Here is a 144,179-nt window from a genome sequence, read left to right on the forward strand (position 1 = left end):
CTTGTACCAGGGAGTGGCACCATTTGGAGGGGTAGCATTGTTGGAATAGGTGTGACCTGGTTGGAGTATGTGTGTCACTGTGGGTGTGCGCTTAATACTCTCACCCTAGGTGCCCGGAAATGGGTATTCCACTAGCAGCCTTTGGATGAAGATGTGAAACTCTCAGCTCTGCTTGTCCCATGCCTGTCTGGATGCTGCCATGCTTGATGATAATGGACTGAACCTCTGAACCTGTAAACCAGCCCCAATGAAATGTTGTTTTTATAAGACTTGCCATGGTCATAGTGTCTTTTCCCAGCAGTAACACCCTAACTAAGACAGAGGTTGGGACTGCCACAGAGGGACAGGGCGAATGCGCTGCCCCTGCCAGCTACCCAAGCAGTGGCCACAAGATCAATTCCTCCCGGTCATATTTATCATTCATACAAGGATCTAAATCGAGTACACCCTGCATTTTGGAATCTGAACCACGGTACTACCAACCCTAGACGCTTGGGTCCAGATGAAAAACCCAAATTTGGGCCAGAATTCTCTCACCACCCTAATACCCTTGATCATTTGATAGGTGGCCGAGTGATGAGACAACCTATCCCACCCAACCAGTGGACAAAACATCAAGGTTTCTACCTCATGGAATTCCTTCCTCGGGGTATATGCAGCCACCCTGTAAGTCTGACGAACATGGTTTGCAGACACCTCCAACTCCAGCACCAAGTCCTCGAATCAGAGGACCCTCCCTGGTCCTCCGGAGGACACAAGAAGGGGAATCCATGATGGACATCCCTGAAACGATTGCCATGCAGAAGCTCTCCTCCCGAGTCTGTCCCCCAGGTGTGCCTTACCACCACCTCCAGCCCACTCTTCCCCAGTTACCTGGTCCCTTTCCACAGGTAGCTTATTCATCATCAGTATGTGTTTCACCGCCCAAGCCTGCATTGGACAACCCTGGGAGTACACAGGAGATGACTGAAACACAAGAGCCTGAGGAAGACCCAGAGCCTTTGCCTGGACATGAAGAGAAAGCAGCAAGCATTTGTTCTTCAGAGGGGGTATACCTCAAACAACTACCTCACCCAGCACCTCCCTTGCAAGCCAGCTGTACCAGGCAAAGCTTACCACAAGAAAGGGAAACAGAGGACTCCCGACTCAAAAGTGATGCTTCAGACTCTGCAGACACTTATAACACATCAAAGAACAAGAACACCTGGCCTTTGGACAATAGCTACAGCAGCCCAGCTGTGCAAGGCTGTTTGTGAGACCTTTCCATAGTGGCAGAGATGGGGAATCTACCTGAACATGGGGCCGTTGGTGAAGCATCTCCCAGTAAGTCAGAGGGAAAGGCCTTGATGGTAGTGGTTCAGAAAAGCCACTCTGCCCCAGGGATAAAACATTACAAAAAGCTGTGCCATGTACAGGACCGAATGCAACTACACCTCCTTGCACAGATCCCAGTTTGATGGTAGGCAATGTGAACCAGTTTTCTCCCTTATACATGCCTGGCATAGAATACTCTAACTCAGCTACACAGTACTCTATGAGTCCAAGTTTGCAAGGCTTGGGCTCTATGATGGGAGGAAAGTCCTCAGGATCACAGCCTCAGTCCTTTCCTCCCAGGGGGTTCCAGGATAATGGTCCCCACCCTGGACTCTTTCCTAGGTACCATCCTCAGCAAGGAATGAGATCTACCTACCAGCCTTCTTTCTTCTCAGCCTTCCTACCACCCCTATCAGTGGCTCCTCATTATACATGTCCACAGGGCTTTTCTGATTGGCAGAGATCTCTCTCTTCTCTTAGAAGTCCAAGAGGACCTCCAGAGAGTCACCTTCCATGCTCCCTCTACCCAGAGAAGAATGTCCTGTCTAGTCTGCAAGGTTGTGAGACACTAAATTCTGCCTTAACTTCTCCAACTCAAATGGATGCAGTGACTGCTAAAGTTGTTCCTCCTGATGGACACAATTCTGGTCCAGAAGAAGAAAAGATGGATGAATCTGTGGAGAGGCCAGAGAGTCCCAAAGAAAATCTAGATCTAACAACCATAATGCATCTACAAGCAGCAGAACTCACTGTCAACCACTGACTATCTTTATGGAACTCCACCACCATCCCTGAGTTCAGGAATGACTTTTGGTTCATCTGCTTTCCCACCCCACAGTGTGATGCTGCAGACAAGGTCTCCATACACTCCTCAGCGATCAGCCAGTCATTTTCATCCCATGGCATACCCATCCTCTGTGCCTGCCCATCCACATCCCCACCCTGTAACCACCCAACCCAATGGCCTCTCCTAGAGCGTTCCCTCTACTGCTGTCAGGAAGAGGGCCTAGGTCACATTCAGGCTTCAATGATGGAGCAGACTGTCACTGGAAGCAGATTAAGAGGCTCATTTCAAGAAGTACACAAACTACCAGGATTGCAAATGCATCCAGTCCATTCACAGTCCTTATTCCCAAAGACCCGGGAGCCTGAGGCCTCACCAGAACAGTTGCAGCCACATAAGACCCCAACACTTCCTCTGGATCAGAGCTAGTCCAGGGAGGAACTAAGCCCCAAGGAGGTGGACGGCTGCATGTGGAGACCGGAAGGCAGGCCTGGCGGATTTGGAGGAATGACTGCTGTACATGTCTGTTTTGTTGTCCTGTTCCACCTCTTCACTGTGAATCAAGCCTTCCTCAGAGCTGAACAGCATAGACCTTAGGTGCACACTCTTTAGATGACTGGCTGGCCTGTAGCTCGGATCATCTGCACAGCTGACAAACTTAGCCAGAGCAATGTACCTGGAGTTCTTGCTGGCTTCTCCAAATCCCAAGACTTTAGATGACTGGCTGGCTTGTAGCTGGGATCATCTGCAGAGCTGACAAACTTAGCCAGAGCAATGTACTTGTAGTTCTTTCTGGAAAAATCACTTTAAACTTGGGTGGAGGGTACATGTAAAGCTGGAGTGGTGCTTTTGAACTTTCATGAGCAGCTAATCTCTGGTATATATTTGGGGAAGGGACTATGTGTACTATTAATGTTTTTGGAGCTGGGTCCAGTTTATAGAAGTTTCATGTTGCCTTTTTTAAATTATTATTTTTTTTTGTGGTGAATGTATTGTATATATAGTGGGACAGTCAATGGGCACATGGAGGAGTTGGGAGTCCTTCCTCGATATGGCCAGAATACTGTACTGGAAGAGTCTCTGTCTTTGTACAGTCAGGTCACACTGAATGCCCGAGGAACTTGGAGAAGAGACCCAGAAGACTGCAGCTTATATATGACACTTAACTTGTTTCCTCTGCAGCAGACCTCAGAGACAACATGTTCTCCTCAGCATTGATTTCACAGGTGGTTGGACGGTGCTGTCATAGGGCTTTCCTGAGTGTTGCAGCCATAGGACAGGCTGCTCTCACTCTGTTGCCCTAAGTTCTGGACTTGGGAATGCATTTTCCTTTCTACTTTTCCACCAGCTCTACCAGATAGTTGTAAGCCAGGAATTTGGAATCTAGAGTGTTTTACTTATTAGAAGATGAAGTGGCTTTTTCTTGGGCCTGTCAGGCCTGTGATCTAGAAGGCATCATACAACCCTTTCTAGCACAAGTCACATTTTGTGAAAGTGATTACTCAGGGTTGTTATGTATGTTAGTCTCAAGAAATGAATTGCACAGGTTTGAAAATATAAAGACAGAAGTTGGTACCAGGGAATGGGGCATTGCTGGGATAGGCCTGATCAGGCTTTCATTTGAAAGAATGTGGATTTTGAGACTTTGGATTTGGAACACAGTGGAATGCTTTAAAAGTGGCTTAATGGGTCATCCTAGTAGGAATATGGAAGACTTTGTTGATGGGAGTAATTTGAACTGTGTTGACCTGACCCAAGAATTTTCAAAGGAGAAGGATTTCAGACTGCGACAGAAAGGCTGTTTTTGTGGTATTTTGGTGAAGAATGTGGCTACTTTTTGCCCTAGACTGAAAAGTCTGCCTGAGACTAAGGGGAAGAGCCTCAGATTAATTGCATTGACAACGGAAGTTTCAGAAAAGCCCAGCAGAGCCTTTGTTCTCTGGTTAAGTCTTAGGAAGACAAGTTTGAACAAGCATAGCAAGCTTAGAAAGGAAAAATATAAAATACATGGTTTGAGTATTAAAGGGTTAACAGGAAGTGAAATGGAGCAAAATCCTGTGTTCTAGGAGGCAACAGATTAAGGGAGTGGGATCTTCGGGTAAGACTCTACCCAGCTAAATTTAGATACAGGCATGGTGGTGCACACCTTAAATCCCAGGAGACAGACAGGCCTGTTAGCCAAGTTTAGGCAGGGAAGGATTTGGAAAATAAAGCTAGTGATAATGTGATAGAAAAAGGGAGTCATGTTCTAGTTCCTGTAAGCAGCAGAACTCCGCACCTTCAGCCATGTGACTCTGGCTCTACAGTTAGGAATGGAAGGAACTACTGGGACAGTTGATGTTGGTTATTTGGAGCTAAGAAATTAGCAATGATTAAGAAGAGACCAGCATCACTGAGGTGAAATCTGGGAATTGTTTTCTGGGAGTAAAAAGAAGCTGTGTTCCAGAGACAGCCAAGGATGTACTTCATGCAGCTTCTGGACTTGGTAATGTGGAAGAGTCACCCAGGTGGTACTGGCTTTGAAGGCATGAGGTATCATGAAGAACAGCTGAGGCTTGGCATTGTGAGAGATCATGGAAGGCCATTGGAGAAGGTGTAGCCTCAGCTGTAGTTGAAGGCCCAGGACTGAGGGTGTCATGAAAAGAATTTAAGGCTTGGCACCATGTAGAGAGCCTATGAGAGGCTATTGGTGAAGCCTAGTTGGAGTGGAACACCCTTGTGTATTACATTTGTCAGTACTATGGGATGATCACCAAGAATAGCAGCTGAGGTGGAGTGGATCAACCTGAGCTTAGAGTTCTACAGAGGGCAGAGGTGGAGAACTGATGCCAGTCCTTAGGAGGAGCCAAAAAGATCAAGTGGAATCTGAGACGTTGAAACAAGAAGCTGTATCATTGAAATTACCTTGGAGACTCAAAGATGTTAAAGATGCCAGAGCAATGGGATACATGCTAAGGAAAGCTGCTAACGGAGAGTTGAACCAGCTGAGAATAAAGCAGTTTGTTGCAGTCAACAAAGATGAAAAAGGAGTGGAGATCTGAAGAGCACTTTGACATCTTGGAGATGCAGTTTGGTGTTTACCCAGCTGGTTTCATGTCTTTCATGGGGATTACAGTTAAGTGATTGGATGAATCTCAGAAGAGGCCTTGAACTTTGGACTTTTACTATTGTTGAGACAGCTATAGACTATGAGGGTTTTAAAAGTTGGAGTAAATGCATTTTGCATTATGTAATGTTTAAGTATGGCCCCCATAGTCTCATGTTTGTGAACAAATCTATGGGGGACAGGGAGTGGAAATCGATGGTTTGTATATTCTTGCACCAGGGAGTGGCACCATTTGGAGGTGTGGCATTGTTGGAATAGGTGTGACCTGGTTCAGTAAGTGTGTCACTGTGGATGTGGGCTTAATACTCTCACCATAGGTGCTTGGAAGTCAGTCTTCCACCTGCAGCCTTTGGATGAAGATGTAGAAATCTCAGCTCTGCTTGTGCCATGCTCCCACCTTGATGATAATGGACTGAACCTCTGAACCTATAATCCAGCCCCATTGAAATGTTGTTTTTATAAGACTTGCCTTGGTCATGGTGTCTGTTCACAACAGTAAAACCCTAACTAAGAAACCAGTCATTTATGTAAAACAAAATGAAACAAAATCTTAACTCAGAGCAGGGTTATGCCGGCCATGTACACTGTTATGTTCTGTATGTTATGAGGGTTGTTAACTCTATAAATTTCCACATCTATATGTTTCATATAAGACCTTTCAAATTCAAGATCAATATGAACTGTTATGTTTAAATAGGCTTGAGTAAGGGCAGCATTTCTAGCCCCTGTTCATGAGCTCTTTGTGGTTTTTTTTCATGGAGCTGGCCCTAAGAAATATCTAGCATACAGTTTTCAGCTGTTGCCCTGGATGTTCAGTTATGGGGTGTGCATTCAATAAACCTTCCCTGTTTAACTGAATTCAGTGTTTCTGTGGTTTGTTTGTTGACCCTTGGACAGAAACACTTCCATTCAGCAGCACATAGGACACTGAGCCAAGGTCAAGAATGGTGATATCTTGCCATGAATTATGTGACAAGGGGGAAGGGGAATTTATCCCTTATGATAAGGATCAGGGATGGCTTGGTGTTTTTTAGGTTTCTATTTGCCATGTGAAACAGCTTCAAGAACCCATTTCTAATGTCCTTGGAATCATGTGTTCCCATGATGATGCACTCAGACATGCCTGGAAACTACCAGGATATTTGTCAGAGAGCTTGATTTCTATAAGGGAGGGAATATGGTTAATTTATACTGCAGGATATTTGGTCACATTGTAAACCCCAAGATTGTGTTAATTTCTGAAAGAAAAAAAGAATAAAAAACTTTTTATGGTGTAGCTCAGCCCTAGCACAGACCTGTAATCCAAGAGCTTTCTGTTCAGTGTACATTTTTGTCCTATGGCTCATCCCTATCTCACACATTTATTGCAAAGCAAAATAAAGTCAACACCACTTCCAGAAGTAGAGCAACCTACCAGTTGATAGGGAATGAATATAACTAAACAGAAGAATGGCCTTTTTTGGGGGTGGCGTGCAGGGGGGTTGAGACAGGGTTTCTCTGTATAGCCCTAGCTGTCCTGGAACTTGTTCTGTAGGCCAGGCTGGCCTCAAACTCTGAAATCTGCCTCCCATGTGCTGGGATTAAAGGCATGTACCACTACTGTCTGGCCTCAGAAAGAAGTACTTTAAGTTGAAGGATATTTAAGACAGTGTGGACAGGGATAAAGAATGCTTTCCTACTGGGAGTTCATCAGGGTAGGAGGGTCAGCTAGGTGCTTTCCCTGACACTATGAGCTGGGTACTGAGTCTTCACTGGTAAAAATTAAATGCCTGGAATATGTGTGTGTTTTAAAAATGTATTTATTAATCATTCCATTGGATTATATCTCACATAATATGCCACTTCCTGGTTACTCTCCACTAACCCCTCAAACTACAATCTGCACTCTCAGCCTCCACTCTGCCTGGATGAGGATTCTCCTTCACACCCCCTCCCTTTCTTGCCCTACTGATTGAGAAACACACTACACTGGATCATCAAACCTCCACAGGACCAAGGGCCTCTCCTCCCATTGCTTTCAGCTAGGCCATTCTCTGCTACAATGTATCTGCAGTTATAGATCCCTGGTTATACACTCCTGGGTTTGTGGTCTAGTGTGGTAGGGGTCTGGCCTTTCCCTCTCCTGTAGTCTGAAGAACTCACACTCCATGGAGGATGGACAATAGGTATGGTACAAGGGTAGCCAGCTTGTGTGTATTACTTGATATGTTTTTTTAAAATACCAAAGTCAGCATAGGGAAAAGTATATTTTTTTTAAAAAATCATAAAATTAAGAAGATTTAGAAATGTCAAGTGGAAGCATTTAATATCAAACATCTTGAAATAATCTGTAAATGAGAACAAATTCATTGTTTCTTTGTAGTCCCAGGGAGGGTTTTGTCCACTCTAAGCAAAGGCTGTCTGCAATGAGAGCTGGGATCAGCTGGGATCAGCTGAGTTGGGGCCCTCAGACTCCTCAAGCTCCTGAGACTGCTTTTCCGTGTACCCTTCCAGCAGTTGGTCCGAGTGATGTTTTACCCTCCTCCCCTTTATAGTTAGGAGATTATCGAATGCTTTTGGAACAGAAAGTAGTATTTTGGCAGTTGTTTTCGTACAGGCTTTTGGAATCTATCAGAGTATCTTGACAGAAAGTGGGCTTCTTTCTCCTGAATGGAGATGGGAAAGAGATGCTCCTGTCGCATCCTCAGGAGATGGCAGTGGCTGTGTCTACACATATGCCATGGCAGTTTAAGAAGATTCCGTAGTCAGTCCAAAAGTTTAGGGAGTGAGGAAGTAAGGCCTTGGCACAGAGCCCGTGCTGAGGTAGCTGCAGCTCAGGCATAGGTTCTTTTCTGCATTTCACCAGCTCTTTAGTTTGGGTAGCTTAGCTTTTCAGTGCCCCAGTGCTTTGGTCTGCAAAACTGGGACAACTGTATCTTCTTTGTGTTCTTGTGAAGGTCAGAAGAATGTGACAGCTCGCTGAGAGTCAGGGGTCGGAGGTATAGACACGAGCATTATTTATGCTTCTATTCTGGACCAACAAGCTAATACTGTAAACTTTGCAACTACTTTCAAATAATTCTCAGGCAGCACAGTCTCTCTCTCTCTCTCTCTCTCTCTCTCTCTCTCTCTCTCTCTCTCTCTCTCTCTCTCTCTCTCTCTCTCTCTCTCTCTCTTCCTCTCCCTCTCCCTCCCCGTCTTTCTCTCTTTCTGTTTTTAACTTCAAGGGAATATTCTAGACTTGGTGAGCTTATAATGACAGCATGAGTGGGGTGTGGTCTGGAGCATTGCCGTCTAAACCTGTGTTGATGACTTTGTGCTTTTAGGTACACCAAGCTTGGCTACGCAGGCAACACTGAACCACAGTTCATTATCCCGTCATGTAAGTAAAGCTCTCCCTTGGGTTCTCAAGGCTTGTGTTCCTCAGCTTTGAAAGCAGCCCAGTTCTGTGTATGAGGTGTCATAATGGTTTTAGTGTCATCTTGTAGACCATCACCCACTTTCTGGGAAGGGCTGCTTACTCTGAGCATTGCTATGGGAGGTGTTGTCACCTGGACTTCATTAGCAGCATGCTTGTTCTTGATCCCTTCAAACTCCTTTCTTTGTCATTGGCTTTCTAGTTTCACCTCTGGAGGCTACCAGGGGGCCTTTCATTGTTTTCTAAGTGTTCTAACTGCCTGGATCTGTCTCTCTAGTTTCTTAAGGCTGATCTGTAATCTTAAGGAAACACAGTTTCATGGCCTGGCTGAGTGTCAATCCCATGGCACCAGTCACTGTTGAAACACTTTTTGTTTGTTTGTTTGTGGCAATGAGAGAGGCCTATGATTACCCTTTCCATACCATTTAGAAGAGTTCTGTTTCTTTAACTATTCATCAGCCTAAGGTGGTGTACTTAGGTGTCATGCCTTGGGCAAGAGCTCACCCTACCTGTTCTTTATTGCCCCTGGGCATCTCTCTGGAGGGCTAGTTGGGCTTTAGAGGTAGACTTCTCTGGTTTGAATCCCAGAGACAGTTTGCCCAAGGGAAAAGGGAGCAGACCCCTGTTTTGCTGCTGAGGTCCTAGGACCCAGCTCAGAAGGAGAGCTTTGTTACAATGTATTCAGGTCAAGGTCAGGATCACTAGAAAGTGCACTCCAGATTCCTAGAGGAGATCTGTGCCAAGAGCTCCAGTTCCGTGCCTGCAGGAGAATGGCAGCTCTGGCTTTCTTGGGGTGTGCAGGTGCCACATGTGGGGTATGCCTGGCGATGGGTGTTATTGGTCTTCTGTGTCCTCATTTTAAATTCATAAAGTGGAATGTTGTCTGATAAGGATGCCTAACAAATAACAGACAAGGGGACTTAGTCAATAGAACCGTAACATGGTTCTAGAAGTCCAGAGTCCAAATTTAAGGTGGTGCCTGGTGAAACATCTTTTTCTAGACTTACGGTGGGGCTGTCTTCTTTACCATTGTGTCTTCATGTCACCTTTGCTCTATGTGAGCCTGTGTGAGTATGAGAGAATTGGTGTCCCTTCCTATCAGGCTGCCACTCTAATTGCATTAGAACCCTGCCCTTGCAACCTTTGAAAATTCACTATGTTCATAAAAGTCCTGCCTCCAAATCCAGTGAAAATGGAAGCTGGGCCCCATTCTGTGGGGGCTTAGTTAGGCCCCTGACCTCTGACATCTGTACAGTGATCAGCCACTGAACTTCATTAGGGGGAGTGGTCGTTTCATGCTGAGTTGACAAATTGGGCTTTCTCATTTTTTTCAAAGCAGAGATTAGGTTTTTAACCTTGTTAAGTCCCTCATCTAGGAAGAACTGACAGTGTTCCCTTTGCTTTGCTGCCATCTGAAACTCAGCAGCGCCTGGTGGGCTGCACCACTTAACCTAACCTCATTCATGGAGGGAATTGAAGCCCCTTATTAACAGGAGTCAAAAGGCAGGCGAGCGCTCAGATGGGGGCAGTGAGAACCTCGGCAGTGGCGACAGCTAGAAGAGAATAAAGATGTCAGAGAATGGGGAGTCAAGGGCTGGGAATGTTAAAAACATATTTTATTTGTTTAAAATTTTACTTACTTATTTTTATGTGTATGGGTGTTTTGGAAAATATTAAATAGGAACAGCAAGGTCCCGAGTTATAAACTCAGCTACTCTCTGCCTGAGGTCTCCCCGCCTCTAGGCTAGCCTCTGTGTGGTGGTCTTCCTAGCTCCAGTTCTCCCACCTCAGAGCCACTCGTACCTTCTCAGCCATCCACTCCCTGTGGTTGGTGGTCCCAAATTCCAGTAAATCAAATCTCTAGAAGCTTGTAATTAAATAGTCAGATTTATATATCAATAAATTCCCACTTCACAGGATGCCCGCACAATAATTTCAGAGCCATTGATGATACAAGCTGCCCCCTAGATAAGACAAGTTACCCCAATTATTCTATCCCTATATGATATTATAGCTACCTGTGGCTATTTAAAGCCACATGGAATCTGAATTGTCCCGTTCATCCTCCATCTTTCCCCTTCTCCTGTGTCACTCCCTGTCTTTGCAACTCTTAGCTCTGCCTCCCCTTTCCCTGTTCAACCACAGGCTTCTTGTTGTATTAATATTTAAATTAATTGGACAGGGAAAATTCTGCTACATAGGGGTGTTTGGCCTGCATGTACATCTATCCATCATGTGTGTGCAGTGCCTGCAGAGTTCAGAAGAGGGCATTGGAGTCTCTGGGACTGGAGTTACAGATGGTTTTGAGCCAAAGTGTGGGTCTGGGACTTGAACCCAGGTTCTCTGGAAGAGGAGACAAGCTCTCAACTACTGAGCCATCGTTTCATCCTCATCTTTTTATTTTGTAATTTATGTGTGTTATGTTCATATTCATGTAAGTTTGTGCACTTGTGAGTGCAGAGCCCTGCACAGTCCAGAAGAGGATATCAAGTCCCTTGGAACTGGATTTATAGGCAGTTCTGAGCCAACTGAGATGGATGCTGAGAGACAAATTCAAATCCTCTGCAAGAGTGGTATGTGCTCTGAACCACTGGGCATCTCTCCAGTGCCAAACGACGGTACTGTTGGCTGCGATTCTTATGGGAGAGCCTTGCCAGAAACACAGTTGAAGATGTTAGGGCAGATGTGTGGGTGTCGAGGTAGGTGCAGGCCTCAGTCACCCTGGACCACTCACTCACCCACTGCTCGCTTTTGTGCTGAGGTTTCTGTTTGCAGAGGTCTCATTTACAAGACTGGTTTGAGGATGTGTGTGCTGAAGTGGCTTCAGGAGGGATGGATCTCGATCTGGCCTGGCTTGCACCAGACTCATGTCCCATAGTGCAGGAGAGAGAGAGAAAGAGGAAGAAGGGAGGAAGATATGAAGAGGAGTGGAGGGAGGGAAGGAGGGAAAGAGGGAGGGAGGGAGGGTGGGCATCAGGGCTGAAGCAAGCCTGTGATCCAAGGGTCTGCAGGCTGGCTGTGGACTTGGAGAGGTGAAAGCTGAGCCCATGCAGCCTGGCAGGAGATGGGATTGAGGTCTGGGTAATAGTCATGTGATAGACTGCATTGTCTTCCTAGGGATCCTCAATTTGCACAACAGGAATGCTTACAGGGTCCTGAGGGCTTCCATTGGGGCCTGGCTACTGGAACTATACTGTCAGTAGATCTGTCCAGGCCTCACTTGTGTCTGTCTGTTGAAGATTTTGTGTAGTCTTGGCCTCATTGTTTGAAGTTTATTATTTTTTTTCCTATTTTTGCTTTGAGGTTGTTGTGCAAGGCTTAGGCTGAGGAGAGTGGCGTGAGCAGCACAGTAAAGAGAGAGGGCAGTGAACAGAGAATGTGAACTGCACAGTGACTAGGGCGGGGTTGAGGGGGCGAGTTCCCTGTGCTCACTGCATCCTGGGGAGTTGCCAACAGCTCAGACTAGGTGCATTCTGGGATGAGGGCTTCCCAGCAGAGGGGCCTGAGGTAGCATCTGCTGCTGTTCTTTCTTTAACTGGATCTTACTGTGTAGCCCTGGCTGGCCTGGACCTCTCCATGCCTCTAACTCACATAGCTTTACCTGCCTCTGCTCTCCTGATGCTGAGATTAAAGATGTGTACTCTTACTCCTGGCCTGTTATTTTTAATGCAATGAAATTAAATATAGCCTTAATATTTTGGCTTGGTTAATTAAATGCAAGAGAAAATACAGGAAAGCTCCTGGATCCCACCCACAAAAGCACACTAACATTTCCTCTTCCTGTTAAGTAAACACATACAGTCAGGTGCTCCATAAGGAAGTGCTGGCCAGCGCTGGCCTGAACTGGACACAGGCTTTGGAATGTTTTAGTTGGTGTAAGTGAACTTGCTTGCTATGCTGTCACCTGAAGTGAGGTTCACAGATGACAGCTGTCTGTGATGACACCTTTCGGGCTCAGTCTCAGCCCCTCCTTCCTGTTCCTTCCTCTGGTGTATATTTTCTGCCTAGATTCTAGTGTTATGTTTCAGCGTTACGTCCTATGTATAAAGGTCCACTGTGCTGTGAATTTTTAAAGCAATTTCGTACAACATTTCAGCATTATCTTAAGAAAACCTCTTCAGTGCTGGCTTTAGTTTCTATAACTGCTAATGTATGCAGTTCTGAAGCCAAGTCTAGTGAGACTATAAAACTTAGTCTCCTTTTGTAGGCTCCTCTTGCTTCAGCTTCCCCATGCTGGAATTACAGACATAGGTCATTAGGTCCAGCTAACATTTTAGCAACACAAATATTTTCCAGTTTTTCTATTATACAGAACGGGTGGCCTTGCCCACCTGCCCGAGCAGGGATCCGAGCTGCTCTGGTTGTGTGGCTGCTCTGCAGCTGGCTTCTCAGGAATCCAGTATTGGTCTCTGCCCACTGGCAACTCCAGCAAATGTAAAGTTACTTGACTTTTAGAATTTGATTTCTATGGTAAACCTGAGCATCATTCCTTAGCTGTTCATGCCTTTTTCCATTTTTTAAAATTGCATTTTTGGCAAGTTTTGTGTTGTGGGGACACTAGGCATCATGTACCGATTTGTTACAGCTATTATTCCTATTTTTGTGATTATTTGTTTATTTTTGTGGTGTTTGTACTAACCACTGAGCTTCCTAGTGCACTGTGACATTCTTAAAGTGTGAAATTTTAAATTTGATAGAGTCAAACATTTCAATATTTTTCAGCTCATCATGTTGCTATTTTTAAAAGTGTACTCCAATTCCAAAGGAATTGTGTATTTTCTGAATTAAGTTTTGAATTTGTGTGAAAGATAGCTAGCTGATTTTATTTCTAAGTCTAGGCCAGTTCCCCCCTGTTCCGCACAAGTGATCAACAAGTGCACTCCCATTTGACACTCCTTTTCTGTCACACCGTGGTCACATTTATGCTTGGCAATATTGTTCTGGATACAGGATTTTACCAAATAGCTCAGAACTGTTAATCTTCTGCCTCAGGCTCCAGAGTGCTGGGCTTACAGATGTGAGGCACCATGCCTGCCCATGCTTAGGAACATTTGGTCTTTATTTTCTTCATTGATGTGTTTACCTGTCTCTGCTCCAGGAATGCAGTTTGAACCCCATTTTGTGTTATACAGTTTTCTCTAGTGGGTTTGATGTTTTCCCTCCCTCCCTCCCTCCCTCCCTCCCTCCCTCCCTCCCTCCCTCCCTCCCTTCCTTCCTTCCTTCCTTCTTTCCTTCCTTCCTTCCTTCCTCCCTCCCTCCCTCCCTTCATCCCTCCCTCCCTCTCTCCCTCCCTTCCTTCCTCTCTCCTTCCTTCCTTCCTTCCTTCCTTCCTTCCTTCCTTCCTTCCTTCCTCCCTCCCTCCCTCCCTCCCTCCCTCCCTCCTTCCTTCCTTCCTTCCTCCCTCCCTCCCACCCTCCCTCCCTTCCTCCTTCCTTTCTTCCTTCTTTCCTCCCTCCCTCCTTCTCTCCCTCCCTCCCTACTTCCTTCCTTCCTCTCTCCTTCCTTCCTTCCTTCCTCTCTCCTTCCTTCCTTCCTTCCTCTCTCCTTCCTTCTTCCCTCCCTCCCTCCCTCCCTTCCTTCCTTCCTTCCTTCCTTCCTTCCTTCCTTCCTTCCTTCCTTCCTTCCTTCCTTCCTCTCTCCTTCCTTCTTCCTTCCTTCCTTCCTTCCTTCCTTCCTTCCTTCCTTCCTTCCTTTTTTTGGAATGATTTGGCTTTTCCTTTAGATTGTAAATTTTAGAATCAGTTAGATAATTATAAAAACTTATAGGAGGTCTTGATTTGAGATACTCTTTTTATAGGGTAATTTAAGATTTTTACATTTAATTTGATATTCATGAATAAGAATTGAGTCTTCATTTCCTGCTCATGAAGGCAGAGCAGGTGTTGCCATTGTTCATTCATGTCTTGTGAGTTTTTCAGAAAAGTTTTATCTTCTTTATATTCTTCCACATGCTTTTTTGGTTAGATTTATCTATAGCAGTTATTATGTTTTATTGTGTGTAAATTTATTTTTATAATTAAACTTTCTGACTAGTTCTTGCTAGCCACATGAGCACACTCTTGGGACTGCAGCAGCTGAGAGCGCATACTGCTCTTTGCAAGGAACTGAGTTCAGATCCCAGTACTCATGTTGCACAGTTTACTGTAGCTGCCAGTAAGCCCAGCTCTAGGGAATCCTATGCCCTCTTCTGGACTCTGTGAGCATCTGCAGACACATGCACATTCCTACATACAAATGCAGATACACATGCATAACTTGAAATCAAATAAATCATAACAGTTTTAGATTTGTAAGTTATTTTTGTATGCAGCAACATTTGTTTGATAGTCTACAGTTAAACCCTCCCTCCCTCCCTCTCTCCCTCCCTTCCTTCCTCTCTCTCCCCTGACTGTTTTTGTGGTATATGTGTTGTGTGGATGTGAGCACCTGTGAATGCCTGTGGACAGAGGCGAGAGGTTGATGTCTTTGTTCATTGCTCTGCATCTTAATTTTTGAGACAGTATCATTCTCTTACCTTGGAGCTTATCAACTCTGCTAGGCCGCCCTGCCAGCCAGTGAACTCCTGTTTCTGCCTTCCCAGCACTGGGACTCTGCATACATAAGTCTCTGCTCGGCCTCTACATGGATGTTGGGGAGCTAAACTCTGTTCTGTTGCTTGCACAGCAAGCGCCTTACTGATTGGGCCATCACCCAGCCCCATCTGCAGGCAGGCCATTGCATTGCTTGCAAATAATGGCTGTTTGGCTAAGTCTAATCTAATTCTAATTCTAATAATTCTAATTCTGATTCTGGTCTTCATTTTGCTTCCTTATTGTGGCTGTTTGTAGTATTTGCTCATTCTTTTGGAACATTTCTTTCTTTATTGTATGTGGGGTGCACATGCCACACTATGCATATGGAGATAGAGGACAATGTCCAAGAGTCAGTTCTCTTCCTCTATCACGTGGGTCCCAGGGATTGAACTCAGGTCGTCAGGCTTGGTGGCAGGCACCTTTACCCACCGAGCCATCCTGCTGGTCGATGGGTGTGTGTGTGTGTGTGTGTGTGTGTGTGTGTGTGTGTGTGTTATAAGGGCTAGAACTTCTATTAAAACAGTAATTAGAACTTTGTCTTACTGACTTTGAAGAGAGCACAGTTTTAGTGTTTCATTAGTGGTTCTATATAGGCATTTGTTTATGGCCATGCTATTCCAGGTTTAAACAATGTTCCAAGAGCTGTGTCCAGTGACACATGTCTGGAATGAGCCCTTGGGAGGCAGAGGCAGCAGGACCAGGACAGTTTGTCTTCTTCATCTTGATTATATACCTTTTTTTACTTTTTGAACAGAAAACTTAAGACAATGATTTAAAATAATAAGACATGATGTATTCTAGACACTTAATTGTTTTTCTAAAGGCAGTTGTTTAATTTGATTCCTACAGTTCTGCTGTGATGGTTTGACATTCTTAGTATTTCTAACTATTTTATCTTAACTCCAAATGTGCTAAACAAACAGTCACTCTCTGTGTACTTGAAGTCTTACTTTAAGGAAACACTCCAAGACTACATAAAACACACATACAGAACATGTTTTTAATATTTGCAGAACACAATATTTGCAGAACACAAGAAGTCTGTTCAACACTTGGATTTTGTTTCTTTGCTCATACTGAGATCCACAAAAAAGCTAGTTAGCAAGATCTCATTCACTTCAGCAGTGCCAAGGATGGCCCCACCAAAGTCCACTAAACAAATACAGACATGCTCAGCAAAACTTAATGCCTGGAAGCATGATTGAAAAATATATGGTGCACACCTTTAATCCCAGCACTCGGGAGGCAGAGGCAGGCAGATTTCTGAGTTCAAGGCCAGCCTGGTCTACAAAGTGAGTTCCAGGACAGCCAGGGCTATACACAGATACCCTGTCTCGAAAAACAAAAACAACAAAAAACAAAAACAAAAACAAAAAATAAATAAACATGAAGAGGTCATAAAGAGTCTATTTTTTACTGAGCAGCTTTCCTCAGATGAAACAAAACCCAAAAGAGAAGTAACAACAAACTAGTTACAAAGAAACAGTCTGGGAGCTGGGCAGGATAACCCAGCACTATAATCCAATCAGGAGGCTGAGGCAGAAGGATGGAGAGCTTGTGCCAGCCTGGACCACACAGAAAGAAGATCTGTCTCAAAAACCAAAGTGAGGCTACTAAACAGAAAAATCCTATTCTGCTCCAGGGAACTGACTTTGATACAATGGGGGTGCGCAGTTCTTGATTTGAAACTTCTGAAGAGTGTTATGGACTTGTTCTAGGGCCCCCTGTTTCCTAATGTAAGATCTGTGCCATCTCCATCCAATCTGATTTAAATTGATGTTTCAAGTTCTTGCTATATGGTTTAATATGCTATGAGATTCTTTATTTTGTTTAAAGGGAGAAATGTCTCTTTGTTTCTAGCAATTTGGGGTCAAAGGGCAAGGTTTCCTCTTGGCCTTTTTGGACACTTAGTTGGAAAGGGTCTGTGTTAGGGCTGGGTGGAGAGGAGGGCAGGGCTCTGTAGCTTGCAGTGGGTGCTAGGGTTGCTGGGCAACCTAGGTTAGACAAGCGCTCTGCCACTGAGCCTCATCTCCAGCTCAAGCTTGTGTGTCTTTATTGCTTTGCTTGGATTTTATTGCTTGCCATACAATTATGAAAATAAGTACCATCTCCCTCCCCCACTTCCTCTCTCCCACCTCTCTAGTCCCCTCTCCTCTCCTCCCTGCCACCAAAACTTAGCTCTGTTAGGGCCTGGGTTCAGAACAGGGAGGGATAAGATTTACTTTACTGTCATTTAAATTCCTGTTTGTGCTCCTTTATTTCCTGTCAAGTCTTAGGCTTTTGGTGGGGTGGGGTTGGGCTATGGCTTTCTTTCCCTTTGGGTTCATGTTTTGCCCCCAGATTCTTGGCAGACTTGAGCTATGAATTGTGGGATCTTTTTCCCTCACCCCCCCTCCATTCTGTACTACTAACTTGACAGTTTAATTGGAAATTTATACATAATTAATTAAGCTTGTTCTTGCCAGACAGTAGAATAACTCTATCTTTTCCCTTTTTCTTAGAAATATATTTTCTGTGTGAGGGTATCTTGCTGTACATATGTTTATGCACCACATTCCTTTCTTGCCCACAAGGTCAGAAGAGGGTGCCAGATTCCCCAGGGACTCTAGTTACAGGTGATTGTGAGCCAACTGGTCCTGGGAATAGAACCCAGGTCCTCTGTGATAGCAGGCGCCCTTGACCACTGAGCCATCTCTCAGGCCCTTCTTGTATCCTTCTCTTCACTGTTACTTCATGATGCTCTTCTCAGGAAAAAAAGACTTCCCATTCACTCTTAAATGCTGCTTTAATTCTGTCTCTGTAATCATTTAAGGGTGTTAGAAAACTCTCTTTTTTTGTACTTTCAGAAATAAGTTATGTGTATACTTATTTGTTTTGGAATAATGTTTTACATTTACTTATTACTATTATATTATTATTATTATTATTATTATTGGTGTGTGTGTGTGTGTACTTGTGGCACAGTGTGTACAGAGGTCAGAGGACAAGCTGCTAGTATCAGTTTTCTCCTTCTACCAGTTGGTCATGGAGTTGAACTCATGTCATGAGGTTTGGTCGCAAGTGCCTTTACCCACGACCCATCATGCCAAACCTGGAATAGTTTTTAAGATGACTTTACTGCAAAGTGCATCTTACAATTCCAGATAGGCGAGTAGTTGGATTTGTTAAACTTTCCACCGTGGAAGTAGTGGGCTGTGCTGCAGCATAGGCTGATAAGGCTGACACAAAGTTACAGACCCACTTAATTCAGTTGTGCAGTGAGCTTGTAGATGACAACTTTGTGTAGCAATGCTAAAAGCTGGACACAACCTGCTAGGGTATAAACATTTGATTTTTGTTCTGTTATCTTCCCTTCCAGCCCCATAACTGAAAAGCAGATATGCTGCCCAGGGTTAGCTATGCCTGGCTTTGATTGACAGTCTCAGTCCCACACACCAGGTGGTCTGTAAGTTACTGAAATGGAGCCTGTGGTTCTGAAAGGCCACTTGGTGGCTCTGTGTGAGTCTTTGACACAGTTTCACCAACTCTCACTTCAGGTGAGTTAGGACTGCTGAGTGGGTGTGCCTTGTCCCCACTGTAATTTGTTCTAAGGAACACTTTGTATCCTTATTCACTCGGACACTCCTTTAGAGTGACTTTTAGAAGGTGACTTACTGGATGAATCCATTGTTACAGTGTTTCCCTATTTCTCCCCTCAGTGGTTCCATCTTGCTGCCCCGTAAGTGTTGAGGCACATTTTCAGTGTGGTGTTCAGTGTGGTGCTCTGTGTTCCTGTTGAGTGTCTGTATGTATTGTGTGCAGCCCTGCATAGCGGGTGGTGGGATGCATCCCTCTCGTTCATGCTGAGTGCATTTACTGTAGAGCAGCTAGCCTGGGAGTCTTGAGCTCTATGTGCAAGGGGCTTTCAGAAAGATCATGTACCATCCCTTTTGAGGCACACACAGGATTCTCATGATTGAACTCTGAGGACCTCCTGTTTATTTGCAGTGGTGACTGTGGCTTTACTAGATATACACTAAACCCCTTAGGATGTTCTGTTGGCATAATTACAGAATTAGGCTTATGTTAGAATGATTTGACATAGTTTGACCATTTTCCAAATTCACAATCAGTATTTCAGAAGAGTAGAATATTAACACGACACACATGTCTCTGGTGCTCACTGGTGTCAGCTGCTCAGATGCAAAGCCTGGCTCTGTTTCTTGGAAGCAGCATGACATAGTCCCTACCTGATAGGCTCCCCTGATGACTCGGTGACAGTGCACAAAGAGGAGCAGCAGAGTTCTCCCTAACTCTCTGTGCCTCTTACTTTAGTGATTTGCATGTGCCCACCCCTGGAGATGTAGTAGAAGATGCACTTGGAGGGTCTCCAGTCTCAGGGGTGGATTGGTTGGTACTCTTTATGAAGGATGAATTGATGGGAGGAGGAAGGGCCAGTGGACACTGAGAACATGGCCTCACTGCTTGGTAGTCAGGGAATGTTTCCAGCAGGGGATGGCTTTCCCCAGAGACCCGAGGAGGAGGAGGAATTGAAGGGAGCTCCAACTGTGACCAGGGCTTAGGAGTGTTTCCCAGTTTATTGGATATTAAATTCTGGAGTAAAGTTTATATGGTTATTTATTACTAAGTGTAGTTGCAAAAATGTACTGTTAAGATCTTCTGCGGTATTTTTCTTTGAATAATTGTATCTGTCATTTTGCAATAGATTTGGGTCTTTAACCTGATAGCTTCCTTTTAGTTGGAAGGCACAGTTCCTCCCCCTCTATAAATAGACTCTATATCTAAGAACAATTTGATGTCATTTTATTAAAATGACTTAAGAATATATACACATTCAGTTTCCCTTAATCTTCTATGTTGTATAGAATTTTGCCCCCGCACTGTATTTTATAATCAACCTGTAGTGGGTGTATAGTCTATAACATTCCCTGATTTCTTAAGGGGCTCCTCCAGATGAGGTCGATGAATAACATTGCTTCGGTGCCAACATTAAAAGCAGTTCTTTTGCATCACACTGAAATGATACTGGAAAAGAGTTGTTTGTTTCTCTCTTACTTCACGTGCTCACCACATCCCCGGGAACATCCCAACACCGATACAACCTTAGCCATCACCATTCACTCATATGGACATATAGATTATGTTAACTGTTCCTGATAATTCAGGCAACTCGTGGAGATTGAAAGAAAAACATCTGTTTCCCCTCAGGTATCGCCATCCGAGAATCCGCAAAGGTAGTTGATCAAGCCCAAAGGCGGGTGTTGAGAGGAGTCGATGACCTTGATTTCTTCATAGGGGATGAAGCCATTGATAAACCTACCTACGCTACCAAGGTAAAGTTGTGCCAGCAGTGTGATTGTGTAAGAGCAGAGCCAAATGGAGCAGAGCATGGCTATGTCTGGAGGTTGTACCTGTGAGTTGTGGAACGCTCTTGTTTCTTATGCTCAGGCAGAGGTGGTTAGTTGAACCGAGGGTGTTGTTTTTGAAGAGGTGGATTTCAGAGTGGAGTACCAAGTGAGCTAGCACAGTCCTGAGTCACACAGTTGTCATCAGGGTGAGCAAAACCTGCCCTTCTGCGAAGGTGCATTTTGACTGACATACGTGTCAGATGTGGAGACTGAAGACTGAGTGACTAAGAAGAAGTGCTGATATTAAATGCATGGGGTTTGCTTTTGTGTGTGTGTGGAGTGGGGAGGGTTGGTTTTTCCAGACAGGGTTTCTCTGTGTAGCCCTGGCTGTCCTGGAACTCACTCTGTGGACTGGGCTGGCATTGAACTCAGAAATCCACCTGCCTCTGCCTCCTAAGTGCTAAGATTATAGGTGTGTGCCACCATGCCCGGCTATGCATGTGTTTTTTAAAGAAATAATTTAAATTACTTTTTAAATTTAGCATACCAAGCGATGGATTGCATCCTGACATTTGTCATTGTACTTTGTTCTTCTTCTCCCACTTCCTCTGATGACCTCATGACCTCTCTGGTCCACCCTCCCATTCTTGCCAGTTCCCTCCTCTCCTCCAAATACTCCTCCTTTCTGCCCTTATGATACATGAACTCCATCCTTCTTTTCTCCCTCCTCCCGTAAGATCACTTCCTTTCCTCCCATGGTACCCTCTTTGCTTTCACTCATCACACACACACACACACACACACACACAGAGACACTCACACACACACACACACAGACACTCACACACAGGTACACACAGAGACTCATTCACACACACACATACATACACAGACTCATTCACACACTCACACACACATACACATGCACAGACACTCACAGACACACACACACTCATACACAGACACACACAGAGACTCATTGACACACATTCACACACACAGACACACTCACACACACATATACACACACAGACACACTCACTCATACAGACATGCACACAGACTCATTCACACACACATACACAGACACATACACACATATATTCATGTACACTGACACACACTCACATACACATACACAAAGAGAGAGACAGACAGACAGACAGACAGACAGAGAGAGGGAGAGAGATTGATTTAAATCAAGGTCCCATATATAAAAGAAAACATGAAATCTTTGTTTTTTTGGGTATGGCCTATTTTATTCACCTTAATAATATCCCTTTGCATTTGTTTTTCCCCCAATCATGATTTCATTTTTTAAAAAGATTTATTTATTTTTATTTATATAAGTACACTGTAGCTATCTTCAGACACACACCAGAAGAGTTCATTGGACTGCATTACAGATGTTTGTGAGCCACCATGTGGTTGCTGGGATTTGAACTCAGGACCTCTGGAATAGCAGTCAGTGCTCTTAACTGCTGAGCCATCTCTCCAACCCCATGATTTCATTTTTTAATGGCTAAATAAGATCCCATTGTGTATCAATATTACATTGAGAAGGAATCCATCCACTTTTGACAGACATCTAGCTGGGTCCCTTTCCTTGGCTCCTGTGAATACACAGTGGTCACCATTGCCATGCATCTGTCTCCAAGGTTTATTGACTTGGAGTCCTTCAGTTATATCCCTGGTCTATACCGCAGTTCTGTGTTTAGTTCTTATTAGGAATCTTCACACTGACTTCTGTAATAGTTCTGCCACTTTACAGTCCACCAGCAGTGCACGAAGTGTCCTTTTCTCCACCTTGTCACCAGCAAAGCCACTTTGTCTTCAGTAAACACAGAAGGACCAGAGGGAGTTGCATGGTTGATGGGTCTGCCATGGCCATCAGGTAGTTCCATGTACTGAGAGGCACTGCTGTAAATACATGTATGTTGCTTATGTTTTCGTCACTGGGAGCTGCCCCCCAGAAGGCCTTCATTCTGTGGGAGCACACAGCCTCCTCTGCGTTCCTTTGGTGACACTGCTGCTTCGGCCCTTTTTGCTGCAGTGGCCTATACGACATGGCATCGTTGAAGACTGGGATCTTATGGAAAGGTTCATGGAACAAGTGGTCTTTAAGTATCTTCGTGCTGAGCCTGAGGACCATTACTTTTTAATGGTGAGTAGTTGGAACCAAGAGAAATACACTCCTGTGAGTTCCAAAGTACTTAGATTTCCTTTTTTAAATGCAGAGTCCTCCTAAAGACTTTGCATGAGTCAGGCTGCTTTTAGGGGCAAATACCAGAAAGTGCAAGAAGAATATCAAGATCCTACAAGGCTTAGCACCCTGCAGACCAGGAAGGGCAGAGCTCGGCTGCCTGGGGCTCCTCGGACCATCAGCTTCAGGATGAACCGGGCTTTTAGTGTGGCTCTCTGGTGCCTCAGGACAGCTATCCAACGTCCTGTGCCGCTACTTCAGAGTCTTTCCGTATTTCTGCTCAGTGGTAGAAGGGAGACCTTTTACCTGCAGCTTTCCTAAGCTTAGGAACCTTCCCGGTGGTTTTGTCCTGTGTGCCTGAGCTGTCTGTGGTCTCTTAGACTGGGAGGAGGGATGAGTACAGTAACCTCAAGCACAAGGTCCAGAGAGGGAGGCTTGGGAGGAAAGCTCTTATGTCCTGCAGTGTCCTCAGGAGTGGACGCTGTGACTATTATTCTGTTATCACAGAGGAACCCTAGCCATGAGATCACTTTCCAGTGTTTAGATCCTATTGTAGGAGGGAACTGATCTGAGTTATGGGCTCTGATGATGGTATGTAAGTGTCCTGTCAAACAACAACTGCATAGAGAAATGAGAAGAAATCCCTCCTGGGATCTCTGAGATCTCATTGTTCTATTTAACATAATGTTTCCTTCCATGGAGCAGTCCTTTTACATTAAAAGTAGGCTAAGGTAAAATATGCTTACTTAGTGAACAGAAACTCTGTACAACAGAAGCTGCATATTAAAACTCACATGAATTAGCTTTGGATTTTTCTGTGCAAGTATATTGTTAAATGGTTCCAAATTCAGTTATAATGATTTTCAGTGTTTTCCCATACACCCTCTTTAGAGTTGTCTGGCTTAGAAGGTGGTAACTACAAGGTTAATAGTTAAGGAGTCTACAGAGTTAATGTCTGTCAAGGCAAGTCTTTGAGGGTGCTCTGAGCTGCCCCTTAGGTGGGATTGTCAGGCATGGCTTCTGTGTCTTACAGGCCTCTGTATTTCCTCCCTGGAGTGGTTATAGTGACTAAAGGAGGCCAGGGGACTGACAGCATGAGTTCCTTTGTCTCAGACTCTGCATGCTGGGCTTGGCGCTTTCCCTGCTCCTGCTTATCACTGACTACCTGTTGGACAGGATTTTAGGGCCTGGTACCACTCCAACTGCTGCCTTCTGCGTGCTTCAGCTTACTGTGCCAGGGCTCTTCTCTGCCTCTGCCTAAAGGGGATCTGACCTAAGGCTTGTGGAGTGAGTGCAGTGCATGTCACAGGACACTTTTCCTAGAAAGAGAGAGAGAGAGAGAGAGAGAGAGAGAGAGAGAGAGAGAGAGAGAGAGAGACAGACAGGCAGACAGACAGACAGACAGAAAGATTTTGTTCTCTCCTGTCTCTGCCTCTAATTTCCTCCTGGTCCTCCTCTTGGTCCTCTTCCTCCCCTCCCCCCATCTCTCTCACACATGCACACCCTTCCCTGATTTAGCATATATATAAATGGGAAAAACAATCAGTTTCTAGGAAGAAACGGAGGTGGAGTTTCATGTGAACCTAGAAAAGTCCATTTGCCAAAAATAGGTACCCATGGTGAATTTTAAAAATATTCAAATCCATTTCAACAAATACAAAGTAGATCATACTGCACACACTGCACTATGAATCTGCAAGTGTTGAACGTGACTTTGGGAATTTCCTGTTTCTTCCAGGTATATGTGTGTGTATGCGTGTTTTCCACATATGTGCAGGTGCCCACAGAGCCCAGAAGGGGGCTTTGGGTCCCCTGGAGTTAGGGTTACAAACATTGTAAGCTGTCAGACAAGTGTGCTGGGATCAAACTTAGGTCCTCTCTAAGGTCTTAACCATTAAGATAACTTTGTAGCCCTTCTACTTCATTTTTATAGTAAAAAAATGACACTTACAGATTTTGTGTGGTGGTGGTAGGGTATGTGTGTGCTGTGGTATGCAGGTGTGCAGCAGAGCACAGCTTACCGGGTCGGGTCTCTCTTTTACCGTATAGATCCTAAAAACTCAGGGTTTGCTCTTTGAGGAGAGTGCAGAGCCATTGTGCTGACTCTGCTTTACTTTTTGAGGCAGAGCTTTCCTCTCTGGCTATACTGTCTGTCCAGCAAGCCACGTGGGTCCTTCTGCCTTGCCTCTCACAGGTGTGTTTGCTAATATTCCTGACCTTTTATGTGAGTGCAGGGGGTGTGAACTCAGGACAAAGGTAGCAGGCACTTCACCAACAGAGCTATCTCCCAGCCTTGTGTTCTTCCCCATCAGTGGGTGGGGTTGGGAGGGAGGAAGCTGATGAAGGAGGGAGGGGAGACATCTAACTGCTCTTTAGGTGAGGACTTGGGGTTTAGTGTGTATAAGCCCTAAGTGACTCATATCACCAGCCTGTTAGGAGCCCACAGGACTGTCCTTTGTGTTGTATCTAGTCATTGGAGGGTTCAGAGCAAGAACGAGCTGGTAATAGCATGTTTTCTTTTTCTTTTTTTTTTTTTAATATTTTTTATTACATCTTTTCCTCAATTACATTTCCAATGCTATCCCAAAAGTCCCCCATATCCTCCCCCCCACTTCACTACCCACCCATTCCCATTTTTTTGGCCCTGGCGTTCCCCTGTACTGGGGCATATAAAGTTTGCATGTCCAATGGGCCTCTCTTTCCAGTGATGGCCGACTAGGCCATCTTTTGATACATATGCAGCTAGAGTCAAGAGCTCCGGGGTACTGGTTAGTTCATAATGTTGTTCCACCCATAGGGTTGCGGATCCCTTCAGCTCCTTCGGTACTTTCTCCAGCTCCTCCATTGGGGGCCCTGTGATCCATCCACTAGCTGACTGTGAGCATCCACTTCTGTGTTTGCCAGGCCCCGGCAAAGTCTCACAAGAGACAGCTATATCTGGGTCCTTTCAGCAAAATCTTGCTAGTGTATGCAATGGTGTCAGCGTTTGGAAGCTGATTATGGGGTGGATCTCTGGATATGGCAGTCTCTAGATGGTCTGTCCTTTCGTCACAGCTCCAAACTTTGTCTCTGTAACTCCTTCCATGGGTGTTCTGTTCCCAATTCTAAGGAGGGGCATAGTGTCCACACTTCAGTCTTCATTCTTCTTGAGTTTCATGTGTTTAGCAAACTGTATCTTACATCTTGGGTATCCTAAGTTTTGGGCTAATATCCACTTATCAGTGAGTACATATTGTGTGAGTTCCTTTGTGATTGTGTTACCTCACTCAGGATGATGCCCTCCAGGTCCATCCATTTGGCTAGGAATTTCATAAATTCATTCTTTTTAATAGCTGAGTAGTACTCCATTGTGTAAATGTACCACATTTTCTGTATCCTTTCCTCTGTTGAGGGGCATCTGGGTTCTTTCCAGCTTCTGGCTATTATAAATAAGGCTGCTATGAACATAGTGGAGCATGTGTCCTTCTTACCGGTTGGGACATCTCCTGGATATATGCCCAGGAGAGGTATTGCTGGATCCTCCGGTAGTACTATGTCCAATTTTCTAAGGAACCACCAGACTGATTTCCAGAGTGGTTGTGCAAGCTTGCAATCCCACCAACAATGGAAGAGTGTTCCTCTTTCTCCACATCCTCGCCAGCATCTGCTGTCACCTGAATTTTTGATCTTAGCCATTCTGACTGGTGTGAGGTGGAATCTCAGGGTTGTTTTGATTTGCATTTCCCTGATGATTAAGGATGTTGAACATTTTTTCAGGGACAGCATGTTTTCTGATGATTTAGACGCACACTGGCCTGTGAACTGAGCTGGTGGCAGATAGGGGTCCTGTGCTTGTCCCTAACACTGAACTGACCAGACCTTAACATAAAACTGGGTGTTTTGAGGCATTCTGTAGCCTAGACTGGCCCGGGACTCACTATGTAGCACAGGCTGCCTTTAATTCATGGCAGTCCTGCTGCCTCAGTCTCCAGGTGTTGAGATTAGGAGTGTGAGCCACTAGCCACCACATTTGCCAGAATCCTGCTTTAAAGAGGTTTGCTGTTTTTTCTTTTCTTTCTTTGTTCTAGGAATTGATCCTTAGGCTTTGAGGTTTGCATGGCAAGCTCTCCACCACCTGGGTATACCCCTAGTGCCCACTGTGTCTCTCCTTAGTGTCCACCACGCCCCTACTGCCCACTGTGTCTCTCCTTAGTGCCCACCGTGCCCCTGGTGCCCACTGACTCTCCTTAGTGACCACTGCGCACCTGGTGCCCACTGTGTCTCTCCTTAGTGCCCACCCAGCCTGTGGTGCCCACTGTGTCTCTCCTTAGTGCCCACCGCTTCCCTGGTGCCCACTGTGTCTTTCCTTAGTGTCCACCCTGCCCCTGGTGCCCACTGTGTCTCTCCTTAGTGCCCACCACACCCCTGGTACCCACTGTATCTCTCCTTAATGCCCACCATGCCCCTGGTGCCCACTGTGTCTCTCCTTAGTGCCAAATGCGCCCATGGTGCCCACTGTATCTCTCCTTAGTGCCCACCATGCCCCTGGTGCCCACTGTGTCTCTCCTTAGTGCCCACCGCACCCCTGGTGCCCACTGTATCTCTCCTTAGTGCCCACCTTGCCCCTGGTGCCCACTGTGTCTCTCCTTTGTGCCCACCGCACCCCTGGTGCCCACTGTATCTCTCCTTAATGCCCACCGTGCCCCTGGTGCACACTGTGTCTCTCCTTAGTGCCCACCCTGCCCCTGGTGCCCACTGACTCTCCTTAGTGCCCACTGCGCACCTGGTGCCCCTGTGTCTCTCCTTAGTGTCTCTCTTAGTGTCCACCACGCCCCTACTGCCCACTGTGTCTCTCCTTAGTGCCCACCGTGCCCCTGGTGCCCACTGACTCTCCTTAGTGCCCACTGCGCACCTGGTGCCCCTGTGTCTCTCCTTAGTGCCCACCGCTTCCCACTGTGTCTCTCCTTAGTGCCCACTATGCCACTGGTGCCCACTGTGTCTCTCTGTAGTGCCCACCGCGCCCCTGGTGCCCACTGTGTCTCTCCTTAGTGCCCACCATACTCCTGGTGCCCACTGTGTCTCTCCTTAGTGCCCACTGTGCTCCTGGTACCCACTGTGTCTCTCTTTAGTGCCCACGATGCCCCTGGTGCCCACTGTGTCTCTCCTTAGTGCCCACCACACCACTGGTGCTCACTGTGTCTCTCCTTAGTGCTCACCCTGCCCCTGGTGCCCACCGTGTCTCTCCTTGGTGCCCACAACACCCCTGGTGCCCACTGTGTCTATCCTTAGTGCCCACCGTACTCCTGGTGCCCACTGTGTCTCTCCTTAGTGCCCCCCGTGCCCCTGGTGCCCACCGAGTCTCTCCTTAGTGCCCACTGCACCCCTGGTGCTCACTGTGTCTCTCTTTAGTGCTCACCCTGCCCCTGGTGCCCACCGTGTCTCTCCTTAGTGCCCACCACACCCCTGGTGCTCACTGTGTCTCTCCTTAGTGCCCACCGCGCACCTGGTGCCCACTGTATCTCTTCTTAGTGCCCAACATGCCCTGGTGCCCACTGTGTCTCTCCTTAGTGCCCACCACTTCCCTGGTGCCCACTGTGTCTCTCCTTAGTGGCCAACCCTGCCCCTGGTGCCCACTGTGTCTCTCCTTAGTGCCCAACGCGCTCCTGGTGCCCACTGTGTCTCTCCTTAGTGCCGACCATAATCCTGGTGCCCACTGTGTCTCTCCTTAGTGGCCACCATGCTCCTGGTGCCCACTGTGTCTCTCCTTAGTGCCCACCGTGCCACTGGTGCCCACCGTGTCTCTCCTTAGTGTCCACTGCGCCCTTGGTGCCCACCGTGTCTCTCCTTAGTGCCCACCACACCCCTGGTGCCAACTATGTCTCTCCTTAGTGCCCACCATACTCCTGGTGCCCACTGTCTCTCTCCTTAGTGCCCACTGTGCCCCTGGTGCCCACTGTGTCTCTCCTTAGTGCCCACAGCACCCCTGGTGCTCACTGTCTCTCTACTTCGTGGCCACCGTGCCCCAGGTGCCCACTGTGTCTCTCCTTAACGCCCACCCTGCCCCTGGTGCCTATTGTGTCTCTCCTTAGTGCCCACCCTGCCCCTGGTGCCAACTGTGTCTCTCCTTAGTACCCACCATACTCCTGGTGCCCACCATGTCTCTCCTTAGTGCCCACCATGCTCCTGGTGCCCACTGTGTCTCTCCTTAGTGCCCACCGTGCCCCTGGTGCCCACTGTGTCACTCCTTAGTGCCCACCATACTACTGGAGCCCACTGTGTCTCTCCTTAGTGTCCACCATGCTCCTGGTGCCCACTGTGACTCTCCTTAGTGCTCACTGTGCCCCTGGTGCCCACTGTGTCTCTCCTTAGTGCCCACCATACTCCTGGTGTCCACTGTGTCTCTCCTTAGTGCCCACCGTGCCCCTGGTGCCCACCGTGTCTCTCCTTAGTGCCACCGCACCCCTGGTGCTCACTGTGTTTCTCCTTAGTGCCCACCGCGCCCCTGGTGCCCACTGTGTCTCTTTTTAGTGCCCACCCTGCCCCTGGTGCCCACTGTGTCTCTCCTTAGTGCCCACCGCACACCTGGTGCCCACTGTGTATCTCCTTAGTGCCCACTCTGCCCCTGGTGCCAACTGTGTCTCTCCTTAGTGCCCACCATACTCCTGGTGCCTACTGTGTCTCTCCTTATTGCCCACCGTGCTCCTGGTGCCCACTGTGTCTCTCCTTAGTGCCCACCATACTACTGGAGCCCACTGTGTCTCTCCTTAGTGTCCACCATGACCCTGATGCCCATTGTGTCTCTCCTTAGTGCCCACCGTGCCCCTGGTGCCCACTGTGTCTCTCCTTAGTGCCCACCATACTCCTGGTGCCCACTGTGTCTCTCCTTAGTGCCCACCATGCTCCTGGTGCCCACTTTGTCTCTCCTTAGTGCCCACCCTGCCCCTGGTGCTCACTGTGTCTCTCCTTAGTGCCAAACGTGCCCATGGTGCCCACTGTATCTCTCCTTAGTGCCCACCACGTCCCTGGTGCCCACTGTGTCTCTCCTTAGTGCCCACCATGCCCCTGGTGCCCACTGTGTCTCTCCTTAGTGCCCCCGTGCCCCCGGTGCCCACTGTGTCTCTACTTAGTGCCCACCATACTCCTGGTGCCCACTGTGTCTCTCCTTAGTGCCCACTGTGCTCCTGGTACCCACTGTGTCTCTCCTTAGTGCCCACCATGCCCCTGGTGCCCACTGTGTCTCTCTTTAGTGCCCACCGTACTCCTGGTGCCCACCATGTCTCTCCTTAGTGCCCACTGTGCTCCTGGTGCCTACTGTGTCTCTCCTTAGTGCCCACCGTGCCTCTGGTGCCCACTGTGTCTCTCCTTAGTGCCCACCATGCCCCTGGTGCTCACTGTGTCTCTCCTTAGTGCCCACCGTACTCCTGGTGCCCAAGTGTCTCTCCTTAGTGCCCACCATACTCCTGGTGCCCACCGTGTCTCTCCTTAGTGCCACCGCAACCCTGGTGCTCACTGTGTCTCTCCTTAGTGCCCACCACATCCCTGGTGCTCACTGTGTCTCTCCTTAGTGCCCACCGCGCACCTGGTGCCCACTGTATCTCTTCTTAGTGCCCACCACGCCCTGGTGCCCACTGTGTCTCTCCTTAGTGGCCACCCTGCCCCTGGTGCCTACTGTGTCTCTCCTTAGTGCCCACCATGCCCCTGGTGCCCACTGTGTCTCTCCTTAGTGCCCACCATGCCCCTGGTGCTCACTGTGTCTCTCCTTAGTGCCCACCGTACTCCTGGTGCCCACTGTGTCTCTCCTTAGTGCCCACCGTACTCCTGGTGCCCACCGTGTCTCTCCTTAGTGCCACCGCAACCCTGGTGCTCACTGTGTCTCTCCTTAGTGCCCACCCTGCCCCTGGTGCCCACCGTGTCTCTCCTTAGTGCCCACCACACCACTGGTGCTCACTGTGTCTCTCCTTAGTGCCCACCATACTCCTGGTGCCCACCGTGTCTCTCCTTAGTGGCCACCCTGCCCCTGGTGCCCACTGTGTCTCTCCTTAGTGCCCAACGCGCTCCTGGTGCCCACCGTGTCTCTCCTTAGTGCCCACCATACTCCTGGTGCCCACTGTGTCTCTCCTTAGTGGCCACCATGCTCCTGGTGCCCACTGTGTCTCTTCTTAGTGCCCATCGTGCCCCTGGTGCCCACCGTGTCTCTCCTTAGTGCCCACTGTGCCCTTGGTGCCTACTGTGTCTCTCTGTAGTGCCCACAACGCTCCTGGTGCCCACTGTGTCTCTCCTTATTGCCTACCGCGCCCCTGGTGCCTACTGTGTCTCTGCTTTTTTCACATTCTGAAGCAGGGTCTAAACTTGCTGAGTGTGGGCATGAACTCTCTTTCTCTGAAACCTTATCAGGCCTCAAAATTGTGATCCTCCTGCCTCAGCCTTCCGAACAATTGAGATCACAGTCATGTGCTACTGGCCTGATCGCTGTGGCATTGAGCGGAAATCAAGTTGTAACTTTAGAAAACATCTTTCAGACTTTATGAATATAACTCAAAAAGAAAGAACAAGTCAAGGAGCCAAGTAAAGCATTGAGATGGGGTGGGTGCGGCATGAGATGGGAAGGGAAGAAGGGAGACTGGGGCCACTGTGTGGTGGCAGGAGGTGGAGCTGTGTGCTGTGCTGTGCTGTGCTGTGCTGTGCTGTGCTGTGCTGTGCTGTGCTGTGCTGTGCTGTGCTGTGCTGTGCTGTGCTGTGCTGTGCTGTGCTGGGGCTGGGGCTGGTGATAGTGAGTGTGGGAGAGTAGGAGATGACAAGCAGCCACTCTGTGTGCTCCCTCCTGCAGCCTTGGGCATTGTGTTTCAGATGTTATCCACCCTGTGTGTGTGTGTGTGTGTGTGTGTGTGTGTGTGTGTGTGTGTGTGTGTGAGAGAGAGAGAGAGAGAGAGAGAGAGAGAGAGAGAGAGAGAGAGAGAGAGAGAGAGAGAGGTTCTCTTTTTTTATGAAGTCATATAAGGATTGATTTTCTTTTTGTTTTCCTTTTTAAATATTTTTCATTAGGTATTTTCCACTTTTATATTTCCAATGCTATCCCAAAAGTCCCCCATACCCACCCCCCCCCACTCCCCTATCCACCCACTCTCACTTTTTGGCCCTGGCATTCCCCTGTACTGAGGCATATAAAGTTTGCATGACCAATTGCGCTCTTTCCACTGATGCCTACTAGGCCATCTTTTGATACATATGCAGCTAGAGACACGAGCTCCGGGGTACTGGTTAGTTCATAATGTTGTTCCACCTATAGGGTTGCAGATCCCTTCAGCTCCTTGGGTACTTTCTCTAGTTCCTCCATTGGGGGCCCTGTGATCCATCCACTAGCTGACTGTGAGCATCCACTTCTGTGTTTGCTAGGCCCCAGCATTGTCTCACAAGAGACAGCTATATCAGGGTCCTTTTAGCAAAATCTTGCTAGTGTATGCAATGGTGTCAGCGTTTGGCCGCTGATTATGGGATGGATCCCTGGATATGGCAGTCTCTAGATGGTCCATCCTTTTGTCTCTGCTCCAAACTTTGTCTCAGTAACTCCTTCCATGGGTGTTTTGTTCCCAATTCTCAGAAGGGGCAAAGTGTCCACACTTTGGTCTTCGTTCTTCTTGAGTTTCATGTGTTTTGCAAATTGTAACTTATATCTTGGGTATTCTAAGTTTCTGGGCTAATATCCACTTATTAGTGAGTACATATCATTTGAGTTCTTTTTTTGATTGGGTTACCTCACTCAGGATGATGCCCTCCAGGTACAACCATTTCCCTAGGAATTTCATAAATTCATTCTTTTTAATAGCTGAGTAGTACTCCATTGTGTAAATGTACCACATTTTCTGTATTCATTCCTCTGTTGAGGGGCATCTGGGTTCTTTCCAGCTTCTGGCTATTATAAATAAGGCTGTTATGAACATAGTGGAGCATGTGTCTTTCTTACCAGTTGGAACATCTTCTGGATATATGCCGAGGAGAGGTATTGCGGGATACCCTGGTAGTACTATGTCCAATTTTCTGACCACCAGACTGATTTTCCAGAATGGATGTACAAGCTTGCAATCCCATCAACAATGAAGGAGTGTTCCTCTTTGTCCACATCCTCGCCAGCATCTGCTGTCACCTGAATTTTTGATCTTAGCCATTCTGACTGTGTGAGATGGAATATCAGGGTTGTTTTTATTTGCATTTTCCTGATGATTAAGGATGCTGAACATTTTTTCAGATGCTTCTCAGCCATTCGTTATTCCTCAGGTGAGAATTCTTTGTTTAGCTCTGAGCCCCATTTTTTAATGGGGTTATTTGATTTTTCTGGAGTCCACCTTCTTGAGCTCTTTGGATATTGGATATATATATTGGATATTAGTCCCTTATCTGACTTAGGATAGGTAAAGATCCTTTCCCAATCTGTTGGTGGCCTTTTTGTCTTACTCACAGTGTCTTTTGCCTTACAGAAGCTTTGCAGTTTTATGAGGTCCCATTTGTCAATTCTCGATCTTACAGCACAAGCCATTGCTGTTCTGTTTAGGAATTTTTCCCCTGTGCCCATATCTTCGAGGATTTTCCCCACTTCCTCCTCTATAAGTTTCAGTGTCTCTGGTTTTATGTGGAGTTCCTTGATCCACTTAGATTTGACCTTAGTACAAGGAGATAGGAATGGATCAATTCACATTCTTCTACATGATAACCACCAGTTGTGCCAGCACCATTTGTTGAAAATGCTGTCTTTTTTCCACTGGCTGGTTTTAGCTCCCTTGTCAAAGATCAAGTGACCATAGGTGTGTGGGTTCATTTCTGGGTCTTCAATTCTATTCCATTGGTCTACTTGTCTATCGCTATACCAGTACCATGCAGTTTTTTTTTATCACAATTGCTCTGTAGGACAGCTTTAGGTCAGGCATGGTGATTCCTCCAGAGGTTCTTTTATCCTTGAGAAGAGTTTTTGCTATCCTAGGCTTTTTGTTTTTCCAGATGAATTTGCAGATTGCTCTTTCTAATTCCTTGAAGAATTGAGTTGGAATTTTGATGGGGATTGCATTGAATCTGTAGATTGCTTTTGGCAAGATAGCCATTTTTACAATGTTGATCCTGCCAATCCATGAGCATGGGAGATCTTTCCATCTTCTGAGATCTTCTTTAATTTCTTTCTTCAGAGACTTGAAGTTCTTATCATACAGATCTTTCACTTCCTTAGTTAGAGTCATACCAAGGTATTTTATATTATTTGTGACTATTGAGAAAGGTGTTGTTTCCCTAATTTCTTTCTCGGCCTGTTTATTCTTTGTGTAGAGAAAGGCCATTGACTTGTTTGAGTTAATTTTATATCCAGCTACTATACTGAAGCTGTTTATCAGGTTTAGGAGTTCTCTGGTGGAATTTTTAGGGTCACTTATTATATACTATCATATCATCTGCAAAAAGCGATATTTTGACTTCTTCTTTTCCGATTTGTATCCCCTTGATCTCCTTTTGTTGTCTAATTGCTCTGGCTAGGACTTCAAGTAAAATGTTGAATAGGTAGGGAGAAAGTGGGTAGCCTTTTCTAGTCCCTGATTTTAGTGGGATTTCTTCCAGCTTCTCACCATTTACTTTGGTGTTGGCTACTGGTTTGCTGTAGATTGCTTTTATCATGTTTAGGTATGGGCCTTGAATTCCTGATCTTTCCAAGACTTTTATCATGAATGGGTGTTGGATTTTGGCAAATGCTTTCTCTGCATCTAAGGAAATGTTCATGTGGTTTTTGTCTTTGAGTTTGTGTATATAATGGATTACGTTGATGTATTTTTGTATATTAAACCATCCCAGCATCCCTGGAATAAAACCTACTTGGTCAGGATGGATGATTGTTTTAATGTGTTCTTGGATTCGGTTAGCGATAATTTTATTGAGTATTTTTGCATCGATATTCAAAAGGGAAATTGGTCTGAAGTTCTCTATCTTTGTGGGATCTTTCTGTGGTTTAGGTATCAGAGTAATTGTGGCTTCATAGAATGAGTTGGGTAGAGTAGCTTCTGTTTCTATTTTGTGGAATAGTTTGTTAAGAACTGGGATTAGACCTTCTTTGAAGGTCTGATAGAACTCTGCACTAAACCCATCTGGTCCTGGGGTTTTATTGGTTGGGAGACTATTAATGACTGCTTCTATTTCTTTAGGGGAAATGGGACTGTTTAGATCGTTAACTTGATCCTGATTTAACTTTGGTACCTGGTATCTGTCTAGAAATTTGTCCATTTCGTCCAGGTTTTCCAGTTTTGTTGAGTATAGCCTTTTGTAGAAAGATCTGATGGCGTTTTGGATTTCTTCAGGATCTGTTGTTATGTCTCCCTTTTCATTTCTGATTTTGTTAATTAGGATGCTGTCCCTGTGCCCTCTAGTGAGTCTGGCTAAGGGTTTATCTATCTTGTTGATTTTCTCAAAGAACCAGCTCCTCCTTTGGTTGATTCTTTGAATAGTTCTTCTTGTTTCCACTTGGTTGATTTCGCCCCTGAGTTTGATTATTTCCTGGGTCTCATCCTTGGAAAAGTCTAATTGTTTCTCCCTCAGCAGTGCTCTCCCTCAGCCGCAGTTGGCTGATGTCTAGGGTGGAGCGCCGTGGCCTTCCACTTCGGCATGTGTATTGGTCTTGTTGGTTATGTTTCAGTACCATGGGTGAAAAGCTTTCCCTGTCATTCCTAGGAGATTGCTTTGTAGTCTCAAAGCAGACCTCCTGGACCCTAACAATCTTTCTATCCTGTCTTCTCTCATGCTCCCTGAGCCTTAGGTATATTTGTTGCAGCTGGGCACCTCATGACCTGATATTCATTGTATTTTGACTAGTTGTGGTTTTCTGTGGTGGTCTCTGTCTCCTACAAAGACAACCTTCTGAGAGAGGACTGATGTCTTAGGGTTTCTATTGCTGTGATGAAACACCATGATCAAAAAAGCAAGTTGGGGAGGAAAAGGGTTTATTCAGCTTACACTTCCACAGCACTGTTTGTTCATCACCAAAGGAAGTCAGGACAGGAACTCAAGTTGGGCAGGAGCCTGGAGGCAGGAGCTGATGCAGAGGCCATGGAGGGATGCTGCTTACTGGCTTGCTTCCCCTGGCTTGCTCAGCCTGCTTTCCTACAGAATCCAGGCCTACCAATGCAGAGATAGCACCACCCATAATGGGCTGGGCCCTCCCCCACTGATCACTAATTGATAAAATGCCTTACAGCTGGGTCTCATGGAAGCCTGTCCTCCATTAAGATTCTCTTCTTTCAGATGGCTGTAGCTTGTGTGTCAAATTGGCATGAGAGTAGCCATCACAGACGAGATTTACACTTACCTATGGGGATAAGAATAAATGCTTCCATTGCTGTTGGGAGGTGTGCTGGTCTAATAAAGCAGTGTTAGTAGGCTCTCCTCTAGACCCAGGACCTCTCTGGCCCCAGCAGGCAGGCTAGGTGGTCAGTACCAGGCTGTTGAGAAAGCCTTAGGTCCGATTGGTTACCAGCAAGTCTGAGAACTACTATTTAGGACTGTCTTGAAGGGCCGGTCATTATTGTGGTTCATCGCATTTTCACAGTCAGGTAGGACTACTAATTGCTAGCCTCCTTTGGCAGCTTGCATTGCACCTTCTTAAACTATGAAAGCTAGTTCTCAGAGAGGAGGCTTTCTCTGAGCATTCTTTATTTAAAGATAATTAGGGTTTAATTTGGGATTCTCGAGCAGTAACAGTGTTGTGATTATATACAGTCTATAGCTTACCTCACCCTGAGCAGCATATAAAAGGCCTTCTCAGCATTAATATTATTTTTCTGAGTTGATGCACAGTTAAAGACACTTTGGTTTTGCAAAATGTTAGATTGACATTGGGGCCAGATATTATTGGGCTGCCCTTTGTGTCATGGAGACTCTGTGCACCACAGAGTTTTAGTTCTGAAGCCAGAGGCTTTATTTTCCAACTTGAAGTGTTAGTGGTGTGCTCTGCTGCCTTGACAACACCACAGACAAAGTGGTTCAAACAAGAGGCATGTAGTTTTCATAGTTTTGGAGGCTACAGGTTCAAGGCTAGGGTGGTACTGTCTGTGACAGCTCCTGGCGAGGGCCCTTTTCCTGGTCCTTACATGCTGCCTTCTTGCTTGGCATCTTCCTTGTGCTAACGTGTGTAAAGAAGAAGGGAGGCAGAGAGGCAGGTGGTAGGAGAGAGGAAGAGAGGAAGGAAGGAAAGAGGGAGGGCAGGTTTGTGGGTTTAGGGCCTTAATGCATGGACTATGGGGGACCCCCACTTGAGTTCAGAATAAAGGACTTTTGCCAGAAGGCCTAGACCATTTTCATTTATTTTTGTAGTTTACATAAATATAAGATGTAGAGCTTTATTGCTTTGGAAGAATACAGCGCCTTGTTTTAGTTTTTCTGCTGTTTGGTGATTTTTATTCTATTTTATGGTAGTTACTGTTTTTAAAAGGCTTCACGACTTGCTGAGAATCTTTCAAGAGTCTCATCTGCTTTTTTCCATGTCATGCTATGTGCACAACCACTATCCCTTACTCCTCAAAATGTGTGCAACCAGAAGCTTTTGAAGTTTGGAATACTTGAACATACATAATGAGATTCCATGGGCTTAGGACTGAGGTCTAAATGCTAAATGTATTTGGGCTTTACAAGGATCTGTACTTACAACCCCAGGATGATTTTATACTGTGCTTTTAGTGTACATGTGTACTGACTGACACCTGTCATGTAAGATCACTGTGACATCAGCTTGGTGCCCAGAATTTCAGGTTTGGAGTATCGTGGGCTGCTTCCTGTCCATCCGTCTGTCCGTCGGTCCGTCTGTCCGTGTGTGTGTGTGTGTGTGTGTATTTTCCATTTGTGTTTCATTTACTTTTCTCTTTGTTTTAGTATTTTTACACAATATTGAATGTTAGCATTTGTTTTTAGTGCATGTGTGAGTGTGGGCTTGGTATGCCCAGGGCGTCACTGCCTGGGGAACATGGCGGCCAACCTGGAGTGTGGTGGGCGGAGCCTGCCACTGCTGCTGTGAGTGACAGGTGAGAGGAAGCTTCTGCCTGACCATTGCCTCTTCTTTGGAGCGCTCAGCTGTCTCTGGTCCAGGCACGGGGCCTAGCGTCCTGAGTCTTCACTCTTGGCTGTATTCTGTTGCCTTTGGTGTTATGCACCAGGGTTCTTTGTTTCAGGGTGGTTGGGTGTAATGTAGGTGATGAAGGAGCTCTTCCTTGTCTTTGACTTGTTGAACTTTGACCTTTGGGTGAGTCATGAGAGCAGAAGCCCCATACTGCCTTCACTGTACCTTGTCAAAGCTTTGAAGACCCACAGTAGGCGCCCTTAACTAGTCACCTTCAGTGAGGACCCTCTTGGCAACTAGGGAGTTCTAGAATACTCTGGCCAATGTATCTGTAGGTTAGCCTTTTTATTAACTCTGATGTAGTTAATGTTTTCTTACAGACAGAACCGCCACTGAACACACCAGAAAACAGAGAGTACCTTGCAGAAATCATGTTTGAATCATTTAATGTACCAGGACTCTACATTGCGGTACAGGTAATTAAAGAAAAACACCCACATTATCTTTGTGATTCTGTTGTGTAACAAGCAGTAATTCCAAGGTCATTTGTGCTCAGTCTGGCTGGACACTCATAACTACCACTGAAGTGAAATTGGTCTGGATCTACAGATTTCCTAGGCAGAGTCTCATGTGTTTTTATTTGGGTGAAAAGTTAGAGATGTAGAGGCCTTCCTTCCTTCCTTCCTTCCTTCCTTCCTTCCTTCCTTCCTTCCTTTTAAAAAAAAACTTCTCACGCTTACTTTGCCTCACTGTTAAGAAAAAACAAAACAAACCTAATAACAGTGAAAGTGAAAAGAACAGACATCCTAAAATCCATTGGAAAACAAGGTAACCTGGGAAGCGTGTCTCAAGCCTCATACTACCACATGGGGGATAAGGCAAGAGGTCAACCTGGGATAGATTTGTGTTCTGAGGCAAGTCTGAGTTGCAGAGTGAGATCCTGTCTCAAAAACACAATAAACAAACAAACAAACAAACACCGAGCCAAAACAAAGTCAATGCCTCTAGAGAACCCTAGGATTCGGCTGCGTTAGTTCTGTGCACTCTGGCTTCGGAGAGGCCCTGAGCTCCCAGGGGCTTCAGGGCTCATCTTGAAGCTTTTTCTTGGCTTACAGTCTCATTGTTGCTTTAGTGGTTGTATATGAAGAAGTTGGTTGGAGTTTTGAGGAGTAACTGAGATGCATCTCTTTCCAAGATTCCTGCCTAATATTGCTTCCTTCTAAGAGAGAAGAGTCCCAGGGGAGATGCAGTTTGGAGGTGCTGCACTGTTGTCTCCTCATGATCAGTCATAGTGCCTCTTGACACAGCAAAGGCTCCAACAATTCTTACAGGGGAATCTAGAATCATTATTTTTTCTCCTGGTCTTTTTTGAGATAAGGTTTCTCTGTGTAACCATGACTGACCTGGAACTCACTCGGTAGACCAAGCTGGCCTCAAACTTACAGAGATCAGCCTGCCTCTGCTGGCATTAAAGGCATGAGCCACACTGCCCAGCTGAGACCTATTCATTCTCTTCTCTCCCAGGATACCTATAATGTATAGAATAGGAAGGTACTCAGGAACACCGAACTTACTATTATTATTTGAACTATAACCTACAGTTGCCTCAAAGTCAGGATGATCCCCCTGTCTCACCCTCTTTGAGTATGTGATGACAAGTGTGTTCCACAATGTCCCACAATAAGTATTAGTTCTTAAGATGATCCACATGCCATACTTAGAGTCTCCATGACATGAAGGACAGCCAAATAATTTGGTATCTGGCCACAATGTCAATCTAACATTTTGCAAAACCAAAATATCTTTAACTGTGTATCAACTCAGAACATTGATGTTAATGCTGAGAAGGCCTTTTATATGCTGCTCAGGGTGAGGCGAGTGTTGCACTGCTAACAGTCATGTTATTTAAAAGTGAATTCCTATGTTCTGCCTTGGCCTGACATTCGCTGGACAGTTCCTTGCTGTGGGTGTCCTGTGCATGGCAGAGTGTGGGGCAGCAGCCCCCTTGCCCCCCACATACACACACCGCCTCCTCACCTCTGACAAACTGTGACTGTGGGCAATGGCAGCGGACATGGCCAGCTGCTCTGTGAGGAGAGAGTTGCCTTTGGCTGAGAACTGCTGTCTTGCATCTGTCAGATGAGAGTTTCTGGGTGGGGGGCGGCCCTCATCATCCGTGAGAGAAGAGCACCATGCGTGCTGGTAGAGTGCTTGCTCAGCATAAACCCTGGGGTTGATCCCAAGCCCGGAATAAACTGTGTATGGTGACACACATCTGAATTCCTAATACTCTGGAGTTGGAGGCAGGAAGATCAGGAGTTAGGCCATTCTTGGCTGCACAGTGAGCCTGGGTTTCATGAGACCTTGCCTTGAACCACAAACTCCCAAACAAACAAACAAACAAGCAAAGAAAAGCCCCAGCTCCATGTGTCTTACCTTGTAGTGTTTGTGGCTGCGCTTGGACCACCAGCAGATTAGAAGTTAAACCTTATGATTTAGCAGTGGGATTCCACTTCATTGATTTTGTTTGTAAGACTTTATAGGTTCTTGTTGAAAACTTGACTCCTTCATTTGAAGTGAAAACTGGCATGCAGGTTAGCTGAGTGAGAATTGTAATGTAGGAGATGTGGGGTCGGGAAAGGGAAGCTTCTCAGATTTATTAAGTAAGAAAGAGTTCACTGCAGGATCTGAGACCAGCTGAGCAGTGGCTTTTGATCTTCCTGGTTGTGATGCCTCTCTTCAGTGGCTGATCAATGTCTCTCTTTCTAGGCAGTGCTGGCTCTGGCAGCCTCTTGGACATCCCGGCAAGTTGGTGAACGCACACTAACGGGGATAGTTATAGACAGTGGAGATGGTGTCACCCACGTTATCCCGGTGGTAAGATTTACTTTACTCTCTGAGGTTTAAGCTGACCTGGGGTAAGAGAAGAAATGAAAAGGCAAATCAAAACGCAGCCTACTCAAGTAACATGCCAGCTTTTACGTGGTGTAGTAGAAACAGCTATGGGACCGACCGACTTCTTCCTTCCTTCCTTCCTTCCTTCCTTCCTTCCTTCCTTCCTTCCTTCCTTCCTTCCTTCCTTCCTTCCTTTCCTTTCTTCCTTCCTTCCTTCCTTCCTTCCTTCCTTCCTTCCTTCCTTCCTTCCTTCCTTCCTTCTTTCTTCCTCTCTTTTTCTCTTTCTTTCTTTCTTTCTTTCTTTCTTTCTTTCTTTCTTTCTTTCTTTCTTTCTTTCTTTCTTTCTTTCTTTCTTTCCTTCCTTCTTCCTTCCTTCCTTCCTTTCTTTCTTTCTTTCTTTCTTTCTTTCTTTCTTTCTTTCTTTCTTTCTTTCTTTCTTTCTTTCTTTCTCTCTTTCTTTCTTCCTCTCTTTTTCTCCCTCTCTCTCTTTCTCTCTCTCTCTCTCTCTCTCTCTCTCTCTCTCTCTCTCTCTTTTTCTCTCTCTCTGTTTATTGTGAGATAGGATTTTCTTGGCTGGCTTGAACTGACAGACATCTATCTGCCTCTGCCTCTCAAGTGCTGGGATTCAAAGTATACGTCACCATGCCAGCCTTGGCAATGCGAATTTAGAGTTCAGGAAGGTGAGAAAGAGTTCAAAAAGTGGCTATGTTTGTGCCTTCGTTGGTTTTGCAATATGGAGCAAATTATGTAGTCACATGCTTTTTTTTTGGCCAGGATTTTGCTGTATTCCCACGAGTGTCACGTGAGTGTCCTGGCTTGAATGAAAATGGTCCATAGGGAGTGGCACTGTTAGGGGGTGTGGCCTTTTGGAGGAAGTACATCACTGGGAGTGGGCTTTGAGGTTTCAGATGCTCAAGCCAGGCCTATTGGGCTATTTATTCCTGCTGCCTGAGGATCCAGATATAGACCTCTCAGCTCCCTCTTCAGCACCATGTCTGCCTGCAGACCACCATGCTTCCACCATGACAATAATGGACTAAACCTCTGAACTGTAAGCCACCCCAATTCAATGTTTCCCTTTATAAGAGTTTCGATGGCCATGGTGTCTTCACAGTAATAGAATTCCTAAGTAAGACACTCATCATTGGAGCTGCTGCAGTTAGACATCATTCTGATGTCAACGTTGAGGGTCAGTGACAGGCTCTGCTCATCTGGGGCTGAGGAGAACTTGCTCTTGCCTCTGAATGAATTCAAGAGTGACAATCACATTTGATTGCAGGGCTCCTTATGCTATCACCTTTGGGTTTTAAGTCGTTAGGGGAGTCAATGCAGGAGGCTTTCTCATCTTTCCTTTGGTCCAAGGGATGACTTAAAGGAATAATTTAAAAAATCAACAGTGTCAGTAGAAAGTCAGACAGTCATGATCATTCCCCTTCAGGTTTTCTCAGTAGCCATAGTTACGGTGTTAACCACAGTTACTTATGTTACCCATCGTTATAAACACACACATCAATTATATGAAGTTCTGTGGCTTGGTTTTGTTACTTGGAGGGTGTGTGTATACTGTGTTTGCATGGAGTTGCATGCCATGATCATATGTAGTAGTCATATGAGCTTGTGGGCCTCACTTCTCTCTACCATGTGAGCTCCAGGGATCAAACTCAGGCCGAGCACCCTTATCTGCTAAGCTATTTTACCAGCCCTTAAATAAGTTTAAGTTTTGAAAAAAAAGTTATTTAATGATGTTTGTGTCTCTGTATGGGTTTGTGCACATGAATACAGGTTCCCCCAAGAGGCCAGAGGCATTGAAACCCCTGGAACTGGAGTTATTTTGTCTGCTGTCCAATATCAGCGCTGGCAACGGAGCTTAGTCTGCAGCAAGAGCAGTTCATGACCTTAGTCGCTGAGCCATTTCTCCAGCCTCCTAAATGTAAATTTAAAATGCAAATAAGAGAATTAAAAAATCCAAAACTGAGTGGGGTGGCACAAGCCTGTAATTCCAGTGTTTGAAAGGTGAAGGCAGGAGATTCAGAAGAGAAAGGTCATCCTTGGCTTAATACTGAGCTTAGGGCCAGCCCGGGATACGTGAGACCCGTGTCAACCAGCTTCACAAAATTGAACATCTTATACCTTCATGTCGTGTGTGTATACACACCAAACAAACAAACAAACAAACAAACAAAACCCAACTTGGCTAAAGCCAAGCAAGACGGGTGAACTTCCTCTCTTGCTGCTTTGTGTCTGCTGAAAGGCTAAAGTCATGAAAGGCTTTATGGTCCCTGTCACCCTGTACCCCTGCCCACGTGTCCTCTTCATGGGAGGAGTGGACCCTTCAGAGCCGTCTCAGAGGCTGGCTCTGTGGGAGTTGCTGGAGGAGGTGCTGCCCCTCTGGCTTTCTCACTGCTGTGCTGCCTTGTAGAGCAGAGGGCCTTCGCTCCCAGTGCTGGAGCCCCAGGTCTGCCTGCACCCCTTCTCCATCATCTCCACACTGTGGGCCAGGGTGAGCAGAGGCCCTTCTATCACTTGTTCCCTTTGCCCAGGGTCAAGGGTCACTCAGAAAGTATATGGTAGGAAGAAAAGACATTTCACATAGAGCCCAGGTCCAGAGAGAAAGGGTTTTGTAATTTATTACTGTAGATTCTTCTCCCATTTATAAAAATTAATTTGTTACTGATAATCTGGGTAAAGTTAAGAGAACAAAATTACTCATAAATCCATCTAGACAATCACACTATGAACTGCATAGCCTCTCAAGTGTTGGTTAAAATACACATGCACAAGCACAGAGAATATCTTCTGTCTAGTTTGTGTTCTAACAGAATAAATAATACTAAAGTTGTATTTTGCACATTCATTTAATGATACCTTTTCTGTATGGTCAAACATCCTATGAAAAATTGTCACCTAAAATCATGGTGTGTGATCTAAAGTGACATGGTGGTGACTGTCCTGCTGTTGGGTGCGAAGCACACTGAGAAGCCTACTTAATGCTGGCTTTAGGAATTGGTGTATGTGGGTCTCACGGGGTGATTGGGAAGATTCCATGTGTTAGAAGCTAATGTTTAATTGCTTGTACATACCGTTTCTCTAAAAATATTTTACAAATAGTTGTACTTTGCAGAAAGGACCAATGTTTTGTCTAGAAGTTAGGAGCATGGGGGAGGAGCCCAGGAGGACTTGGGGAGGTGATCCTTACAGCTTAGCATGGCTCTGTCTGTGCCTGTACTGATGGATGTAGTACACACACACACACACACACACACACACTCACACAGAGTACACACACAGTACACACACACACACACACACACATGCGTGTACCCAGTATGGAGCTGTGGTTCATCTTCATGTCCTCTCTTTCCCCCTGGCCCTGTGGCACAGCGACCACAAAGTGCTAGTGTGAGAAACTGATCACCAGCGTCCCCACACCTGAGTCTCTGCAGACAAGCTGCATGGGTGGCCAGGCTTGTGGCTGCAGTGGCAAGTGTGTGCCCACAGAAGGTCAGTGAGGGGACTTTGGGCCCATCACTGCTGTGGGCAGGTGGACTCTAGGCACTCCTGCTAGTGGATGGCAGAGTTATTGTGGACTCCCACAGGCCCCTCACAGACATGCCTTTAGTAGCTCAGAAAGGCATCAGGGAGCATCCAGATCCTAAGATGCACTGGTCTTAGCTAGCACTGACTGGTTAGCTTCTTTGAATCACTTTCAATGTGCTGAACAGAGCCATGTCTTGAATCCTTATATCTGCCCTTAAAGCCCATGTGTGACCGGCTGGGTTTTATTTCATAGACACTGTAAATGCCCTCAGGGTATTTGCTCCACACTAGGGATGGAGGTTAGGATCCCTGACCCAGGGTTGGGATCCAGACTTTGGGGATCACCGTCCTCTGTGCTTTTCCACAGTTGCTAACTTTGAGTTAGGAGCAGCTTCATCGGTGGTTTAACAGTGCACAGACAAAGCCTGTTTGGCCTACGTAGAGGAAAGCTTCACTGTCAGGTTAGCTCCTCTCTCAGGCAGCAGCACCTTTTACAAACGACCAATTCTGTGTCGTTGCCTACATGTTCCTAATGGAAACATTTTGGTTGCTTATGGAGATTCAGATTATTGGAGTCATTCAGAATTTTAAATATTAATGGAACTTCAGATGCTGTCATTTAAAAAGACCAGAGATACTGAACCTTATAAGTGGGAGCCATTAAATGCTAGTTCAGTGCTCAGAAGGGTGGACATCTGGGAAGGGGAGGGTGGGGACCTGCTGAGTGCACGGGCTCTGGACTGTGGTTAGTGACGTGGCTGTCCTGCCTCCTCTCGTCTTCTCTCCTCTCTTCTCCAGGCAGAAGGTTATGTAATTGGAAGCTGCATCAAACACATCCCAATTGCAGGTAGAGATATTACGTATTTCATTCAACAGCTGCTAAGGGAGAGGGAGGTGGGAATCCCTCCTGAGCAGTCACTGGAAACCGCAAAAGCCATCAAGGTAAAAACAGAAGGGAACCTGGCTGGTTTGGGGGTGAGGGAGATGGTGCTTGGGTGTTCCCCTCAATGCCACTGCCCCTCCTGCTCCCTTCCTGTCCCCCGAGAGTGTGGGCCTTGGTTGTTTTGCCATTGAGTTTCCTGTGCTGGGGACGTGAGGCTCAGTGTGCTCTCCTACACAGAGAGCGGCTTCTGAGCTGGTGTTGAGCTACCGGTGTGTGGAGTAGAGCATTGTTTAATTGAAGCCTAATTAAACCAAACCTTCAATTAGCTGCATGCTGCTTCCCCATCTCCCTCCGTGCTTCCATTTAGAATCAGGAGGCGATTCGCAGCAGTAGCTGTCAGGAATCCTGAGGTGTCTGCATGCTTTGTGTCCTGAGAGTACACCTCAGAACCCTGCCAGTCTAGATCTCAGGGTCCTTAAACAGAATCCACCTGCCTGTCTCCAGACCTCAGTTACCTGTTACAGCAGTGACAGGAAAATGTGAACTTAGTAACAAAAGAACAAAGTGAAACTAAGTAACAAAAGAACAAAAGGTCATTATTTAGAGGGTCTACTTGACCTCACCCATCTTCCTATTGGTGTGGGCATGGCAGTTACAGACTTTTAAAAGAAATTTTTCTTCTCAGCTAGCAAAACTAAAACATTAAAAAAAAATCAAAATGCAAGAGATTCCTGAGTGTTCAAGGCTGGTTATCATATATCGAGAGGAGGGAGGGTTTTGTTTGAATCTGGAGAAGGGTCTGAGGTGGGGTATGACATGTGACCTCACACCGCTCTGGTTCTGAGCTGCAGCATAGAGGGGTAACTCTCCTGCTGTTTCCTCTCAGCCAAGCATCTCTGGAGGTTGGTTAAATTCAAAGAGGCAGGGGACAAGATTTCTGAATTTTGGCTGATGCTAGTTGAGAACAATCCTTTTGGGATGGGACAGGTAGAGGGCTGGCTCCTACAGAAAAAAATGCCACCTGTCCCTTCCTCGTGGGCTTGGGCTTCCCAGGACTGGGGAGACTTGAAGTCCTCAAACAAAAGGGAAAAACTGGTCGTTCCATGGTGGGGAGAGATTTGAAAAGATGTCCTCAGACTTCTTTGTAGACTAAAATATTTCCAAGGTTTCCCCTCAGCCTTTGTTTCCTTTTCCTCAGTGGGAGCCATCTCTTGGCAGCCCCAGTGCTCTCGCCTGATTCTGCTCTTATTCTACAGTAGCTGCCAACTGATGTCATGATGTTTGCTTATTTCAGTCACCTAGTGTCTGACTCTGAGCTAGATGACCTCTGAGAGGGATCTAAGTGTTTCATCGACTGTGTATCTCCAGTGTTGATCAAGTGACTTAGAATACCTAACCAGCAAGGTCAGGGGATCAAGCAGACATTTAACAGGAGGGAGGGCAGATAGCATTCCCTTACGCATGTGTGCACATTCTCTCTCTCTCTCTCTCTCTCTCTCTCTCTCTCTCTCTCTCTCTCTCTCTCTCTCTCTCTCTCTCTCTCTCTCTCTCTCTCATGCAGTTGGCTTCTGGGCCAAGCTTAGCTTGCTGTTCTTGTCGACAGTAGTGAGGCTGGCACCTGACAGGGAGCCTGAGGGGGCAAGCAAAGCCTGGGTGGAGACAAGGAGCTGATGTTTTATAGATAGATATTATTTCAGACAATATGGCAACAGGATTAGGGAGAACATGGTAGTGATGTGTAACCATTGCAGAGAAAACAGACTTACCTACTCAAGTGTAGTCATGCTTAAGCTGAAAGACAGCAGGACACATGCTTGATGGTTCAATCACACAAGAGTTACAGTGTAGGCAAAGATGAGTTCAGAGGTGTCTGTGAGATGTGGGTTCCTGTGTATTTGTCAGAGGGCAGAGGTGCGGGTACTTATCAATGCTTTGGCCATGTCTTTTTGTGTACATACAGGAGAAGTACTGTTACATTTGCCCGGATATCGTCAGAGAATTTGCTAAGTATGACGTAGATCCTTGGAAGTGGATCAAACAGTACACAGGGATCAATGCCATCAACCGGAAGAAGTTCATTATAGATGTTGGTTATGAAAGGTTCCTGGGACCAGAAATATTCTTTCACCCTGAGGTAAGATGTCTGAGTGTACTGAGTAGTGTATGTGGAGCGATGCTGCCCTCCAGTGTGCAGAAGGAGCAGTTCCCAGTAAAGGGACCCAGTGAGCAAGTTGGTTTCACATGGTGGTTCCCTCCGCAGAGTGGTTGCCTGGTGTGCCTTGCTGTAGGCTTACCCGCTTTAACAGTTAAGGTTGGGGTTATCCTGGGCATGAGGAAGATCTCTGAAGAGCAATAGGAGAAATGGATTTGAAACTGATCTCCAGGCACCTGTAGGAATAAAGCAGTCACTAATCTCAAGGTCTGTGTGCATTGATCCCTGTATGAAAGTAACAGTAAGACGGAGTGTTTTGTGACTGTGCGTGTAAAACCAGTGAATGCCCAGCTGGTGAACTGGCTCATAACTGTCTGCAACTCCAGCTCCAGGGGATATGCTGTCTTCTTCTGGTCTCTGCGGGCACTGCACTCAGATGCTCAAACCCACACCCAGACACACCCACACACATAACAAAGTACATAATTAAAAGTAAAAATGAAGTCTTAACATTTTGTTTGAAAATAGTTTGTGTTATTTGAGAAAGTGTATAATATTTCTTTCCTATTTATATAAAATGTAGTTTGCCAACCCAGACTTTATGGAGTCCATCTCGGATGTTGTTGATGACGTCATACAGAGCTGTCCCATAGATGTGCGCCGGCCGCTGTATAAGGTATAAACTTCTTGGGTAAGGTGTTTTGAGTTCCTTCCCACATAAAAGGCCTGTAGTTGTTGGCTATCCATGTAGCAAGTCTTCATCACTGTTTTCCTGCTCCCGGCAGGAAACGAATTCCAGTTGTGTATAACTGAGAGCTTTGACTCAGAGAGGGGATGAGTGGGACGCTGGGAATATGACACAACCAACAGAGGGACTTTTCAAACTCTTTTCTTCCTCCCTTCCCCTCCCTCCTCTGCTTGAGCGCAGACCATGACTTTCCTGTCTCGCCCTCCCTAGCACTGGGGTTTCAAACCCTGTGTCTCCATGCCTGGTGTGAGCTGTCTTTTTGTCTTGACTGTCAAACTGGATTGAGTTACACAGCCTGAGCCATACACACCAATTGAAAGAGGAAGGTTTGCCCTGCTCAGGCTCTCTGGGAACCGCTCTTATTCTTTGCTGGGTATTTACGGTCAGTGCTGAGGTTAGCCCGGCAGTAAGTACAAATATGCACGTGGAGGAGTTTTTCAAAATTCTTTGATTGTCTGGAATTGTAAGAATGAAACGAGAGAAATCTAGTCATTGTTACATGAAATGAATAATGGCTGACAGCTGGTTAGCAAGAGCAGAAATTATCTTCAGATAACATGTGCATGTGTGCATCAAGCCTTCATCCTCAGCTAACGTGCATGTGTGCATCGAGCCTTTGATTCAGCTTCATGACCTCACATTACACTATGCACACACAGGCATCTACATTTTAAACAGAGAAAGGTGCTTAGTGAAAATGTATTAACTACTGCTGTGTTCCATACTAGGTACTACATACCTTTTAAAGAATGGGGTAAATTCCCATGGAAAAGTCTTTGGTGGGAAAACAGCTATTGTCATCCAACTCATATGAGTATAGTGCAAGGGGTTTAATAGTTACTTGCATTTCCTTATTCTTATATATATATTTTTTATTTACAGGATATTGCTGTGCAGTCTAGGTTGACTCTAAACTTGTAGTCATTTGCCTTAATGCTCTGTTTGTTGGATTATTTGTATAGCATTTCCGGGCTTTCATTAATCTTGTACTGAGAGTCACTATACAGTCACACACATACTTCCAGATTGAATTTTGTGTCTCGTTGCTTTCCAGGTCCTGTTGCTGTTGAGAAGCAACCTTGAGCTTCTTCCAGCTGAACAGATTATTCTTGAAAGCACATTACTAATTGTAGGCCTTAATCAATTAACAAATATCTGTGATGCATTGAGTGTGTATATGTTAGAGAACTGAATCAAACAGTTGCCTATGGCCACTCCCTGTAGGCATGCTGTTTCTGTCTGCATATCACAGTCAAACAGAGACGAGCCCTTGAAATACCAGTCCCTGTCCCAAAGCCCATCTATACAGCTCTGAGTTAGTGAGGTTTCTGCATGTAGGGGGTCTAGAGTATACCGTGTCTTTGAACTTGTATGTATTTGGGAGGATCATGTTAACTGCTAAATGGCAAGGTTGGCTTTTGAACCAGTTTCCTGTATCTTTGATAAGTTTAGGCCTTCCCTACTGAGTCACTCTGCCCATCTCTGAAGAGATAGTGAGAAGAAAACCTTGCCTACTTCTCCCTAGGAGAACCACTCCTCCACTGTGGGCTGTAGAGGCTTTAGCTTGCCTGGCCATCCAGTTTGTGACAGTAACTAGTATACATGAGCTTCGTTTGTGTGTATAAGAAGGTAATAGATATACAGGAGTTGTCTCAGGGTTTCTATTGCTGTGATAAACACTATGACCAGAAACAACCCGAGGGATGAACAGTGTTTGGCTTCTGTGTCCCAATCACAACCCATCATGTAGGAATGCCAGGGTATGTGCTCAAGGCAGGAATCTTCAGCCAGGAGTTGGTGCAGAGGCCATAGAGGGATGCTCCTTACTGGCTTGCTCCCCGTGGCTTACACAGCCTGTTTTCTTATAGCATCCAGGTTCACTAGCCTAGGGATGGCTCCACCCCCCAGAGACGTGGACCTTCGCATATCAAGGAAATGTATCACAGACTTAACCACAGGCCAATTTGGTGGGTGGGTGGGGGAGCATTTTTTAACAGGTTCTCTCTTTGGGTAGGCTGCTGGGTGGGTAGGGTGGCAGGGGGCAGGGTGCCAGGTCGGTATGGGGCTGCTAGTTGCTATTGTAGCATCGGAAGTGATAGAATTCAAGTCCCACTGAGCTGGGAAGGCTGAGGACAGTGGAGTTGGCCACACTATGTGTTGTTTTTAATGAAGCTTGAGCATTCTACTCTGGAGAGAGAGGAGAGTCAAAAGAGGCTGCCCCTTCTCTGTCTCCTGAGACATTCATTGCTGTAACTAGATTCTGACAGGAAATGGACCTCGGGGGTTCTTGTCTTTCTTAGGGCAGCAGCCATTGTGGCGCCTCAGTGAGTTTGGCATTGTCTTGGGCTCTTTCAGGAAGCTGCCACTCCTTCCTTGGGCAGCCCTCGGGTCACTCTTCTTGCTCTGGCAGTGTTTGGTGGGCATCACAGCTTCTACCACTACCACTAAAAGGGACTGCTTCCTGAAGCCAGGATGTGATGAGAAAGTGGAATATTGAGAATTATGAATGCCCACTTGAAAAATATCCTGTGGCCTCAGTTTCATAGTGGCTAAATGTACAGACATATAGGTGTTTGAGTGTCTAAAGAAATTAGGTTAGAAGACATAATCTGTAGCACACACGGGTGTCTTTCTGTGCATAGCCCAACACCTGCTGTCTGTAGGGGGTGCCTCTTGTTTTCATTTTTGTTCTGAGGCCCTCTCTTCTTCATTCTTGCCAGTGACCTAGGCCCCTTTCACAGTGGGGCAGCAATCAGTGGATCAGAATGATTGGACAACATGGTCTAGGCCCAGGGAAACTCAGATTAGACAGGGGGAATAACACATTTGGTGGACCTTGATGGATTCCTGGATTGTAAAACGCCCTCTCCTAGGAGTGCGGATGTTATGTTCCTGATGCCATCCTCCTGTGTGCTTTCCCTCCAGTCTCCCAGCTTTATCCAGACAGTGGAGAACTCATGGATGGAGTTTGCAGCAAGCTCCATGATATCCTGTTCAGCCCTAGAAGGTTATCTTTCTTCTTGTTTGGAGCCTTCTCCTTTCTTGAGTAATCCAGACTTGTGGGGCCAAGGCTGTTCTATTTTGCTCATTCAGCCTTGGTGATTTTCAGGGGGTTTCTTATGACCGAGTGGGTAAGAGGTGGCTCGCTTTAGACTGTGGAGTGACCCAAGACTTTGTTGGCCATCGAGCCAACATCTTGTCCAGGTTCTCAGGCAAGAAGAAAAACAACCAGTAAGAATAAAAGATGGCTCTGAAGATTTGGACTGTTCGCTTAGCTTTATCGGGGTATGGTTGACATAAAAACGGTGTGTGTTTGTGGTGTGGACAGGTTGATTTGATGTATGCATCCACTGCAGAAACCATGTTAAGCTGACTAATTCATTCACTCGCCACCTCATAGCTTGCTATGAGTGTGCATGTGTTGAGAAGCCTAAGAGCCACTGACAGCGAATTCCATGTACAGTAGACCTCACTATCAGACAGCAGCTTGTGTCCTGTTCCACAGATCCTCACATAGCTGGGCTGTGTTTAAAGAGGAGGTATATTAAATGCTTATTAAAAACATTTCTAGAGTTTGGCTAAGTTGACAGCTACTGTCAGCAGCTAGTCCATTCTTGGATTATCCAGTGTTTAGTATTTTGTCTGTTCTGCATGAAGGTGGACCAGTTATAATTGCTTTATCATGTAATTGGGTGTCTTTTTCTCTAGTGTGTGTGTTGTCTTGAGTGCTTACTGATACTAGCTGTATTGTTAAATTTAAGGAGATTTAATATGTATGTGGTGGTGTGCTTGTCTTTAGGAACTGATCAAAAAGCAGAAAATACTGAAATAATTAATAGGAACCACTGCAAGCTAAATAGCATTAAACGAACCATGCAGTTATGGTAACTGAAGGATGAGCAGCTTGCTTTTAATTAGAGGGATCAAGGCTTTGGGAAGGCACCTTCCAAGCCAGTCAGAGCTGGCCTCTCAGCAGGTGTGGGAGAGGCCTGCCTGGTATAGATTCCTGAGCACAGAGGCAGGGATCTAGGGGTGCATAAGGAATTCACCCTTCCTGAAGCCTGGGTGCAGCAGGGCCGGAAGGAGGTGGCAGTATGAGACATCTGTCATCCTGCTTTGGCACTAGGTTGGAAGGTGGGAAAATATCCTACTTGTTCTATTGTCAAGAAGATGTGATTGCATCTTGATGTGCTCGAAGTTGGCTTTTTCTATAACTAGTGGCTTGAATTGGGTCTAGTATAGTAATTATCTTAGTGCTTGTAAGTCAGAACAGCAGGATGCAGGGTGAACAAGCTGTGTATATTATCTATTGATGTTGAGTAGGTCTGATATCTTCAATAGATGAAACAGAAAATTAGAAAACATATCTACTAGTGGTGTTTTATCTTTGTCTCTCCTTTCTCTCCCTTCAGTACTAGGGATAGAATGCAGGTCATTGTAGGCAAGCACTCTGCTAGTGAGCTACATCTCAACCCAGCATCCTTTACAAATGTCCCTTTCCAGTGAAACCAAATGCAAGTTCAAGATGCAAGCAGACGGAAGGCAGTGGTTTAGATTTGGACAGGGTCATGGGTTTAACAGTTACAGAACGTTTAAACCTACCCACAACATTGAAATGTGCTTCCTGCTAATTTACTCCAAAACACTAAGATTTCTTTCCATCTTAGTGGGAAAGGAAGCCTGGTGTGAACAACTAGTCATGGCTGAATTCAGGTTTTTTTTTAATTTTTAATATTTTTATTACATATTTTCCTCAATTACATTTCCAATGCTATCCCAAACGTCCCCCATAGCGCCCCCCACTTCCCTACCCACCCATTCCCATTCTTTTGGCCCTGGCATTCCCCTATATTGGGGCATATAAAGTTTGCAAGTCCAATGGGCCTCTCTTTCCATTGATGGCCGACTAGGTCATCTTTCGATACATATGCAGCTAGAGACAAGAGCTCCGGGGTTCTGGTTAGTACATCATGTTGTTCCAACAATAGGGTTGCAGATCCCTTTAGCTCCTTGGGTAATTTCTCTAGCTTCTCCATTGGGAGCCCTGTGATACATCCAATAGCTGACTGTGAACATCCACTCCTGTGTTTGCTAGGCCCCGGCATCGTCTCACAAGAGACAGTTATATTTGGGTCCTTTCAGCAAAATCTTGCTAGGGTATGCAATGGTGTCAGCGTTTAGAAGCTGATTATGGGATGGATCCCTGGATACGGCAGTCTCTAAATGGTCCATCCTTTCATCACAGCTACGAACTTTGTCTCTGTAACTCCTTCCCTGGGTGTTTTGTTCCCAATTCTAAGAAGGTACACAGTGTCCACAATTTGGTCTTCATTCTTCTTGAGTTTCATGCGTTTAGCGAATTGTATCTTATATCTTGGGTATCCTAAGTTTTGGGCTAATATCCACTTATCAGTGAATACATATTGTGTGAGTTCTTTTGTGATTGTGTTACTTCACTCAAGACGATGCCCTCCAGGTCCATCCATTTGGCTAGGAATTTCATAAATTCATTCTTTTTAATAGCTGAGTAGTACTCCATTGTGTAAATGTACCATAATTTCTGTATCCATTCCTCTGTTGAGGGACATCTGGGTTCTTTCCAGCTTCTGGCTATTATAAATAGGGCTGCTATGAACATAGTGGAGCATGTGTCCTTTTTACCGGTTGGGACATCTTCTGGATATATGCCCAGGAGAGGTATTGCTGGATCCTCCAGTAGTACTATGTCCAGTTTTCTGAGGAACCGCCAGACTGATTTCCAGAGTGGTTGTACAAGCTTGCAATCCCACCAACAATGGAGGAGTGTTCCTCTTTCTCCACATCCTCGCCAGCATCTGCTGTCACCTGAATTTTTGATCTTAGCCATTCTGACTAGTGTGAGGTGGAATCTCAGGGTTGTTTTGATTTGCATTTCCCTGATGATTAAGGATGTTGAACATTTTTTCAGGTGCTTCTCTGCCATTCGGTATTCCTCAGGTGAGAATTCTTTGTTCAGTTCTGAGCCCCATTTTTTAATGGGGTTATTTGACTTTCTGGAGTCCACCTTCTTGAGTTCTTTATATATATTGGATATTAGTCCCTTATCTGATTTAGGATAGGTGAAGATCCTTTCCCAATCTGTTGGTTGTTTTTTTGTCTTATTGATGGTTTCTTTAGCCTTGCAGAAGCTTTGTAGTTTCATGAGGTCCCACTTGTCAATTCTCGATCTTACAGCACAAGCCATTACTGTTCTATTCAGGAATTTTTCCCCTTTGCCCATATCTTCAAGGCTTTTCCCCACTTTCTCCTCTATAAGTTTCAGTGTCTCTGGTTTTATGTGAAGTTCCTTGCTCCACTTAGACTTGACCTTAGTACAAGGAGATAGGAATGGATCGATTCGCATTCTTCTACATGTTAACAACCAGTTGTGCCAGCACCATTTGTTGAAAATGCTGTCTTTCTTCCACTGGATGTTTTTAGCTCCCTTGTCGAAGATCAAGTGACCATAGGTGTGTGGGTTCATTTCTGGGTTTTCAATTCTATTCCATTGGTCTATTTGTCTGTCACTATACCAGTACCATGCAGTTTTTATCACAATTGCTCTGTAGTAAAGCTTTAGGTCCGGCATGGTGATTCCACCAGAGGTGCTTTTATCCTTGAGAAGAGTTTTTGCTATCCTAGTTTTTTTGTTATTCCAGATGAATTTGCAGATTGCACTTTCTAATTCGTTGAAGAATTGATTTGGAATTTTGATGGGGATTGCATTGAATCTGTAGATTGATTTTGGCAAGATAGCCATTTTTACAATGTTGATCCTGCCAATCCATGAGCATGGGAGATCTTTCCATCTTCTGAGATCTTCTATAATTTCTTTCTTCAGAGACTTGAAGTTTTTATTATACAGATCTTTCACTTCCTTAGTTAGAGTCACGCCAAGATATTTTATATTATTTGTGACTATTGAGAAGGGTGTTGTTTCCCTAATTTCTTTCTCAGCCTGTTTATTCTTTGTGTAGAGAAAGGCCATTGATTTGTTTGAGTTAATTTTATATCCAGCTACTTCACCGAAGCTGTTTATCAGGCTTCGGAGTTCTCTGGTGGAATTTCTAGGGTCACTTATATATACTATCATATCATCTGCAAAAAGTGATATTTTGACTTCATCTTTTCCAATTTGTATCCCTTTGATCTCCTTTTGTTGTCGAATTGCTCTGGCTAGGACTTCAAGTACAATGTTGAATAGGTATGGAGAAAGTGGACAGCCTTGTCTAGTCCCTGATTTTAGAGGGATTGCTTCAAGCTTCTCACCATTTACTTTGATGTTGGCTACTGGTTTGCTGTAGATTGCTTTTATCATGTTTAGGTATGGGCCTTGAATTCCTGATCTTTCCAAGACTTTTATCATGAATGGGTGTTGGATCTTGTCAAATGTTTTTTCCGCATCTAACGAGATGACCATGTGGTTTTTGTCTTTGAGTTTGTTTATATACTGGATTACGTTGATGGATTTCCGTATATTGAACCATCCCTGCATCCCTGGGATGAAACCTACTTGGTCAGGATGGATGATTGTTTTGATGTGTTCTTGGATTCGGTTAGCAAGAACTTTATTGAGGATTTTTGCATCAATATTCATAAGGGATATTGGTCTGAAGTTTTCTATCTTTGTTGGGTCTTTTTGTGGTTTAGGTATCAGAGTAATTGTGGCTTCATAGAATGAGTTGGGTAGAGTACCTTCTGTTTCTATTTTGTGGAATAGTTTGTGAAGAACTGGGATTAGATCTTCTTTGAAGGTCTGATAGAACTCTGCACTAAACCCATCTGGTCCTGGGCTTTTTTTAGTTGGGAGACTATTAATGACTGCTTCTATTTCTTTGGGGGATATAGGGCTGTTTAGATCATTAACCTGATCTTGATTCAACTTTGGTACCTGGTATCTGTCTAGGAACTTCTCCATTTCATCCAGGTTCTCCAGTTTTGTTGAGTATAGCCTTTGGTAGAAGGATCTGATGGTGTTTTGGATGTCTTCAGGATCTGTTGTTATGTCTCCTTTTTCATTTCTGATTTTGTTAATTAGGATGCTTTCCCTGTGCCCTCTAGTGAGTCTGGCTAAGGGTTTATCTATCTTGTTGATTTTCTCAAAGAACCAGCTCCTTGATTGGTTGATTCTTTGAATAGTTCTTCTTGTTTCCACTTGGTTGATTTCGCCCCTGAGTTTGATTATTTCCTGCCGCCTACTCCTCTTGGGTGAATTTGCTTCCTTTTGTTCTAGTGCTTTTAGGTATGTTGTCAAGCTGCTAATGTGTGCTCTCTCTAGTTTCCTTTTGGAGGCACTCAGAGCTATGAGTTTTCCTCTTAGAAATGCTTTCATTGCATCCCATAAGTTTGGGTATGTTGTGGCTTCATTTTCTTTGAACTCTAAAAAGTCCTTAATTTCTTTCTTTATTCCTTCCTTGACCAAGGTATCATTGAGAAGAGTGTTGTTCAGTTTCCACGTGAAGGTTGGTTTTCGATTATTTATTTTGTTATTGAAGATCAGCCTTAGTCCATGGTGATCTGATAGGATGCATGGGACAATTTCAATATTTTTGTATCTGTTGAGGGCTGTTTTATGACCAATTATGTGGTCAATTTTGGAGAAGGTACCATGAGGTGCTGAGAAGAAGGTATATCCTTTTGTTTTAGGATAGAATGTTCTGTAGATATCTGCCAGATCCATTTGATTCATAATTTCTCTTAGTTTCTCTGTGTCCCTGTTTAGTTTCTGTTTCCATGATCTGTACATTGGTGAAAGTGGTGTGTTGAAGTCTCCCACTATTATTGTATGAGGTGCAATGTGTGCTTTGAGATTTACTAAAGTTTCTTTAATGAATGTGGCTGCCTTTGTATTTGGAGCATAGATATTCAGGATTGATAGTTCCTCTTGGAGGATTTTACCTTTGATGAGTATGAAGTGTCCCTCCCTGTCTTTTTTAATGACTTTGGGTTGGAAGTCAATCTTATCAGATATTAGAATGGCTACTCCAGCTTGTTTCTTCCTACCATTTGCTTGGAAAATTGTTTTCCAGCCTTTCATTCTGAGGTAGTGTCTATCTCTTTCTCTGAGATGAGTTTCCTGTAAGCAGCAAAATGTTGGGTCTTGTTTGTGTAGCCAGTTTGTTAGTCTATGTCTTTTTATCGGGGAGTTGAGTCCATTGATATTAAGAGATATTAAGGAAAAGTAATTGTTGTTTCCTGTTATTTTTGTTGTTAAAGTTGGCATTCTGTTCTTGTGGCTGTCTTCTTTTAGGTTTGTTGAGGGATTACCTTCTTGTTGTTTCTAGGGCGTGGTTCCTGTCCTTGTATTGGTTTTTTTCTGTTATTATCCTTTGAAGGGCTGGATTCGTGGAGAGATAATGTTTGAATTTGGTTTTGTCGTGGAATACTTTGGTTTCTCCATCTATGTTAATTGAGAGTTTGGCTGGGTATAGTAGCCTGGGCTGGAATTTGTGTTCTTTTAGTGTCTGTATAACATCCGTCCAGGATCTTCTGGCTTTCATAGTCTCTGGTGAAAAATCTGGTGTAATTCTGATAGGCTTGCCTTTATATGTTACTTGGCCTTTTTCTCTTACTGCTTTTAGTATTCTATCTTTATTTAGAGCATTTGTTGTTCTGATTATTATGTGTCGGGAGGTATTTCTTTTCTGGTCCAGTCTATTTGGAGTTCTCTAGGCTTCTTGTATGTTCATGGGCATCTCTTTCTTTAGATTTGGGAAGTTTTCTTCTATAATTTTGTTGAAGATGTTTGCTGGCCCTTTGAGTTGAAAATCTTCATTCTCATCCACTCCTATTATCCGTAGGTTTGGTCTTCTCATTGTGTCCTGTATTTCTTGGATGTTTTGAGTTAGGATCTTTTTGCATTTTACATTTTCCTTGATTGTTGTGCCGATGTTCTCTATGGAATCTTCTGCACCTGAGATTCTCTCTTCCATCTCTTGTATTCTGTTGCTGATGCTGGTATCTATGGTTCCAGATTTCTTTCCTAGGGTTTCTATCTCCAGTGTTGCCTCATTTTGGGTTTTCTTTATTGTGTCTACTTCCCTTTTTAGGTCTAGTATGGTTTTGTTCATTTCCATCATCTGTTTGGATGTGTTTTCCTGTTTTTCATTAAGGACTTCTACGTGTTTGATTAGGTTATCCTGTTTTTCTTTAAGGATTTGAAACTCTTTAGCTGTGTTCTCCTGCAATTCTTTAAGGGATTTTTGTGCTTCCTCTTTAATGTCTTCTGCCTGTTTAGCATTGTTCTCCTGTATTTCTTTAAGTGTGTTATTAAAGTCCTTCTTGAAGTCCTCTACCATCATCAGGAGATATGCTTTTACATCCGTGTCTTGCTTTTCCGGTGTGTTGGGGTGCCCTGGACTGGGCGAAGTGGGAGTGCTGGGTTCTGATGATGGTGAGTGGTCTTGGTTTCTGTTAGTAAGATTATTACGTTTACCTTTCGCCATCTGGTAATCTCTGGGGTTAGTTGTTGTCGTTGTCACTGTTTAAAGATTGGAGCAGAATCTGTGTTCCACTCACCAGCAGTCTCTAAATCCTGCGGCGGGGGTCGTGGGTAGCTGACGGTACCCCAGTGCTGGTCCAGCCGGAAGAGGCCTGTGGTCCTACTCAGGCCGGTTTTCTGCTTCCCTAACTAATGCAGTCTCAGGTCCCGCCAGCAATTGGATTGGAGCAGAAGCTGTGTTCCACTCTCCAGAAGTCTTAAGATCCTGTGGCAGGTGTTGTGGGTAGCTGGCGAGTGTCAGCCGACCCTGCGCCCTAGCTACCCCGGTGCTTTTCTGACTGGAAGAGGCTTGTGGCCCTATGTAGGCCGAGTTTCTCCCTCCCCAACCAAAGCAGTCTCAGGTCCCGCATGATTGGACTGGAGCAGAAGCTGTGTTCCACTCACCAGCAGTCTCAAAATCCTGTGGCGGGGGTCGTGGGTAGCTGGCAGGTGTCAGCCGACCCTGCGCTCTAGCTACCCCGGTGCTGATCCGGCCGGATGAGGCCTGTGGCCCTACTCTCGAATTCAGGTATTTTAATGCAGGGGTAGGATGATAAGTGATAAGTTCTCTCACGATGCCCCGCCGGGGTGTCTGCTGGCTGCTCGCTAGGCTCAGCACAGGCGCTCAGGAAGCAGGGATTCAGTGGCATCTAGTGAGGTGAGCATAATGATGGATGGGCACCCGGTTTGAGCCCAGTTTGGTGCCTCAGGGGCTTCCTGGAGCTAATGCTCCCCATGGGGTTGTACCACAGTGGATGTGGCTGCAGTTCTGGCATCCAGGGCAGTGCCAGTGGCCACATGTGGCTGCTGCATCCTTCAAATGTGGTTGCAACAAGAAGGCATATAAAATTTTGTTTAATTTAAATTGATACAGATATAAATAGAAATATTGGACTAAGGGCTACACTGTGGGACAGCTCAGACTGGTGTCCCCCAGGCTGGTGTGATCTGCTCAGAACAGGGAACACAAAGATGGGAACTAAAATGTAATCTTTGCAAGGTGGTGACACACACCTTTAATCCTGGCTCTCAGTAAGGAGAGGCCAGCAGATCTCTGAGTTCCATGCCAGTCTGGTCTACAGAGTGGGTTCTGAGACAGCCAGGGCTACAAAGAGAAATTGCCTTGGAAAACAAAAACAAAAACAAAAACGAGAGCTGGCTTGCTAGTTAAGAACATGTATTACACAGGATCCAGCACCCACACTGGGTACTCATAACAGTGTGTACCCCAGATCCAGGGTTCCAATGCCCTCTTTTGGCCTCTGCAGGCACCAGTACATATGTGTAACATGCACATACAGAAATGTGCACATGCATACACATAACTAAAAAAGTAAAATAAATCTTTAAGTAGAAGAGTGTTTGCAGAGCCAGGAGCAGAGTGTGCTGTGGGTGGGAAGGGACTCAGCATCCCTGGGCCTGATATTTATATACACAGTAGTGATTGAGAAGCCTGAGGCTTGCCCAAAGCCAGATCACGTGGGACCTGAAGGAGACGGGTGTGCCACTGTGTGCTGGCTGGGATTCTCAGGGAAGACATGGCCTTGCACAGAGGTAGAGATTGAGTTTGTCCCGAGGGCCACTGAGGACTTTGGAAGGATACGCAGTGACTCCAGTGGAGAAAAATGACTGTGTCATCACCTGCAGCAGTGTGTCACCTCTGTTAGCTACACCTGGGTTCCTGTGTGCTTCAGTCACAAGGTGTGATAGTGTGACAGTTCAACACACACAATCACCCTCAAAGTCAAGTCTCAGAGCACTGGAAGACAACTGTCCCTGGCCTGCCTGGTCACTGTCCCCACAGGACCAGAGGCCAAAGGAATGCAAATGAAGGAAAAAGAAGTCATGTAAGTGATTCCTGCAGATTCCTGCAGCCCCTAAAGCCAGCCTGAACATTTGCTTGGATTTCAAAAGGGGCATGGTTGGGTGTCTCACAGTTAGGGGTTTTCTCAAATGTGCACTTTTAGTTGTCAGCTGAGCCTGTAGCTGCTGTGACATCTAAACTGCAAGAGAGGAGAGGCGGCCTGTCTTGAAGCGTGCTTCTTTTTTCCTGGCCTGTGCTGGTTTGCAAGCGTCCTCCTTTTCTCCTGTGTTGTGGGGAGATTGGACCTAGGGCCTTGTATAGGCTAGGCAAGTTTGGTAGTGCCGCTGAGCTGCGTTCCAGTCCCTTCACATTGTTTTTGAGACAAGCGAAGCTGCTAAAGGTGGCCTCAGACTTGCTCTTTGGCTCAGGCAGGTCTTGAGCTTTCAATCCTTTTCCCTCAGATTCCAGAGTAGCTTGGATTACAGTCCTGCAAGACCAGGTCTTGCCTGAGTGGTTAACACTGCACCTGCAGTTACACATGATGGCGCACAGGTGGCGCCATGTGTCTGTCAAACTGAATTCAAAGTCAAGTGTGAGCTGAGCTGCACTGAAGTTCCAGGAGCAGGAAGTATGGTTGCTTTTGATGTTGTGATACTTTTTTGAACAGGTATTGGAAATGAGACTTAGTGCTTGCACTTGGCCAGCCGCTTACCCCCGAGCCATACCCCCAGTCCATATTATATATTGACAATGAACTTGCTGGTGGTAAAGCTTTTTATTTTAAATCTTTCTGACTTATACTTCAGAAGGCTGACAGGTTGTGTGTATCTAATGTTGTGTCATGGCATTTTCTACCAGCAGAAAGAGGGCACACTTTGCAAAGGTGACTTAAAATGGAGACTTTTGGTAGGGAGGTAATTTTAGAAGGGCTCTTGAAAAAAATATCTAGACAAGACAGTGGGTTTCATGAACACTTGACACCCTCACACTGTGCAAAGGGACACAGCAGATGCATCCCGAGCCACTTGGGGAGCGGGGAAGCAGAGGGAGGGGGTGGCCAAAGCATTAGGATGTAAAAATGGACGTCTTCATAAGAAGTTTAGACTCTGTAGGTGGGCAAAGGCCTTATCTCTAATTAAACTGCACATTCAATTTGGTAAACTTCAGGTGTGCCAGAAATGTGTGTAAGAAAGCAGATGTCGCTTGTATCCCTGATTGTCAGTTATTGATCATCAGTTATTGATCATCAGTTATCGATTATCAGTTATTGCTCAGCTTTTCTTGCGGCTCTGAGTTAGAAGAAGGAGGATGGATGTGTCCCGTCATGGTTATATCTGTGTCCTGTGTGTTCACTCAGCAGTGTTGTAAAAACGCCCTTAATAGAGCAAACTCTCCAGAAACATCATCCTTCATGAAGTTGGTACAGTGCTGACCCTTCCCTGTGTTTGAGTACTTGGTGTTTTTCTGAACTTACATCCCGTTTTTTCTTTACTTTGTTATGTTTTAGGGCATATGCTAGCCTGAGGCTGGCTCTAGGGGCCGCCTCTCCTTCAGATATTTTGGAGTTGGGTGGTTCTACTTTGAGAACCTGCTGACTGGAGAAGGTCTGATCCCTACCTGACTAAGATGCTTTCTGACCTCTCCAGGCCTGTGACTACATTTAGATTTTCAATGGCAGTGTTAAGTGGTTTGTAGAGTTCCTGGGTATCCAGCAGGAGCTGATGGAGTGAGGTGATTGTTAGTGAGAGATGCTTGCTTTCTGTTGGGCTCCCTGCAGAGCGACACAGGGAGCTCTGCTCCTGGTGAGAGCTTCTAGGGAAGCCACATCTCCCTGTCTTCATGGTCAGGAGCAGCTGCTCCAGAGCAGACAGCTGTGTAGCAGCCAAGTCACCTGTGGGCAGCATGAGGCCTGGGTCCCTAGTTTCTTGGCCTTTCTTGCTTGGAGGAGACTCACATAGGGCTGCTGTGATGTCAGAGGTTAAGTCAGCTGATGTCACTGCAGAGTGCCTGTAAAGGCACACAGCAGCATTTGGCACTTAGGAAATATGTGCAGGGCTAGGTAGTTTAGTTTCTAAGTAAGCATATGTTTTCCTGTTCTCCCAAGCTCTGAGTTATGCAGGTCTACAGCACTGAGATCTTACAGCACTGCAGAGTACTAGGGTATTCTGGTGATCATTTACTTCATTCCCTAGTGGATTATTATTATTTTTTAATTAAGAAATCCATTGCAAAGACATGACAAGTAATTGTAAAATTGAGCTGGGTCTTGGACTGGAGGGGAAAAAGGATGTAAAAGTTATTAAAAGGCAAAGAAACAAGATATTGAAGAAGCAGTACTTATGAATGCAGCTTTGAAGATGGCAACTGCAATGTGGGACAGTTTTAGTGTGCACACACCTAAAATGTTTAGGAGGAAGCATGATGCTCTCAGGTGGTTAGACAAAGTTGAGGATAAGAAGAATGGTGACTGACCTAGTGTCCTTGGAAGAGCCACCTGTTATTGCCCGCGCTTTTGTTCCCCCTGGTAAGAACACGCTCAGGGCAACCGGAATCTTCTGCGGCACAAGCTTTATTGCTTACCCCTTCAGGAGCCAGTGGAGAAGAGAGCCAGAGAGAGAGAGAGAGATAGAGAGATTGATAGAATGGCGGAAACCCGTCCCTTTTATGGAGGACTGTCCTCCGCCTCGGACGTGTCGCTCCCTGATTGGCTGCAGCCCATCGGCCGGAGTTGTCGTCACGGGGAAGGCATGGGGTGGGAAACTACCCCGGCGCATGCACAGATGGTTTGATTACATGGGTGCCAGTGCCATCAGCGCCATCTTGTAATGGCGAATGTGAGGGCGGCTCCTTACAACCTGTGTCACAGGAAGGGACCGTGACCGACTCAGTGTCTTTTGACTGACTTAGTGTCTTTCACTAGCTTGGTGAAGATGAACTATTGAGATGGTTACCAGACCATATGCGTGTCCCCAGCCCCAATAGTGATCCTTTATGAAGAAGGTAGAATCACTATTAAATTCAGCTATTGCACAAGATCTTCTATGTGAACTGAATTGCATTGTAAGTACCATTCTGTGTTTGATCAGTTTTCTGCCTCAACAAACCAGTTCACAAACAAGCCTGTGGGCCTTCCTGATCCAGATGACTGCTCACAGGGTGACTCACTAGGAAGACTCAGGGGGAGTAAGGACAACCAGTGGGTTCTCAAAATGTGGTACTTCTCAGGTGACCCATCACCATTATCACCATACTTCTTGCTGCTTTCAGGGAATTCATTTTCCTAAGCTTCACTCTTGCTGTAATATTGACCCACACATTTACACACGATGCACTTTGTACAACTAAATGCCTTTAGAGACTTCTATGCCTGTGCACTGTGACAGCCAGGGGAGCACTGTGACAGCCAGGGGAGCACTGTGAGAGCCACGGGAGCATTGTGACAGCCAGGGGAGCAATGTGACAGCCAGAGAGTACTGTGTCAGCCAGGGGAGCACTGTGACAACCAGATAGTACTGTGTCAGCCAGGGGAGCACTGTGACAGCCAGGGGAGCACTGTGACAGCCAGGGGAGCACTGAGATAACCAGGGGAGCACTGTGTTGGTCAGGGATACAGCCTCTTCCCTTAGCAAGCACTATCACTGGGAAAAGGCACTAAACTCCTAAAGTTGCATTGGGCAGACCATGGGCCACACTGGGAACATTCTCTGGCACAAGAAAGGGCTCATACCTCTAAATCTAAAGATTCTTAAAGGGGCCTATGACTTTGAAAAAGTTTTAAAAATGTAAAAATCACATTTTAAGATATGAACTTCCTGTCATTCTAGAGAAAGACATTTTAGAAACAATATTTGGGACCTACTAACAACATTCATTTCATGTTTTCCAAGAAAATGAACCGTGCTTGCTTTATACATTTAAAAAAGTGAAAGACTGGGTTGGGGAGATGCCTCAGTGGGTAAAAGGACTTGCTGTATATGTGTAAGTAACCCAGGTTAGGGTGGCAATCTGCATCCATAACCCAGGTTAGGGTGGCAGTCTGTCTGTGATCTTAGTCTCCTCAGATGAGGTAGGAGGCAGATAGGAGACTCCCTGGAAAGTCATGGGGCGGCCATCCTGAGGTATAGAGTGAACAAGAGTGTGGGTTTCTTGTAGGCTTTCCTAAGGCTATGGGTAGGCTATTAGAGGTGAAATTTCTACATAAACTCATGTTAGAGCTGGACTATGTATCAAGGCAGAAGACTAGATCTGAGATGGCTTTACAGGACTCTGCTCTTCTGCCTCTGTTTCTACTGCCTGCTCTACATATCTCACCTCAGCAGCTGTGGTTCTCAGCTTGGCCATCTCTCACTGGCAGCGAGCAGTAATGAGTGGAACAGACCCAGCCTAACCTGGGCTCTCTGGCCTGGATCTGTGTGATTTCGCTTTCCCATAAACTTGTGAGGGATTGGCTGGCTGATGGGGTGCCTGGCATCCAGAAAGGCAGTGTGGGAACTCATGGATCCTTGAAGGATGGTTTTTATTTTCTTTATAGTTTTCTCAAATGATATTTTCTGTCAGAAAGTTAAGAGGGCAATTTCACTTTCATTGTCCTAAATAATATTCTGTAGCCTGAGAGAATAGAGCTGCCTTTCATTGTAACAGTCAGTCAGTTTCATGATTCTCATCCTGCCTCACCCACCAGACGTCTGGTGTGGTCGCATGATAGAGGCTGGAGCGATCATGGGGCTGTGGGCAGAGGGAGGAGCCATTTGAAAATGTTCCCCAGGGGATTTGAATATGCTTCCTTTCAGCATTGCAGCTCTGAAGGGTTCCAGTAGGAGGGAAGACCCTGTTGGCTATTATATAGAGCCTGCGGGTCAGTTAAAGTGGCTTTTCTGGCTTCTTGGCTCTTGTCAGGGTTCTGCCTGGGGCATGGGGAGCGTGGGCATGAATTGCTATGTGTTTTCAGTTGCTTACAGTGTAGGAAGTACCAGGGAAATGATTGGTATTGTGCTGTCACAAAAAAAAAAAAATATATATATATATATATATATATATATATATATATATATAATGTATGCCTATTGGCTAGCGAAAGGTCTCAGGTGAGGGATTTAAGGGGGGCAGTTATTAATGCCATGTAGAATCAGACATGTTGGAGACTCTGAGGAGTTCAGACCCTAGTGACAGAGACAGACAGCATGGTAGAGCTCTGAGGAGAGTCAGCCCACAAAGCAGGAGTGCCACCCTTAAAGAAAGCAGGAGCCCATCCTAGAGCCCACTTTAGGGGACCACAGCCAGAAATGCAGATTGGGGTCACCCCAGATTCCATAGTGCAATGTGGAAGCAATTTCAGAGTTTTACAGGATGAAGAAAGTTATAGGTCAAAACAAGTTCAAATGCATTGGTGGGCATGTAAGAGAGGCAACTAGAGCAAGATGGGGGAGCCTTTCTGTAGGCCCCGAATGCTATTCTTAGACTGTCTTAACTTTTGGTTTGGCGGAAACTCGGGATCTTCTAGGCTGATAGCTTACTAAGGCTTTTATACATTAGTCAAAGGATGTTTGTTCTGACACAGAGGTGGACAGGGCATGGCTATTCAGGGGCTAAAGCTAGCCTAAGATAGGCAACTTGCTTCTCGAGCTGCAAGTCCCAGCCTCCCCATATCTCTGCAGTTTGTAACCAGTCTTTGCAAACACAGCAAACCTGTGCTTTCTGGCTGGTGGTGTCAGCTGAAGGATTCCAGGGGACTCAGTGCAGGGAAGAGGAGAGGGTGTGGGAGAGTTGCTGCAGGCAGCCCAGCAGCAGTCTGCCTTCAACTCCGACAGGGGGCGCTCATGCTGCACAGTGTGTTACTTACACAAGTCATCCTGCTGTAGGCAGAGACTGAACCATCACAGGCACTCAGTCTCACCCAAGGCTGCGCACTGTCCACTTTGGTCTTTCAGAACGTCGTTCTTTCTGGAGGCTCCACAATGTTCAGAGATTTTGGACGTCGTCTGCAGAGAGATTTGAAAAGAGTGGTGGACGCCAGGTTAAAGCTGAGCCAAGAGCTCAGTGGAGGCAGGATAAAGGTAGGAGGCCGTGTGCCAGCTGCTGTGGGGGTAGAGCCAAGCTTCACTGGGGGGTAGCCGAGGGTTGATGCTGGAATTCATGGGAGGTCGTCCTTATCCCACGCGGGTCAGGCATCAGTGTGTGTGACCAGGGTGATGCAGAGACAAGATGGGCTTATGGTGAGGAGATGTTTTCATTAAATGGAAAAAACTGCTGTGCGTGGGGAGCCAGGCCATGCTCATCCAAGACCACAGCTCTGAGCTGCGGGGTGCTGTCTGGACTTCTCCCTGAGGTGGGCTTTGGTGGGGAAGAGAACCTACTGCAGTGAAGGTGCCCGCTGTTATAGTGTTTGTTTTGTTATAGTGTTTGGGGGTTCACTTTGTAACTGGCCTTGCTACACCCTGTGATTTGTTTGAGGGAAGCTATTGGTTTGATTAATTGTGTGTTTTAGTATTGGAAGAAGGGGTCTCCTGAATCTGTGGGCTGGGCCTATAGCATGACTGAGGCCATCACCTGAGGAGTCACTGTCTATCATGGACACACTGCTTGGAGGATGCAGTGCACAGACTAAATGCAGACTAAATGCAGACTAAATGCAGTTGCTTTCTTTTTCAGCCTAAGCCTGTGGAGGTGCAGGTGATCACTCACCACATGCAGCGCTATGCCTTGTGGTTTGGAGGCTCGATGCTAGCCTCAACTGTAAGTCCCTGATCTCTTGTCATTTGTGCTTTCCTATTGAGTTTGGATAAGTACTGTCTACAAATGTGAAATAACATGTGTTCTGTTTGCATGGCTTTAAATAGGCAAAACAAATTCTACTTGATATAAGAATATTTTAGTCACTTAAATTGTATGCTTTATTAACAAACACGGTGGTGGCACATGCCTTTAATCCCAGCATTTAGGAGGCAGAGGCCAGCCTGGTCTACACAGTGAGTTCCAGGAAAGTCAGGGCTACATAGAGAAACCCTGCCTTGAAAAGAACAGCAACCAAAAACAGAACAAAAGAAAGAAACAAACAAACAAACAAAACACCCCACTACTACCACCACCACTACCAAAACCCCCCCCCAAAAAAAAATAAATAAAAAAATCCACCCCGCTCATTGTCCCTTCCAAGTGGTTATTTTAATTATTAATATTCCCCCTACCCCCAGAGTTTGTTAGCAGCCATTTTTAGTTCAAGTTGACACATATTTGATCCCAGTAAGGAAAACTAAGTAGATTTGTTGTTGCTTTGTAAAGTTGGAAATTGCTGAGTGAATTTTAAAAAGTGAAGTCAACTTCTGCCTGGTTTGTTATCAGGTCAGATGTGGTACCGTGATTGTCTGGGACCCATGGATAAGTCCCTCCCATTTGCTCAATGTTTTCCTCTTTCCACCTGCTCATCTTCTTCCTCCTGCTGGCTGCTCCTCCTGCAGCCGGAGTTCTTTCAGGTCTGTCACACCAAGAAGGACTATGAGGAATATGGCCCAAGCATCTGCCGCCACAACCCGGTCTTTGGAGTCATGTCCTAGTGTCTGCGTTGGAGCAATTGTCTGACAGTGTCCTGTTGGGGAATAAGTGTCCTTCAGAACCCAGAGCAGCCACGGCTCCTGTACATAGCAGTGTGGAATGGGTGTGTGAGCAGCGTGCTTTCATCACCAGTGGGGCCGGGCACGGTCTTCCCAGTAAAGCCATTTATCCGGTATGACTGTTCGTGGTCCTCCTCCCAGCCCCTCCCCTCCTGCCCCTCCCACTCTCTCTCCTTTCCACCCGAGCTTCTGGTCAAGTGTAGTCTGAAGGAGTCCATGCAACTGTAGAAACTACTAGAGGATGCAGTGGATTCTCCAGGAAAGACTGTAAGGTGGGGGAACCCTGTCCTTCCCAGCCTATTTTTGTAAATAAAATGTTATAAACTTGAAATACAAATTGATGTTTATATTTCCTATCATTTTGTATTTTATGGTATTTGGTATAACCAGCTAATGCTACGCATGAGTAGTCACAGAGTTCATGGATGTCAGAGTTCTGTAATAAAGTACTTGATTGTGAGGCATGTTCTGATGTGTGTACAGGCTTTATGCCACGTCTGCTGGGAAGTGATTACATGTTGTTGGGGTGGTGTGACATCTGAGCACCAACCGCTGTTGAGTGAGAGTTGGTACAGATGTATCTAACTTCCTGGAGCTGCTTTATAGAAGACAATGGTTTAATGTTGTTGAGTGCGGGATGAAATACTATTGCACTGTTGTAATAAAGGCTGCTAGAATCTTTATAACTGTTCCTTGTGGTCACTTTTGCCTCCCCATCCATTCAGAGAACCTCAGACTCTATAGGTTTGCAGACAACTGATGATTGATACTGTGTGTGTGTGTGTGTGTGTGTGTGTGTGTGTGTGTGTGTGTGTGTTTGTCTTAAACGTGCCATCAAGCCTGGGTGGACAGCCTGCCTGTTGTGTTTTGGACGGTGGTGTGGACATCCTTGGGGTGTCCAGGCTGCTTTCTTAGGAAGCATTCAGTGCTCTGATGTCTGCTGAGTGACTCCTCACTCAAGTGTAGGTTAGTAGATCCAAAGCTCTCCCTTCTCCCGGAATCCTTGTTACTTTAAAAATTGTTGTTATAGTCCTCCAAGATGTGAGGCATGTTTTTCTCTCAGACACAAGTTTATTTTGGAAACTTGAGCTTTGAGGCCTCCTATCTTTCCACATTTGATTCTTCCTGTCAGTTATTCACAGCCATCCTGAATCTGAGAATAGTCAATGATTCTGCGAACCAGAGAGACTACATCCAGGGAACTGTAAATCATTAAAAAAAAAATTAGTTAGTGTGTGTGTTTACACATACGTATGGTCTGTATTTATGTGTGTGTGGTGTATATATCTGTGTGTACATGTGTTCATGGTATGTGTGTGCATGGTGTGTAAATGTGTGTGTGTGCAGTTTATATATGCATATATGTGTGTGCTCAGTGTGGTGTGTATAGATGTGTATATGAGTGGTATGTATATGTGTGAGCACAAGTGCCAAGGTTCCCACATGAAGGTCAGAGACAACTTGATGTAATTGGTTTTCTCTTCTTTCACCTTCACTATGTCCTGGATTGAATCATGTCCCCAGGCTCGCATGTGCCTTTTCCAGTGGAGCTGTCTTACTGGATCCTTGTGTAACTTTCATTGTAGCATAATTATTCTTACTCTAAAATGGACTTTATTATTTTAAAATACTTAATGAATATTTATTACATGAATATACATTTCATTCACTTTGCTTGACAATGTGCTTTGGAGTGCTCATGTGCATATATATATATATATATATATATATATACACACATACACTTATATATATATATATAATATATATACACACACACACAACTTTGTAATACTTGTATGCTTATAATCTCAGCATTTACCTTGCAGAGGGAGGAGGGTCACTACAAGCTTGAGGTCTGCTTATGGGTTTTAGGTCAGCCAGGGATATACTTGGTGTTTGGGATGGCTCACTGAGTAAAGGCTGTGTTGTACAAGCCCAACAACCTGAGTCTGATCTCTAGCACTCATAGTGCACAGAAAGAGAACTGAGATTCCAAGGTTGTCCTCTGACCTCTATCTATATGCTGTGATATATATGCTAATATATGCTAATGTGCATACACATGTACACTACTAATAAAATGTTCCCCACAGTTAAAAACAAAGCAAAACCCAACATACACACACACACACTCACACACACCACACACTGTCTGTGTGTGTACATACACACACACATACAAACACAGACAGTGTACTCATCACAGTCATGTGTGGGCAGCATCATCTAATACAAAGCCAGCTTTGCAGCAGACTGTTGAGTACACACGGGTGTTGTGCAGATAGGATGGAAAACACCATTCTACCATGCTGACAGCATGGTCCACCGTAGAGCGGTCTCTCCTCTCAATAGCATGTCTGACTGTATTGTAGCTTACTGCTGCTGTCACACTGCACAAGAGCCAGTGACAGGCCATGTTGCTAGAAAAGAGCAACACTGGGAGCGTGAAAGTTCCAAGAATAATGCAAGTGAGGGTGTTGTCTGCAAGTGTGAATTAACTGTATTAGTGTAGTATCAGGTGAGGCAGGCTACTCACAAAGGAAAGAGCTTTGTTTAGCTGCCAAGCTCAGGGGTTCAAGGGCATCAGTTCGGCTCTGGTGAGGGCCTTCTCATTTGCTCATGGTGTGGTAGATGGTCACAGTGGGAACATTGTGGGAGTGAAGACTGCATCTGGGTTCAGGAAGCCACAGAACACTGGGTGAGCTTCTGTAATGACCCTCTCTTGGGCATTATCTCAGTCTCTTCGGAGGGCAGAGCCCCCAGAGTGACCCAAAGGCTCTTTACATAATGGGTTCCTATTATGGAAACTATTAGGCTAGCCAGGGAGATGTGTAGTGATAGTCTTGAGATATATAGCAAGCCAGTGAGATGGCTCTCTGAGCAAAAGCTGTGTGAGCCTGACATGCTGAGTTTATCCCCAGCACCCACTGTGGAAGGAGAGAACTGACCCAAGGCTGGTCATCACTTGAGATTTGTCATCATTTGAGATTTGCATCCTGCTTCCCCTGCCCCGAATAGTGGTGCCCCAGGACCAAGCCTCCTACTCACGAGGCTAGAGGACAGAGCACATCCATGCTATAGCTGTAGGTATTTATGGATAGGAAAGGACAGAGTGTAGGAGCCGCACGGCCTGTTGATTCAAGCAAACCCTGAGGGGCATGGAGCAAATCTGCTACCATGGAAGAAACCTACAGTATCCTGTGCTGTTTCCTGTGTGACAGAGATGCTCAACCACAGTCTCCCAATCAAGGGTTCAGGGTCTTTAGTTGTTTTTCATCCAGACACACATTTCTCTGCACTTCCTTGGGAACTTTGGCTCCTCACCACCTTCCAGCTGCTTTACTGCAACCAACCCTGCTTGGTCTGTCTGCCTCAGTCACATCCTCTGCATCTATATGTCAGTGTTGACACTCATGTTGGCCAAACTAGAGCCAGTGTGACTGGCTCAGTCCCAGAGTGTCTACCAGTTCTATTTGCCACAAGATTGTTTTGAAACTCGTTTATTCATTCATTTTTTTAAATTAAAATTGTGTGTGTGTGTGCATGTGTGTGTGTGTGCGTGTGTGTGTGTGTATGTGTGGGGTGTATGTGTTTATGTGAGTGCACATGCCTATGGAGGTTAGAGGTCAGCATTGGATGTGTTTCTCAATCACACTCTAGCTTTTGAGACAGTGTTTCATGACCAACCTGTAGCAAACTAGTTCGAATATACTGGCTGGCCAGTGACCTCCTATCTCGCCCTACCCTGCCTCCATGCTAGGCTTCTAGCCATGTGCCACTATGTCTTGGCTCTTTACATGGGTAACAACTCAGACCCTTAGGCTTGTGTGACGGGCACACGTTGAACCTCCTTCTCAGCCCAGTGATCATTTTAGTTTAGATAAAAAATATAGAGAGCAATATGTTCTACTGCAATGCAACTACACGGTGCTGTCCTCTGCAACCCCGGCTCAGACACATCTTAGAGGAAGTATGTCAGAAGTGGGCAGTGGGGAGAACAAAGAAGGTGCCCAGAGCCTGCTTCCATTCTCAGTCTCCAGGGTGGAGCTGGGCTGCAACTGGGTCTGCAAGCCCTGAGAAAAAGACCCAGAGCTGTAAGTATAGGCTCAGAGCTGTAAGTATAAAGACTGGCTACCCTTAAGTCAATGATACCTACTTTCCTCTTCCCTCAATTTCCCAAGCATTCTAAGGACCTAGTTGCTGTCAGGAGGTTCAAGGATTGTTTGTTTGTTTGTCTGTTTGTTTGTTTATTGATTAAAGGTGTCAGATACTGTATAGAAAACTAAAATATGATTTGGTTACTTTATAAAGAAGGAATATGTTAGAATTATATCACTAATTTAAAAAAATTCCCACACACTTTTGATTCAGGTTGACTTAGCCTAGATTGCAATGTGGTAGAATTGTGAGGAAAGGCAAGCATCCCTGAGGGAAAGGCCCATGACTTCGAGTCTGAAGTTTCCTGTAGACTACTTGTGTCCAAGTTGGCTTTCTCTTGCTGTGATAAAGACCATGACCTAGAGCAACTCCAAGAAGAATGAGTTTGTCTGGCTTACATATCCTCATTACAGTCTACCAGGAAAGGAACTCAGACAGGAACCTGGAGGCAGGAAATGAAGCAGAGGCCATGGAGGAGTGCTGCTTTTTGGCTTGTTCACCGAAGCTCGCTCACCCTGCCAAAGGGCGGCCCCATCCCAAGGCCCTCCCACATCAACAACTAATCAAGAAAACACCCATGAACGTGCCTATAGGCAATCTGAAACATTTTTCTCAATCGAGGCTTCTCTTCGCAGATATCTCTAGTTTATGTCAGGTTGACAAAACTGAAACCAAGACACCATGTTGATCAATATCATCTTTAACAAACACACCCTAGAATTATAAGCCAGCAGTTCTTATACCTGTTAAAGTGCTTTGATAGAGCTTTGCCCTGTTTACCAGGTTGAGACACCGGTTCTCATCTATGTAGAAAAAAGTATTATAAATTATATGGCTTTAATTTAGAAAAAAGCTCATGATTTAACTGTTCCACAGTGAGTATGGACTTTAAAGCCTCATGTTGTACAATATAAATGCAACCAGCTTTATCTGTTCATTGTTACTGATTGGTGAATCTCTCTGCCTCTCTTTCCACCCTGTGCTCAGCCCTGCCTCTTGCTTCAATGTCCCCCCCGCCGCTCTCACCCTCTGCCCAGCCCTGCCTCTTGCTTCAATCCCCCCCCCTTGCTATTACCCTCCTTTACCTCCTCCTCCCTGGACCAAACAAGGCTTACCTGATGAGTCACAGTGGCTAGCTCAGAGTTGTTATTCTTTATACTCCAGGAAAAGCCCCATTTTAAAAACTGCAGGCACTCACAAGTGCTTCTTCTGTTACCACATAGGCTGAGATTAAGGGGAAAATAAATATAAGGGGAAAATAGAACTTACCAGATTTGGGGACTCCATTGCTGCTGCTCCAGGTGACGTGTGCACTACCGCTGAGGTGTATCTATCCCTGGCCACTGCTCTCAGTGGAAGCTGGGCTCTGAGTGTTGGGTTATGAATGACTCTTATCATAAGGATTCCAATAGTATCATAAAATTAGAATAGAATTTCAGAGCTGGCGGATGCACCTGGAGAGCATGTGACTGAGCGTGTGTTGATGTAGCAAGTCTCAGGTGGTCCGTCCAGTCTGGTTAGAACTGGAGGGTGGCCTTGAGAAATGTCCCCTCAGCAAGAGGCAGGAGAAATCGCCCACGTTAGACCTGCAGGTGTGAGTGTGTTTCAGGGTGACAGTGGTTCCTGCTACAGCTTCCTAAGTGACTAACAGGCTCTCATGAGACTAAAGTGCAGACCTGCAGTTCATTCCTTCCTTGGGCTCCTCCCCTTGTATCTCCTCTACAGATGGTCAGGCTGGGTCGACCTCTCAGCTTAATCAGCACAGCTGATTTCAAAGAGTTCCCTGCTAGGAAAATTTACTTGTTACATGATCTGTACTTACTTAAAGAGTATTTTATAATGTTTCTTTTAAAATGTATTGTCAGGCTTGCTAAGTAGAAATATAAATTGATTGCAAGGAAATTGTGATGGATGACTGACAAGGAAAGAAATCTTTATTACAAAGTGACAGGGGTCTGCGGAGATGGCTTGGTGGTTAAGGGTGCTTGGTGTCATTCCGGAGGATCTGAGTTTGGCAACCAACATTCGATATGGGATGGCTCAAAACTGCCTACAACTGCGGCTCTCCTGTGACCTCCACAGGCACATTGTATGCTTGCACATATATATAAATAAAATTAAAAAATAAGTATTATAAAAAGAAGCTATCGCTTGATCTTAGGATTATAAAGGTTGCATTTTTACAAACCCTGACTTATTCTCAGTTAAGGAAGCAGCTGTGTAGTCTCCCCTCTCAGATAGTATATGAGTACTGGGGATTTTTAAATTTTCATTTCATGAAATATACTTTTAAATTATTAAAAGTGAATAATTATAAACCTAAAGGTTTATGATGTCAAATAAAAACTTAATGACATGCTTTGGCTGCAGTTCCAATATCTGGAGGTCAGATCAATGCAGTAGTCTTGCCTACTTTATATCTACTGAGTGAGTCTGATGTTTTCCCAGCACTGACTCAGGGAGATGCCCAGGAATGGTAGAGCTGACACCCCAGGTGTTAACCACAGGCTTTTCTCTAGTCACTGAGCAGACCTGGGGAGGAGAAGAGATACTGACTGCATATGACCCATGACCTCTGCTGACTGGCATGAAGTAAGGAAACTGTACCTGCAACTGCGGGAGGCAGGGTGACACAATGAGGGAGGTGTTCTGGTGTGTGTGTGTGCCTCGATGTGACTGAAGTTAACAAGGGCTGTGAGAAGTCACAATGAATGAATGAGAAGTTACAATGGCTGGATGCAGTCACCGTCACATGTGTGCCACAGATGGCCACAGCTTATTATCATAGAGTACAGGAATAGTGGGAAGGAGTTTATTTTTATTTTTGGGTATGGGTGTTTTGACTGCATGCATGTCTGTGTACCAGCTGCATGCCTGGTGCCCATGAAGTCTAAGTAGGAGCACCAGATTCCTTAAACCTGAAACAGGTAGTGTGAGCTGCCACAGGATACTAGGAATTGAACCAGAATCCTCTGGTTCTAGAAGAGCAGCTAGTGCTCTTAATCACTGGGCCATCACCTAGTCCCTTGTTTATAATTTTTAAACCGGAGCTAACAATAAGATCATTTTCTGGCCAAATTTGGAAGTATTTTCATTTCTACTCCCCTCCCCCTACCTCACTGTGCTTGTTTATTTTGTAAAGAAAAAGAAAACTCCCAGTGTGCTCTGTCTGTATAGTGGTACTAGAGAGCTACCAAAGAAAAGTCCAAGGTCCAGCAGCCTACAGGAGTCCTATGAGACTGATAACTAGAAAAAAGCTCACTAGCAGAGCACGCCTGCTCAGTATGAAGACATAGAAGCCTGCCCATGACATATTTTATCTTAATTAGGGTAGTAGATTCAACTTGCCATTCTGATAATTCGGCCATTTTCTCAAGCTGAATTAGCATGTTTTAACTTATTTATTCATTAGGTCTTATGTTCATAATAAATTAAACTTTATTAAGGCATGGTTGTGTGATGTAATTACAGTTCTCTGAATTAGAGTTTAAGGAAGTTACTGCTATACTCTATGTGACCTCAGTGTTCCCTAAGAACAAGTGTTACTAGCATTATAAAATTTCTGAAAATGCACAGTTTAGGTCTTGGTTGATTTACAGATAGTTGACCTCTACAGAGCTGGTATTCTGAGCAGAGACTTTAGGCCCAGCAGTGGCAACCCCAGCAGGGTTGAGAGTAAGCAGACACTAACAACAGGGTGCATCATTTCCTGAGGTGCTTCCTTGGGAAGTTGTTATGTTCATGATGCAGGGAGGTGGTGCTTGTCTTTGCTCTGAAGTGGGGTGGGGCAGTGGTGTAGAAACCATTCCCCTTGACAGCTTTGTGGGGTTCATTGCCAGGTTTAATTACCCCCCCCCAGGTGTGTGTGTGTGAGTGTGTGTGTTTGTATAATGTCATGCACACATGCCATGACATACTTGCGGATGTCAGAGGACAACTTGTGACAGTTTTGTCCTTTTACTATGTAGGACCCAGGGATAGAATTCAGGTCACCAGGCTTTGCCACAAACACTGAGGCATCTCACTGTCCTCCTCCTCCTCTTCCTCCTCTGCCCCTCCTCCTCTCCCTCCTCCTTTTTTGAGCAAAGACAACTCACTAATGCAATGTTCTAGAGAGAGAGAGAGAGAGAGAGAGAGAGAGAGAGAGAGAGAGAGAGAGAGAGAGAATGCATACTTACACTTATGCAGGCATGCACACACACTTATGATCCCCCCCCCACCCCAAGCACTACAGTTCCAGTGGATTGTCTGAAAAGCCATCAGCCATGAATACTAGAATTACTCCAAGGCCCCATCTCCAGGTGATCAGGAAATAGATATGATCTCTACCCACCCCCACTATTGGATAAGGACTAGCTTTCCTCTTCTACTCTCCCTCTATACCATGGAGGCAATGGGAGAGACATGAACTGAGCTCACCATCCTATGCTGCATCCCATGGGCCAGTGCCAGTTCAAGGGCCACACAGGAGTCACTTGTGAGCCTCACAGAAGGGACAAATCATGGCACCTCCATTGGCTCCCAGTGGCCTGGGCTTCATTCTCAGCAGTTGTTCCTGAGCCTGTGCTGGATAGTGGAGCATAGGCAAGCTCCAAGGGTTAGGGAGCTTTGGGCTGACAGTGGGACATGGTGCCTCTCAGGGCTTGTGAGAGGTTTTAGGATGCTGGAGGCTCTTGCACTTTCCACAGCCTGGGCCTGCATCTGGGACCTACCTGCAAACCAGTAGGAGCAGGCTGTGGGAGACAGTCTTGGCCAGACACCCTGGAATAGCTGCCTGCAGATGTGTCTGTCTGTTGGTACCCCAGCTGGGTCTGCTAATGAAGGATGCCTTCATCACTGCTCCTGGAAGACTCCATTGAATATGGAAGAGAACCCAAGGGTTTTAGAAAGGAAAAACAAAAACAAAAACCCTAAGCTTCAGGATATTGCTTTCATTGTGAGCTATGAGAAAAGAGGATCTTTTAATGGTCATTGGTAAGAAATAATTAAGGAGAATTTCAGTTGCAGGGCACTTTGCAGAAAGACTGTAATTAGCAAAATGGGGCTCATGTCTCTTGGTGCATCTTTCATCTCCTTACTGTGCTCATCCTCATCTGGCTGAGCAACATTCGATCCCTAGCTCTCCTCAAGCTGTATTGACATAGCCTTTGAAAAGGAAGCCTAGTTCTTTAACTGAGAGTATACTTGAATTTCAAACACAATAGCCCAAGGGGAGGGAATCAGACACCTGGGGATGGCAGTGGTGCTGACTGATGGGAACTGCAGAATGTGTCCATGGGTCCAGGTGACAACAGACTTCTGTCCCTTAGGACATGAGCCTTTGGTCATGAGTGAAAGAGAGAGAGAGGTTGTGATGTTGAATGGAACCCATTCCAGGAGGAACTAGGAGCCTCGTGCTCCATATTCATATTTAAAAGTTATGTGCCCAAGGGAGAATTTTATATTAGATATTTTCTTATTTACATTTCAAATGTTATTCCCTTTCCTAGTTTTCTCTCTGAAAATCCCCTGTCCCCTCCCCCCTCCCCCTGCTCCCCAACCCACCCATTCCCACTCCTGGTCCTGGCATTCCCCTATACTGGGACATAGAACCTTCTTAGAACCAAGGGCTGAGGGAGAATTTTGAAAGAGGGAAATAGTTTTTATTTGAGAAATGTTAGTGACATCATATTTGGTGTTTCCAACATTACTCATTAACTGGGTGATGGTTTGTCCCTGTGGGTTCTCCTGTTTCTACTCCTGTTCCTTCCCTTCGCTGCAGGACTTGAGAGTGGACCCATGCTCTCTTTCTCTAGAGAATGTGAAGAAAAAGGAAATATTCAAACTCTTCTCTGGCCTGAGCAGATGGCCCAGTGGGCAAACACTTGCAGCTCACACATGAAGTTCAGATCCTAGCATTCAGATAACAAGACAGAGACAGAGACAGAGACAGTACAGTAGCTGGAGCTTGCTGGCTGCCAGCCTAACACCAAAGCACAATTCATGGAGAAACACTTCCTGAAAGGAATAAGACAGAAAGTGATGAGGAAGACACATGCTGCCCTCCTCTGGCCTTCTCCCATGTGCATAGGTGCATAGGTGTATGCACTGGCACCCATTAGTGTTCATATATGATATACTTGTGACACACCACACACACACATACTGTACTGGCTGGGTTTGTGTCAACTTGACACACATTAGAGTCATCAGAGAAGAAGGAACCTCGGTTGAGGAAATGCCTCAATAAGACCCAGCTGTAACTCATTTATTTTCTCAGTTATTGATAGATGAGTTGGACCCAGTTCATGGTGGGTGGTGCTGTCCCTGAGCTGGTGGTCCTGGGTTCTATTAGAATGCAGGCTGAACAAAAAGCAGCACCCCTCCATGTTCTCTGTATCAACTCCTGACTCCAGGTTCCTCTCCTGCTTGAGTACCTGCCCTGACTACTACTATTGTGTGAGGTTCAATGTGTGCTTTGAGCTTCAGTATCGTTTCTTTTACAAATGTGGGTTCCCTTGCATTTAGAGCATAGATGTTCAGAATTAAGAGTTCGTCTTGGTGGAGTTTTTCCTTTGATGACTATGTAGTGTCCTTCTCCATTTTTTTTTTGATAAATTTTGGTTGAAAGTCTATTTTATTGGATATTAAAATGACTACTACTCCGGCTTGTTTCTTGGGGGATATTTGCCTGGAAAATTTTTTCCCAGCCTTTTACTTTGAGGTGATGTCTGTCTTTGTCACTGAAGTATGTTTCCTGTATGCAGCAAAATGCTGGATCCTGTTTGCATATCCAGTCTGTTAGCCTATATCTTTTATTAGGGAATTGAGTCCATTGATGATGAGAGATATTAGGGCCAATGATTTATGGTTCCTATTATTTTTGTTGGTAGATATGGAGTTATATTTGTGTGTTTCTCTTCTTTTGGGTTTGTTGTGAAAAGATTAATTTATTACTTTTTCTTGGGTGAAGTCTTCCTCCTGTGTTGGACTTATCCTTCTATTATCCTCTGTAGGGTTGGATTAGTGGAAAGATATTGTTTAAATTTGGTTTAGTCTTGGAATACCTTGGTTTCTCCATCTATGGTAATTGAGAGTTTTGCTGGGTATAGTAGCCTGGGCTGGCATTTTTTTTCCTTTTCCTTTATTTATTTATTATTATTCTTTAATCATGTGTTACAGTCCAGTCTGTTGACCATCTGGCTGTTCCTCATCTCATACCTCTTTCCTAAGATGATGTCCCCTCCCCAACACACCCTCCCCACCATTCCTCCCCACTCCCTGGGGACTCAAGTCTCTCAAGAGTTATGTGCACCTCTACCAGAGACCTGGGAGGTGAGAGATTTCAGGACTCAAAGGGAGGGACCTTAGATAAAATTGGGATGACATTTTTGTTCTCTTATGGTCTGTCTCACACCTGGCCAGGATCTTCTCGCTTTTATAGTCTCTGGTGAGAGTTCTGGTGTAATTTGGATAGGTCTGCCTTTTCCTTTATATTTTACTTGACCTTTTTGCCTTCAATATTCTTTGTTTATTCTGTGCATTTGGTGTTTTAATTATTATGTGATGAGAGGTATTTCTTTTCTAGTCCCATCTGTTTTGTTTTCTATAGGCTTCTTGTATGTTTATGGGCATCTCTTTCTTTAGGCTAGGGAAGTTTTCTTCTATAATTTTGTTGAAGATGCTAGTCATTTGAGTTGGGAATCTTCACTCTCTTTTATACCCATTATTCTCAGGCTCAGTCTTTTCACTGTATCCTGGATTTCTTGAATGTTTTGAGATAGAATGTTTTTGCTTTTTGTTTTTTCCTTGACTGTTGTGTCGATATCTTCTATGGTGTCTTCTACCACTGAGATTCTCTCTTCTATCTCTTGTATTGTTAGTGATGCTTGCATCTGTGACTCCTGTTCTATTTCCTAGGTTTTCCATCTCCAGGGCTGTCTCCCTTTGTGTTTTCTTTAATGTTTCTCTTTCCATTTTTAGATCCTGGAGAGTTTTGTTTAATTTCTTTACCTATTTGATTGTGTTTTCCTGTATTTCTTTAAGGGATTTTTATGTGTTTCCTCTTTAAAGGCTTCTACTTGCTTACTTGTGTTCTCCTGTGTTTTTCTATGGGATATATTTATGTCCTTCTTAAAGTCTTCTATCATTTTCATGATATGAGAATTTAGATGTCAATCTTGCTTTATAGATGTATTGGGGTATCTAGGACTTGCTGTTGTGGGAGAATTGGGTTCTGATGTTGCCAAGCCAAGTTGGTTTCTATTGCTTATGTTATTGCCCTTGCCTCTTGCCATCTGGTTATCACTGGTGTTTTTTGGCCTCTCTATCTCTGATGGAGCTTGGTCTTCATGTGAGCTTGTGATCATGTGATCCTGGATATGTCAGGATACCTGGGGAGTCTATCTACAACTGGGGTGAGGGCTGTGTATGTTTGGATCCAGAGCCAATGTTCTGCTCCCAGCACAGATGGAAACTGGAAGGCATGTGGGTCTTTGGTTGGGTGGGGTATCTACTTCCTAGGATTATTGGAGTCCCAGTTATGCCAGGTATTGGGGCAGGGTTTGGGGTCTCACCTGTGATCCTGGATGTGTCAGAATATCTGAGGAGTCAAGTTGGAACTGGGGTGTGAACTGTGTGGGTTTGTGTCCAGAGCCCAGGCTCTGCTCCCAGCACAGGTGGAAATCAGAAGGTCAATACACTTCCTCTTGTGGTAACCTCCAACCTTATGGATTTATATTCATTTTTGTTGCTAATTCATAACTGTAATTTTGCTACTGTTATGAATAGTAATATAAATGTCTGTGTTTTCTTATGGTCTTAGCTAACCCAAGGAGTCACAAGCCACAGTACTGCTGACTGAAAAAAAAAAACTCAGCATGAGCACATGAAACATTCCTACTGTACTCAAAATGGTCCTCAATACACATGTTGAAGCCATTCTGTGTTTTATGATGAGCATCATGTGGCAGAGCTGACTGCAGTGTGGTTATTTAAAAATGTTTCTAATCAGCTTCTATTCTGTGTGTGTAACAATCAATGCCCTCCAATGTCACTCTGCTTCCCCTATATATGACTATACCGTTCTATTATGTGCCAATTCATTTTGTATCATCTTATTTTATTATATAGGACAGCTTCGTTCTCTGCCACTATATGCAACAGTGCCTTAAATCTTTCCGGGCTTTAGTTTTCTAGTGCATATGTACATCCCACCAGTTAGCTCTCTGTGCCACTCATCTCAGTCTCTGCTGTAAGTCCCACTAAAGATTGTTCCTTCAGTCATGGTCTTTGATGGATCATTTCCCAGCTTTCTAAAGGATGTACAAAGCCACCTTTACAGCAATAACAATCAACTGATCAACTATGCCACTTTAGTTCTTTAGAAAGCTAAAGTCATAGGCCATTAACTCACTGGACACCCCAGGAAAGCTAGGACTATTTTCTAAAGAGTGGCAAGACAAGAGCTCTCATTCCTTTTGGGCAGAAGCTACCACATAGGAGACACAATTTCTTGAAAGGTATTCTAGCATGATGTGGACTATGATGAGATCCTCTAGTCCTCTGGAGTAACATAGTCTTATTCTCCAAAGGACTGTGCTCTGTAGCCCTTGTAAGTAAGGGTGCTCTTAAGAAAGCCAAGAAACAGAAAAATCATGGGAAAACCTTCCTTACCATGTAGATCTGGGAAAGATGGGGCTTTGGTAAAGACTTGTAGCTTTCTGGGTCCTCATTGTCCATATTCCATGTATATCAGGTGATAAACCTCAAAGGGGAAGATGCCAAACCTTGTCACCCTCATAATACCAGTGAGAAACCCCTGGGTTTGAAAGAAGGGAATAGTAAAGAGGCCTCTTCCGAAATAGAGGCGTCAGGACATTAATGGTTTTCTGCCACGGGGAGGAGGGCAGGGTGCCTGAGAAGACCCCTCCCAAGATCTAGAGCCACATTCATGTCCATGATTCCAGTTGAGTCAGAGCAGCAGAGACCCTTCTACCTCAGCCTAATTGTTGTTAGGCAACATGAAAAGCTGGGCCAGGAGAGAAACTCTTACGAGGTGGCCATGAGAAAAAAAAAAAGATTGAAAGTTGAGTAGAATAGCATCTTGTTTCCCCACCCCATCCATAATCATAAGTAGTCATTAAACGTTTGTAGTCTGCCATACTCTTAGAGTAACCATAGTAACATTCACTCCAACTACATTCTGATTGGTATAACAGAACTTCCTGACACATATACTAAAAGCCCAGCCAACAAAAGCCAAGGCACAAACACTCTGCTCATTCCCTGCTAGCTCCATATGATCTGTAGATTTCAACAAAATTACAAGGCACACAAAAGAAAAAGTGCATACAGTGAAGTAAACATTTCTGTGTTTTTGTTTGTTTTTTGTTTTTGTTTTTTAAAGAACTCAGTTGTGTCACATGATGTTCTTCTGGAAGCTGTCTTGTGAGAGGGTGTTGTGTCCGGCCAGCAGATCACAGCCTGGGTTCTAGCCTGGAAAGGCATTTTGGAAACCTGGAAGAGAAGAGGGGCTAGGCGGCGAGAGAAAGGAATGTAGCTAAGACAACATTCTGATCAAAGCTCAATTTTACTATTTTCAAACACTCAGTTATAAAGGAAGGGGGAGGGAACCCGATTTCTCGCCAAGTAATCTCGGGGTCCAATAGCAGGACGAACACGTGTGTGCCTCCAAACAACAAAGCGGCAGGGTCCAGCAGTAGGCGTGGCAGGACGAATGAGCAGGTAGCTCCACCCTTGAGCAAGCAGGTTCAAGCAGGTGGGGGAAGGGAGACCACATCTCCTCCCATTAGTTAACAAAAAAATAAAAAAAAGAAAAGGCTGGCCTGAGGCAGAAAAATTATCTATGTTCAATAGTTCTGCCTGAGTTTTAGGGCTAAAGAAAAAACCTGTTTCCGTGGGATTCCCTATCTTTTCTAATGGTAAACTGTATCTGGCTAAGACTGTCCTTATTATCTTAGTAAACCACTAACAACAGAATAGTGCTGGGCTGTAGGCTCTGACTTTATAATGCTAATTAGTGCTGAATAGGTAACTACCTGGTTGCATTTTAAGTAGGGTGTTGGAACCCTGGCTAAAGAATAACACTGAGTTGATATTCCTCCCCAATTTTGGATGACAGGCAGGGAAACAGGGAGAAGGTGCAAGACTGGCTTGCTCCTTAGTACAAGGCCAATTGGCTATTTATTTGGGTGTGAGGCAGTGAAGGGCTTGCCCTTTCGACAGTACGGTCTCCAACCTCTCTCCCCCCTATTAATTAAGTCTAAATAGGCAACGCTTAACTGAGGTGATCAAATGATTTTCTCATCCGTAGATGAGTGGGCCTTTAACCTTGGCTTGGGTGGACATTGACCTGATTCCTCCCGTGGGCGCTATAACAACCCACATCTGTGGCTCTTGGTATCTTTTGGGGAGGGGAGGCAGAGCCTTAGGTATTTTTGGTTTTTAGCTGGAATGGGATACCAACCTCCTTTAAATCAGGTGTGTCACACAGGGAACTCAGAAACGGTCAAGCTGGACCTTCCCCCGCAGTAATCTCCTGCGCCAAGCAGTAGCCATACTGTATTCGAATGATTACGAATCAGTACGCGCAGTTCTGAGCGCTGCGTGGTCTCTATAGGAGACTTGTCAACCTCAGATTTAGCAAGGCCTAGACAAGAATTATGTCATTATTAACACCACTAATTGTGGTTAAAATAGGAGCTGGAAGTCTTTTCTCCTCATCCCTGTTATTCCCAATAGCCTGAGGAACTAAGGACACCTTGCAGTAACAGTAAGGGTGAAAAGCCAGAGGCCACCTAAGGGACTAAGCCCATCTCTATCAAAATAAGAACTAATCTCTGTAAATATTTGAAATTTTTACTTCCCTAGCTCTCTTGGTAAATCTAAATTCTATCTCAGACTGAAAGCCACGTGCTGGAATGTCCTTGGAAGGAAGATAATAGTCGCCACCTGTGTGCTCTTGGGGGAAGGGTAGGCATGCCTGCAGGTCTGGCTGGAGAACGTAGATTGACCTACTTGAAAAAAAGAAAGAGATCTAGACAATGAGAGAGTAGCAATGCAAATTTTCTTTTTGGAGAAGTTAAGGTACTTTATTCAGTTGCAAATTGTAAGGCTAAGGCTAGTCTCAGGCCTCCTGTGGGGGAGCTGGCTCAGAGAGTAGCAGGAAAACAGCTTTTCTGGGAGCTTCAGTTTCCAGCTGAATTTCAAGCAAAAGAGGAATTTTAGTCCTTAAGGTGATACTTATAAGAAGATTTGGAATGTGTGTTCATCTGACTAATTAATCTCTCTGGCAGCCACCGTGCTCTATCTTTATCTCTTGAAAAAACACAAACCGAGCCCCTTCCCCAGATTAGAACCGGATCCTTTCATTCGTAGTTAGGGGGTCTTTTCAATTTATTAATCGATAAGAATTAGAAGTAACTGGATGCCAGTGGCGATCCGCTGCAGACTGACCTTTAATATCAGTTTGCAAAAAGTTTAGGACAAATAAGGCAAGATGAGCCTTTGGTGACCTTGGGGGATATGCTCTGAATTAACTTTGCTAGGTAATTTAGAATATAGGAATCTCTAATAATTGAACTGAATATTAGACCAGTCTAAGATTGAGTTAGAATGGCTGGTCACACTGAAGAAAAGTGAAAAATCATTATGACTCTATTAAATGACTAATTTTACTAAGTCTGAATATACAGTCTCTGATGAACTATTGTCATAAAGTTAAAAGGCTAGAAGCTAGTCTAAACTGGAAAAATGACAAGCAAGGATGGATCTAAAACATGAATTTAATCTTTTAGTCCTTTTAATCAGGACACTGAGTTAACTTACCTGTCAGCTTGGCACACAAATTACTAATATGCTTTTGTAGCGTTCTGTGGAGAGAACCTGTTTTTCCCTTTCCTAATAAGGTAGCTGTTTTAGGATCAATCTATAAGCCAATAAGTAGACCCTTTTAAGATACTAAAAAGCATTTATTAAATTTGACATTTTAATCTCAAATTTTGAAAATAAAGGTATGATTTTAATAGTGTGCATGGAAATGCACTAAATAGTATATATGGGGATACAATTTCTCTCTTTTGTCTTTTAAGAGGTTAAAGTTTAAAATTTTACAATATCTAACCTTTTGAATTAATAACTTTTTGGACAAAACATTTTAAATACTTAGCTGTAAAGGGGCAGTGACTAATTGCACTTTCAATCATTTTTCTTAAGGAACGGTTGTAACTAGAAAGCTTGAAAAGTTATTAAGAGTCACACGTGCATAATTTATTTATTTATTTATTAACTAGAAATATGTATAAGTAATTGTAAATTTGAGAATTAATAGTATCTGAGGGACGAACAATTTTAAGTAATTATGAGCTCAGAGATATAGCATTGACTATTAATATATAAATTAAGGTTTGATTGTTCAGCATTTTAAAACACCATCTACAGCACACAACTAGATTATTTGTGCTGGAATAGGGGCAACTGTGTGTCTTAAGACTTTGCCCCACAGCAGCTAGTTGGGCCCATGTGGGCCAACGATCGGCTGGGAGGATGAGAAAAATAACTTTACAATAATGTTTTTTCTGGCCAAAGAATTGTCTTGGGCACAACTAATTTTTAATTACCAATTAACAACAATTATAAAAGCTTTTTTTATTTTTTGTAAAACCTTTTGTAGTAAACTAAAACACTAAATAATAAAAGGATACTGTCTCTGAATCTGTTGGGTGAGAGCAAGGATTTAAGGTAAACTTCCCTTGAGAAGCATTAGTTAATAAAATACTTTCCACTTAGGAAACAATATATACTGAAAGATTAAAACTTTTGGCTTCTTGTAAAGAAGCAGAAACAATAAACATTTTTCTTACATAATGTAAAGCTATATTAGCCATACGTAGAGACAAAATTTTTTAGTGATTACCAGTTTACTAGAAGCAAAAATCTTTGAATTTAAGCATTAAACATCTGAATAGATCTGTAACACTGTTAAAAAGAAATTTTCTTGAACACAGGGAAAAACCTTTTCAGGCATTGTTTGCAAAACAAAAGGCCACAAGCTGCTCTGGGGCTGCCCAGAGCCCTGTATTGACTCAAAGGTAAAATACTTTTTAATCTGAGCATCAATCTTAAATTTGCAATCAAACTGCAAGCTGCAGTCAATGGAACAATGGCAGTTTTAACCATAATTTTTAAGTTTTTTGTGCAAGGTTAGGATAATACCTACAACTTTGGGAAAGCAAAACCTACGTTTAAAACAATTTATTACCGTTAAAATTAATATTAGAAGCATTACTATCATATTACGAAGTTTAGATGTCAATTAATACCTATGAATACCTATTAAAGCAAGCTTTGATGCTTTAATAAAGAGGCATTGCTTTAAATCTTATCTTAAATTTTACTATTTAGGATAGGAACCACATTAATCATTATCTAAACTAGAAATATCTTTAGAGACCCAGCCTCTAGGGCTGCCTTAGGCCACGTGTCGGAAGGACTCTAAACTCGAGTTATCAAAGTTAACATTAACCATCTATAGCAATGTAACAATTATTAATCTTAACCAACAACTTATGAGCTGAATGCGAAAACATGCAGAACACATTTTCAATAAAAAAGAACCAAATGAAGCAGTTAATTTTAGACCAATCAGAGAATATTAATTTTTGTAGCTACAATCATAGAATAAAAAAGCACTTTACCATTGTCAAACACATTAATCATGAACCATTTATCAGATTTGAAACTAAGAGGCTGTGCACTCGCTGCTTTTTCTTAAAACCAACATTTTTTCCATCAGGGTCCCTCCTGCCACGTGTCTGGTTTTTGGCTGAAACACGTGGCAGCTCTTGGCTTTGCAGATAAAGTTTTTTATACCATCTTTATTATCCAACATAAAACATAGAACATTCATTCATACAGACTGGACACGAACATACATGAATTGAACACGAGAACAGATTGGTGCACCAGACATTGAACAAGACACAAAATGGGGGCAGAGTACTCCTGCTATTTGGTACAATTTCCTCCCTCATGATGCAGTTTTTATAACTGCGGCAATCCGCCTGATTATTAATTTCCTTTTAATAAACACTTTCCTTTCTCACACCTAACAATGTAGCTTTTGCGAGCCACGGCCTACCGCCTGTGCCTAGCTCCTCTTAAGCTTCACTGCTGAACCTAAGTGAACCAGCGCTCAGGCTTAACGCTGTCTCAGCTTAGCCCATACCTTCTCCGGTATGAATTTCCTTTATCCTTTAATTATTCCATGGAGCTCCAAACCAGCAGTGTCTCTTCCAAAAATTCTTTGCCGTATCTCAGTCCCGCGTTGGTTCACCAAATGTTGTGTCCGGCCAGCAGATCACAGCCTGGGTTCTAGCCTGGAAAGGCATTTTGGAAACCTGGAAGAGAAGAGGGGCTAGGCGGCGAGAGAAAGGAATGTAGCTAAGACAACATTCTGATCAAAGCTCAATTTTACTATTTTCAAACACTCAGTTATAAAGGAAGGGGGAGGGAACCCGATTTCCCGCCAAGTAATCTCGGGGTTCAGTAGCAGGACGAACACGTGTGTGCCTCCAAGCAACAAAGCGGCAGGGTCCAGCAGTAGGCATGGCAGGACGAATGAGCAGGTAGCTCCACCCTTGAGCAAGCAGGTTCAAGCAGGTGGGGGAAGGGAGACCACAAGAGGGCATGCAATGTTTTGCTGAAAACAGACACGAGAGAATATGTGATGTTTAGAAATAATATAAATATAACCCCACAAACAGTGAGAGGAGGCTCTTGCCTTGCTAGGACATGTAATGCTTATCTGGTTTCACTTATTTGCTGGTCTTTGCTAGTCTTTGTCTTCACTTTGTAAAAAGAAATGTGCCAAAAAACTTCTTGTGGTCTTCTGATTAATATTGGCAGCTTTTGCTGACTTGTGCAGATTTGGAGGAATCTCACTGTTTCTGTTGGATTGAGCCACCACTACTGATTCATGTTTGGTGTTTGCTATTGAACTGGACTGCTGGTACCCTGACAATGATGAGTGAAATTTCTCCAAGGAAGTTCTTCTAAACAGGTCCATAACCCCCTTTTCCTATCAACCTTCTTTCACCCCTACCTCTGGTTGATGGGCTAGAAGGGAGGTTGAAGCATTTAAGAAATATTAAACAATCAATCAAACAAACAAACAAACAAACAAACTAGGTTTGGAAAAATCTAAGCCTAAACCACTATTATAAAGTGATGTGATTGACAGAACCAAATACAGTAGTGACACATGTTGGAACCATCAGCTAGGGTTGTCATGGTACTTACTGTTAAGATACTCAAGAGCTGTAGTAGAGAACATGGTCTTTCCTGTTGGAAGGTGAGTTGTTTCAACAGAAAAATGGAGTTTAAGAAAATTGGATGACAATTTTCAGGAGTGTTGGTAGACATGGTGTGAAGATATGAAGCAGAGGTTGATGTTTTGGGAGCACAAAGGTGGATGTGGTACCTACCAAAGGGAGCTTACCCTAGTCTGGGCAGATGACTTTAAACATTCAGTACTAATGAATTCTACTGGTCTGGTGACTGGAGTCTGTTTCTCAAGGCAAGACTTCCAGAGATTTATATGGCTCTGTGCTGGACACCAAGCACCATCCTGCCCATCATGAAGCAGTCCTTGAAAGTCTGTCAGCACTGAGAGGCTGAGCTCTACTAGCCCCACACTTATTAATTTGAAAATTCAGATCCCACATGTTTCCCTTTGTTGCCAGAAATCCCTGTCCCTCAGCTATGTAGTCCACACCAGCTTAGAGCTTCCTCCATTTGGGAACCAAAGAGGCCCTTTATGTTCCAGTCAGTATGATGCAAGGAGAGGGGGCCAGAGTTGGTAGGAGCCAATGGAAAAGGTCTCTACCAAGCAGTGATGAGGACTCAGCATGGCCACCTTCTCCTTTCCTGCTTCCCGATCCTAATGTTTCCCTAGTGCCAGACACACCCCAATGCTCAAAATAAAGTACCACATAAGCTCTTGCCCTTGGCCAATCCAGCCACCGAGGATGAGGATGCTGATGTGAAGAGGTTTCCATCTGTGCAGTGCTGTGAGGACAGAGGAGGGGAGCTGTGCTTGGGAAAGAGCCTTCCTGTGGAAACATGTGTCCTGCAATTATGCAAGGCTATATGCTACCTCCACCCCTGCCAACTAAAGACACATTTGACTCTTTCCAGTGGCTTTCTCATTACATTTTCTTCTTTCAATTGCTGGATCAAGAAATAATTTTTCTAACCCTGCTAATGATGTGGGAGTCTAGGAAATTCAGCCTCAGGAATATGGTAGAAGGCCTTGCATGTTAGTGAGGTTCTCCATGGTCCCTTCCATGTTGATGAGGTTCTCCATGGTCCCTTCCATGTTGATGAGGTTCTCCATGGTCCCTTCCATGTTGATGAGGTTCTCCATGGTCCCTTCCATGTTGGTAGGATTCCCCATGGTCATGAGTATGTAACTGGTGATTGTTTTTGCTCATCTAGCTCATTCACTTATTCAGTAAACTGTGAAGTGCTCACTTGGGTCTTTTTCTTACTTTCCTCTCTAAGTCACTGCTGACACCACTTGGTCAGGTTTAAGCACTGATGGCTGGCTCAAGAGTTTCCATTTTGTCTGGGTCTCTTTCTAACTTCTCTACCTCTCTCTGGCAGGAATCTTCTTTCTGTATATCTCTTAATGCAGACTCCACCATTCATTTCCTGATGATCATCTTTCCCTGTAGCTGACTTCTTTCGCAAGACTTTACCTAATACTAACAATTTTCTGTTGTACACACTCACACATGCACATATAAACACACATACACAGATTCACACACATATACACATAGAGAGACACACACACACATGCATACATACCCGCATAAGCACACATGCATACACACACCGATTCTCTGTCTCCATTCATTTTTCATTCTCCAAATCTGTAGCTACAAGTTCCCTTATCTCTCCTGAATGGTTGTAGAAATTCAATTATGTCCAGAACCAAGCATTCCATATTTGCTTGATTACAGTAGCATTCGGCATGATGTTAGAAATGTGCTAAGTATTGTTTAATTATTTTATATTATTCGGTGAGTGTTTTTCCTGCATACATGTTTTTGTGTCATATGTGTGCATGTTACCTATGGGGGCCTGAAGAGAGCATTCAATCCCCTGGAACTGGGGTTACAGACAGTCATGAGCAACAATGTGGGTGCTGGGAATTGAACCTGGCTCCCTGGGAAAAGCAGCCAAGGCTCTTAACTATTGAGCATTTTCCCAGCCCTGAATACTAAGTACTGACTAACAGAGCTGTACCACCATTGGCTAATGTCCCTATCGCCATTCAGAAGGGCTCCTTTCCTTTCTTTTCCTTTCCTTTCCTTTCCTTTCCTTTCCTTTCCTTTCCTTTCCTTTCCTTTCCTTTCCTTTCCTTTCCTTTCCTTTCCTTTCCTTTCCTTTCCTTTCCTTTCCTTTCCTTTCCCTTCCTCTGTCCTCCTCTCCTCTCTCCTCTCCTCTCCCCTCCCCTCCCCTCCCCTCCCCTCCCCTCCCCTCCTATCCTCTCCTCTCCTCTCCTCTCCTCCCCTCTCCTCTCCTCTCCTCCGCTCCCCTCCCCTCCCCTCCCCTCCCCTCCCCTCCCCTCCTCTCCCCTCTCCTTTTTTTTTTTTTTAAATCTTGTCTCCTTTTGGTAACTTGGGCACAGGCATTGATTGGTGGCTGATGAAATATTGTGGGGTATTCAAAGTTTTCTTGGGTGACTAATAAGCCATTCTTTTTTTTAGGTATTTTCTTCATTTACATTTTCAATGCAATCCCAAAAGTCCCCCATACCCCCCCCACTCCCCTACCCACCCACTCCCACTTCTTGGCCCTGGCTTTCTCCTGTACTGAGGCATATAAAATACCTTGGTGTGACTAAACTAAGGAAGTGAGAGATCTCTAAGACAAGAACTTCAAGTTTCTGAAGAAAGAAATTGAAGAAGATCTCAGAGGATGGAAAGATCTCCCATTCTCATGGATTGGCAGGATTAATATAGTAAAAATGGCTATCCTGCTGAAAGCAATCTACAGATCCAATGAAATCCTCATCAAAATTCCAACTCAATCCATCACTGAGTTAGAAAGGGCAATTTGCAAATTCATCTGGAATGATATCTAGGATATCTAGGATAGCAAAAATTATTCTCAAAAAACAAGAACCTCTGGAATCACCATGCCTAACCTCAAGCTGTACTACAGAGCAATTATGATAAAAAACTGCATGGTATTGGTAGAGCTACAGACAGGTAGATAGATGGAATAGAATTGAAGACACAGAAATGAACCCACACACCTATAGTCACCTGATCTTTGACAAGGGAGCTAAAACCATCCAGTGGAAAAAAAGACAGCATTTTCAACAAATGGTGCTGGCACAACTGGCAGTTATCATGTAGAATAATGCAAATTGATCCATTCTTATCTTCTTGTACAAAGATCAAGTCTAAGTGGATCAAAGAACTCCACATAAAACCAGAGACACTGAAATTTATAGAGGAGTAAGTGGGGAAAACCTTCCAAGATATGGGCACAGGGGAAAAATTCCTAAACTGAACAGCAATGGCCTGTGCTGCAGAATCCAGAATCGACAAATGGGACCTCATAAAATTGCAAAGCTTCTGGAGGGCAAAAGACACTGTCAATAAGACAAAAAGGCACCAGCAGATTGGGAAAGAATGTTTACTAATCCTAAATCTGATAGGGGACTAATATCCAATATAAAGAAAGGTCTCAAGAAGCTGAACACCAGAAATTCAAATAACCTCGTTAAAAAAATGGGTTACAGAGCTAAACAAAGAATTCTCATCTGAGGAATATCGAAGTGCTGAGAAGCACTTGAAGAGATGTTCAATATCCTTGAATCATCAGGGAAATGCAAATCAAAACAACCCTGAGATTCCCTCTCACACCAGTCAGAATGGCTAAGATCAAAAATTCAGGTGACAGCAGATGCTGGCAAGGATACGGAGAAAGAGGAACACTCCTCCATTGCTGGTGGGAATGTAAGATTGTACAACCACTCTGGCAATCAGTATGGAGGTTCCTCAAAAAACTGGGCATAGTACTACCACTAGTTCCACCAATACCTCCCCTGGGCATATACCCAGAAGATGTTCCAACTGGTAATAAGGACACATGCTCCACTTTGTTCATAGCAGCCTTATTTATAATAGCCAGAAGCTGGAAAGAACCCAGATGACCCTCAACAGAGGAATGGATACAGAAATTATGGTACATTTACAAAATGGATGACTACTCAGCTATTAAAAACAATGAATTTATGAAATTCTTGGGCAAATGGATGTATCTGGAGGATATCATCCTGAGTGAGGTAACCCAAACACAAAAGAAGTCACTTGATATGCACTCACTGATAAGTGGATATTAGCTCAGAAACCTAGAATTCCCAAGATACAACTTTCAAAACACAAGAAAATCAAGAAGGAAGACCAACATGTGGGTACTTCATTCCTTCCTAGAATAGGGAATAAAATATCCATGGAAGGAGTTGCAGAGACAAAGTTTGGAGTTAAGACAAAAGGATTGACCATTCAGAGACTGCCCTACCCAGACGTCCATCCCATAATCAGCCACGAAACTCAGACACCATTGCATACACCAGCAAGATTTTCCTGAAATGACCCTGATATAGCTGTCTCCTGTGAGGCTTTCCCATGTCTGGCAAATACAGAAATGGATGCTCACAGTCATCTAAAGGATGAAATACAGGGCCCCCAATGTAGGAGCTAGAGAAAGAACCCAAGAGCTGAAGGGGTCTGCAATCTTATAGGTGGAACAACAATATGAACTAATCAGAACCCCCAGAACTTTTGTCTCTAGATGCATATGTGGCAGAAGATGGCCTAGTTGGCCATTATTGGGAAGAGAGGCCCCTTGGTCTAGCAAACTTTATATGACCCAGTACAGGGGAAAGCCAGGGCCAAGAAGTGAGAGTGAGTGGTTAGGGGAGCAGGGTTGGGGAAGGTATAGGGGATGTTTGGGATAGCATTTGAATTGTAAATGAAAAAAATATGTAATACAAAAAGAAAATAAAAAAACTATTTTCAATAGACATTAAAAACGGAAAAAATAAAAAAGAAATGATGATAAATCCAGAAAATTATGTGGGAAAAGAAAAACCCTTACTCATGAGTTTACATGTTGATACATCTGCTCTGTAAACCAATGTGGGGAAATCTGAAAGAGCTAAAAGTAAATCTACCATATGACTCAACATTCCACTCTTTTACCTATGGTCCAATGGAATGACATCCAACTCCAGAGAAATCTGCTCAGCTATGTTCATTGGTACTGTAGTCACAATAGGTAGGGAATTTAAACCATCTAAATGTCCTTGAACTGATGAAAAGATAAGGAAAACAGGGCACATACACACAATGTATTATTCAATTGTGAGGAAAAATGAAATCAAGAAAGTTTCAGCTAAATGCATGAACCTAAAAAATACACTGAGTGATATAAACCATACACAAGAAGAACAAACTCCACATGATGTTGATCATTTGTGTTTCCTATCTCCCAATCTTTAGATGTAAGTCCATAACTTGGACTTATGGACTTACATATATATATATATATATATATATATATATATATATATATATATATATATACACAGATACATAATTACTTGGTGTGATAATGCTTCCCTCAGGAACCATAGACTACATAAAAAAAGACATATTACAAGGCATAGAAAACCTCCTTTGGGTTGATGGTTAAGGGAGCCCAAGGGACAATACAAGTAATCAACTGCTTTCTCCCTGTTTTGTCTCCTAAAACTTGAAGGTAAATCCCTATTGGTGAGGACACTATACAGTTTGAGAACAGGACTTAGGGGAAGTGAGATGGGTGTGTTCCAGAAGCCTTCTTCCTGAGAACCTTTAGAGAAGTTAAATAAACATCAACAAAGCAGAACACATAAATTACTCACACACACAAATATACATGCACAAACACACAAACACACAAACACTCACACACACACATATACTCACACACACACAAAGTCTTGATATAGCTGAAGGAGAAAGTTTACAGGAACAAGAAAGTAGAAAAACAGGAAACAGAAAATTCCTTCAGTTATTTTATAAATATTAAGTTACTCTGAATTCAAGAATATTAAAGGTCGGGGAAGGACTGGAGGAGCTGAAAGGGCTTGCAAGCCCTTGGGAAGAACAACAAAATCAACCAACCAGATTCCCCCAGAGCTCCCAGGGACGAAACACTAACCAAAGAAGACCCATGGTTCCAGCTGCATATGTACCAAAGGATGCCCTTATCTGACATCAATGAGAGGGGATTAATTCTTTCACACATTAACTCTCCGATTCATCTCCAGGCTGAGTCAGTTCCATTCAATAAATACTTACACAGTCACCTGGAACAAGTACTTCCACAATATATTCTTAGATCTTCTATGGCAAAAGGGGAGCTTCAATTGTCCTTCCTAATTAGCACCAACAAAACACAGCAGTTTATAGTCAAGGACAACCGCATCTATCAAAAGCTATTTCCCAGAGTGACATGGAAGGTCATTATATCTGGTGTGTGGTTATCACTGATGCTGTATTGCAAGCAAAACTGAGGCACATGACTCTGGCCTTCCTGATTGATTTTATATTCTTTTGTGATTGTTTTTATTTCCTCAGCAGCTGCACTGCAATGACTGTATATTACTCAATGTTTGGCTACAGAGCCATGGATGGATGTGTGTTACAGAGTACTTTATGTTAGGAGTAGGAGAATTCATGACAGCATGGATACCGTATGGAGGTGAATATGTCTTAAAGTGTGTGTACATGGGGTAAGCCACATGATCCACACACAAGAGACCATCGCCTTGTGTATCCCTAGGTGGCTATGACTTCACACATATACAGGAAAGGATAGCTGGGTCTGGGTTTAGTCAGAGAAGATGCAACTGACCCTAAAGAGACTGAGGTCTCTGCAAGTTTAGAGGTCTGGTGGGGTGGGTTTGGGGAACCTCGTGGACGGAGGAGGGACAGGGGAGGAGGTATGGGATGTGGAAGAGACAGAGGGTAGATCTGGACTTTAAAAGAAAAATCAAAAGTAAAACAAAAGCATAAAAGTTTTATTTTTTGCTGGGAGTAATGGCGCACGCCTTTAATCCCAGCACTCGAGAGGCAGAGGCAGGTGGATTTCTGAGTTCAAGGCCAGCCTGGTCTACAAAGTGAGTTCCAGGACAGCCAGAGCTACACAGAGAAACCCTGTCTCGAAAAACCAAAACATAACAAAATTAGTGTTATTTTTCTTGTGTTTCAGACTTGCTTTTCTTTCTAAGCAGAGTAAGTTTGTCACCTTTCTGGATAGACAGAATTAATAGGAGCTAGAAAGTTGAAAGCAAAGATGGTTATTATACCAGCATGGGTTCAGCACATCACCACATCAAGGACAGGGTGAGGGAGTGGGCTGTGGAGCCAGCTGAGAGCCACAGCCTCATGACTGGACACCTGAGAGTGCCAGGCTCCCCTGTGCCTCATTCAGTCCTCACTCACCTCACAAGGTGAGGACTTGCTCACTCTTGCTTGTAGGGAGTAGAGCATTGATCACTTTGACCACTAGGGGGAGCAGTGATGAGGGGTCAGGACTAATTCAAAGGTGTATATGGGCAGATGGTCTGTTACCCTGCCAGCTGGGTGTGGTATAAGAGAAGGAAGAATGGGTGACCATAATCAGACTGACATTTTCTCAGCGCCATGCTCTAAGTACAGCCTTGGGCAAGTGGGTCCATCATACTGAGCTTTGGCTTCCTTATCTGTCATTGATGATAAGAATCCAGACCTCACATTGATGTTGTTTAAGTGAGATGCTTTGACAGCTGCCTAGCTATTGAAAAGAGATCAATATTATTGCTTATTACAGTGTAGACCCAGGGCCTTCCCTGGGAATAACAACAATAACGATTATGTTACCAGCAATAGAAGTGATTGAAGGAATTATTGTTAGATTTTTCCCATCTTTTCTTTCAGTCAGGTCCAAGTTTAGGAGTGCAGGGGACTGGACCTGGAGCCTGCTGTAGCTGGTTGAGATTCACAGTTGCTTAGCTAGCACCTGTGGAGAAACAGGGAAAGCCACTTTTGGCTACTTAGGTCCAAAGCATGCATAGGTAGGATAGCCTCTACTAGTCACTTGCATGGTGGTGGCTGTCTTGGGTTGAATCTTTGTCCATTGCACTGCAGCTCAAGGCTTTTCTTAGGATTAAATCGGGGAGAACTTAGGGGGATTTGACCAAGAAGAGACTTTTATGAGATGTGTAGCAAATCCCAACTGTGACAGGCAGCTTTGTTATGAATACCTTCTTTATATACAGTACTGGAAATGCCCAAGTCACTTCTCCTTGCACAGTAGGCCACACAGCATGGTAATTCACTTTATGTTGCCTTCCTTTCTGGAGTTAAAATTCCATGTAAAGAAGAAAATAGATCCTATGACATCTGAACTCTTAAAATTGATCTGTGTGGATGTTTTTTTTTTTTGTTATTTATTGTTAATATTTTTGGTTTCTGAACCTGTTTTGTTTGCAAGAGGAGTATGTATTCTACAGGACTGTGACTGTAGCTATTCTGAATTTGGGTGTAGGGAAGCATGTTTCAATATGCCATTCTTACAGTAAACTTTTTTATAACCCAAATTAAATAACTATGTACAAATTACAGAAGCTGACAGAAAAGTCTCTTACATGTACAAATATGGATAAGAGTAGACACAGCAGGGGATAATAGGTGTGTATGCTGAGTGCTTACAGAAGCTGGCCTGCCCTAGGCCACCCATACTCTTCCAGATTTCCCCATTATTGTTGTGCTCACCTTGTCCAGCAAGAAAAGATGCAACAAGGTCGGATTCTTCTCAACAGCTTTCTTTATTTCAGGAATACCTCCATGCTACTGGGGAACTCAGGGAAACCCCTGGAGGACCGCCTATATCCACCCCAGCACTGTGGAGAGCTATGTGTCCTCCTGGGATTCGTCAGTATGTCGGCCCCTTTGATGTGTAACACCCTCTCAGAGGGTTTGGCGCCAGATTCGGGCTGGAACCTGTGCAATGGCTTTGTTTAAGGCGCTGGTGTACTGGAGGTCCAGGGCATCTTTTGGGCGTGCGGCTGCCTATACATTACACCCTTCAATTCACCACCTACCCTGTTCTTGTGTTAAGACTCCCACTTTGCAACAAACTTATCACACAGGGATTTTACACAGTTTGGGGAGGGCTTGGATCACAGGCAAAAAAACAGGTCATGAGGGATTTTTTTTTCAAGTAAAACAGTTTGCTACTATGCTTAGAACAAAAAGAAATACATTATTGTAGCTTAGAGCAAAAAAAAAAAACAAAAAAAAAAACAAAAAAGAAAAACAGTAAAACATAAAAACAAAACCCAATCCATGCTAAAGTGGTTAGGGACAGGAAAGACGATCTCATTAACCTTGAGTGGCCAGCCCCATGTAGCACTATTGCCCTGTTTCCCATGTTTAGCTGCTGCCAGGCTGTTCATACTTCCAATGCCATTCACCACCTGTGGCTAGCCTCCAGTGAGCTGGCTGCCACTCACACTTCCCCTTTACCTCTTAAAATAATAACACAAAACCCTTGTAATATACCAGACAAATTTATTAGGGGAAATCTACAACCACAAAATGCCCATGTAAACAATGCAAAACTCAACACATACAAATACAACCTGCACTCTTACATCAGGAAAATGTACCTACATTACTCTATTTCCCATTTATGAAATCCCCAGTTACTTATGGCCCCTAGAGCCCCGTAGTCCAGCACCATCTTCCTATTCCTCCTTATTTTGTCCTTCATTCCCTCTCTCTTCTCCATCTCACTTCCCCTCTCTAAAAATCTCAGCTCTGCCTTTCTTCCCCCTGCCCAATAAGAGCCTCTAGCCTTATCTGATCAATTAAGATTTCACCTGACTGCACCTGTTTTTAGGGACTCTTGAGGGAGCAGAGCACACAAACAGCAATATTCCTTCCACCCCTTTTTGTTCACTTAAAAGGCTCTGAACACAGAAATAGCAGTGGTAATATCAGAGCCGTGTATACATGCCTGGCAGCCTAGGACACTGGGTGTGGGCAGGTCAGGCACTGTACCTACAGATCTTCTGAGATTCTCCACTCAAGTGGATTTGAACCTGTTCATCTAATACAGCATATTCACTGGAAGGGCAAAAGCCAACGGCAGGAAGTGTGGGGATGCCTCACAGGTTAGAACATCTGCTACTCAGAAGAAGACCCACATGGTACCTAACAATCATCTCCAGGAATGGTTGTGATTCCATCTGTGCTTTGAGGGAAATGTCCCTCAGGAGGAGCCACATACAGTATTATATTCAGTAGGAAAAACACCCATTCACATAAATGTTCAACATAAGTCTAATCAGCAACAGCAAAACAAAGCAAGTTTATGGTCAAGGACAACAGCATCTATTAAAAGCTATTTTCCAGCAAGAAATGGAAGGTCATTATGTCTGCTGTGTGGTTATCACTTGACGAAGATGAGCTTTGTGAATGCCTTAAAGAAACAGACAGACTAATGCTCTGGTGGCAAGAAGCAAAGCTTTTTTGATTTCTACAGCTTAAAAACACGGGTTATGACATTGCCAATTTTGCCCAAACAATAACATTTTTGCATAGTTGCACTGGGCAGACAATATTATCATTTTTGGAGTCATTTCCTCAGAAAGAGAACAAATTTCACAAGAAGAAACTGTTATCTGCAGACCCAAGGACATTTTCCTCTCCGGGTAAATATTAACTCTTGACTAGAAACAAGGAAAAACTCTAGCTCACAGAAAGCCATGTTTAGACATCCCTCCCTTTCAGGAGGGACGACCCCTGAACTTTCTCCCAGTTAATGGCTCTGACCTTTTCAGGCCAGAACCAAAGGGAAGCTATTGCTCGCCTCAATCACTGATGCTCTGTTGCAAGTAAACTGAGGCATATGGCTCTGGCCTTCCTGATTTATTTTGTATTCCTTTCTGAATGTGTTTATATCCTCAGCAGCTCTAGAACAATGATTGTATATTCCTCAGTATCTGGTTCACAGGATCATGAATGAATGTGTGTTACAGAGTGCTATATGTTAGGAGTATGAGAATTCATGACACCATGGATGCAGAATGGCAGTGATTACATCACCAAGTGTGTGTCCATGGGGTAAATAAAATTATTGATACACAAACGTTCATCACCTTGTATACCCCTAGGTGGCTATGACTTTACTATATAGCCCTGGCTGTCTGGAACTTACAAAGATCCATCTCTGGATGTGAGTTCTAGGTCTACAGCAGGGGATAGAAAACCTGAATAAGGAAGATGGTCTCAAAAGTCACGACTTGCAAATCCATTTTTTGCATAAGAAATAGAATTTTTAAAAAATAGGTTTTACAATTTCAATTAATATAGAGATAAAGGCAAAAATAAACAATGAAATAAAAGAACAAGAACATATAACTTCTAAATAACATAGCAACAACTCTAAGAACAAAAAATGAAAACTTCAAACAAAACTATAAAAAAATTATTGTTCATCTTTTTTCTTCACTTTTAGCAGCACAGACCTATAGCCTGTTACTCCTCTTGGACATTTGTTAGCAGTGCAGTCACCTCCGTTCTCTGCCAAGAGGAATTATCTGAAGAGAAAAGGGAAAAACACCCTGAATTAGCCATGGCTTCCTAGTTAGGGCCTATTCCCACTCAGGACATGTGATATAAAGAGATTCATCTGAGGAAGATTCATCCGAGGAAGATTCTGGATGCTGGAGATCAGGGTCAGCAGGGGCCTCCTGGCATGACAACGCATTTTGCAAGATGGTCTCTTCTTTAGCTGTGGCCAATCCCAGCTCTAGCAGTTTCTGAGACCTGGGAAAGGAAGGCAGTTACTAAGACACAGGAATGGTGGGGAAAGGCATGGCAGCTGTCAGACATTTATCTCCCACTACCTCATCTTTACTGGACAGTCAACATTAATATGCTAACTGAAATTACTGATGTGAAATCTGCAGATAGGACCCAGAATTCACTCAAACCTCCACATAGCATTCCACCTATCTGAAGACATGCATGCAAGAATGTGACATGTTATTCACCTGTCACCCTGAGTGGACAGAAGACTAAAGCAGAGTTGAAAGGTTCACTTGCCAGTGATAATAGTGCCTCCAAAGAGGCTAATTCAGAGTCTCACAAGAGGCTAACTTCCCAGAATACTTGTGTGAAAAAAGAGCAAAGAACAGCTACATTCCATGAGGAGGACGGCTGCTTGGAAGTATGGATTAGAAAGTTGGTGGGAGGAAGCAAAGATAGATTCTATTGTGCCAATTATCAGATAGTCATAGCCTGGCCGAATTGTTTGTCCCTACCTGATGTTCTTTAGTCTCCATGTTGTTGGTCTTCTCCTGTTCTTCTGTACCACTCAGGTTCAACTCCATCAAACATTGACAAATGACGGCCCAATCAGCCAGTACTTCCTTCTTCTCCTGCTGCAATATTGCCAACTTCTTATTTATAAGATTCTTCTCCAGCAGGAGCCGGCTGTGCAGGTTACTGGAAACACAGTCTGCATGGTAAGTTCCTGCAGCCTCCTCCTCCCATTTCTACTTACAGGTCCCATTAACCTGACATGTACCCTGATTCCTGTGAAGACCTAATACAATCCACCAGAATACATCCATGACAGCTGTACAAACAGCAAATAGCCATTTCATGGAAGAAGAAATTTGTGCTGCAGTCCAAACACCAAAAGGGTCCATGTTTTTCCAAAAGAAACAGGGATCTCCATCTACTCATGACAGCCCATGCATTGGGACAATACCAATTAGTAGGGTGCAACTACAATCAGGGTAGTCATTAGAACCAAAGGGAGGGCACTCTATCCTCATATTATACCTCACTTAGCTCTGTAAAACCCTGCCTGAGCCCCACAGGCCCAGTACAACATAATAACCTTCTTATGATCTGAATCACTTGTCTGTTTAGAGGCTCCTGAGGATGCCTGGAGAACACTGGCAGTGGTAACAGTCTCCTAGAGACCTAGGAAAACTGAGTCCAAAAATCCAAGGGACACTGATGCCTAAAAATCATAAAGTATAGAACCAGACCTGCAGTCTCCCGACCAGAAACAAAGGAAGGCAGAAATGGCCATTTCACAAGAGTTGGCCTCCCAGACAAGTACTTACCGATAGAAATTTATCTCCTTCATGAGCTCATGCTTGTTCTCTCGGGCCTCCATGTTCTTGTTCTCTAATTCATGTAGGAATGTCATGATCTCCTTCTCCTTTAATTTCAGTTCTTTATAATGTCCATTTGGCCTGTGGTAGGGCCTGGCCCCAGGAAGACAGAACTCCATAAACTTAGGCTTTTAGTAACACATGAACTCAGGCTGGGTCCTGGACTACTGCAGCCATGGAAACCACACACTGCATTCTAAATGCTGGGATTTTCTTAACCTTGGGAAACTGGCTATCCTGGCCCCTGAACACCAGAAGCTAGGCATCTAGATTGAGGGTGCCCTGGCTCCCTGCGTTACTCAGTAGGTCTGAAGGGCAGACTAAGCAGTTATGTTCTCAGGGGTCTAGGCTACAGGTCTTTACCCACCAAACAGCTGTGATGGTGTTTCCCCTGTTTCCATAAAAGGGATTCTAAATCCTGGATACCTAATACTGTAGAGACAGTTATTATATATAATTCTGGAGATGAGTCCAGACATCACCACAGATTTATAATCTGCCCCAAAAATACAAAAGTACTAACACATGTGACAACATAGTCAAAGTGCAATGCTATTTAAAGTGGGGACTACCAGGCCTCAGGACCCACCTCACCTGGATACTCTTAGGTAAGTAAATCCTCAGGCCAAAACACCTACCCCTAGATTCCAAATTGTGGAGAGAAATAAAAACATACAAAACATATTCACAGGTCTGTACCTGTGCATGCACATAGACTCACAGACTTAGACCTATACACAGGATGGAGAAACAAAGAGTGAGAGAATGAAAGAGAAAGAGAGACAGAGACAAAGGGAACACAATGAGAGGTAGAGTAATGCATGCAACATTACTGCCTCAGAGTATAAGGCACACAGACAAACAGGAACAGGCATGAACTTCAGGCATTCTAATCAAGCACTGAGAAGAACCATGTGGGACCAGGCCCCTCCAGCTGCTACCTGGAGGTTCCAACACTCAGTCACCTTCGAAACAAGTAAAAACACAACTACAAACTCCCATCACCTAGCAACCTCCTGTCAAAGGCTTTCCAAATGAACCCTAGGAAATCATCACTGCCTCTATCCCTGAGTTCTTCACTCAGACTCCAAGTTCCTCTTTTCAAGTGGAGGGAGCAGAAGAGTCTATTTCCCTTCTCGCTCCTGACAAAACTTCTGGTGTGGCCACTCCTCTAATAAGTATTTAGGGGCATGAAGTGAGGCCCAATTATGTTCTGGTGGTATAGCTTCCTAGAACCCACCCCTTTAAAAGCATAAGATGAAGGAGGTATTGCAGACCCCGGAATGACACCACAGGTATGGAGCAACATATACCTCTTGTTCATGGATCCCTCGGTCACGTAGATTAGGCGATCTCTCAGCTCATTTGTCTCCTGGGTAGTGAGCTGGATCTCTTTGATCAGCTCGTTCTCTTCCTTCTCAAACTGCTCCTTGCTCATGACAGGTATAGGGGATGATGTCTGTCTGTGAGCCACTGTAGGTAGATGAATACAAGAATATTTGATGTGAGAATGCAAAGAGTGTGGACTTACCAAAGAGAAGGAAAAAGGCCTGTAACATAGTGACACCACCAAGAGATTGGTCCCAGCATGAGATTTCTTCTGAGTGGATCTCAGTTCTACCATCACTCTAGAGAGATCAGGTGATGTAAGTAGCCAGATGTATCCTCATTCCCCCTTAAACGTGCTTATGAGGACCAGAGAGATGTCTTCTTCAGGGAACAACTTGGCTTCAGAGCCCTGTGCTTTCACAAGTCAGACTACAAATTCACTATTAAAAGTATTTGAGATCTTGTGGATGCTCAGATATCCAACCTGTTACTCTAAGCCAAGGAATTGGCTTAATAAGTCAGGCAGGGGGAGAATATGTTCATCACATTGATCAACTTCCACCCTGAAACACAAAACATCCCAGAAATAAAAATAGAATCCCCCTCTGGGTCTATCAACTGCTTGTTCTTTGTTTACAGTATAGAAATGGCTGCCACCCACAATTGGTGATAAAGAAAGGTAAGGTAGGAACTGTCACAAACAGGAGGTCAGAGTAGTTCTGAGAACATGACATCATGGTCTGGAGCACCATTCTCTCCCTGTGACTAATGTCAGATAACTACAGGAGCTTAAAGAAGCCATGGACTGAAATGCAGGTATTCCTTCCCTCAAACTGGCATAGCTTAGACCCGCTGTCACTCCTGATGGTCTCATTCTGTCCCCAAGTAACACCCACAATACCCAGTGCAAGTCAAGACTTGAAGTTCATAGCCCAACAGCTTTGACCTTGCCAACTCCTGCCTTAGGGGATGGAAAAGTACTGTTCTGAAATCCTTGATGATTCAAGAATTGTGATAACCATGGAAGTTTTTTTGCTACCCAGAGTCTCCAGTTCCACATTACTAAAAAGGCCAGCTCAGGCCACCCCTACCAGGAAGCTCAACATCCACTTCCCAGGACTTACTGCTCATTCGCCAAGTCCACCTCCTTCGTCCTTCATTACTCTCAGATGGAAGGCCAGCATCCTTCCTCCCCTCTCTGGTCTCTCTCCCATCCACATTGGTTCTCTGAAAAAGTCTACCAAGTCGGGCAAGCAGGGCCATCACTGCAATGTGCAATCTCTGACTGAGAAATCTCAGTCAGCTTGTTGTAACTACAACACTGGTGACATCACAGAGGTTGCTTAGAACTCTCCAGGAGACAATAGAATGTCCAAGAAGGGACTGCTGATGTCATGGACTACATAAAGCCTTTGGTTCCCTGCTAATGTTCTCCCTGTACTGACAGGAAGCTGAGCTGCTCTTTCCTGGGGCATAGCCATTGAGCACATCCTCCTTCCAAAGCCAGGGTTTGCTCTAGGCTTGATTGGCCACACCTAAGTAATTCCTATGTATCTAACTCTGTGTTTCCTTTCCAAACCCTTCTCAGAAATATCTCATCCTACCTTAAATTTTCCTCAATCAGCAATAGGAGCCATTAAAACTTAGTGAGAAATCATACCAGTTTGAATATGCAGCCAAAATCTACTCCTGTCTAATCATATACAGGTGCATGAAATCTCATCCATGCTGAGCCTTCAGGGCTGGTTGCAGTGTGGGTGTGTGTTAGGGATCACACTCATGAAGCCTTGTGTTTAGCATTTGAAATTTGCCCCAAGATCCCTTAGGAGGGAGACATGCAGTCATCATGCTTCTGACAACATTCTAGAGATCTTTTGGCAAAGGAAACTGAAATATGGAGCCACCAATGTGTGACCATCAGATTGTGTGGGGGCTTTTCTCACTGCACCAATCTCACCGATCAGTATTGCTTATAGCCCTCTGTGTTCTAGACCATGAGTTTCTGTATGAAATAAATAATATATTCAACAGAGGTGCGGATGTGCAGGCAGAAAGTATAGGGTAATACTATAGACATAGGTTAGTTGACTGGGCAAGGTCCTAGCATCTTGTATTTGGGTTCATGTTTGGCCCCACAAACCACACAAAACCCAATTTCCGTCAAACATGAATGATTCATTAAATGCAGACCCTAAAGTTGATTGATCAGAACCATTGCTCAGGATTTGTGCCTGAGCCATAGCTCAAAAAAATCTATCTTTGTTAACTTATAAAGACAGAAAACAAAAACCCAAAAACCAAACCAACCAAACAAACAAAAACAAATGAAAAAACAAAATTAGTTCATTTAAAGTTAGGGAAGTATCCAGTGCTCTGTTCGGATCAGGCCGTTTTAGATATAACTGCATATTGACCCTTAATTTGAGGGGTCCCATGGAATGGTTTATGTACCATTGTAAGATTAACAAACCTCATACAGAACACAACAGAATGTGGACACCATGACTTTGCTGAGTCAAGTTGTTTTCTCTGTTGATGATTGGCTGTCATATGACAGCAACTATCTGAAATAGGGGGCAGACATAGAATCAATGACTTTTGCTATACTGTGCTGTACATGCCTTAGCATTAGATTATCCAGGTCTCTCACAATGACTAGTTATGTTTTCACAGTACTTGGAGGCCCCACTTGGAAGCTCAAATATAGGAAAGTGGAAGCAGAATTGTCTGAGCTCAAGGTTAACTTGGTCCACATGGGGTATTTGAGACCCTGTTTCAGAAAACAACACTGAATCACACACTACATCAAAGGCCTCACTTACCAAGTCTTGTCTATTATAAAGAACTTACCATTCTCCCCCTTCCAGTCTTTCTTTCTGGGAAGATGGAGAAGTGAGAATGATCTTTCCATTCTAAGGACTATTTTCTCTGTTTCCCTTAGCCCACATTAGGAAAAAATGAAAGTGAGTATCATCATCTGAACAACTGATTAATATCCACTGCTGGTAGCGTGATACGGTGCTGATGACAACCTTATCTTCCTTTAGTGTTGCTGACCCAGCAGGAAGTATTAAGTGCTGAGGCCAAAGCTCAGAGAACCTTTCAAGGGGCTAGACAGAAGCCATCAGAGACTCTCCACATCCTTGTCCTGAGATGAAATCCAGGAACACAATGTGAACTTGGTGGCCAATTCAGCATACATCATACTTCTACCTCCACCTTTCTATGTTCAGTACAGGAAAGTGTGCATGCACCTCCATGCCAGATTGATCTTGATATATGTCCCAGGGCGCAGACTATTTAGAGAGTTGGTTGTAGTCAAGCAGTTGGTGCCCTCAGTAAGATGTGAAGACTATCAATAATAAGTGACCACACTGTATTTGTTTAAACATTAGTTGAAAATTGAGCATAACTTAGGAATTTGACACCAGCTCTGTGTCCTGGTCTTTTTGTGCCTATATCTGGCTCAAAAGGAAGGTGGGAGTACAACTTGGGTTTCTCTGCATGGATAGAGTGAGTTGAAATGTGCACCGACCAGTCTGAGCAACTGTGCTGAGGCCCCTTATTTCAAGTAAAAAACACACTCTCTGTCCTCCTTCCAAAGAGCTCCTGTTGAGGCCATGGACCTTGTATAAACATGCTAACATCATGTAGACACCTTTCCTAATAATACAAAGTTCTCTCTGGTAAGGCTTGCCCCCTTACCATATCTGTAGGAAATTTGTTTCATGGAAGCAGTCAGTCTATTTCATGCTGTTGCTGTAATAAGCTTCCAAATTGTGATTGTTTGTATACTCTTGTACCAGAGAGTGGCACCATTTGATGGGGTAGCATTGTTGGAATAGGTGTGACCTGTTTGGAGTACTCATGTCACTGTGGGTGTGGGCTTAATACTCTCACCCTAGGTGCCTGGAAATAGTTCTTTTACTAGCAGCCTTTGGATAAAGATGTGGAACTCTCAGCTGTGCTCCTGCCATGCCTGTGTGGATGCTGCCACGCTTGATGTTAATTGACTGAACCTCTGAACCTGTAAGCCCACCCCAATGAAATGTTTTTATAAGACTTGCCCTAGTCATAGTGTCTGTTCACAGCAGTAAAACCATAACTAAGACAGAAGTTGGGACAGCCATTGAGGGAGGGGGCAAGCACGCAGCTGCTTGAGCGAGTTTGCCAGCTGCTCCCCTCCCCCCCCCCCCGGCCGGCCTCTGCTTGAGCTTTTGTGAAGCTGAGGAAGCTGCCATTTTCTGAGTGAGAGGCACTGCTCCATGGCCAGAGTTGGAGCGAGAAAGCAAGAGTGAAGCAAGCAAGAGTGAGTGAGCGATCCCAGCAGGGAGATGTGCCCAGAGGAAGGCTGCATGGCCATGCTGGGCATGCTCTGCTCCTGGTGGGAAGTCCCAGCCATCTCGCAATTCTGCTTGTTCTTTCACAAGGCCTTATGCCTGCTCAACTTCGAGATCGAGGAGTTAGAGGCAGCTCTTCACAGAGATGATTTGGAATTTATCAGTGATCTGATTGCCTGCCTGCTTCAAAGCTGCTATTAGCAAAGAGATATCATGTCTCAGACATTCCTCAGCTACTTGGAAGATATCATTAACTACGGTTGTGAACTTGAAGAAGGAAAGCCCCATCCTCTGAGAGAAGCCATTTTCCAAACCTTCCTCTGCATAATCGAGTAGAGAGCCTGCATCTCCTCTGTGATTACCGGCCTGTAGGGGATGATGTCTTTGATCTTCTCAAGGGTCTGGATGCAGACAGTCTCCGAGTTGAACCTCTAGGTGAAGACAATTCAGGTGCACTGTACTGGTACTTCTATGGCACACGAATGTACAAAGAAGTCCCAGTACACGGAAGGTCCAATGGAGAACTCTCCTTGAGCAGGGAAAGTTAAAAAAAAAATGTTTCAAATGTTCCTGGAAAAACAGACAAAAGAAGAGGAAGGCCTGCAAAACGAAAAAAAAAAACTACAGGAGGAGATTATATCCAGTGAAAAGCAGGAAGAAAACTCCTTGACATCTGACCTACACACAAGAAATGGATCCGGAGGGCCAGGCCAAGGTACATGGTGGCTCCTGTGTCTAACAGAAAAATGGAGACAGGTTACTGAGAGCTTCCTGTGAGCCAACCTCTCTCCAAGAGCAGCAACTCTACAAACTCCTTAGCAGGACTTCCTGCCTGAAATCTGCAACATGATTGCTCAGAATGGAAAACGTCCACAGGGCACAAAGCCAGAGCTGCAACACAGGTTTATATCTGTCCACCTGCCCATCCAATTCATCAAGCTAGAGGAAACTCCCATGCTCACCAAGATAAAAAAACAGAAGCACAGGGGGGAGGAGGAGGAATGACAGATCCTTCTTGCAGTGCAGAAGGAGTAAGAGCACATGTTAAAGGAAGAGAGAAGGCAGGAAAAGGAGGAAAAAGATCAAGGCAGTGGAAGTCCGGGCTAAGAGGAGAAAGCTCAGGGAAGAATGAGCATGGCTATTGGCTAAAGGCAAGGAGCTACCCCCAGAACTTTCCCATTTGGATCTGAATTCTCCTATGAGGGAATGGAAGAAGGCCAAGGACCTCTTTGAATTGGATGACGATTTCACAGCCATGTAAAAGTTCTAGATGTGGTGAAGGCTCACAAGGATTCCTGGCCCTTCGTGGAACCTGTTGATGAATCTTATGCCCCCAACTATTACCAGATTATTAAGACCCCCATAGATATTTCAAACATGGAGTAGAAATTAAATGGAGGTTCATATTGTACCAAGGAGGAATTTGTAAATGTCACGAAGACCATGTTCAAAAATTGCCTAAAATACAATGGTGACAGTAATGAATATACCAAGATGTCTGACAATTTAGAGCAGTGTTTCCATCGGGCCATGACAAAACATTTTCCTGGTGAAGATGGAGACACAGATGAAGAATTTTGGATCAAAGAGGTTGAAAAACGGGAAAAAAGAAGGAGTCGGTCTGGTAGAAATAGTGGAAGCCATGATTGGACTCACTCAAGGAACACAGATGTTTACTGCAGGAAACAGCCACCAGTAAAGAATGGGGGAAAATCATTGCCCCTGACACAATGAGCTGCCTCCTCAGGGGACAATCAGAGCAGCAGTTCCATAAACTCCCTCCAGAGGTCCGCACATCAAATGGTCAAGGCTTTTCTTGCCCCCTGCATTGTGGTAGGGTGCCTAGCCACGCATCCCCTTTAAACCAGATGAAGCCAGCAGCACCAGGAACGTTTGGCTCTCTTCAAGGATCAGATCCCGTCAATGTACTTGGCACCTCTCGAATTCCAGAGGGGCCCCCCAGGGGAGCCCTTGCAACACCCAACCTTTGCTATACAGTCTCCAGTTGGAATTAGTAACCATTGTGGATCCCTGCTCAGTGCTCCAGACCTTTCCAATATGGGGTCACACGTCCCATCCTTACAGCTTGGGCAGATGAATTGTCCCAGTCAAGTTGGAAACATGGATCCACCAGCTCCATTCTAGGCAGGATTTATTCCTTCAAGGCATGGTGGGACTCCAGCCCGACCTCCAGACTTTCCTGAAAGCTCTGAAATTCCTTCCGGTCATATTTATCATTCATACAAGTATCTAAATCGAGGACACCCTGCTGTTTGGAATGGGAACCATGGTACTATAAACTCTGGATGTTTGGGGCCAGTAGAGAAGCCCCACCTGGGGACAGGACTTTCTCACCACCCTCATACCATTGGTCATGTGATGGATGCCCGAGTGATGAGACAACCTATCCCACCAAACCAGTGGACTAAACAGTCAAGCTTTCTACCTCATGGCCTCAAACTCTGAAATCTGCCTGCCTCTGCTTCCCTAGTGCAGGAATTAAAGGCATGTACCACCAGTGTCTGGCCTCAGAAAGAAGGACTTTAAGTTGAAGGATATTTAAGATAGTGTGGAGAGGGATAAAGAATTCTTTCCTACTGGCAGGTCATCAGGGTAGGAAGGTTAGCTAGGTGCTTTCCTTGCCTCTCTGAGCTGGTTACTGAGTCTTCACTGGTAAAATTAAATGCCTGGCTTATGTGTGTGTTTTAAAAATGTATTTATTAATCATTCCATTGGATTATATCTCACATGATATGCCACTTTTGGTTACCCTCCACTAACCCCTCAAACTACATCTGCACTCTCAGCCTCCACTCTGTCTGAATTAGGATTCTCCTTCACCCACCCTCCTTCTCTTGCCCTACTGATTGAGAAACCCACTACACTGGAGCATCAAACCTCCACAGGACCAAGGGCCTCCCCTCCCATTGCTTTCAGCTAGGCCATTCTCTGCTACAATGTATCTGGAGTTATAGATCCCTGCTTATACACTCCTGGGTTGTGGTCTAGTGTCTAGGAGCACTGGGTGGTCCTGCCAGCAGAAGTTGTTTTTCAATAGGATTCCATTCCCCTCTTCACCTCCAGCTTCTCTGCATGCTCCTGCAATGCTCAGTCTAATAGTTGGCTCCAATGGTCAGTTGCTGGCCACACCTCCCAAAGAACCTTCACTCCAGGTTTTTGTCTGCAAGCACCTCTTGACCACAGGAACAGTGTCTGGTTTGGTGTCTGAAGACAGGATGGATCCCCAGGTAGGGAAGTTCCTGGATGGCCCTTCCTTCAGTCTCTGCTCCATTTCTTGTCCCTGTTAGTCCTTTTCTCAGGAACATTTCTTGGTTAAAATCCTTGAGATGGGTGGATGGCAACATTCCTTGACAGAGAGCATTGCCAGTGGTCTTGTTGGGGTTTGGGGGATGTGGGGGAGACATACCTATCTACTGGAGGTGGTCTCTACAAGTTCTATCTCCCTGATGTCTGAGAGCCTCAAAGGTCTATTCCCTGTTCCTCATCCTTCCACCCCCCTTTTATTTTTTTAGATTTCCTGACCTCCTGTATCTCAGTCAAACATGAATGATTCATTAAATGCAGACCCTAAAGTTGATTGATCAGAACCATAGCTCAAGTTTTGGGGTTGAGCTATAGCCTCAAAAATCTATCTTAGTTAAATTATAAAGACAAGAAAACAAAACCCTAAACCCCAAAACCAAAATAAACAAACAAACAAAAACAAATGAAAAAAAGAAATTAGTTCATTTAAAGTTAGTGAAGTATCCAGTGGTGTGTTCAGATCAGGCCATTGTAGATATAACTGCATATTGTCCCTTAATTTGAGGGGTCCCATGGAATGGTTTATGGACCATTATAAGATTAACAAACCTCATACAGAACACAACAGGATTTGGACACCATTACTTTGCTCTGAGTCAATTTGTTTTTCTGTGTTGATGATTGGCTGTCATATGACAGCAACGATCTAAAATAGGGGGCAGACAGAACACAATGGCTTTTGCTATACTGTGATGTACATGCCTTAGCATTAGATTATCCAGATCTCTCACAATGACTAGTTCTGTTTTCACAGTACGTGGAGGCCACACTTGGAAGCCCAAATATAGGAAATTGGAAGCACAATTGTGTGAACTCAAGGTTAACCTGGTCCACATGGGGTATTTGAGACCTTGTTTCAGAAAATAACACTGAAACACATGCTACATCCAAGGCCTCACTTACCAAGTCTTGTCTACTATAAAGCACTTACCATTTTATCCCTTCCAGTCTTTCTTTCTGGGAAGATGGAGAAGTAAAAATGATCTTTCCATTCTAAGGACCATGTTCTCTGTTTCCCTAAGCTCACATTAAGAACAAATGAAAGTGAGTATCATCATCTGAACAACTGATAATATCCATTGCTGCTAGCATGATACTGTGCCGATGAAAATCTTAGCTTCCTTTAGTGTTGCTGACCCAGCAGGAAGTATTAAGTGCTGAGGCCAAAGCTCAGAGAACCTTTCAAGGGGCTAGACAGAAGCCATCAGAGACTCTCCACATCCTTGTCCTGAGATGAAATCCAGGAACACAATGTGAACTTGGTGGCCAATTCAGCATACATCATACTTCTACCTCCACCTTTCTATGTTCAGTACAAGAAAGTGTTCATGCACCTACATGCCAGATTGATCTTGATATATGTCCCAGGGCGCAGACTGTTTAAAGAGTTGGTTGTTGTCAAGCAGTTGGTGCCCTCAGTAAGATGTGAAGACTATCAATAATAAGTGTCCACACTGTATTTGTTTAAACATTACTTGATAATTGAGCATATCTGAGGACTTGGACACCAGCTCTGCGTCCTGGTCTTTTTGTGCCTATACCTGACTCAAAGGGAATGTGGGAGGACAACTTGGGTTCCTCTGCATCGATAGAGTGAGATGAAATGGGCACTTACCAGTCTGAGCAACAGTGCTGAGGCCCTTTATTTAAAGTAAAAAACACATTCTCTGTCCTCCTTCCAAAGAGCTCCTGTTGAGGCCATGGACCTTGTATAAACATGCTAACATCATGCAGACATCTTTCCTAATGATACAAAGTTCTCTCGGATGAGGCTTGCCCCCTTACCCTACCTGTAGGAAATTTGTTACAAGGCAGCGGTCAGTCTATTTCATGCTGTTGCTGTAATATGCTTCCAAGTTGTGATGGTTTGTATACTCTTGTACCAGGGAGTGGCACCATTTGGAGGGGTAGCATTGTTGGAATAGGTGTGACCTGGTTGGAGTATGTGTGTCACTGTGGGTGTGCGCTTAATACTCTCACCCTAGGTGCCCGGAAATGGGTATTCCACTAGCAGCCTTTGGATGAAGATGTGAAACTCTCAGCTCTGCTTGTCCCATGCCTGTCTGGATGCTGCCATGCTTGATGATAATGGACTGAACCTCTGAACCTGTAAACCAGCCCCAATGAAATGTTGTTTTTATAAGACTTGCCATGGTCATAGTGTCTTTTCCCAGCAGTAACACCCTAACTAAGACAGAGGTTGGGACTGCCACAGAGGGACAGGGCGAATGCGCTGCCCCTGCCAGCTACCCAAGCAGTGGCCACAAGATCAATTCCTCCCGGTCATATTTATCATTCATACAAGGATCTAAATCGAGTACACCCTGCATTTTGGAATCTGAACCATGGTACTACCAACCCTAGACGCTTGGGTCCAGATGAAAAACCCAAATTTGGGCCAGAATTCTCTCACCACCCTAATACCCTTGATCATTTGATAGGTGGCCGAGTGATGAGACAACCTATCCCACCCAACCAGTGGACGAAACATCAAGGTTTCTACCTCATGGAATTCCTTCCTCGGAGTATATGCAGCCACCCTGTAAGTCTGATGGACATGGTTTGCAGACACCTCCAACTCCAGCACCAAGTCCTCGAATCAGAGGACCCTCCCTGGTCCTCCGGGGGACACAAGAAGGGGAATCCATGATGGACATCCCTGAAACGATTGCCATGCAGAAGCTCTCCTCCCGAGTCTGTCCCCCAGGTGTGCCTTACCACCACCTCCAGCCCACTCTTCCCCAGTTACCTGGTCCCTTTCCACAGGTAGCTTATTCATCATCAGTATGTGTTTCACCGCCCAAGCCTGCATTGGACAACCCTGGGAGTACACAGGAGATGACTGAAACACAAGAGCCTGAGGAAGACCCAGAGCCTTTGCCTGGACATGAAGAGAAAGCAGCAAGCATTTGTTCTTCAGAGGGGAAATACCTCAAACAACTACCTCACCCAGCACCTCCCTTGCAAGCCAGCTGTACCAGGCAAAGCTTACCACAAGAAAGGGAAACAGAGGACTCCCGACTCAAAAGTGATGCTTCAGACTCTGCAGACACTTATAACACATCAAAGAACAAGAACACCTGGCCTTTGGACAATAGCTACAGCAGCCCAGCTGTGCAAGGCTGTTTGTGAGACCTTTCCATAGTGGCAGAGATGGGGAATCTACCTGAACATGGGGCCGTTGGTGAAGCATCTCCCAGTAAGTCAGAGGGAAAGGCCTTGATGGTAGTGGTTCAGAAAAGCCACTCTGCCCCAGGGATAAAACATTACAAAAAGCTGTGCCATGTACAGGACCGAATGCAACTACACCTCCTTGCACAGATCCCAGTTTGATGGTAGGCACTGTGAACCAGTTTTCTCCCTTATACATGCCTGGCATAGAATACTCTAACTCAGCTACACAGTATCCTATGAATCCAAGTTTGCAAGGCTTGGGCTCTATGATGGGAGGAAAGTCCTCAGGATCACAGCCTCAGTCCTTTCCTCCCAGGGGGTTCCAGGATAATGGTCCCCACCCTGGACTCTTTCCTAGGTACCATCCTCAGCAAGGAATGAGATATACCTACCAGCCTTCTTTCTTCTCAGCCTTCCTACCACCCCTATCAGTTGCTCCTCATTATACATGTCCACAGGGCTTTTCTGATTGGCAGAGATCTCTCTCTTCTCTTAGAAGCCCAAGTGGACCTCCAGAGAGTCACCTTCCATGCTCCCTCTACCCAGAGAAGAATGTCCTGTCTAGTCTGCAAGGTTGTGAGACACTAAATTCTGCCTTAACTTCTCCAACTCAAATGGATGCGGTGACTGCTAAAGTTGTTCCTCCTGATGGACACAATTCTGGTCCAGAAGAAGAAAAGATGGATGAATCTGTGGAGAGGCCAGAGAGTCCCAAAGAAAATCTAGATCTAACAACCATAATGCATCTACCAAGCAGCAGAACTCACTGTCAACCACTGACTATCTTTATGGAACTCCACCACCATCCCTGAGTTCAGGAATGACTTTTGGTTCATCTGCTTTCCCACCCCACAGTGTGATGCTGCAGACAAGGTCTCCATACACTCCTCAGCGATCAGCCAGTCATTTTCATCCCAGGGCATACCCATCCTCTGTGCCTGCCCATCCACATCCCCACCCTGTAACCACCCAACCCAATGGCCTCTCCTACAGGGTTCCCTCTACTGCTGTCAGGAAGAGGGCCTAGGTCACTTTCAGGCTTCAATGATGGAGCAGACTGTCACTGGAAGCAGATTAAGAGGCTCATTTCAAGAAGTACACAAAATACCAGGATTGCAAATGCATCCAGTCCATTCACAGTCCTTATTCCCAAAGACCCGGGCGCCTGAGGCCTCACCAGAACAGTTGTAGCTGCATAAGACCCCAACACTTCCTCTGGATCAGAGCTAGTCCAGGGAGCAACTAAGCCCCAATGAGGTGGACGGCTGAATGTGGAGACTGGAAGGCAGGCCTGGCCGATTTGGAGGAATGACTGCTGTACATGTCTGTTTTGTTGTCCTGTTCCACCTCTTCACTGTAAATCAAGCCTTCCTCAGAGCTGAACAGCATAGAACTTAGGTGCACACTATTTAGATGACAGGCTGGCCTGTAGCTGGGATCATCTGCACAGCTGACAAACTTAGACAGAGCAATGTACCTGGAGTTCTTGCTGGCTTCTCCAAATCCCAAGACTCTTGTTCCGGGAAAAATCACTTTAAACTTGGGTGGAGGGTACATGTAAAGCTGGAGTGGTGCTTTTAAACTTTCATGAGCAGCTAATCTCTGGTATATATTTGGGGAAGGGACTATGTGTACTATTAATGTTTTTGGAGCTGGGTCCAGTTTATAGAAGTTTCATGTTGCCTTTTGTAAATTATTTTTTTGGGGGGTTAATGTATTGTATATATAGTGGGACAGTCAATGGGCACATGGAAGAGTTGGGAGTCCTTCCTCGATATGGCCAGAATACTGTACTGGAAGAGTCTCTGTCTTTGTACAGTCAGGTCACACTGAATGCCTGAGGAACTTGGAGAAGAGAACCAGAAGACTGCAGCTTATATATGACACTTAACTTGTTTCCTCTCCAGCAGACCTCAGAGACAACATGTCCTCCTCAGCATTCATTTCACAGTTGGTTGGACTGTGCTGTCATAGGGCTTTCCTGAGTTTTGCAGCCATAGGACAGGCTGTTCTCACTCTGTTGCGCTAAGTTCTGGACTTGGGAAAGCATTTTCCTTTCTGATTTTCCACCAGCTCTACCAGAGAGTTGTAAGACAGGAATTTGGAATCTAGAGTGTTTTACTTATTAGAAGATGAAGTGGCTTTTTCATGGGCCTGTCAGGCCTGTGATCTAGAAGGCATCATACAACCCTTTCTAGCACAAATCACATTTTGTGAAAGTGACTACTCAGGTTTGTTATGTATGTTAGTCTCAAGAAATGAATTGCACAGGTTTGGAAAAATAAAGACAAAAGTTGGTACCAGGGAATGGGGCATTGCTGGGATAGGCCTGACCATGCTTTCATTTGAAAGAATGTGGATTTTGAGACTTTGGATTTGGAACACAGTGGAATGCTTTAAAATTGGCTTAATGGGTCATCCTAGTTGGAATATGGAAGACTTTGTTGCTGGGAGTAATTTGAACTGTGTTGACCTGACCCAAGAATTTTCAAAGGAGAAGGATTTCAGACTGCGACAGAAAGGCTGTTTTTGTGGTATTTTGGTGAAGAATGTGGCTACTTTTTGCCCTAGACTGAAAAGTCTGCCTGAGACTAAGGGGAAGAGCCTCAGATTAATTGCATTGACAAGGGAAGTTTCAAAAAAGCCCAGCAGAGCGTTTGTCCTCTGCTTAAGTCTTAGGAAGACAAGTTTGAACAAGCATAGCAAGCTTAGAAAGGAAAAATATAAAATACATGGTTTGAGTATTAAAGGGTTAACAGGAAGTGAAATGGAGCAAAATCCTCTGTTCTAGGAGGCAACAGATTAAGGGAGTGGGATCTTCGGGTAAGACTCTACCCAGCTAAATTTAGATACAGGCATGGTGGTGCACACCTTAAATCCCAGGAGACAGACAGGCCTGTTAGCCAAGTTTAGGCAGGGAAGGATTTGGAAAATAAAGCTAGTGATAATGTGATAGAAAAAGGGAGTCATGTTCTAGTTCCTGTAAGCAGCAGAACTCCGCACCTTCAGCCATGTGACTCTGGCTCTACAGTTAGGAATGGAAGGAACTACTGGGACAGTTGATGTTGGTTATTTGGAGCTAAGAAATTAGCAATGATTAAGAAGAGTCCAGCATCACTGAGGTGAAATCTGGGAATTGTTTTCTGGGAGCACAAAGAAGCTGTGTTCCAGAGACAGCCAAGGTTGTACTTCATGCAGCTTCTGGACTTGGTAATGTGGAAGAGTCACCCAGGTGGTACTGGCTTTGAAAGCATGAGGTATCATGAAGAACAGCTGAGGCTTGGCATTGTGAGAGATCATGGAAGGCCACTGGAGAAGGTGTAGCCTCTGCTGTAGTTGAAGGCCCAGGACTGAGGGTATCATGAAAAGAATTTAAGGCTTGGCACCATGAAGAGAGCCTATGAGAGGCTATTGGTGAAGCATATTTGGAGTGGAACACCCTTGTGTATTGGATTTGTCAGTACTATGGGATGATCACCAAGAATAGCAGCTGTAGTGGAGTGGATCAACCTGAGCTTAGAGTTCTACAGAGGGCAGAGGTGGAGAACTGAGGAGCCAAAAAGATCAAGTGGAATCTGAGACGCTGAAACAAGAAGCTGTATCACGGGCTGGTGAGATGGCTCAGTGGTTAAGATCACCGACTGCTCTTCTGAAGGTCAGGAGTTCAAATCCCAGCAACCACATGGTGGCTCACAACCATTCGTAACAAGATCTGATGCCCTCTTCTGGAGTGTCTGAAGACAGCTACAGTGTACTCACATAAAATAAAATAAATAAATCTAAAAAAAAAAAAAAAAAAAAAGAAGCTGTATCATTGAAATTACCTTGGAGACTCAAAGATGTTAAAGATGCCAGAGCCATGGGATACATGCTAAGGAAAGCTGCAAACAGGGAGTTGAACCAGCTGAGAATATAGCAGTTTGTTGCAGTCAACAAAGATGAAAAAGTAGTGGAGATCTGAAGACCACTTTGACATCTTGGAGATGCAGTGTTTGGAGTTTACCCAGCTGGTTTCATGTCTTTCATGGGGATTACAGTGAAGTGATTGGATGAATCTCAGAAGAGACCTTGAACTTTGGACTTTTACTATTGTTGAGACAGCTATAGACTATGAGGGTTTTAAAAGTTGGACTATATGCATTTTACATTATGTAATGTTTAAGTATGGCCCCCATAGACTCATGTGTTTGAACAAATCTATGGGGGACAGGGAGTGGAAATCAATGGTTTGTATATTCTTGCACCAGGGAGTGGCACCATTTAGAGGTGTGGCCTTGTTGGAATAGGTGTGACCTGGTTCAGTAAGTGTGTCACTGTGGATGTGGGCTTAATTCTCTCACCTTAGGTGCCTGGAAGTCAGTCTTCCACCTGCAGCCTTTGGATGAAGATGTAGAACTCTCAGCTCTGCTTGTGCCATGCTCCCACCTTGATGATAATGGACTGAACCTCTAACCCTATAATCCAGCGCCATTGAAATGTTGTTTTTATAAGACTTGCCTTGGTCATGGTGTCTGTTCACAACAGTAAAACCCTAACTAAGAAACCAGTCATTTATGTAAAACAAAATGAAACAAAATCTTAACTCAGAGCAGGGTTATGCCGGCCATGTACTCTGTTATGTTCTGTATGTTATGACGGTTGTTAACCTTATAAATTTCCACATCTATATGTTTCATATAAGACCTTTCAAATTCAAGATCAATATGAACTGTTATGTTTAAATAGGCTTGAGTAAGGGCAGCATTTCTAGCCCCTGTTCATGAGCTCTTTGTGGTTTTTTTTCAAGGAGCTGGCCCTAAGAAATATCTAGCATACAGTTTTCAGCTGTTGCCCTGGTTGTTCTGTCATGGGGTGTGCATTCAATAAACCTTCCCTGTTTAACTGAATTCAGTGTTTCTGTGGTTTGTTTGTTGACCCTTGGACAGAAACACTTCCATTCAGCAGCACATAGTACACTGAGCCAAGGTCAAGAATGGTGATATCTTGCCATGAATTATGTGACAAGGGGGAAGGGGAATTTATCCCTTATGATAAGGATAAGGGATGGCTTGGTGTTTTTTAGGTTTCTATTTGCCATGTGAAACAGCTTCAAGAACCCATTTCTAATGTCCTTGGAATCATGTGTTCCCTTGATAATGCACTCAGACATGCCTGGAAACTACCAGGATACTTGTCAGAGAGCTTGATTTCTATAAGGGAGGGAATATGGTTAATTTATACTGCAGGATATTTGGTCACATTGTAAACCCCAAGATTGTGTTAATTTCTGAAAGAAAAAAAGAATAAAAAACTTTTTATGGTGTAGCTCAGCCCTAGCACAGACCTGTAATCCAAGAGCTTTCTGTTCAGTGTACATTTTTGTCCTATGGCTCATCCCTATCTCACACATTTATTGCAAAGCAAAATAAAGTCAACACCACTTCCAGAAGTAGAGCAACCTACCAGTTGATAGGGAATGAATATAACTAAACAGAAGAATGGCCTTTTTTGGGGGTGGCGTGCAGGGGGGTTGAGACAGGGTTTCTCTGTATAGCCCTAGCTGTCCTGGAACTTGTTCTGTAGGCCAGGCTGGCCTCAAACTCTGAAATCTGCCTCCCATGTGCTGGGATTAAAGGCATGTACCACTACTGTCTGGCCTCAGAAAGAAGTACTTTAAGTTGAAGGATATTTAAGACAGTGTGGACAGGGATAAAGAATGCTTTCCTACTGGGAGTTCATCAGGGTAGGAGGGTCAGCTAGGTGCTTTCCCTGACACTATGAGCTGGGTACTGAGTCTTCACTGGTAAAAATTAAATGCCTGGAATATGTGTGTGTTTTAAAAATGTATTTATTAATCATTCCATTGGATTATATCTCACATAATATGCCACTTCCTGGTTACTCTCCACTAACCCCTCAAACTACAATCTGCACTCTCAGCCTCCACTCTGCCTGGATGAGGATTCTCCTTCACACCCCCTCCCTTTCTTGCCCTACTGATTGAGAAACACACTACACTGGATCATCAAACCTCCACAGGACCAAGGGCCTCTCCTCCCATTGCTTTCAGCTAGGCCATTCTCTGCTACAATGTATCTGCAGTTATAGATCCCTGGTTATACACTCCTGGGTTTGTGGTCTAGTGTGGTAGGGGTCTGGCCTTTCCCTCTCCTGTGGTCTGAAGAACTCACACTCCATTGAGGATGGACAATAGGTATGGTACAAGGGCAGCCAGCTTGTGTGTATTACTTGATATGTTTTTTTAAAATACCAAAGTCAGCATATGGAAAAGTATATTTTTTAAAAAAATCATAAAATTAAGAAGATTTAGAAATGTCAAGTGGAAGCATTTAATATCAAACATCTTGAAATAATCTGTAAATGAGAACAAATTCATTGTTTCTTTGTAGTCCCAGGGAGGGTTTTGTCCACTCTAAGCAAAGGCTGTCTGCAATGAGAGCTGGGATCAGCTGGGATCAGCTGAGTTGGGGCCCTCAGACTCCTCAAGCTCCTGAGACTGCTTTTCCGTGTACCCTTCCAGCAGTTGGTCCCAGTGATGTTTTACAATCCTCCCCTTTATAGTTAGGAGATTATCGAATGCTTTTGGAACAGAAAGTAGTATTTTGGCAGTTGTTTTCGTACAGGCTTTTGGAATCTATCAGAGTATCTTGACAGAAAGTGGGCTTCTTTCTCTTGAATGGAGATGGGAAAGAGATGCTCCTGTCGCATCCTCAGGAGATGGCAGGGGCTGTGTCTACACATATGCCATGGCAGTTTAAGAAGATTCCGTAGTCAGTCCAAAAGTTTAGGGAGTGAGGAAGTAAGGCCTTGGCACAGAGCCCGTGCTGAGGTAGCTGCAGCTCAGGCATAGGTTCTTTTCTGCATTTCACCAGCTCTTTAGTTTGGGTAGCTTAGCTTTTCAGTGCCCAAGTTCTTTGGTCTGCAAAACTGGGACAACTGTATCTTCTTTGTGTTCTTGTGAAGGTCAGAAAAATATGAAAGCTCGCTGAGAGTCAGGGGTCGGAGGTATAGACACGAGCATTATTTATGCTTCTATTCTGGACCAACAAGCTAATACTGTAAAATTTGCAACTACTTTCAAATAATTCTCAGGTAGCACAGTCTCTCTCTCTCTCTCTCTCTCTCTCTCTCTCTCTTTCTCTCTCTCTCTCTGTGTGTGTGTGTGTGTGTGTGTGTGTGTGTGTGTGTGTGTGTGTGTGTGTTTAACTTCAAGGGAATATTCTAGACTTGGTGAGCTTATAATGACAGCATGAGTGGGGTGTGGTTTGGAGCGTTGCCTTCTAAACCTGTGTTGATGACTTTGTGCTTTTAGGTACACCAAGCTTGGCTAAATGGTATGGAAAGGGTAATCATAGGCCACTTTCATTGCCACAAACAATCAATCAAACAAACAAATAAACAAAAAATGTTTCAACAGTGACTGATGCCATGGGATTGACACTCAGCCAGGCCATGAAACTGTGTTTCCTTAAGATTACAGATCAGCCTTAAGGAACTAGAGAGACAGATCCAGGCAGTTAGAACACTTAGAAAATAATGAAAAGCCCCCTGGTAGCCTCCAGATGTGAAACTAGAAAGCCAATGACAAAGAAAGGAGTATGAAGGGATCAAGACAGCAGACAACACTGAACCACAGTTCATTATCCCGTCATGTAAGTAAAGCTCTCCCTTGGGTTCTCAAGGCTTGTGTTCCTCAGCTTTGAAAGCAGCCCAGTTCTGTGTATGAGGTGTTGTAATGGTTTTAGTGTCTTCTTGTAGACCATCACCCACTTCCTGGGAAGGGCTGCTTACTCTGAGCATTGCTATGGGAGGTGATTGTCACCTGGACATCATTAGCAGCATGCCTGTTCTTGATCCCTTCAAACTCCTTTCTTTGTCAGAAGAGGATATCAAGTCCCTTGGAACTGGATTTATAGGCAGTTCTGTGCCACCTGAGATGGGTGCTGAGAGACAAATTCAAATCCTCTGTAAGACTGGTATGTACTCTGAAACACTGGGCATCTCTCTAGCCCCAAACCATGGTATTGTTGGCTGCCATTCTTATGGGAGAGCCTTGCCAGAAACACAGTTGAAGGTGTTAGGGCAGACATGTGGGTGTTGAGGTAGGTGAAGGCCTCAGTCACCCTGGACCATTCATTCACCCACTGCTCGCTTTTGTGCTGAGGTTTCTGTTTGCAGAGTTCTCATTTACAAGACTGGTTTGAAGATGTGTGTGCTGAAGTGGCTTCAGGAGGGATGGATCTGGGGCTGGCCTGGCTTGCACCAGACTCATGTCCCATAGTGCAGGAGAGAGAGAAAGAGGAAAAAGGGAGGAAGATAAGAAGAGGAGTAGAGGGAGAGAGGGAGGGAGGGAGGGAGGGAGGGAGGGAGGGAGGGAGGGAGGGAGGGAGGGAGGGAGGGCAGGCATCAGGGCAGAAGCAAGTCTGTGATCCAAGGGGCTGCAGGCTGGATGTGGACTTGGACAGGTGGAAGCTGAGCCCCCATCCATGGCAGTAGATGGGATTGAGTCTGGATAGACTGCATTGTCTTCCTAGGGAACCTCAATTTACACGTCAGGAATGCTTACAGGCTCCTGAGGGCTTCCATCAGGGCCTGGCTACTTGAACTATACTGTCAGTAGATCTGTCCAGGCCTCACTTTTTGAAGATTTTGTGTAGTCTTGGCCTCATTGTTTTAACTTTATTTATTTATTTATTTTTCCTATTTTTGCTTTGAGGTTGTTGTGCAAGGCTTAAGCTGAGGAGAGTGGGGTGAGCAGCACAGTAAAGAGAGAGGGCAGTGAACAGAGAATGTGAACTGCACAGTGACTAGGGCGGGGTTGAGGGGGCGAGTTCCCTGTGCTCACTGCATCCTGGGGAGTTGCCAACAGCTCAGACTAGGTACATTCTGGGATGAGGGCTTCCCAGCAGAGGGGCCTGAGGTAGCATCTGCTGCTGTTCTTTCTTTAACTGGATCTTACTGTGTAGCCCTGGCTGGCCTGGACCTCTCCATGCTTATAGCTCACATAGCTTTACCTGCCTCTGCTCTCCTGATGCTGAGATTAAAGATGTGTACTCTTACTCCTGGCCTGTTATTTTTAATGCAATGAAATTAAATATAGCCTTAATATTTTGGCTTGTTTAATTAAATGAAAGAGAAAATACAGGAAAGCTCCCGGATCCCACCCACAAAAGCACACTAACATTTCCTCTTCCTGTTAAGTAAACACATACAGTCAGGTGCTCCATAAGGAAGTGCTGGCCAGCGCTGGCCTGAACTGGACACAGGCTTTGGAATGTTTTAGTTGGTGTAAGTGAACTTGCTTGCTATGCTGTCACCTGAAGAGAGGTTCACAGATGACAGCTGTCTGTGATGACACCTTTCGGGCTCAGTCTCAGCCCCTCCTTCCTGTTCCTTCCTCTGGTGGATATTTTCTGCCTAGATTATAGTGTTATGTTTCAGCGTTATGTCCTATGTATAAAGGTCCACTGTGCTGTGAATCTTTAAAGCAATTTCGTACAACGTTTCAGCATTATCTTAAGAAAACCTCTTCAGTGCTGTCTTTAGTTTCTATAACTGCTAATGTATGCAGTTCTGAAGCCAAGTCTAGTGAGACTATAAAATTTAGCCTCCTTTTGAAGACTCCTCTTGCTTCAGCTTCCCCATGCTGGAATTACAGACATAGGTCATTAGGTCCAGCTAACATTTTAGCAACACAAATATTTTCCAGTTTTTCTATTATACAGAACGGGTGCCCTTGCCCACCTGCCCGAGCAGGGATCCGAGCTGCTCTGGTTGTGTGGCTGCTCTGCAGCTGGCTTCTCAGGAATCCAGAATTGGTCTCTGCTCACTGGCAGCTCCAGCGAATGTAAAGTTATCTGGCATTTAGAATTTGATTTCTATGCTTAGGGGTAAACCTGAGCATCATTCCTTAGCTGTTCATGTTTTTTTCCATTTTTTAAATTGCATTTTTGGCAAGTTTTGTGTTGTGGGGACACTAGGCATCATGTACTGATTTGTTACAGCTATTATTCCTATTTCTGTGATTATTTGTTTATTTTTGTGGTGTTTGTGTGTACTAATCACTGAGCTACATTCCAAGTGCACTGTGACATTTTTAAAGTGTGAAATTTTAAATTTGATAGAGTCAAACATTTCAATATTTTTCAGCTCATAATGTTGCTATTTTTAAAAGTGCACTCCAATTCCAAAGGAATTGTGGATTTTCTGAATTAAGTTTTGAATTCATGTGAAAGATAGCTAGCTGATTTTATTTCTAAGTCTAGGCCAGTTCCCCCCTGCTCCGAACCAGTGATCAATAAGTGCACTCCCATTTGACACTCCTTTTCTGTCACACCGTGGTCACATTTATGCTTGGTAACATTGTTCTGGAGATAGGATTTTACCAAATAGCTCAGAACTGTTAATCTTCTGCCTCAGGCTCCAGAGTGCTGGGCTTACAGATGTGAGGCACCATGCCTGCCTATGCTTAGGAACATTTGGTCTTTATTTTCTTCATTGATGTGTTTACCTGTCTCTGCTCCAGGAATGCAGTTTGAACCCCATTTTGTGTTACACAGTTTTCTCTAGTGGGTTTGATGTTTTCCCTCCCTCCCTCCCTCCCTCCCTCCCTCCCTCCCTCCCTCCCTCCCTCCCTCCCTTCCCTTCCCTCCCTCCCTCCCTCCCTCCCTCCCTCCCTCCCTTCCTTCCTTCCTCCCTCCCTTCCTCCCTCCCTTCCTCCCTCCCTCCCTCCCTCACTTCCTCCCTCCCTTCCTTCCTTCCTTCCTCTCTCCTTCCTCCCTCCCTCCCTTCCTCCCTCTTCCCTCCCTCCTTCCCTTCCTTCCTTCCTTCCTTTCTTCCTTCCTTCCTTCCTTCCTTCCTTCCTTCCTTTTTCAGAATGATTTGGCTTTTCCTTTAGATTGTAAATTTTAGAACCAGTTAGATAATTATAAAAAACTAATAAGGATCTTGATTTGAGATACTCTTTTTATAGGCTAATTTAAGATTTTTACATTTAATTTGATATTCATGAATAAGAATTGAGTCTTCATTTCCTGTTCATGAAGGCAGAGCAGATGTTGCCATTGTTCATTCATGTCTTGTGAGTTTTTCAGAAAAGTTTTATCTTCTTTATATTCTTCCACATGCTTTTTTGGTTAAATTTATATATAGCAGTTTTTATGTTTTATTGTGTGTAAATTTATTTTTATAATTAAACTTTCTGACTAGTTCTTGCTAGCCACACAAGCACACTCTCGGGACTGCAGCAGCTGAGAGCGCATACTGCTCTTTGCAAGGAACTGAGTTCAGATCCCAGTACTCATGTTGCGCAGTTTACTGTAGCTGCCAGTAAGCCCAGCTCTAGGGAATCCTATGCCCTCTTCTGGACTCTGTGAGACACATGTACATTCCTACATGCAAATGCCGATACACATGCATGACTTGAAATCAAATAAATCATAACATTTTTGAGATTTGTGAGTTATTTTTGCATGCAGCAACATTTGTTTGATAGTCTACAGCTAAACCCTCCCTCCCTTCCTTCCTCTGTCTCCCCTGACTGTTTTTGTGGTATATGTGCTGTGTGGACGTGAGCATCTGTGAATGCCTGTGGACAGAGGCGAGAGGTTGATGTTCATGTCTTTGTTCATTGCTCTGCATCTTAATTTTTGAGACAGTATCATTCTCTTACCTTGGATCTTATCAACTCTGCTAGGCTGCCCTGCCAGATAGTGAACTCCTGTTTCTGCCTTCCCAGCGCTGGGACTCTGCATACATAAGTCTCTGCTCGGCCTCTACATGGATGTTGGGAGCTAAATTCTGTTCTGTTGCTTGCACAGCAAGCGCCTTACTGATTGGGCCATCACCCAGCCCCATCTGCAGGCAGGCCATTGCATTGTTTGCAAATAATGGCTGTTTGGCTAATTCTAATCTAATTCTAATTCTAAAAATTCTAATTCTGATTCTGGTCTTCATTTTGCTTCCTTATCATGGCTGTTTGTAATATTTGCTCGTTCTTTTGGAACATTTCTTTCTTTATTGTATGTGGGGTGCACATGCCATACTATGCATATGGAGATAGAGGACAATGTCCAAGAGTCAGTTCTCTTCCTCTATCACATGGGTCCCAGGGATTGAACTCAGGTCGTCAGGCTTGGTGGCAGGCACCTTTACCCACCGAGCCATCCTGCTGGTCTATGGGTATGTGTGTGTGTGTTATGAGGGCTAGAACTTCTATTAAAACAGTAATTAGTACTTTGTCTTACTGACTTTGAAGAGAGCACAGTTTTAGTGTTTCATTAGTGGTTCTATATAGGTGTTTATGGCTGTGCTATTTCAGGTTTAAACAATGTTCCAAGATCTGTGTACAGTGACACATGTCTGGAATGAGCCCTTGGGAATCAGAGGCAGCAGGACCAGGACAGTTTGTCTTCTTCATCTTGATTATATACCATTTTTTACTTTCTGAACAGAAAACTTAAGACAATGATTTAAAATAATAAGACATGATGTATTCTAAACACTTAATTGTTTTTCTAAAGGCAGTTGTTTAATTTGACTCCTACATTTCTGCTGTGATGGTTTTGACATTCTTAGTATTTCTAACTATTTTATCATAACTCCAAATGTGCTAAACAAACAGTTACTCTGTGTGTACTTGAAGTCTTACTTTAAGGAAACACTCCATGACTACATAAAACACACATACAGAACACGTTTTTAATATTTGCAGAACACAGTATTTGCAGAACAAAAGAAGTCTGTTCAGACACTTGGATTTTGTTTCTTTGCTCATACTGAGATCCACAAAAAGGCTAGTTAGCAAGATCTCATTCACTTCAGCAGTGCCATGGATGGCCCCACCAATGTCCACTAAACAAATACAGACATGCTCAGCAAAACTTAATGCCTGGAAGCATGATTGAAAAATATATGGTGCACACCTTTAATCCCAGCACTCAGGAGGCAGAGGCAGGCAGATTTCTGAGTTCATGGCCAGCCTGGTCTACAAAGTGAGTTCCAGGACAGCCAGGGCTATACAGAGATACCCTGTCTCGAAAAACAAAAACAACAAAAAACAAAAACAAAAAATAAATAAACATGAAGAGGTCATAAAGAGTCTGGTTTTTACTTAGCAGCTTTCCTCAGATGAAACAAAACCCAAAAGAGAAGTAACAACAAACTAGTTACAAAGAAACAGTCTGGGAGCTGGGCAGGATAACCCAGCACTATAATCCAATCAGGAGGCTGAGGCAGAAGGATGGAGAGCTTGTGCCAGCCTGGACCACACAGAAAGAAGATCTGTCTCAAAAGCCAAAGAGAGGCTACCAAACAGAAAAATCCTATTCTGCTCCAGGGAACTGACTTTGATACAATGTGGGTGCGCAGTTCTTTATTTGAAACTTCTGAAGAGTGTTATGGTCTTGTTCTAGGGCCCCCTGTTTCCTAATGTAAGATCTGTGCCATCTCCATCCAATCTGATTAAGTTGATGTTTCAAGTTCTTGCTATATGGTTTAATATGCTATGAGATTCTTTATTTTGTTTAAAGGGAGGAATGTCTCTTTGTTTCTGGCAATTTGGGGTCAAAGGGCAGGGTTTCCACTTGGCCTTTTTGGACACTTATTTGGAAAGGGTCTGTGTTAGGGCTGGGTGGGGAGGAGGGCAGGGCTCTGTAGCTTGCAGTGGGTGCTAGGGTTGCTGGGCAACCTAGGTTAGACAAGCGCTCTGCCACTGAGCCTCATCTCCACCTCAAGCTTGTGTGTCTTTATTGCTTTGCTTGGATTTTATTGCTTGCCATACAATTATGAAAATAAGTACCATCTCCCTCCCCCACATCCTCTCTCCCACCTCTCTAGTCCCCTCTCCTCTCCTCCCTGCCACCAAAATGTAGCTCTGTTAGGGCCTGGGCTCAGAACAGGGAGGGATAAGATTTACTTTACTGTCATTTAAATTCCTGTTTGTGCTCCTTTATTTCCTGTCAAGTCTTAGGCTTTTGGTGGGGTGGGGTTGGGCTATGGCTTTCTTTTCCTTTTGGTTCATGTTTTGCCCCCAGATTCTTGGCAGACTTGAGCTATGAATTGTGGGATCTTTTCCCCTCACCCCCACCCCCCATTCTGTACTACTAACTTGACAGTTTAATTGGAAATTTATACATAATTAATTAAGCTTGTTCTTGCTAGACAGTAGAATAACTCTATCTTTTCCTTTTTTTACAAATATATTTTCTGTGTGAGGGTATCTTGCTGTACATATGTCTATGCATCACATTCCTTTCTTGCCCACAAGGTCAGAAGAGGGTGCCAGATTCCCCGGGGACTCTAGTTACAGGTGATTGTGAGCCAACTGGTCCTGGGAATAGAACCCAGGTCCTCTGTGGGAGCAGGCGCCCTTGACCACTGAGCCATCTCTCAGGCCCTTCTTGTATCCTTCCCTTTTCACTATTACTTCATGATGCTCTTCTCAGGAAAAAAGGACTTCCCATTCACTTTTAAATGCTGCTTTAATTCTGCCTCTGTAATCATTTGAGGGTGTTAGAAAACCCTCTTTTTTTTTTCTACTTTTAGAAATAAGTTATGTGTATATGTATTTGTTTTGGAATAATGTTTTACATTTAATTATTATTACTATTATTATTATTATTATTATTATTATTATTATTATTATTATTATTATTGGTCTGTGTGTGTGTGTGTTTGTGTGTGTACTTGTGGCACAGTGTGTACAGAGGTCAGAGGACGAGCTGCTAGTATCAGTTTTCTCCTTCTACCAGTTGGTCATGGAGTTGAACTCATGTCATGAGGCTTGGTCACAAGTGCCCTTACCCCCAACTCGACATGCAACCCCTGGAAAAGTTTTTAAGATGAATTTTCCACAAAGTGCATCTTACAATTCCAGATAGGCGAGTAGTTGGATTTGTTAAACTTCCCACTGTGGAAGTAGTGGGCTGTGCTACAGCATAGGCTGATAAGGCTGAAACAAAGTTACAGATTCACTTAATTCAGTTGTGCAGTGAGCTTGTAGATGACAGCTTTGTGTAGCAATGCTAAAAGCTGGACACAACCTGCTAGGGAATAAACATTTGAATTTTGTTCTGTTATCTTCCCTTCCAGCCCCATAATTGAAAAGCAGATATGCTGCCCAGGGTTAGCTATGCCTGGCTTTGATTGACAGTCTCAGGCCCACACACCAGGTGGTCTGTAAGTTACTGAAATGGAGCCTGTGGTTCTGAAAGGCCACTTGGTGGCTCTGTGTGAGGCTTTGATACAGTTTCACCACCTCTCACTTCAGGTGAGTTAGGACCCCTGAGTGTGTGTGCCTTGTCCCCATTGTGATTTGTTCTAAGGAATACTTTGTGTCCTTATTCACTCTGACACTGCTTTAGAGTGACTTTTAGAAGGTAACTTACTGGATGAATCCATTGTTACAGTGTTTCCGATTTCTCCCCTCAGTGGTTCCATCTTACTGCCCATAAGTGTTGAGGCACATTTTCAGTGTGGTATTCAGTTTGGTGCTCTGTGTTCCTGTTGAGTGTCTGTATGTATTGTGTGCAGCCCTGCATAGGGGGTGGTGGGATGCAAATCATTCTAACATAAGCCTAATTCTGTAATTATGCCAACAGAACATCCTAAGGGGTTTGGTGTATGTCTAGTAAAGCCACAGTCTCCATTGCAAATATGGAGTGCATGCTGAGTGCACTTACTTCAGAGCAACTAGCCTGGGAGTCCTGAGCTCTGTGTGCAAGGGGCTTTCAGAAAGATCACGTACCCTCCCTTTTGAGGCACACACAGGATTCTCATGATGGAACTCTGAGGACCTCCTGTTTATTGGCAGTGGAGACTGTGGCTTTACTAGACATACACCAAACCACTTAGGATGTTCTGTTGGCATAATTACAGAATTAGGCTTATGTTAGAATGATTTGACATAGTTTGACCATTTTCCAAATTCACAATCAGTATTTCAGAAGAGTAGACTTTTAACACAACACACATTTCATAGTGCTCACTGGTGTCAGCTGCTCAGATGCAAAGCCTGGCTCTGTTTCTTGGAAGCAGCATGACAAAGTCCCTACCTGATAGGCTCCCCTGATGACTCGGTGACAGTGCACAAAGAGGAGCACCAGAGTTCTCCCTAACTCTCTGTGCCTCTTACTTTAGTAATTTGCATGTGCCCACCCCTGGAGGTGTAGTAGAAGATGCACTTGGAGGGTCTCCAGTCTCAGGGGTGGATTGGTTGGTACTCTTTATGAAGGATGAATTGATGGGAGGAGGAAGGGACAGTGGACACTGAGAGCATGGCCTCACTGCTTGGTAGTCAGGGAATGTTTCCAGCAGGGGATGGCTTTCCCCAGAGACCCGAGGAGGAGGAGGAATTGAAGGGAGCTCCAACTGTGACCAGGGCTTAGGAGTGTTTCCCAGTTTATTGGATATTAATTCTGGAGTAAAGTTTATATGATTATTTATTACTAAGTGTAGTTGCAAAAATGTACTGTTAAGATCTTCTGCGGTATTTTTCTTTGAATAATTGTATCTGTCATTTTGCAATAGATTTGGGTCTTTAACCTGATAGCTTTATTTTAGTTGGAAGGCACAGTTCCTCCCCCTCTATAAATAGACTCTATATCTAAGAACTATTTGATGTCATTTTATTAAAATGACTTAAGAATATATACACATTCAGTTTCCCTTAATCTTCTATGTTGTATAGAATTTTGCCCCCGCACTGTATTTTATAATCAACCTGTAGTGGGTGTATAGTCTATAACATCCCCTGATTTCTTAAGGGGCTCCTCCAGATGAGGCTGATGAATAACATTGCTTCGGTGCCAACATTAAAAGCAGTTCCCTTGCATCACACTGAGATGATACTGGAAAAGAGCTGTTTGTTTCTCTCTTACTTCACATGCTCACCACACCCCTGGGAGCATCCCAACCCCTATACAACCTTAGCCATCACCATTCACTCATATGGACATATAGATTATGTTAACTGTTCCTGATAATTCAGGCAACTCGTGGAGATTGAAAGAAAAACATCTGTTTCCCCTCAGGTATCGCCATCCGAGAATCCGCAAAGGTAGTTGATCAAGCCCAAAGGTGGGTGTTGAGAGGAGTCGATGACCTTGATTTCTTCATAGGGGATGAAGCCATTGACAAACCTACCTACGCTACCAAGGTATAGTTGTGCCAGCAGTGTGATTGTGTAAGAGCAGAGCCAAACGGAGCAGAGCATGGCTGTGTCTGGAGGCTGTACCTGTGAGTTGTGGAACGCTCTTGTTTCTTATGCTCAGGTGGAGGTGGTTAGTTGAACCGAGGGGGTTGTTTTTGAAGAGGTGGATTTCAGAGTGGAGTACCAATTGAGCTAGCACAGTCCTGAGTCACACAGTTGTCATCAGGGTAAGCAAGACCTGCCCTTCTGGGAAGGTGCATGTTGACTGACATACATGTCAGATGTGGAGACTGAAGACTGAGTGACTAAGAAGAAGTGCTGATATTAAATGCATGGGGTTTGCTTTGTTGTGTGTGTGTGGCGGGGGGGGGGTTGGTTTTTCCAGACAGGGTTTCTCTGTGTAGCCCTGGCTGTCCTGGAACTCACTCTGTGGAGTATGCTGGCCTCGAACTCAGAAATCCACCTGCCTCTGCCTCCTAAGTGCTGAGATTAAAGGTGTGTGCCACCATGACTGGCTATGCATGTGGTTTTTAAAGAAATAATTTAAATTAGTTTTTAAATTTAGCATACCAAGCGATGGATTGCATCCTGATATATTCATAAACACGTGTCATTGTACTTTGTTCTTCTTCTCCTACTTCCTCTGATGACCTCAAGACCTCTTTGGTCCACCCACCTATTCTTGCCAGTTCCCTCCTCTCCTCTAAATACTCCTCCTTTCTGCCCTTATGATACATGAACTCCATCCTTCTTTTCTCCCTCCTCCCTTAAGATCACTTCCTTTCCTCCCATGGTACCCTCTTTGCTTTCACTCATCACACACACACACACACACACTCACACACACACAGCCACTCACACTCAGGCACACACAGAGACTCATTCACACACACTCATACACACATACACATGCACAGACACACACAGACACACACACACTCATACACAGACACACACAGACACATTCATACACAGACATGCACACAGAGTCATTCACACACACATACACAGACACATACACACATATACTCATGAACACTGACACACACTCACATACACATACACAAAGAGAGACAGACAGACAGACAGACAGACAGAGGGAGAGAGAGAGAATGATTTAAATCAAGGTCCCATATATAAAACATGCAATCTTTGTTTTTCTGAGTCTGGCCTATTTTATTTATCTTAATAATATCCCTTTACATCCATTTTTTCCCCAATCATCATGATTTAATTTTTTAAAAGATTTATTTATTTTTATTTATATAAGAACATTGTAGCTGTCTTCAGACACACACCAGAAGAGTGCATTGGACTGCATTACAGATGGTTGTTAGCCACCATGTGGTTGCTGGGATTTGAACTCAGGACCTCTGGAAGAGCAGTCAGTGCTCTTAACTGCTGAGCCATCTCTCCAACCCCTTGATTTCATTTTTTAATGGCTAGATAAGATTCCATTGTGTATCAATATTACATTGAAAAGGAATTCATCCACTTTTGACAGACATCTAGCTGGGTCCCGTTCCTTGGCTCCTGTGAATACACAGTGGTCACCATTGCCATGCATCTATCTCCGAAGTTTATTGACTTGGAGTCCTTCAGTTGTAGCCCTGGTCTATACCGCAGTTCTGTGTTTAGTTCTTATTGGGAACCTTCATACTGACTTCTGTAATAGTTCTGCCACTTTACAGTCCACCAACAGTGCACGAAGTGTCCTTTTCTCCACCTTGTCACCAGCAAAGCCGCTTTGTCTTCAGTAAACACAGAAGGACCAGAGGGAGTTGCATGGTAGATGGGTCTGCCACGGCCATCAGGTAGTTCCATGTACTGAGAGGCACTGCTGTAAATACATGTATGTTGCTTATGTTTTTGTCAATGGGAGCTGCCCCCCAGAAGGCCTTCATTCTGTGGGAGCACACAGCCTCCTCTATGTTCCTTTGGTGACACTGCTGCTTCTGCCCTTTTTGCTCCAGTGGCCTATATGACATGGCATCGTTGAAGACTGGGATCTTATGGAAAGGTTCATGGAACAAGTGGTCTTTAAGTATCTTCGCGCTGAACCTGAGGACCATTACTTTTTAATGGTGAGTAGTTGGAACCAAGAGAAATACACTCCTGTGAGTTCCAAAGTACTTAGATTTTCTTTTTTAAATGCAGAGTCCTCCTAAAGACTTTGCATGAGTCAGGCTGCTTTTAGGGGCAAATACCAGAAAGTGCAAGAAGAATATCAAGATCCTACAAGGCTTAGCATCCTGCAGACCAGGAAGGGCAGAGCTCGGCTGCCTGGGGCTCCTCGGACCATCAGCTTCAGGATGAACCCAGCTTTTAGTGTGGCCTCTTCTGTTGGCTTCCTGGTGCCTCAGGACAGCTGTCCAACTTCCTGTGTTGCTACTTCAGAGTCTTTCCCTATTTCTGCTCAGTAGTAGAAGGGAAACCTTTCCCTGCAGCTTTCCTAAGCTTAGGAACCTTTCCGGTGGTTTTGCCCTGTGTGCCTGAGCTGTCTGTGGGTCTCTTAGACTGGGAGGAGGGGTGAATACTGTAACCTCAAGCATAAGGTCCAGAGAGGGAGGCTTGGGAGGAAAGTTCTTATGTCCTGCAGTGTCCTCAGGAGTGGACGCTGTGACTATTATTCTGTTATCGCAGAGGAACCCCAGCCATGAGATCACTTTCCAGTGTTTAGATCCTATTGTAGGAGGGAACTGATCTGAGTTACAGGCTCTGATGATGGTATGTAAGTGTCCTGTCAAACAACAACTGCATAGAGAAATGAGAAGAAATATCTCCTGGGATCTCTGAGATCTCATTGTTCTATTTAACACAATGTTTCCTTCCATGGAGCAGTCCTTTTACATTAAAGGTAGCCTAAGGTATAATATGCTTGCTTAGTAAACAGAAACTCTGTACAACATAAGCTGCATATTAAAACTCACATGAATTAGCTTTGGATTTTTCTGTGCAAGTATATTGTTAAATGGTTCCAAATTCAGTTATAATGTTTTTCAGTGTTTTCCCATACACACTCTTTAGAGTTGTCTGGCTTAGAAGGTGGTAACTACAAGGTTAATAGTTAAGGAGTCTACAGAGTTAATGTCTGTCAAGGCAGTCTTTGAGGGTGCTCTGAGCTGCCCCTTAGGTGGGATTGTCAGGCATGGCTTCTGTGTCTTACAGGCCTCTGTATTTCCTCCCTGGAGTGGTTATAGTGACTAAAGGAGGCCAGGGGACTGACAGCATGAGTTCCTTTGTCTCAGACTCTGCATGCTGGGCTTGGCGCTTTCCCTGCTCCTGCTTATCACTGACTACCTGTTGGACAGGATTTTAGGGCCTGGTACCACTCCAGCTGCTGCCTTCTGCCTGCTTCAGCTTACTGTGCCAGAGCTCTTCTCTGCCTCTGCCTAAAGGGGATCTGACCTAAGGCTTGTGGAGTGAGTGCAGTGCATGTCACAGGACACTTTTCCTAGAGAGAGAGAGAGAGGGAGGGAGGGAGGGAGGGAGGGAGAGACAGAGACAGAGACAGAGACAGAGACAGAAAGAGAGAGACAGAGAGAGACAGAGAGAGAGACAGAGAGAGAGAGACAGACAGACAGACAGACAGACAGACAGAGAGAAAAATTTTGTTCTCTCCTGTCTCTGCCTCTAATTTCCGCCTGATCCTCCTCTTGGTCCTCTTCCTCCCCTCACTCCATCTTTCTCACACATACACACCCTTCCCTGATTTAGCATATATATAAATGGGAAAAACAATCAGTTTCTAGGAAGAAATAGGAGGTGGAGTTTTATGTGAACCTAGAAAAGTCCATTTGCCAAAAATAGGTATCCATGGTGAATTTTAAAAATATTCAAATCCATTACAAAAAATACAAAGTATATCATATTGCACACACTGCACTGTGAATCTGCAAGTATTGAACGTGGCTGTGGGAATTTCCTGTTTCTTCCAAGTATATGTGTGTGTATGCATGTTTTCCACATCTGTGCAGGTGCCCACAGAGCCCAGAAGAGGGCCTTGGTTCCCCTGGAGTTAGGGTTACAAACATTGTGAGCTGTCAGACAAGTGTGCTGGGATCAAACTTAGGTCCTCTCTAAAGTCTTAACCATTAAGATAACTTTGTAGCCCTTCCACCTCATTTTTATAGTAAAAAAATGACACTTACAGATTTTGTGTGGTGGTGGTGGGGTATGTGTGTGCTGTGGTATGCAGGTGTGCAACAGAGCACAGATTACCGGGTTGAGTCTCTCTTTTACCATGTAGATCCTAAAAACTCAGGGTTTGCTCTTTGAGGAGAGTGCAGAGCCATCGTGCTGACTCTGCTTTACATTTTGAGGCAGAGCTTTCCACTCTGGCTATACTGTCTGTCTAGCAAGCCAAGTAGGTCCTTCTGCCTTGCCTCTCACAGGTGTGTTTGCTAATATTCCTGACCTTTTACGTGAGTGCAGGGGGTGTGAACTCAGGACAAAGGTAGCAGGCACTTCACCAACAGAGCTATCTCCCAGCCTTGTGTTCTTCCCCATCAGTGGGTAGGATTGGGAGGGAGGAAGCTGATGAAGGAGGGAGGGGAGACATCTAACTGCTCTTTAGGTGAGGACTTGGGGTTTAGTGTGTATAAGCCCTAAGTGACTCATATCACCAGCACTTTAGGAGCCCACAGGACTGTCCTTTATGTTGTATCTAGTCATTGGAGGGTACAGAGCAAGAACGAGCTGGTGACAGCATGTTTTATGATGATTTAGAGACACACACTGGCCTGTGAACTGAGCTGGTGGCAGATAGGAGTCCTGTGTTTGTCCCTAACACTGAACTGACCAGACCTTAACACAAAGCTGTGTATTTTGAGGCATTCTGTAGCCTAAACTGGCCGGGACTCACTATGTAGCACAGGCTGGCTTTAATTCATGGCAGTCCTGCTGCCTCAGTCTCCAGGTGTTGAGATTAGGAATTTGAGCCACTAGCCACCACATTTGCTAGAATCGTGCTTTAAAGAGGTTTGCTGTTTTTCCTTTTCTTTCTTTGTTCAAGGAATTGATCCTTAGGCTTTGAGGTTTGCATTGCAAGCCACATGTGGCTGCTACATCCTTCAAATGTGGTTGCAACAAGAAGGCTTATAAAATTTTGTTTAATTTTAATTGACACAGATATAAATAGAAATATTGGACTAAGGGCTACACTGTGGGACAGCTCAGACTGGTGTCCCCCAGGCTGGTGTGATCTGCTCAGAACAGGGAACACAAGGATGGGAACTAAAATATAATCTTTGAGAAGTGGTGACACACACCTTTAATCCTTGCACTCAGTAAGGCAGATCTCTGAGTCCCAGGCCAGTCTGATCTACAGAGTGGGTTCTGAGACAGCCAGGGCGACACAGAGATCTTGTCTTGGAAAACAAAAACAAAAACAAAAACAGAAACAAAAAAGATAGCTGGCTTGCTAGTTAAGAACATATACTGCTCAGGACCCAGCACCCACACTAGGTGCTCATAACAGTGTGTACCCCTGCTCCAGGGTTCCAATGCCCTCTTTTGGCCTCTGCAGGCACCAGTACATATGTGTAAACATGCACATACAGAGATGTACACATGCATACACAAAACTTAAAAAGTAAAATAAATCTTTAAAGAGAAGAGTGTTTGCAGGGTCAGGAGCGAGTGGGCTGTGGGTGTGAAGGGATTCAGCATCCCTGGGCCTGATATTTATATACACACAGTAGTGATTGAGAAGCCTGAGGCTTGCCCAAAGCCAGATCATGTGGAACCTGAAGAAGATGGGTGTGCTACCGTGTGCTGGCTGGGATTCTCAGGGAAGACATGGCCTTGCACATAGGTAGAGATTGAGTTTGTCCCGAGGGCCACTGAGGACTTTGGAAGGATACAGAGTGACTCCAGTGGAGAACACTGACTGTGTCATCACCTGCAGCAGTGTGTCACCTCTGTTAGCAACACCTGGGTTCCTGTGTGCTTCAGTCACAAGGTGTGATAGTGTGACAGTTCAACACACACAATCACCCTCAAAGTCAAGTCTCAGAACACTGGAAGACAACTGTCCCTGGCCTGCCAGGCCACTGTCCCCACAGGACCAGAGGCCAAAGGAATGCAAATGAAGGAAAAAGAAGTCATGTAAGTGATTCCTGCAGATTCCTGCAGCCCCTAGAGCCAGCCTGAACATTTGCTTGGATTCCAACAGGGGCGTGGTTGGGTGTCTCACAGTTAGGGGTTTTCTCAAATGTGCACTTTTAGTTGTCAGCTGAGCCTGTAGCTGCTGTGACATCTAAACTGCAAGAGAGGAGAGGCGGCCTGTCTTGAAGCATGCTTCTTCTTTCCTGACCTGCGGTAGTGCCGCTGAGCTGCATTCCAGTCCCTTCACATTGTTTGTGAGACAAGCGAAGCTGCTAAAGGTGGCCTCAGACTTGCTTTTTGGCCCAGGTAGGTCTTGAGCTTTCAATTCCTTTCCCTCAGATTCCAGAGTAGCTTGGATTACAGTGCTGCAAGACCAGGTCTTGCCTGAGTGGTTAACACTGTACCTGCAGTTACACATGATGGCGCACAGGTGGCGCCATGTGTCTGTCAAACTGAATTCAAAGTCAAGCGTGAGCTGAGCTGCACTGAGGTTCCAGGAGCAGGAAGTATGGTTGCTTTTGATGCTGTGATACTTTTTTGAACAGGTATTGGAAATGAGACTTAGTGCTTGCACTTGGCCAGCCGCTTACCCCCGAGCCATACCCCCAGTCCATATTGTATATTGACAATGAACTTGCTGGTGGTAAAGATTTTTATTTTAAACCTTTCTGACTTACACGTCAGGAGGCTGACAGGTTGTGTGTGTGTATCTAATGTTGTGTCATGGCATTTTCTACCAGCAGAAAGAGGGCACACTTTGCAAAGGTAACTTAAAATGGAGACTTTTGGTAGGGAGGTAATTTTAGAAGGGCTCTTGAAAAAAATATCTAGACAAGACAGTGGGTTTCATGAACACTTGACACCCTCACACTGTGCAAAGGGACACATCAGATCCATCCAGAGCCACTTGGGGAGCGGGGAAGCAGAGGGAGGGGGTGGGCAAAGCATTAGGATGTAAAAATGGACTTCTTCATAAGAAGTTTAGAATCTTTAGGCAGGCAAAGGACTTATCTCTAATTTAAACTGCACATTCAATTTGGTAAACTTCAGGTGTGCCAGAAATGAGTGTAAGAACGCAGATGTCACTTGTATCCCTGATTGTCAGTTATTAATCATCAGTTATTGATCATCAGTTATTGATTATCAGTTATTGATTATCAGTTATTGCTGAGCTTTTATTGCGGCTCTGAGTGAGAAGAAGGAGGATGGATGTGTCCCGTCATGGTTATATCTGTGTCCTGTGTGTTCACTCAGCAGTGTTGTAAAAACGCCCTTAATAGAGCAAACTCTCCAGAAACATCATCCTTCATGAAGTTGGTTCAGTGCTGACCCTTCCCTGTGTTTGAGTACTTGGTGTTTTTCTGAACTTACATCCCGTTTTTTCTTTACTTTGTTATGTTTTAGGGCATATGCTAGCCTGAGGCTGGCTCTAGGGGCCTCCTCTCCTTCAGATATTTTGGAGTTGGGTGGTTCTACTTTGAGAACCTGCTGACTGGAGAAGGTCTGATCCCTACCTGACTAAGATGCTTTCTGACCTCTCCAGGCCTGTGACTACATTTAGATTTTCAATGGCAGTGTTAAGTGGTTTGCAGAGTTCCTGGGTATCCAGCATGAGCTGATGGAGTGAGGTGATTGTTAGTGAGAGATGCTTGCTTTCTGTCAGGCTCCCTGCAGAGAGACACACTGAGCTCTGCTCCTGCTGAGAGCTTCTGAGGAAGCTGTGTCTCTCTGTCTTCATGGTCAGGAGCAGCTGCTCCAGAGCAGACAGCTGTGTAGCAGCCAAGTCACCTGTGGGCAGCATGAGGCCCGGGTCCCTAGTTTGGCCTTGCTTGCTTAGACTCACATAGGACTGCTGTGATGTCAGAGGTTAAGTCAGCTGATGTCACTGCAGAGTGCCTGTAAAGGCACACAGCAGCATTTGGCACTTAGGAAATATGTGCAGGGCTAGGTAGTTTAGTTTCTAAGTAAGCATATGTCTTCCTGTTCTCCCAAGCTCTGAGTTATGCAGGTCTACAGCACTGAGATCTTACAGCACTGCAGAATACTAGAGTATTCTGGTGATCATTTACTTCATTCCCTAGTGGATTATTATTATTTTTTAATTAAGAAATCCATTGCAAATACATGACAAGTAATTGTAAAATTGAGCTTGGTCTTGGACTGGAGGGGAAAAAGGATGTAAAAGTTATTAAAAGACAAAGAAACAAGATATTGAAGGAGCAGTATTTATGAATGCAGCTTTGAAGATGGCCACTGCAATGTGAGACAGTTTTAGTGTGCACACACCTAAAATGTTTAGGAGGAAGCATGATGCTCTCAGGTGGTTAGACAAAGTGTGAGGATAGGAGGGATGGTGACTGACCTAGTGTCCTTGGAAGAGCCACCTGTGTTACAGGAAGGGACCGTGACCGACTCAGTGTCTTTTGACCGACATAGTGTCTTTCACTAGCTTGGTGAAGATGAACTATTGAGATGGTTAGCAGACCATATGCGTGTCCCCAGCCCAAATAGTGATCCTTTATGAAGAAGGTAGAATCACTATTAAATTCAGCTATTGCACAAGATCTTCTATGTGAACTGAATTGTAAGTCCCATTCTGTGTTTGATCAGTTTTCTGCCTCAAAAACCAGTTCACAAACAAGCCTGTGGGCCTTCCTCATCCAGATGACTGCTCACAGGGTGACTCACTAGGAAGACTCAGGGGGAGTAAGGACAACCAGTGGGTTCTCAAAATGTGGTACGTCTCAGGTGACCCATCACCATTATCACCATACTTCTTGCTGCTTTCAGGGACTTCATTTTCCTAAGCTTCACTCTTGCTGTAATATTGACCCACACATTTACACACGATGCACTTTGTACAACTAAATGCCCTTAGAGACTTCTATGCCTGTGCCCTGTGACAGCCAGGGGAGCACTGTGAAAGCCAGGGGAGCACTGTGAGAGCCACAGGAGCAGTGTGACAGCCAGGGGAGCAGTGTGACAGCCAGAGAGTACTGTGTCAGCCAGGGGAGCACTGTGACAACCAGAGAGTACTGTGTCAGCCAGGGGAGCACTGTGACAGCCAGGGGAGCACTGAGATAACCAGGAGTGCACTGTGTTGGCCAGGGATACAGCCTCTTCCCTTAGCAAGCACTATCACTGGGAAAAGGCACTAAACTCCTAAAGTTGCATTGGGCAGACCATGGGCCACACTGGGTACATTCTCTGGCACAAGAAAGGGCTCATACCTCTAAATCTAAAGATTCTTAAAGGGGCCTATGACTTTGAAAAAGTTTTAAAAATGTAAAAATCACATTTTAAGATATGAACTTCCTGTCATTCTAGAGAAAGACATTTTAGAAACAATATTTGGGACCTACTAACAACATTCATTTCATGTTTTCCAAGAAAATGAACTGTGCTTGCTTTATACATTTAAAAAAGTGAAAGACTGGGTTGGGGAGATGCCTCAGTGGGTAAAAGGACTTGCTGTATATGTGTGAGTAACCCAGGTTAGGGTGGCAATCTGCATCCATAACCCAGGTTAGGGTGGCAGTCTGTCTGTGATCCTAGTCTCCTAAGATGAGGTAGGAGGCAGATAGGAGACTCCCTGGAAAGTCATGGGGCAGCCATCCTGAGGTATAGAGTGAATAAGAGTGTGGGTTTCTTGTAGGCTTTCCTAAGGCTATGGGTTGGCTATTAGAGCTGAAATTTCTACATAAACTCATGTTAGAGCTGAACTATGTATCAAGGCAGAAGACTAGATCTGAGATGGCTTTACAGGACTCTGCTCTTCTGCCTCTGTCTCTACTGCCTGCTCTACATATCTCACCTCAGCAGCTGTGGCTCTCAGCTTGGCCATCTCTCACCGGCAGCGAGCAGTAATGACTGGAACAGACCCAGCCTAACCTGGGCTCTCTGGCCTGGATCTGTGTGATTTCGCTTTCCCATAAACTTGTGAGGGATTGGCTGGCTGACAGGGTGCCTGGCATCCAGAAAGGCAGTGTGGGAACTCATGGATCCTTGAAGGATGGTTTTTATTTTCTTTATAGTTTTCTCAAATGATATTTTCTGTCAGAAAGTTAAATGAGGGCAATTTCACTTTCATTGTCCTAAATAATATTCTGTAGCCTGAGAGAACAGAGCTGCCTTTCATTGTAACAGCCAGTCAGTTTCATGATTCTCATCCTGCCTCACCCACCAGACGTCTGGTGTGGTCGCATGATAGAGGCTGGAGTGATCATGGGGCTGTGGGCAGAGGGAGGAGCCATTTGAAAATGTCCCCAGGGGATTTGAATGTGCTTCCTTTCCGCATTGCAGCTCTGAAGGATTCCAGTAGGAGGGAAGACCCTGTTGGCTATTATATAGAGCCTGCGGGTCAGTTAAAGTGGCTTTTCTGGCTTCTTGGCTCTTGTCAGGGTTCTGCCCGGGGCATGGGGAGCGTGGGCATGAATTGCTATGTGTTTTCAGTTGCTTACAGTGTAGGAAGTACCAGGGAAATGTTTGGTATTGTGCTGTCACAAATATATATATGTATATATATATATATAATGTATGCCTATTGGCTAGCGAAAGGTCTCAGGTGAGGGATTTAAGGGGGGCAGTTATTAATGCCATGTAGAATCAGACATGTTGGAGACTCTGAGGAGTTCAGACCCTAGTGACAGAGACAGACAGCATGGTAGAGCTCTGAGGAGAGTCAGCCCACAAAGCAGGAGTGCCACTCTTAAAGAAAGCTGGAGCCCATTCTAGAGCCCACTTTAGGGGACCACAGCCAGAAATGCAGATTGGGGTCACCCCAGATTCCATAGTGCAATGTGGAAGCAATTTCAGAGTTTTACAGGATGAAGAAAGTTATAGGTCAAAACAAGTTCAAATGCATTGGTGGGCATGTAAGAGAGGCAACTAGAGCAAGATGGGGGAGCCTTTCTGTAGGCCCCAAATGCTATTCGTAGACTGTCTTAACTTTTGGTTTGGCGGAAACTCGGGATCTTCTAGGCTGATAGCTTACTAAGGCTTTTATACATTAGTCAAAGGATGTTTGTTCTGACACAGAGGTGGACAAGGAATGGCTATTCAGGGGCTAAAGCTAGCCTAAGATAGGCAACTTGCTTCTCGAGCTGCAACGTCCCAGCCTCCCCATATCTCTGCAGTTTGTAACCAGTCTTTGCAAACATAGCAAACCTGTGCTTTCTGGCTGGTGGTGTCAGCTGAGGGATTCCAGGGGACTCAGTGCAGGGAAGAGGAGAGGGTGTGGGAGAGTTGCTGCAGGCAGCCCAGCAGCAGTCTGCCTTCAACTCCGACAGGGGGCGCTCATGCTGCACAGTGTGTTACTTACACAAGTCATCCTGCTGTATGCAGAGACTGAACCATCACAGGCACTCAGTCTCACCCAAGGCTGCGCACAGTCCACTTTGGTCTTTCAGAACGTCGTTCTTTCTGGAGGCTCCACAATGTTCAGAGATTTTGGAAGTCGTCTGCAGAGAGATTTGAAAAGAGTGGTGGACGCCAGGTTAAAACTGAGCCAAGAGCTCAGTGGAGGCAGGATAAAGGTAGGAGGCTGTGTGCCAGCCGCTGTGGGGGTAGAGCCAATCTTCACTGGGGGGTAGCCGAGGGTTGATGCTGGAATTCATGGGAGGTCGTCCTTAAACCCACCCGGGTCAGGCATCAGTGTGTGTGACCAGGGTGATGCAGAGACAAGATGGGCTTATGGTGAGGAGATGTTTTCATTAAATGGAAAAAACTGCTGTGCGTGGGGAGCCAGGCCATGCTCATCCAAGACAACAGCTCTGAGCTGCGGGGTGCTGTCTGGACTTCTCCCTGAGGTCGGCTTTGGTGGGGAAGAGAACCTATGGCAGTGAAGTTGCCCGCTGTTATAGTGTTTGTTTTGTTATAGTGTTTGGGGGTTCACTTTGTAACTGGCCTTGCTACACCCTGTGATTTGTTTGAGGGAAGCTATTGGTTTGATTAATTGTGTGTTTTAGTATTGGAAGAAGGGGTCTCCTGAATCTGTGGGCTGGGCCTATAGCATGACTGAGGCCGTCACCGGAGGAGTCACTGTCTATCATGGACACACTGCTTGGAGGATGCAGTGCACAGACTAAATGCAGACTAAATGCAGTTGCTTTCTTTTTCAGCCTAAGCCTGTGGAGGTGCAGGTGATCACTCACCACATGCAGTGCTATGCCTTGTGGTTTGGAGGCTCGATGCTAGCCTCAACTGTAAGTCCCTGATCTCTTGTCATTTGTGCTTTCCTATTGAGTTTGGATAAGTACTGTCTACAAATGTGAAATAACATGTGTTCTGTTTGCATGGCTTTAAATAGGCAAAACAAATTCTACTTGATATAAGAATATTTTAGTCACTTAAATTGTATGCTTTATTAACAAACACGGTGGTGGCACATGCCTTTAATCCCAGCATTTAGGAGGCAGAGGCCAGCCTGGTCTACACAGTGAGTTCCAGGACAGTCAGGGCTACATAGAGAAACCCTGCCTTGAAAAGAACAGCAACCAAAAACAGAACAAAAGAAAGAAACAAACAAACAAACAAAACACCCCACTACTACCACCACCACTATCAAAAACCAAATAAATAAATAAATAAATAAATAAATCCACCCCGCTCATTGTCCCTTCCAAGTGGTTATTTTAATTATTAATATTCCCCCTACCCCCAGAGTTTGTTAGCAGCCATTTTTAGTTCAAGTTGACACATATTTGATCCCAGTAAGGGAAACTAAGTAGATTTGTTGTTGCTTTGTAAAGTTGGAAATTGCTGAGTGAATTTTAAAAAGTGAAGTCAACTTCTGCCTGGTTTGTTATCAGGTCAGATGTGGTACCGTGATTGTCTGGGACCCATGGATAAGTCCCTCCCATTTGCTCAATGTTTTCCTCTTTCCACCTGCTCATCTTCTTCCTCCTGCTGGCTGCTCCTCCTGCAGCCGGAGTTCTTTCAGGTCTGTCACACCAAGAAGGACTATGAGGAATATGGCCCAAGCATCTGCCGCCACAACCCGGTCTTTGGAGTCATGTCCTAGTGTCTGCGTTGGAGCAATTGTCTGACAGTGTCCTGTTGGGGAATAAGTGTCCTTCAGAACCCAGAGCAGCCACGGCTCCTGTACATAGCAGTGTGGAATGGGTGTGTGAGCAGCGTGCTTTCATCACCAGTGGGGCCGGGCACGGTCTTCCCAGTAAAGCCATTTATCCGGTATGACTGTTCGTGGTCCTCCTCCCAGCCCCTCCCCTCCTGCCCCTCCCACTCTCTCTCCTTTCCACCCGAGCTTCTGGTCAAGTGTAGCTCTGAAGGAGTCCATGCAACTGTAGAAACTACTAGAGGATGCAGTGGATTCTCCAGGAAAGACTGTAAGGTGGGGGAACCCTGGCCTTCCCAGCCTATTTTTGTAAC

At 44.6% G+C, this 144,179-nt stretch overlaps 2 protein-coding genes and 2 pseudogenes across 2 annotated transcripts; 3 read left to right on the plus strand and 1 right to left on the minus strand.

Moving 5' to 3' along the window:
• Window positions 1-8,513: 8,513 nt before the first annotated feature.
• LOC147005020 (actin-related protein 3B-like) lies at window positions 8,514-68,280 on the plus strand. The gene is made up of 11 exons (XM_085836532.1): window positions 8,514-8,565; window positions 20,382-20,506; window positions 22,575-22,685; window positions 38,154-38,249; window positions 40,543-40,650; window positions 45,004-45,147; window positions 47,049-47,222; window positions 47,824-47,916; window positions 66,218-66,343; window positions 66,939-67,022; window positions 67,745-68,280. Exons 3-11 carry the CDS (start codon window positions 22,614-22,616, stop codon window positions 67,838-67,840), a joined length of 993 nt encoding a protein of 330 aa, XP_085692658.1. The 5' UTR covers window positions 8,514-8,565; window positions 20,382-20,506; window positions 22,575-22,613; the 3' UTR covers window positions 67,841-68,280.
• A 31,547-nt stretch (window positions 68,281-99,827) lies between these two features.
• LOC147005021 (disks large homolog 5-like) lies at window positions 99,828-103,958 on the minus strand (annotated as a pseudogene).
• Window positions 103,959-107,029: 3,071 nt separating this feature from the next.
• Window positions 107,030-114,763, plus strand: LOC147005022 (chromatin remodeling regulator CECR2-like; annotated as a pseudogene).
• Window positions 114,764-142,087: 27,324 nt separating this feature from the next.
• On the plus strand, window positions 142,088-144,076 carry LOC147005023 (actin-related protein 3B-like). The gene is made up of 3 exons (XM_085836169.1): window positions 142,088-142,324; window positions 142,910-142,993; window positions 143,716-144,076. The coding sequence occupies exons 1-3, from the start codon at window positions 142,088-142,090 to the stop codon at window positions 143,809-143,811; spliced, it is 417 nt and encodes a 138-aa protein (XP_085692295.1). The 3' UTR covers window positions 143,812-144,076.
• The last annotated feature ends 103 nt before the right edge of the window (window positions 144,077-144,179 follow it).

The sequence above is a fragment of the Mus caroli genome, unplaced genomic scaffold, assembly GCF_978045245.1.
Source record: "Mus caroli unplaced genomic scaffold, Mus_caroli_1 scaffold_4, whole genome shotgun sequence".
NCBI lineage: Eukaryota > Metazoa > Chordata > Mammalia > Rodentia > Muridae > Mus > Mus caroli.

Bases quoted from the DNA above. Each gene is read 5' to 3' on its own strand.
- LOC147005020 (XM_085836532.1), top strand. From the start codon at position 22,614: ATGGAAAGGTTCATGGAACAAGTGGTCTTTAAGTATCTTCGTGCTGAG. The intron at 22,686-38,153 runs GTGAGTAGTTGG...GTTTTCTTACAG, and splicing joins AGGACCATTACTTTTTAATG to ACAGAACCGCCACTGAACAC. The intron at 66,344-66,938 runs GTAGGAGGCCGT...TTTCTTTTTCAG, and splicing joins TCAGTGGAGGCAGGATAAAG to CCTAAGCCTGTGGAGGTGCA.
- LOC147005023 (XM_085836169.1), top strand. From the start codon at position 142,088: ATGCTGCACAGTGTGTTACTTACACAAGTCATCCTGCTGTATGCAGAG. The intron at 142,325-142,909 runs GTAGGAGGCTGT...TTTCTTTTTCAG, and splicing joins TCAGTGGAGGCAGGATAAAG to CCTAAGCCTGTGGAGGTGCA. The intron at 142,994-143,715 runs GTAAGTCCCTGA...CTCCTCCTGCAG, and splicing joins GCTCGATGCTAGCCTCAACT to CCGGAGTTCTTTCAGGTCTG.